Source organism: Marmota flaviventris, chromosome 2, assembly GCF_047511675.1.
Source record: "Marmota flaviventris isolate mMarFla1 chromosome 2, mMarFla1.hap1, whole genome shotgun sequence".
In the NCBI taxonomy this organism is placed as follows: Eukaryota; Metazoa; Chordata; class Mammalia; order Rodentia; family Sciuridae; genus Marmota; species Marmota flaviventris.
This window is the reverse complement of record NC_092499.1, coordinates 27,155,269-27,291,999: the sequence shown is the minus strand read 5'-3', so window position 1 is coordinate 27,291,999 and position 136,731 is coordinate 27,155,269. Positions and strand designations below refer to the sequence as shown.

Here is a 136,731-nt window from a genome sequence, read left to right as displayed (position 1 = left end):
GTGCATTATTGTCCCCCTTGATAGACCAGGAAACTAAGGTAGAAAGCAATACAGTAACTTGCCGAATGAGAAAACCAGCCCACCAGGCCTGGGTGTGTGTGTGGGGCTGGGAGCCGCCGCTGCCTCCGTTGGGCTTACGAGTACAAAGGACCAGAAATCGCTGAGCCTGATGTGGGTGGGGGCACCGTGGACCGGAGCTGCACACTCTTGTGTGGAGGAAAATGCATAGATGCCCAAGTGCCAGCCAAAGATGGAAGGATTTATAGCAATTAAAATGTTTTGCCTGGGAGCTGTTTGGAGCCTTTTTTTTTTTTTGAAGCTGGAGTTTTCTGACTTCAAGGTGTTAACAGGCCCTCTAAATGGTTTTGTTTTTTAATTGCAGCAAATGACTGTAGAGCCATTAGATTTTGCCTCTTTGCGGTTGTTTCTGAGCCCTTTCGGTCCTCCTCCTTCTATTTATTCTGTTTAATTCAGTCAGGTAGCTCCGGGGCAATGGAGATCAATACTTCCCTTTGATAGAAAAGAGGCAGGTTTGAAACCTAGAGATAAAACTGACACATTTTGTATAAATTTAATTAAAAATGCACCTTTCCTGGCTTGTTGCAGGCACAAAGCCCAGTGTCTATCTCTCTATCTGCCTTTCTCTCCCTCCTTCTCTCTCTGTCTCTCTCTGTCTCTTCCTCGGCTTCTCTCTCTCTTTTCTTGTTCCTAATAGGGAGATCTCTAAAGCCGCCTCCCCACAGTCCCATTCTCATCTCGCAATTTGGGACTTGAAGCTTCTGTGCTGAAGCAGGAAGGGTGTGGAATTCCAAGCTGGGCACTTGGCCTCCTGAGTGGACCAGAAGGGGAAACTGAGGGGGGACCTGGGAGGCGAGGCCGCGGGGTGAGTTTGCTTTTGGTTTAACACCTTCTTGGGCCCCCACAACCTGGAGGCTGTGGGCCTCCTCTGGTCTGGAGCCTGCAGCTCCTCCCCAGACCTGCCATTGCAGCTGCAGGAACGGCTCCTGGGGTGTGATGGAGCCCAAGGGCCACGTGCCCCTCTCTCTAGTAACCCCAGGGCTGCTGCACACATTCGTCTTGTGTTTTACAATCCACCCCTTCACCTCCTTCCCCGCCTCTCTCCCCCTTGCCTTCCCCTCAATCCCATCTGGCTCTCCTCATTTTTCACTTGAGTGGGTTTTCCTATCCCTGATCCGCTCCGGCCCCACTCTGCTCAACGCCAATAAAACACACTCAACACAGGTAGAACAAGGTGCCCCAGCTCCGTGTGACAAACGACCGGCCCAGCCCTGGCTAAGCGCGGCTGTAAATCCTGCCTCTCGCTGGCCTGGTCTCAGAGGCCCCTGGGTGGAGGTGAGGATGCCAGCCTTTCTCAGGGTCCTGGGTGTCCAGGAGGGTGGCAGGGTGGCACCACTGAGATGCTTAGACCTTTGGCTTTGGTGGGAGCAGCTTGGCATCCTGGGTTTATTGGGCGACAACTCCGAGGCCAGGCTTGCCAGCACCGTGCTGAGGTTCTACATTTGATTTAGAGGCCTCACAACAGCCCTGTGGGGTGGAGGCACCATGACTGTCTCTGTTTCACAGATGTTGACCCTGAGAGAGGCTCAACAAGGTCACACAACTTGCCCAAGGTCATCCGCCCTAGCTGAGACAGGGCAGACCTCCCGGGTTTAAAGTCGGGGCTTTTCATCCCTGGTCCCTTGTGGGCGACACCAGGCGGGGCATGCTGGGAAGCTAGATGTGATCTGCATTCTCCAGATGGGATGACTGTGCTGGGGGACCAGGGGCCGCTGGAGCCAGCCCTCAGGTGTGCTCCTGCAGTTCATGAAGCAGCGCCCCCTGCTGGGCCCCTGCAGCCATGGTGGCTTCTTCTCCCCAGAGCAAGGGATCAGATTTGGGGGAGCCATGCTCCTGTTCCTCATCTGTCCTGGAACAGGGAGGTGCTGCCTCTTTGGAGAAGCAGGGGCTGGTCACTGGCCCAGCTCATTCTGTTGCCAGCAGAGCCTCTGGACTCCTTTCAGGGCATGGGGCCACTGCACTTGTGAGTCCAACCTCACCCCCACAGGCATTGCCACGAGGGTCCCGTCTTTTGCTTTGGGTGCCTTTAAGGGCCACAGAGGCAAGTTCGGTCTGGAGAGGTGGCCATCCAGAGCTGGAGGCCTGGACTTCCTCTCCCTGCCTCCTTCCTCACTGGTAATTACAAACACGGTCTGCTTTGTGTCTAAAATGGCCGAGATAATTGAAATGGAATTCAGAATCAGGGCCCTGCAGGCAACACTTGTTGAAAGAAGAAATAAAGATCGTTTAGGTCACGTCTTTTGTAATTTGCGTTTAATAATCGTTCCAGGAGGTGCGCACAAAGGGAGAGGCGGCCTGTGAGCAGCTCCCAGCCTGCCCGCCACCCTCCCTGGTCTGCTGGGGAGGGAGGGAGGAGGGAGCCCCAGGTGGGCAGCGGAGGAGGGGGCAAGTGCAAGCTGGAAAGAGGTCTCTCCAGCGGCAGTGACAGTGACCGGAGACAGGGCGCAGCCTGGGGCAGGCCTGAACTGCTAGCTGGGATGGGGGGGCACTTCCAGAGCTCTGCACAGATCCTCCACCCACAGGGCCCATGGCGGTAGGAAGTGAGGTGAAGGGGTGCGAGGCAGAAGGGGACAGATGCGGTGATTTCCACAGGCTACAGTGATGCTCTCTTTGGACCCCAAGCTCGGGACCCTGCCACTACTCAGTTGTGCCAGCTGCGGCGCAGGGTGGAGGGGCCGCCCATCCGTGGAGGAACTGCAGATGGAACTCGAAGGCTGTGGGTGCGTGGGCTTTGCAAGGCGTCCCCCATGCACCCTGCCACCCACCACTCCCTAGAGTGGATGATACTTGGTGTCCTCAAGGACACCACAGATGCAGTCACCTCCACCAGCCCAGGCACCACTCATGCCTAGAGGCACATTGTACACTGCCCAAACGTCCCCTTCCTGTCCCCAAGACATTGTGGAATTAGGATCTCAAGGGCTCCCCAGTGCTGGCACATTCTCAAGGGGTGGGGGAGCAATGGTGTTATGGACTGGACTCGATTCCCCCATGATTCACATATGGAAGCTTTGACTCCCAGTGCTCCTGCGTGTGGCTGTACTTGGAGAAGGGCCTTTAAAGAAGTAATAAAATGAGGTCATAGGGTGGGCCCTCCTCCAATAGACTGATGTCCTTGTAAGAAGAGGAAACTTGGAGACGCAGAGACACAGGGATGGGTGTGCGTGCTAGAGGAAAGGCACATGAGGACACAGCGAGAAGGTGGCCATCTGCAAGCCAAGAGAGGCCTCAGCAGAACCAAGCTGTCAGCACCTTGCTCTTGAACTTCTAACCCACAGAAGTGTAAGAAAATACATTTCTGTTGTGTAAGGCGCCGCGTCCGTGGTACTGCGCTGGCCCACAGTGCTCGGCATGCAGACTTCTGTCTGCGGGCCCCTTCCTTCTCCTGCCCAGATGTGCTTGAAAAGCTCCAAAGAGCAGTTCTGGCTGCTCCCCTTCCCCAGGGGGTTGGAATCCAGGTGGCACATGGCAGAGAAGGAGACCTGGGCTCTGGTCTGTGTCCGTGGTTCCTTTTCTCTTGAGGGTTAGTATTGCCCACGCCAGGCCCTGAGCTGGGATGCTCACGGTTAGTGATGCCCCACTTCTCTCCTTCTCCACTCCCAAGTCTCTTTCCCTTAGCCTGCATGAAGAGCCTCAAGGTACGGCTGGGGTGAGCAGTGAGCATTCCCTCCTGCCTGCAGGACCCCGCATGGGGTACACGTCCCTCTCAGGGCAAGGCCCCTGAGGACAGGATCCCGGAGCAGCTGGCAGAGTGCACTGAGCTGGCTGTCCACCATGGATAGCTTGGACCATCCGAGGAGCAGGCACTGGGCGACAGAGGAGGCAGCGCACCAGCAAAGAATGGAAAGAGGCCAGATGGTCTTGGATATTGGTTTAGAAGGTCTTTGGGGAGAGGGTAATCATGGACCTGCTAAGGTTCCTGTGAACTGCCCCTGCTGCCAAGAGCTGATGGATGCACTCTGGAATCTTCTCATGTTAGCTCCTCCATGCTGGGAGAGGAAGGCAGGGGGTAGTATCTCCATTGTACAGAGGAGGTGATGGAGTTCAGAGAGGCTAAGTACTTGCTCATGATTGCACAGCTAAAAAAATGACAGGACAATAGTTCAAAGCCTCAGGTTTCTAGACTCCCAACTCAGGCATTTCTTTCTAGAACAGGGTTGGCAAGCTATGGCCCACGGACCAAATGAGCCCACTGCTCATTTTCATGTGGCCTGTGCACTAAGAAAGGTTTTTGCATTTTGAAATGGCTGGGGAAAACAATCTAAAGAAAATAACATTTCAGGACAAGTGGACATTGCATGAAATTCAAGTTTCAATGTCGGTAAACAGCCTCTGGTTGGAACGCAGCCACGCTCATTCACTTACCTATTGTCCATCTGCTCTCGTGCTGGGTGGCAGAGTTGAATGGTTGTGACAGAATGTACAAGATCCTTGGGGCTGCCGCCTGCACTTCCTGGGCCTCTACAGAAAGCCTTCTCCCCGCTCTAGGTTAGTCACAGAGCATAGACCCCATTGCCCACCCAGGCTGCCCTTGGTCCGGCACCGGCTCAGGCTCCACCTCCCCTGTGCTGCTTGCTGGGGGGGCGGGGGAGGCGGGGCTTAGCACCTTGCACGTTGGCTCCGTTGCCACCTGTGCGCGAGGCTCTCAAGGGGCTCAGTTGGCATCAAGTTAGTCCCCAGGTTTGGGAGCTGTAGCCCGTGGAAGGCACCAAATACCAGGGCCAGAGGGACCATCACCTGGCCAATAGAAGGGGACACAGGTTGCAACGTGGGGATGCTCCATGGGGCTATGGTTATGGCAGGGTCAAGTCTGGCTCTTGTGATCGGGTGAGTCCCCTCGATATTCTGTGCCTCCGTCTCTTACTTGGGAAATGGGAAGCCTCGTGGCACCTAACCCGGGTTTGCGCGAGCATTAAACAAGTCAAGGCTTATAAAGTGCTTGGAAGGGCGCCTGGCGCTGCGTGGGCTGCGTGGGCGACGGTGATCGCTATTGTCATTTGTGTGTGTGCAGGTGCTGCGACCTGGGGCTGGAACCCAGCGCCCCACATGCTGGCTGCACCCTCTGCCGCTGAGCTACACCACCCCACCCCCACTCCCCACCCCCACCTCCCCCCCACTCCCCACCCCCACCTCCCCCCCCACTCCCCACCCCCACCTCCCCCCCCACTCCCCACCCTCCCCACTCCCCCACCCCCGCCCCGTGGTCTATCATTAAAGGCCTGTCTGTCTCGCTCATTATTTCAGGCCTACTGGGCAAAAGCAGGGATTTCTACAGGGCCCCCTAACTCAGGGCCTTCATAGGAAGGACACTCTGGACCACATTCCCCCGGAGTCTGTCGGGAGTGAGGGGCTTAGGGGCACCAGAGGTCGAGCCATGGGCTAATGCTGTCTGGGGGTTGGGGTGCAATGAAAAGTAAGAGCAAAATAGCAGTAAAAGTGGGGAACTGTGCACCCAGGGGAACCCCATAAACACAGCACAGAGCCAGAAAGGCAGGGGAGGAGTCGGGGAGCTGTGAGTAGCCGTTTGTGGAGACAAATGTGCGAGTGCGGGACAGCCCTGTGGGGTGGTTAGGGGTCCCTTCCCAGAGGCTGAGAGACTCCAGGAGCAGGCAGGGCTGGTCCAGGCGGACCTCAGGCGGGGGTCCCCTAGTGGGAAGGGAGATGGGCCCAGGGCTGCAAGAAGGTCTTCTGAATTGGGGACAAAATGTGCAGTTGCTTTGGTTGGCTAGTGAATGCATGAGAGGCCTTTATATATATATATATATATATATATATATATATATATATATATATATATATATATATATTAGTCTTGAAATCTTTCTGTGGGTCTTAAGTTGAAATAAATAGTTATTTATATAAAATTTATTTGTATGAATAAATATTTATTTATGCAAAAAAAAATATATATATATATCTTTTATGCAGGCAATTTTAATTTTGCAAACCCAGTAGAATTTACCAAAATGCCTCAACATTTTACCAAGACTCCCCAAGGACAGCTCAGTAGGGGTGAGTGCACCCCGTGGGCACGTGCCCCAGTGCTGTACCGCTCACACCTGACATCATGGCCCCCTCCCCTGCACGGGCCTGATCCTCCCCCGCCTCCTCTGGGTGCCAGCAGCCCCTCCCCATCTGCTTGCCGGGCTGTTTCTCGCTCCAGAACTCTGTCCACGCTGGGCCCTGGAATGGCGGAGGCGCTGGCCCCGTCCCTGGTGAGGCCGCGGGCTTTGGAACGGGTGTTTCTGGGAGGCAGACACCAGCTGGTTGGGAGGCATTTGCATATTCCAGGGAGCCCCCAGGGCCAGGGTGGTGAGGGGGGAGGGCTGTGGCAGGACAGAGGGAGAGGGGAGGCTCTGGTCAGCTAGGGGTCAGCAGAACAGATTTCAGATTGGAGAGACAGATGGTTAAAGCAGAGAGGGGGAGGAGGGCGGATCCTGACTCCTACACGGGAGAACTCACTCGAGAGCCTGAAAATGCCTGGTGTCTTTGCGGGGCTTGGCGGTCTCCAAAGCATTTTTTTTCACTTGATTTCCCACTGAACCAGGAAGAACATGATTGCCATCTCCATTTTACAGATGAGGAAACTGAGGCTGGGACGAGCTACCCCCCTTGTGGCCGGTGCCTGGGGCGAGCCCTCTGGTCTGTGGCCTAGGGCTCCTCACGACACCACGACACCACGGAGCCGATGGCACTTACTGTCCCCGCTTCCTTCTCTCAGCCCACCCCAGAGGGATGGCTGACTCTCCCATTCCACAGACCTGCTGTCCTAGAGGCCACCAGTGACCCCCGTCCTCATGCTGCGGCCGATGTCCTTTCCCTGATCTCGCCTGACTTCGCCTCTCCGCAGTGTCCCACACAGGTGACCGCGCACCCCCACTACTTCCTGGAGCTGCCGCTCCTCGGTTCCCATGGCAACCTGCTCCTTGCCCGCCCTGCTCTTCTCCACCTCTCTTCTGAGTGTCCGGAGACCTCGGCCCTGTCCTCCCCTGCTCTCTGTCCCTCAGCCCGAGTCACCTCCTGTATTCTTGGCACTTCAAGGACCAGCTGTCCCAAAGCCTCCCAGATCCGTTTCTGTGACGTGTGCCTTGCCTCGCCGGTCTGATTCTCACAGAGGTCAAGAGCACAGGCTCCGGAGTTGCGCTGCCTGGGTTCTAATCTCCGAGCTGCCATTTACTAGTCCTGTGACCTTGGATGACCTCTCCCTTCCGCTGTCTGTGGAATGGGGTGTCAAGCCCCTCTTCTGTAGGGTTGCTGTGGACCTTAAATAAGTTGTAATTAGGACATCATCTGCCACATTATAAGCACCCAACAAATACCAGGCACCATTGCTGTACACCTCCTCCTCCAACATGGCAAACGCCTTCCACCCCAGGGCCTTTGCATTAGCCATTAGCCCACCCCTCTATCTGGAATCCTCGTCCCTGATTTTCCTAAGTCTAACCCTTTCATTCAGACTCTCTGACCACCGGGCCTAAAATTGTCCCCCAGCCACCCAGCCCACCTCCCTCTATTTAAGGCTTCTGTGCAACGTCATTATTGCTGGGGACTTCTTGTGTCTTTGTTTGTATTCGTTTCACCAGCACAGAATCCTCATAGGACAGGGAGTTGGGTCTGCTGCATTCATTGGCTTCTCGGTTCCTGGAAGGTGTGTGTGGTCGGTGCCAGGAACAGATTTATTGCAATAAATGAAGTGAACATTGGTCTAAGCCTCCAGCCAGGGAGTGGCTGACCTGACCTGTGCTGTGTCCACGGCCATTCTGGTCATCGGCAGCCAGGACAAAGGTATTCCCCGCTGGGAATTCACTAAGACGAGGTTCCTGGGTGTGGGAAAACCCCGGAAGCATTAGAAGTCCTGTAAATGATCCTCCATTCCCTCCCAGAGCCCAGTGGCAGCCACCACACCTCCCTCAGGACGCCTCCTGTCGCTCTGTGGGGGACCGTCGATGCCAGCGAGCTTGGCCGAGGGAAAGGCACAGAGACCCCGGAGCACTGGGAGGTGGTCCCTGCTCGAGGGGACCGCAGAGTCAGACCAGAGTCGGCGAGGCAGAGGTCGTGGCCAGGGCTGTGAGGTCCAGCTGAGCAGAAGGCGGTGCAGGGGACAGGGCCTGTCACTCCCACGTCAGAACGCCCCCCCCCAGCTGCCATGTCCTGGGGCGGGGAGCAGGGGCTGCCCACAGAGCCCTCCTGCAGGGCCCACCCCTCTTCTCGGGTTCTGCCTTCTCTCTGGCCTGGCACCCTCCAGGGATGGGGACAGGCAGTGGGACTTTCACAAAGCCAGGCCTACCAGGGTCGGCGTCCACTCCCTTGCAGGCCCGCAGCTGGGCAGCTCAGCCTTGTGTTCCCTCAGGACGGGCTCCAACCTCCATGATTGCTAGACCCGACTCCACGACTGTGTCATTAGGGCATCCGGACGGGGCCGAGGCAGGCTCTGGTTTTAGAGCTGGACGCTCTGCTCATGGGCATCAAAGAGATCTGTGTCCTTGCCCACCATGGGAGGAAGGTAGCCTTGGGTAATGTATTGGAGAGAATGCCCTGGGAGAGGGATATTAAGCCTGGGAGCCCCAAAGTTCCTGAGCAGGTGACTATGGAGAAGGTGGGCTGAGTGGGGGAGAAGACCACTCCTCCTAATCCCTATTCCAAAACACACCAAGTCATCACTGTGAGATTCTCCTGGGGATGAACCAACGTGCTTACTTCTATGTCTCCTAGTGTGCTACGGCCCCTGGGTCCTCATCTTCACAAGGTGGCTGCAGCTACTCCAGCTGTAGTCCTCGAACCCATTGGGAAGAGCCTCATTTTCAAGATTCCTCAAAATAGACTTGGTGCCCTGTTGGCCAATGAAGAACCCATTGTTGGGTCTAGGGTGATGGATGCTGAGATTGGATGGATGCTTGAGTGAACATTCCCTGCTCTGAGCTGGGATAGGGGACTTCCATGCAGACAGCCTAAGAGTTGGAAATGACTGGATCCCCAGAAGGGAATTGGGATAATATTGCTATAGTGCAATGCCTCAGACTGGGTAATTTATAAAGAAAAGAAATGTATTTCTCATAGTTCTGATGATTGGGAAGTTCAACATCAAGGTACCGGGTCTCGCTTCCTCTTCTCATCCCATTATGGGGGAGGGGTGTCCTGCCCTTGTATTCTCATCCAGTGCTAATTACCTCCCACATGCCCACCTCCAGTGCCATCCACCTATGAATTTGGGGATTGTTCCCAGCCCATGAACTTTGGGGGGACACACTCGAACTATAGTAGATACCAAAATAGAAAGGAAATAAAATCTCCTTTAAACATTTGTTCTTTAGTTAAAAAAATGGCTTCTTTTCCTTTCTGAACACCCAGGTACTTCAGTTGCCCACATACAGGTGATTTAGGAGCTTGTTCCCGACCGTGAGTGACCCAAGCCCAGAGGAGCCACGTGCTGCACAGACACCTGAGGAGGTGGAGGCGCCCGGCTGTCGGCTCTGCAGAGGCTGGCGGTGGGCGGAAAGGGCGAGGGCAACCGGCAGTGTTCCTGTGCCATCTTCCCTGGCCTCTGTGTTAGGTGAGCACCTACAGACTGACCGGGCACAACAGCAGACTTGGGTTTTTATGTTTGAAAGTCGGGGGGCTGAGCCAACCCAGGCGCCGCGCCCTCCCAACTCTTTCCAAGGTGAAGGGTTCAAACCTGCTTTCTCCTCTAGCCCTCGAGGAATGATCGGGTGAGTCCAGTGGGTTCTTCTCTTTCTTCGTGTCTTTTTCCCAAGCCCATCTCACACCGTTTTCCAAAGTGTCTTTAAGCACACGTGGACCGGAGCGTGATTTGGGGAAGGGAATCAGAAGTGGGGAGGACCTAGACAAGGGGGCTCTGTGGGACGGTCAAAGGGACAGGGCACCCTGGGCCTGCAGAAGACTTTTCTTTTTTTTTTTTGCTGTTGGTGGGAGATCTGGGGGTACCAGGGACTGAACTCAGGGGCACTCTACCACTGAGCCACATCCCCATGAACTGTTTTTATCCCCATATTTGTTGAACAAATAGACTGAACTTAGAAAACAGATTGCTGACGTCCTGCTCTGTAGAGAAGTCAGGGAGAATCAGAGGCTACAAGGACCTCCGAGGGAGGAAGTGGCTCCGGCAGGGACTGTATCCCAGGTCTCAAACTAGACATCCGTGCCCCCGCCCTGTCCAGTCTCTGGGCAGTTTCACAAACTCAGGCCAGACGCCCTGTGGCCTGGGGGTCAGCAGGCCCCCACCCCCACTGTTCCCCACGGCCCACCTTGACTATGGGATGGGGTGGGAGTGCACAGCAAGAGAGAAGAGGGGACGCGGGTGGCTGAGGGCCAGTACAGGCCTTTCTCTGTGGGCTTGGAGGCCCCGGGACCCCCACACTGAATAATTTCCAGGAGAAAAAAAAAATGTGTGGGATGTAGACTTTTTCAGATGGAAAATGCAAAGTGACCACAGTTCACAACAGGTGCCTCGCTGCTCAGGACAGCTGCACCTCGTCCCTGCCTGGGGATGGCCTCAGCAGCCCCTGGAGCACCCAAGAATGCAGAGGTCAAAGAAGGTCAGAGAAGAAGCATGCTGAGACTCATCTCCATCCCCTTAACTTGCCAAAGGCTGGAAGGACCCACCCTCCGACCCCAGCCCCAGCCCCCCTCGCACCCACGGCATCTCCACTGAATCCCAGCCACACCTCGCAGCACAGGCTCTGTTGGTCAGGCCTGAGGAGTGGGCTGAGCGCAGGTAGAGAGACCACCGGTGCTCGGAGGCTAGTGGAGTCTCCCTGCTGGTACGCAAAGGAGAAAGGGGTACCTCTCTGTGACCCACGACCTCACAGGGTTCCAGAATGGGGTTAGACCCAGGCAGAACCCACATAAGACTTCCAAGGGGCACAGAGACCCCGCTCAGTGAGGGAGGCCCAGCACAAGCAGGCAAGCACAAAGTTCCCAGACCAACCTATCCAGGCCCTGCCTTAGCCTGAGACTAAGATAAGTACCTGAGCACCTGAGTGCTGAACTTAGTCCCTCCCTTTCACTGACCCTGCGCTATCCTCTTAGCTGCTCTGAAAGCTGAAGGAATATAATATAAATAAAAAGTGAATATAAATCATAGACATCTATAAATAATTGTGCTCCAGCGAGGAGTACTAATGAGCTAATAATGCAGTGCAGAAGCTTAGAAGACTCTGAAGCTGTGTGGAGGAGGAGATAGGCCCAGCCTTCCCCTGAGTGTCCACTTTTCTGTCATGTCTGCTCAGCCAGGGGACAAGTCTCAGTAGGCAATGTGTGGCCCTGGGCCTCTGTGCTAGTGGTGTGCCAGCTGCTCAACGCACCTCGTTCCTCTCTCTCCTGGTGTGTTGGTTTTCTGTTACTATAACAAATACTTGAGATAGTCAACTTATAAAGGAAAAAGGTTTGTTTTTGAGGCTCCAGTCCATAGTCGGCTGGTTTTTAGGCCTGCAGTGGGGCAGTCCATCAAGATGGGAATATGTGGCAGAGAAAAATCACTGCTGGCTACACAGCCAAAGGGGAAGGAACTAGGGTTCCATAATCCCCTTTGAGAGCACACCCCCAATGACCTGAAGACCTCCCACGAGGCCCCACGTCTTAAAGTCTCCATTACTTCCCAGTTGCACGAAGCCGGGGACAAAGCCTTTCCCACGTGAAACTCTGGGGGACACTGAAGACCCAAACTAGCACCTGGCATGATGCAGAAGATGATTTTTCTCCATCTCCTGGAAGTCAGGCAAAGTCCTGTGATAAGTCTCAATTGCTGGGTTGTGAGTAACTTCCAGGCTGGAGTCTGTATCTAACCCTCCAGACTTTTGCTTGAGGTGGAGTTCTGTCAGCTAGGGTCTCTGTTTAGCCTCAGTAAACAGCACTCCCTGCCAACTTGTACTGGGCATGTAGCTTGAGCAAGAAATGAATAGACATTGTTTTAAGCCGTGGGATTTGGGAGCTGTTTGTTATAACAGCGCAACCTCGCCTAACCTAACTGATACAGAGCTCTGTCAGCAAAGTTTCCCAACGTTAGTGTTCAGGGACCAACTGCCTCAGAATCCCATGGAGCAGCTTCATTAAAAATGCCAATTCTGGGGCTGGGATTGTGGCTCAGTGGTAGAGCACTTGCCTAGCATGTGCAAGGCACTGGGTTCGATCCTCAGCACCACATAAAAATAAAATAAAGATACTGTGTTCAACTACAACTAAAAAAATAAATATTTAAAAAAATGCCAAGTTGCTGGGAACAGTGGCACACACCTGTCATCCCAGCAACTTGGGAGGCTGAGGCAGGAGGATCACAAGTTCAAAGCCAGCCTCAGCAACTTAGCAAGATCCTGTCTCAAAATAAAGACATAAAGGGCTGGAGGTGTAGCTCAGTGGTAAAGTATTTCTGGGTTCAATCTTTGGAGCCCCAAATGCAGATTCTCAGGCCCGCCCAGAAGCCCTGATTCACACTGCCCAGGAGTGAGGCCCTGGGATCTGTAACTATAATTGCAGTGATTGCATCTTCAGAGGCAGCCGGCAGGGTCCCAGGCTGGAGGGCAGTGGGGAAGACCTCTGCACCTCTTCTCCCTCTGAAATACTTCAGCAGGCCTGCTCTGTGGTCTAGCTGGGCTCCTAGGTGCTGCTGGGCCTAGCTCCCTGTTTGGGCCATAGCGCTCCACCCTCTCTCCTCTCCCCTCCCACCCCCAGATGCTGCGGATCCCCTGGGGCTGGGGCTGGGGGAAGGGCTCAGAGCGAGTGCCATAGAAACCCTGTGTGATGGATTGAAGGAGACGAGACCATTCCCGGCTGATGGCTGATGTGTGGCGGCAGTGACAGGCGGCGATGTTTGTGCTCTGAACCTGCAATCTCAGTTAATGGGAAAGATTGAGGGGTTCAGAATGAGACGCGTCGTGTGCTGCACGCAGCCCCACGGGCCTGGCTGAGATGCTGCCGGCGGGGACAGTGCAGCTAGGGTCTTCCTGGGGGAGGGGCTGGGGACACATCCCAACCCAGCCCCTGCGCAGGTGGAGGAGGCCTCTGGCAGCTGGGCTTTCCCGTCAGGCCCGACCTAGGCTGCCCTGGTGGCCGAGGAAGAGGGGCTCCTGTGGGCGCCGTGGGCAGCTGCCAGGGGGCTCTGCCACCCACGGGCGCCCAGGCGGCAGGGCCTGGTGAGTGGGGGCAGGGGCCTACACCCTTACTCTTGCTCCCCATGGGGGGAGCTGCAGGGGCACTTCCAGGGGGTTGTGGAAGCCACATGGCCCTAGGTTTGGATTCCAGTGCTTCCGTTTCCTATCTGTGTGATTCCAGAAACTACCTTCACGTTTCTAGGTCTCAGTTTCCTCATCTGTAAAATCTCTTTTTGGAGGGGGGATTGAACTCAGGGACATTCCACCACTAAGCCACATCCCCAGCCCTATTTTGTATTTTATTTAGAGACAGGGTCTCACCGAGTTACTTAGCACCTCACTTTGCTGAGGCTGGCTGTGAGCTTGCGATCCTCCTGCCTCAGCCTCCTGAGTCACTGGGACTACAGGCCTGTGCCACTGCGCCCGGTTGTCATCTGTAAAATTGAAAGGAAAAAATAGTCACTTCCTGGCACTGCACTAAGGACAGAGACAGGGAGGAAGGCTGTAAGGTGGAGCTTCTCAGGCCTTACCCTCCATCTCCCAGGAGCCCACTGGAATGTGGATTCAGGCTCAGCATGTGGGCTCAGCAGGCCTGGGTGGGGCCTGAGGTGCTGCATTTCTAACAGGGTCCCTGATGCTGGTGCTGCCCGCCCAGGGATGGCGAGCTCAGGAGCCTGGTCTAGGGTAGTCAGAGCTTGGTACTTTAGTCCTTCGTTGTCCAAGCAGCATGGCTCAGGCTGTCTTTCCTGACCACTGCCCATGTCTTGCTTCAAAACTGTCCCCAAGTTTGCCTTGACACCACCTGGACAGAAATATTGGAGGAGCCAAGGAGCGTTCATCCTAAGCCTTACCCAGGGCTATCCTTGGGCCCCTCCTGGTGCCCAGGACCATTAGGCATCTTTAGGGGGTAACCATGGTTGCCGGTGACTCCGCGGGTGGAGCTGAAACCACTCCCTTGCGGGAGCGCCCTCCTCCCTGAGAGTCCTGGAAGGGTGTGTGGCTTACTGTGAGCTGTCACTGTCACTCCAGGATGTGTGGCAACGTGCACAGGGCTCTGTGCAGGCCCTGCAGGGAGAGGCCTCAACGTCACCATGGATAGGCTGGGCTGCCAGAGCCCCCATTCAAGTCCTGAAGGAAGAAATGCTGGGAACCTCCATGACCCTTGGCTCATCTTCTCTCAACTGCAGTGACTGAGCCAGCTGAAAAGGGGGTTTGTCAGTTGTGTGAATGAGTGTGTGTGCCCCTGCGAGTGAGTCCTGGGTGCGCCCACGTGTATCAGTACCGTCTCCCTGTGAATGTGTTTATGTGGCGTGTGCACCTATCTGTGCACGAGTGTGCATGCTCCTGTATACCTGTGAGCATGTGTGTGCCTTCCCAGGGAGGCCCTCACCCTTTGTCACCTTCCTCGGCTGGACCTTCCCTTCACTCAGGGATTCCCTCACTCACCCCTTCAGACGTTCCTCCTAACCAACCACTAACTAACCACAGAACCAAACTAACTAAGCCATCACAAAATGATGGGTTCTAATTTTTGCTAAATGCCATGGGCCATCAGAGTACATAATGGGGACACCTGACTGCCCCTCACTGTCTGAGGTCCCAAGCCCATGAGATCTCAGGGACATCACACCTGTTCCTGCACTTCCCAGGCGACTCCGTGTGTCCTGGGGCACTGGGCCCTGCCTCCACACCCACCTGCACCTGTGGGGTTGGGCCACCCCTGCAGGGTGACAGCACAGAGCCCTTGTTCCTCTTGCTGCTATCTTACCCCATCAGGCATGCCTGAGGGCCATCGAGGGTGTCTGTGTCAACACACCCCAGGGGTGTGCGTCCCTGGATAGATGCCTACGCACCCCCTGGGTGTGGGATGGCCAGCTCCTGGGCTTGAGGTCTGGGGGACTCTGAGTCATTCTGGGAGAGGCCTGAGCATCTCCAGGTGTGTGCGCATGCCTCTGAGCTTGGCCTGGGCTCACGGGGTCCCAGAAGCCCCACTGCTTTGTCCTGCCAGTAATTACAGCAGATAAACTGCTCCAGTTGAGGGCTGCTGTCCCCGGCTGGCTGCCAGCCGCGCGGCCCCAGGCTGCGCCGTGGGAGTCCATTCATTTTAATAAGAGGTACACCCTGTGTTATTAAGAAGAGTGTTTATTACTGTCGCCACGCACTGACAGCAACTTCCATCATCGTTAAACGGCAGATGGGGGGAGGGTAGGGGGCTGCGCACTGCAGCTTTCCAGAGGCCCGGGCCCAGCTGGCGAGGCTGGAGAGGGAGGGTCGGCCTCCCCCTCTCCTACCCCAGCGCTGCGTGGCCAGCCCTCTCTAAGCAAGGATGCAGCTTCCACCGACCCTGCCTGGGGTGGGGGACGGGCTGGCAAGGGGATTCTGCAGGGGCCTCTGCTCAGGATCCACAGCTTCCCAGAGAGAGAAGGGGCCCCTGGGTCTGAGGTGCCTCCCTGGGACTGGGCAGGGTGACTATGTGGCCTCCCTGCCCAACAGTTCCTGGGTCCACCGAGGGCAGGCCCAGCTCTGATTAGGCCTGGAATGTCCCACCCCAGGCCTTGCCTGGCTGCTCCCAGGAATCCTGCTATTTCGGCTCCTTCCCAGGGCCGGTCACCCCGTCACCAGGTGTGGGAGCCACTTCTCATCTGTCTCCATCCTGGTAGGAAGCTCCGTGGAGAAGGGACGCTTCAGTCTCATCAGGGCTTGGTCCCCAGTGCCAGGAACAGGGCCTGTGACTCAGAAGGCCCTCCAGAACTGTGTCCTTGATCACTGAATAGATGAGGCCCTCTCCCTCCTTCCCCTCCTGGGGTCTCCCAGGGCATCTGCGCGTGGACAAGCTCTGCGTGCAGTAGGGACAAGGGCGCTGCATTGGAAGAGAAGACAGAGGTAGCCAAGCTTTCTAAGTTCTTAGCATCTGGGTAACTTTTTCATGGTGCTCCAAGTCTAAACACACACTCAAACGTTGTTTTTTAAATAACAAGGTCTAAACTTCGGTGTGCACATCTGAATGACAAGCCATTTGGAAAAAAAAAAAAAAACAAGTGTACACACTTTTATTTTTTTAAAGTTTTTTAATTGTATTCCTTACATTAATTTTATACCAGTGGGATGTCAGGAAGGTAGGGTGCTGCACAGCTTCTCAGACCTTGGATCACACTGGACACTGTGTTATTCAGATTTCTGCAACCGTGACAAAATACCTGAGAAAATCAACTTAAAAGGAGGAAAGGTTTATTTTAGCTCACTGCTTTGGAAGTTTCAGTCCTTGGTCCCATGGCTCTGTGACTTTGGGTCTTCGGAAGGCAGCACATCATGGCAGGAGGTCGGCTCACCTCATGACAACTGGGGAGCAGAGGGCAGGGCTAGGCGAGGGTACACCCCTGATGACTTAACTTCCTCCCACTAGGCCCCATCTCTTAAAGGGTCCACCTCCTCCCAGCAGAACCACAGGTTGGAGGCCAAGATTTTAATATGTGGGCCTTTGAGGGACAAACGCAGAGAGGACACTGCCACCCTCACTTCTGGTTCTACACTAAATGTTGTCACGGCAACCACTGAACACCCAGCTTCTAGAAGATGTATTGGGATTCCTGAAAAGACTGAGACGCATGCTCTTGTATTTCAGGGTGCTTGATAAAACCTATCACAGTGTTTTGGGGGGCCTGATAGGGAAATGTGGGTTGAGTAATAACGTGGTGTTAGTTCCGGTCTCCCCGTCTGTCAAACCCTACTCTGTTCAGTGAACAGTTCCTGTTGCTGCCCGAGCCTGGCCCTGGGAGGAGCTCTCCCACTGGACCATCTCGACAATCCTGTGAGAGAGGAGCTGTCATCCTTCCCAGAGAGGTCTGGTCATCAGACAGATATGGGCTACAGGGAGCGCCTGGTGGCCGCCCCCAGCCTCTGCTCTTACCCTGTGCTGGCCAGCCCTTTCTGAATCAAGGGCGTGGAGAGGAAACCCACGGCAGTGACCATGGTTTAGAAAGAACCCCGTGAACTGGAGCAAGGCGGCCGACACGGAAGCTGAGATTGAATAGGATCCCAGGGGAGGCCACTCGCCCTCGTTAAAGGTGGCCACCCTCCGAGGGGACATTGGGGCGGCCTGCGGCCCCAGGGAGTCAGAGCACAGTGTGGCTGCGGTGTCAAGTGGGAGCCTCGCTCCTGCAGAGAGCAGGGTGCCTGGTGGTGCAGCGGGAGATCCGGGGCCACGCTTCACTGTTGGCACCACACACGGGCTCAGCTCTCTGAGTTGCACCCCACAGAGAAACAAGGGCACCCCAGAGTGGCCAGAAAGAACGACCAGGGTGGGCTGGGCCTGGAATCTTCTAGACACGATGGCAAAGGTAATTTTGGCCCAATCTCCATTAACTTGGAGAGAGATTGGTCTGTAGTCGGGATCTCTGGGCCACTGTCTGTCTCCCACTAGCCACCCGTGGGGGCCAGAGCAGCCAGTCCACCCTCAGGCTCATGCTCTGTCTGTCCTAAGTGCGGTAGTGCTGTCTGCTGGGGTTCATGCCAAGGCTCAAGTGCAACAGCTAAACTTGTATTTTTATTTTATTTATTTTTGCGCCAGGGATTGAACCCAGGGGCACGTAACCACTGGGTCATACCCCCAGCCCTTTTTTATTTTTTAATTTAGAGACAGGGTCTCCCTGAGTTGCTTAGGGCCTTGCTGGATTGCTGAGGCTGGCTTTGAGTTTGCCATCCTCCTGCCTCAGCTTCTGGAGTGCTGGGATCACGGGCGTGCGCCACTGTGCCCAGCTAAAGCTCTACGGTTTTGAGGAAGTTCCTGGGCTCCTCCCAGGTGGAGGTAGAGGCTGGTAGTGAGATGGTGAGGTGGAGGAGGAGGTGTAAGGAGGGTGGAGGGTCTCAGTGGGACCTTCCAGAAGCTGGGCCTGGGCTACCCGCCCTTCCTCGGGGTCTACACTCCCTATGGAGAAGAGGTGGGAGATGTCCTTGAAGGGGCCAGGTGGCAGGTCTCTGTGGAGCGTGCGTTAGGAGAGCCTACCCTGCCTGAAGACCTGGAAATCCTAATATGATAAAAACAGAATGCCAACCAAATGGAAGACACCTGTGGGCCCGTCACTGGCTTCTGGGCACCCACCAGCAGCCCCTGGGCTAGACTCAGTGGGGAGGTCAGAATTACCAACTCACCGGAGCTGAGCCGTTGGAATGGGGACACGCCTGGCCAGCTCAGGGGTTCAGGTTGCCACTTCTCAGATGGCCTAGTGGGACTTCATGCTGGTCAGAGAAACTTAGAAAGACCTGGACACACCCTGCACATACCTGTGAAGTCACCCCCCGCCATCGGTACCCTTGGTCTAGGTGGCCTGTCACCATGCAGGAGACCCCACATTAGGCTCTCTAGAGACTCACGCCCTGACCCTGCCCATGAGGAGTCCTGACTGATCCCCATCTGGGGAGGGGCCAGGCTGGGTCACTTTGCTTGAAGCCAGTCCTCCTTGACTCCTCCCCCTGGCGTTCCTGTCGCCAGCCCAGTAGCCAGCTGCCTCGGTCCTCAGCCCACTCCTGCCAGCCCTCCCCGGGGACCTCAGGGGGATGTGACATTGGGACTCGCGTGGAGGCCGCTGGCCTTGGCAAGGTTGATTGGGACCCGCGTGTCAACGTGGGCCACCTCCTCATCACCGTAACTCTGGGCCAAATAACCAGACCCCAGGACCCGGCCAGCGCAGGCCCAGGGAGCACACTCCATTACTCTCTTTTATTCACTCGGGAGATTTATGTGGCCTATCTCCCTTCCCTTTGTCCACCTGCGAGGGCCTATAAGTCATGTCCCCGGGCTGACAGGTCACAGGGCCTGTGCTGCTGCTCTGTCAGAGTGAGTGATGCTGGGGGGTGATTAAAAGAGAGGAAGGGTGAGAGGTCAGCAGCAGACGGCATGATGGGAGTTTGGAATGTAATTATCACTCCCGTGACATACTGCTGGCTCCTTCTCCCTTCTCATAATAGATAGACACACTTGGGTGCCGCTCGGAGAGGAGGAGGCGGTGATGCTAGGAGGTGTCAGAAGCCCCTGAGCAGAGGGGCTTTGTGTAGTGGGTCTCCCAGGTGAGCCGCTGCCGCAGGCCCCGGGCAACCTCTGTGGCACGCTGGGGACAGTGTCCTCCACATCCTGAGCTGCTCCCCAGAGCCCTGAGCATGCAGCCTGGGACGGAGGAAGCACCGTCATTGCTGTCCTTAGATCTGACAGGATCTATCGGGCAAGGCCTGGATCAGGCAAGCTCAGGGGGCCACTTGTGGGCTAGCTGGTTACACAGTCACCCCCAGTGAACCATGCCTCTCTCAATTCACCCTCCAGCATGGTCGCCTCCCCTTCTGAACCTGGACTGACCTATGGACTTGCGCCATAATGAGATGTGCAAGTTCTAGGGCTGGGTCTGAAGAGGCCTGACAGCGTCAGCTTGGAGCTCGGAGTCATGGAGTGAAGTCCAGGTCATCCTGCTAGAAAAGTCACATGGCAAGAAAGACCCCAGTGGATGAGCACCTGGGAGAGGAGAGACAGAAGTCCCTGGGTTCCACCCCGCCTGCCTGAGGGACCCGGTGTGAGAGGGAGGCCAGTTTGGAACTCTGAGTCTGAATTGTAGATGGACGGAGCTGGTCAGATGCCACAGAATAGAGATGAGCCATCCCGGCTGAGCCTTGCCCTGCTGACCCACAGAATCACAAGCAAGAACATGGCCCTTGTTTGTTATGCAGGTAGCTGACAGTCTGGGCTGGGATGCCTGGAGCCACCCCTCTGCCACTTTTTGCTTCCTGCCTGGGGCCAGACTCAAGCCAGGACCCCTTATTGGAGCACATGCCCCTGCACCAAATAGAAATCCTTCCCGGGGTGTACCAGGTGGGATGGGAGAATGGGCCACCTGAGTTCAGGCATTTAGAACTGAGACCAACGATTACGCCTGGGGAAGGGTATTTATCACTGACCTGGTCTAGAATGGCTAACACTTGGTAATAATAAAAAGCAGATTGACCCCAGTGGCTCAGGAGGCTGAGGCAGGAGGATCGCAAGTTCAAAGCTAGCCTCAGCAAGAGCAAGGTGCTAAGCAACTCAGTGAGACCCTGTCTCTAAATAAAATACAAAATAGGGCTGGGGACGTGGCTTAGTGGTTGAGTGCCCCTGAGTTCAATGCCAGTACCCCCCCACTTAAAAAAGAGCAGATTTACTTTTAGTCAATTTCATTGTTTCTAAACAATGAAAGGGGGCAACATACACCCCCTTATTGCCAGCACCTAGGGCGGACTGGGCTCTCTGACCGTCCTTGGAATGCCACTGCTCCTAGTACTTCCACACAACGAGGTGAGCTTCGAGCAGACAGAATTGGGAAGAGGTCGAATCTGCAGACAGCCCAAAGGCCAAAGGAAGGAAGGACTGGAAGTGTTTGGGGGCCTCCAGGTGGTGCAGGGATTTTGTAGCCATTTCTGCTCAATGGCAATGATTCTTCTGGAAGTCCTGCCTGCATTTTGACAAAGGAAGAGAAGGTGCATCTTCAGGGTAGGAAGTTTGCAAGTTTGCAGAGCAAGGAAGTGGTGGAGCTGGGGTATGGACACAAGTTTTTTGGATTCTGGACTCCAGGACTGGTGGAGCTGAAGGGAAGAGTGGTCCCTGGTCTCACAGGCTGGGACATCCTATACAGAGCTGGCATGTTCTCTGACAGAGGCTATGGGGACCTCTTCCTTGATGCTTTCTTGAGAGGCAACGGAGAGGTTTTTGATTTTTTTTTAATTTTTATATTTTGTTCTAATTAGTTATACCTGACAGTAGAATGCATTTTGACACATTGTACACAAGTGGAGCACAATTTCTCAATCTTCTGGCTGTACATGGTGCAGTGTAATCATACATGTGTATAAGGTAATAATGCCTCATTCTACCTTCTGATTCCCACAACCCAACTCCTCCCCTCACTTTCTCCTACACAAACCAAAGTTCCTTCATTCTTCTCTATCCCCCTGCCCCACTATAAATCAGCATCCACTTATCAGAGAAAACATTTGACTTTGGTTTTTTAGGATTGGCATATTTCACTTAGCACGATATTCTCTAGTTCCATCCATTTACCTGCAAATGCCATAATTTCATTTTTCTTTAAGGCTGAGTACTATTCCATTGTAGTATGCTGATTTTAAGTCCTTTGGGTATAGACCAATGAGTGGGATAGTTGGATCAAATGGTGGTTCCATTCCATATTTCCTGAGAATCTCCACACTGCTTTCCATAGTGGTTGCACCAATTTGCAGTTCCACCAGCAATGTATGAGTGTTCTTTTCCCCCACACCCTCGACAACACTTATTGTTACTTGTATTTTTCATAATTGCCATTCTGACTGGAGTGAGATGAAATCTTAAGAGTAGCTTTGATTTTCATTTGTCTAATTGCCAAAGATGAACATTTTTTTTCTTGTTTGTTGATTGATTGTATTTCTTCTTCTGTGAAGCATCTGTTCAGGGCAACTGAGAGTTTCACCCCACCTTCCACAACCATCCTAAGAAGTAATCTGGCTGATTCCTCTCCCTTTCACACATCAGCATACAGTGCTGTGGTACATGAGGCTGGACAACCTGGACTCAGATCTTAGGTGCTCGTAAGAGCTGTGTGACCTTGGACAAACATCTCAATATCTCCTTGGTCCCATTTCTTTTTCCAGCACATGGAATTGACAACAGTAGTTACCACATGAAAACTGAGGTGCAACTCAAGCAAGTCGGTATACACAAAGCGTGGCGTCTCTGGCATTGTGTGAGCCTGTGTTTCATCACTATGACCCATATGCCCAATCAGAACAACTTCAAGGAGGAAAAGATTATCGGGGGCTCACAGTGCCAGAGGTTCAGTCTGTGGCTGGCTGGCTGCATTGCTTGGGGCCTGAGGTGAGGCTGACCATCATGGTGGAAGGTTTGGTACCGCTGTGCTCATAGTGACCAGGAAGCAGAGAAAGGGGAAGGGACCACAGGGCAGATGAACCCTCCCAGGGCATGACCCCAGTAACCCTTCTCTTCCACCCACCTGCCTGTAGTCACCACCTGGTTAGTCTATTCACAAGAGGATGGACTCTTTTAATTAATCACTTTACCTCTGAATATTTCTGTATTAACACAGGAGTTGCGGGGGCACCTCATAACCAAACCATAACAGACATAGAATATTTTAAATTATCTAACAAATATTATTATAGTGCTATGGACAGGCTCTTTAAAAAACTTTACAAATATCAGCTTATTTAATTCTTCCAGCAATCCTAGGAAGTAGGTACTATTATCCCCCATTTAACAGACAGGGACCCAAGATACAGGATGGTTAAATGACTCAGAGACTCACAGTTAGAAAATATCAGGATTCAAACCCAAATAAGCCTGCCTCCCAGGTATGTGCTTAACCAGAGCTGTGCTCAGTAAATGTGGGCTGTAATAATTTCACCCAGTTTCCCCGAATAAACTTCAGGTTTCCTTTATCTTTCCCTCCCCTTTTCTTCCACAGAAATTATACTAGGAGCCCTTTGCTCTAAGTCATCACAGGAAAAGAAAAGGTAAAAAAGCTACTGGGGTATCACCTTCCACCCACCAAATATGCAAAAAAAAATGTAAAAGAATGGTGATATCTGATGTTGTGGAAAGGAAGAGGAAGTGGGTGGAGTATAAATCATATATCCTCTTTGAAGGAACTGTTCGGAGGGACAGTTAAAACCCGGTATTCCCTATGATCCAACAATGCTGCTTCCTGGTTCCTATCTCACAGAAACACAGGTGACATGGGCTTAAGTGTCACTGCTGCATTGTGATGGGGACAAGCTGGGAACAACCTAAGTATCCATTGATAGGGGAGGGCCGCACAAAGTACAGAGCCACACCCTGCCCCACGCCGAGAGCGCCACACAGTGGTGAAAAGAGTGTGGTAAGTCTCTAGGTGCTCTGTGAAAAGGCTCTCGGATTCAGTGTTCATTCATTTATCCAGCCAGCGAGTATTTACTAAGTACCTTCTAGGTCCTAGGGACAAAGCTATGGACAGGATAGACACGTAACCATGAAACCACACCAAAGAATGATAATATGTATTCTCTCTCTCTCTCTCTCTCTCTCTCTCTCTCTCTCTCTCAATAAACAACAGACATTTATTTGTCACAGTTACGGAGGCTGCTCTGGCAGACCCAGTGTCTGGAGAGGTTCATCATTTCAAAGATGGCAGCTTGCTGTGCTGGACTCACCTGGCAGAAGGGTACATATCTTGTGTAAGAGCACACACGTATATAGGTAGGTACACAGAGAAAGAACTGGAAGTTTACACCCAAAATTGCTACAGTGATAACCTCTAGAAAAGTGGGAAGAGATCAAGACTTGAAGTTGGTCGTTATTGATTTTTTTTTTTTTTTTACAGTGAGAGTTTATTAGTTAAAATTTAACACTAAAATGGAAAAAAATCAATCAGGGAGTGTTGCTTTCTGTGTAGTGGACCTTGAAATCAGACAAACCAGATGTCTTAAACTACTCGGGTTGCCAAAACAAAAGGCTACAGACAGCCTGGTTTAAAGAAGAGTTCTGGAGGGTGGGTAGTCCAAGGTCAAGGTCCCCCAAGCAGATTCCATTCTTTGTTAGGGATTTCTTCCTGGTTTGCCAAGGACTGCCTTCTTATTGTGACCTCGTGGTGACAGGAGATTAAGAGTTTAGACCTCCCTCTTCTTATATGGGAACTAATCTCACCACAGGGGGCCCCACCCATATGACCTCATCTCAATCTAATGACATGCACAAGACCCCAGGTCACCTCCATATACTATCACTTTGGGTGGTAGGGCTTCAACATATGAATTTCAGAGGAACACCTGAGTTAGAATCCCAGCCACTTACTGTGTGACTTTGGCAAATTATTATTCTCTCTCGAACTCTGTTTAATCTGCTCTAAAATGAGGTCCCCATTTCTTACACTACAGGGTTGTGGTGAGTTCTAAAGACTTATAAATGTAAGTTCCATTTTCCTGGTCACTTGAATCCTGCTCTGTTTCCCTGGTAAACCCCATCTCCCTCCAACTCCCCCAAACTTCCCTCACCTCCTGCACATGACTTACTGTCCTGGGGCTCCTCCTGTATGAGTGTTTGTGTCTGGGAGAACCAGGGAGCATGTGCAGCGTGCTCCAGACAAAGCCACGGTGGGTGGGTGGTGATACCTGAGATGAGCAAAGCTGGGCTTATGACTTGTTGCAACCCTGGGGAACTGCAGATCTCAACAAGAAAATGAATTAAATGAATTCCTAAATGATGTATGTAGAATTAGGAGAGGGGATGCTTTCCGGAAGTGGGCAATTCTATAATTTGGCCATCTTAAGGAATCTTCTCTAGAAGAAGAGACTAGATCTATGCTAAAACTGTCACTGTGAAGAGGCAGCAGGTATTCTGAGCCAGGCTAGGGGGAGAGGCAGTTGCCTTTCTTGCTTTTGCCGACCTTCAGACATGACCTTGAGCGGTCTTGCTTTTACTTCGATTCCTCCTGGTCACAGAGTGGTCTTGTCAGGTTTTGGTGCGTGTGAAATTGTTTAAAGTCACCAGGGAAACACGGTGGCCTAACTGTGAACGTCAGGCGGGCTCTCTGAGGTCAGAAGCCACCGCTCTTTCTCATGGGTGAGCAACTTTGAAATCCCTCAAGGTGTCTGTAGGGTCCTCGATCAATGAACCGAAAGGAACTCTACCATTCTGGCTCTGGTTGGAGGAAGAGGATGATATTAGTCAAGGTCCCGTCCCTGTTCTTCTACCTGGCCCAGGAGTAGCCAAGGGCCCCTCCCTCAAGCAATCCCCTATGGCCACAGAGCACCCAAAGGGCAGGAATGTGCACTCTCAGCAGCCACCCAGGCCGATTGGCCTGAAGTCAAAAGAAGAGTATAGAGAGGGCTCCCCAGCACAGTGGGAGGCCCAGCCAAGGTGGGAGGGAGTGACAGAGTGACAGGGTCACAGAGTCCATGCTGCAGAGGCCACCTGGAGCAACAGAAGAGCAGGGACTGTCTCATTGCAGAACACACAAAGTCCTGCACAGAAGCCTGCTGTATAAAACAAGACTCCGGTGGAGCCGAGGGCTGTTGGGAGGTCTGCCCACTCCCTCTCCTGGAGCCCCCTCGTCAGTAACCCCCTAAAGCATCCTCAGGGAACGTGTAGATCTCTTGGGACAGCATGGTTAAAATCCTTCACCTCATTGAACATTGCCCTTTCCAGAAGTCTACAAAAGGGCAGTTTTTCATCCTAGGAACTAATTCCCTCCCCCATCAACCTTCTAGTCTCTTCCATGGGTCCTCCATGGCTTGAGAGGGTCTGCTTGTATGTTATTTGGGGGTTCAGACAAAATTCCTACTATCAGAAGCTCCCCTAGATGGTGAGTGGGTACAGTGAGAATGTTGTCACTACAGCATGTCTGGCTCTGACCTGTGGCTACATGAACAGGTTCTGCCCTGTGCAGCTCAGGGAGGCGCTGTATCTGGCTCACTCACAGAAGCTCACTCTGTGCATCCCTCCTCGTGTCATACTGGTGGCTGGAAATCAGCCATAGTGGCGGTAATTTTGTCACAGAAATAGGCAAAACTTACCTTCAGAACTTTTCTCCCACTGATGGCCAGTTACATGTTTACCAGCACACTGCTGGGTGTGGACATACATCAATATCTGTTAAGCTGTACACCAGCATGTGTGTTTTCCTGCATGAATGTTGTGCCTTGATGAAAAGAGCTGGGATCTCCAAAACTCAAGTTCCATGATGAACCTAAAATGGTGTATTGTCAAGGGCTGGGGATGCAGCTCAGTGGCAGAGCACTGGCTTAACTTGCCTGAGGCCCTGTGGATCCCCATCACCACATGGGCGCGCGCGCGCGCGCGCACACACACACACACACACACACACACACACATATGATCATTTATTATCTGCCTTCTTCCCCTAAGTTCTGTGAAGGCAAGAGCCTCATCTGCCTTATTTACCACCCAGCAATTAGTGGTTGGATGATAAAAAGAATTTCCATGGTGCCAAGGAAGCTTGGGCCATCCTAAGGGTATGCCTGTCTAGGTTTTTGCTAGGGAATTCTTGGGTTGTTGTTGTTGCCTCTGCATCCTAGATCTTGTCCCCTCTACCTGCCAATTTTGGAAAACGTAGGCTCCTTTTTCAGTCTCCCCTGACCCCCATCGATAGACTCAGCTACCATTTCCTTTTTGACTCTGTATTCCTCTAAAGAGCACTTAACCCTGTTGAATGGAGATTGGAGGCCATGTTTCCCCTGCAGGACTAGAGATTGCTAAGGAAAGGCCATGTTTGATTTATCTCTTCATGGAGAATATTGCAGTGCTTCATCCACCAGACCCTCACCAGGGAACTGTGGAATGAGTGAAATGGGCTTCAAGAAGGAAGCGTATTAGAGATATGATAAATTATGATATTACAGTGTATTAAGAATTGTAATGCAAAAATAAATAAATGAAACAGAAAAAAAAAGAAGGAAGCGTGAGAGGTTTGGAGGAAGAATAAATTGGTCCTCTGACAATATCACTTGTTGCTGAAACAAGGTGACTTCAGAAACAAGAAAGGCTAGTGGGTTTTGAGCTCTGGGGTCTAACCAAGTAGTTTCCCCAGCCCGTCTCCACTTCTAAAGCAGAGCAGACAGCTGTACATCCAGGACACAAGGTCAGGACTCATTCTACCACTGGACGTCCATTGCCTGAGGCTCTGCCTTGCCCAATGCAAACCTTCTAGATTCTTCTGGATCCTCAGGCGGGAGAGATTTGTTCCAGTCTAATCCAGGTCTCCTTTCAAGGAGGGTTTTTATTCTCAAACATCTCCTTTACTGGGAGGACCTGAGGGAGGGAGCTGGGGTGCTAGGATAGTCTGTATCTGATGCAGTGATGCCATCGATGGTTGTATTTGTAAAATGTCATCGCGCTGCACACCTAAAAATTGTGTATTGAAATGAAAAGGTAAAAGAAACAGCAACAACCACAAAAATAAAACCCTCTCCCAGTGTTATCCCTGTGGCTCCCGCCAGGGATCCTGGGCCTGGGGCCAGTAGGCAGTGAGGGTGCAGGAAGTCGAGCTCACTCAGAGGCAGGACCTAGGAGAAAGGAAAATCCCCTAACCCTTCCCATGGAAGACAAGGACGCTTGGGCTTTGGGAGAGAGGAAGGCCCAGGCCCCAGGAAGGCGTTGGGCATCGTGCAGACTTGGAAACACCCAGGGTGGGAAGCAGAGGGGCCGGCGCGCCGCGGACCCGCCAGCCGGCGGGAGGTGGGTGGGCGCGGCGGGCGCAGGGAGGAGGGGGCAGGCTGGGGAGGAGGGAAGGGAAGACAGCGTGACTGCGTCTGATCTACAGTGACGAGTACCAATGTTAACTGTCACCTCTCATCTCCAAACTAAATCACACCTGGAATTGGAGGCACCGAGGAGCTGATAGAGTCAGCCTCGCAGAGGCGACAAGTCAATCAGCGCAGAGATGCGCGCGGAGACACCGGCTCCACCAGGCCGGGCGCCTTCATTCATTCTGGGATTTACACTTGTCAGGCTGCCGCCTGGGGGTGGGCAGGAGGAGGGGTGGACAGGAGGCTGGTCTCACTTCAGCTCCACTTAAAACCAGATGACTGGCGGCTTCTCCCAGGGGTCCTGCAGGCCGGGCCGCTCTTCTTCTCTATCCTGTGGGTCTTCATCAGAGGCTCAGGTGGGAAGAAGCCGGGTAGTGGGCAGATGGGGAAAGATGGGTGGTTCTCACCATGCTGGGAGCATATGAGGGCAGAGAGAATCCTGTCCTAAGCAGCAGATCATGTGTTTGAAGAGAGCAGGGGGCTTTTATGGGAAAGAAAGATGGATTTAAATTGACTACTTGGAGCAATTCTGTGGTCAAATGAAATGCAAAAAGATATTTTCACTCATTCTATTGCTAAGGACTTAGCAGCACAGAATCATTGCATCCAGATAAAGGGGAGAATACAGATGTCAAAAACTTCTCAGATTGCTGTCTACTACTGTCTTAGAAGTAGTGACTGAACCTGTAACCCTCCCCCTCTCCATCACTTTCTCCACCATCATAATCCTCAGCACTGTCGTTCATAAGAGAACTTTTCACCCCATAGACATAAATGGGCTAAGTGTCGTGCATAAAGAAATGCCCAGAGATATAAACTTGAGATAGAGAGGAGAAAAAAAAACCCACTGAGGTTCCATTGATGTTTGATTATCTATTTTATTTTCAGCACCCTGAAAGTAATAAAACTTCATTACAGAACATTTGGAGCAATAGAGGGAAAAAGACTCACTACATATAGGGTTAACATTTTGATGTCCTCCTGTCTAATTTTTTTTCCTATATCGTTTTAACTTTTTTTTTTCCTCAAAAGCCCTTAGCTCAGAGCACATCCTGTGTCAATGAACATGTAGTTAGGGGTGGAAGCTTCGTATTCTCCTCTGACCCCCATTCAGACTGGCCCCTGAGGATAAGGCTTCATTCTGCCTGGTGCCCAGGCACAGAAATGGTGATACAGGCATTCAGCAGGCTGATCTCTTAATCCAGATTGGTGTAGTCATTTGAAACTGAAAGCAGCTCCTTTTAATGTTGCCTGCTTCTCGGCATTAACTTCTCTTTGATGTAATTTTTGCTTCCGATGCTCTCTCCCTTCATGGGTTAGATTAGTGTGAAATTGGCCTGGCTCCTCTAGAGACTGCAGTGTTAAGCTTCAAATATTTGGTCCTTATTGGAAATCCTTAGCCCACATCAGGGGAGAAAAGTAACTGCCTTACTTAGGAGTGAGTGAGTGTGTGTGTGTCTTGAACACACAGGAAAGAAGTGCAAGAGGGAAGGTGGGGGAAGTTGAGGCTGTTGTCTTTATTGACTGCTAACGATCTGCTGGTCTTGATCTTGGGTAGAAGCCATCGGAATAAGTCTTAGGGAACTTGAAAACTTCATAATGGAAGAAAGTCTAATTAGTTTGCAGAACTCTAGCTGGAGCTGTCCAAAGTTCCTGGTGCTGAAGAGAAGAAAGAAAGGTGACAGTATTCTGGGAAAGTAGCAGAGCAGTTTGGTACCCCTGCCTACATCACTGGGGTTCTGCCTGCTCCTGTAGGTGTGCCACCTAGTTTAGATATGACCTTGGAACACACACAATATAGTTTCATTCTGAAAAGACCGGCAGGTGTGGTCCCTTCAACAACTGTGCAAGAGTGGTAACTGGACAGAAGTATTCAATTGAGAGGAAGACTCAGCTGAGCACCTGACCACCTGAGGGTCCCCTTTGCTTTTAAGGGAGAATCGGAGGGTCATCTGCAGTAAGTGATTCAGACAAGTCCCAAAGGGAGAGGTGCTCCAAGTGTCATGACCCATCACACCTCCACCTCACTCCCCGGGCAGCACAGTCTCAGGCCCTCTGCCCCTAAATTCACGTTGCTGTCTGAGGGTATCACTGGAGGACTGAAGCTTCCACAGGCAATTCTGACTGCCATGTGGCCTGGGCTAACCATAGTGGAAGTAATCACCCAACTATCAGACCACCGGAGATCTTTTGGAGCAACTGAGACTCTTCATTCAAAAGCAGTTAAGCTCCAAATGTTTGAAGCTTGTTTTCAGCCAGTCAACTATCCCCCTACAATCCACCATCAACTTTCTCTGCCCTGCTCTTATTATTATTTTTTGTTTTTGTTTTTGGTACCAGGAAATCAAACCTGGGGGTGCCACATCCCCAACCTTTTTCTTATATTTTATTTAGAGACAGGGTCTCACTGAATTGTGTAGGACCTGGCTAAATCGCTGAGACTGGCTTTGAACTTGCAATCTTCCTGCCTCAGCCTCATGAGCCAGTGATTGAGATTGCCCCCGTGGACCACGGCACTGGACTGCTTTACTACTATTCTTGACCTTTACTTTCATGTCCAGTTCCTACCTGCATTTCTGTTCTTCACACTATTCCTTTCCGTGTCTTGGCCCTCTGTTCTCGCAGTTAGTATGCATCTGTGACCTTTCTTGGCTTTGCTCTGCCAGGTCCCCTCACTCCTACACGATCCTTGCACTCGCCTGGGTCCTTGGCCTTGACCTGGTCCTCTTCTGGCTTGCCCCACTCAGTGGCCCCCCTGCCAGGTCTCTGCCTGGGGAAGGGCCTCGACCCATTTTGGCTTAGCCTTGTGCCTCCCTGTGCTGGGGCCCTCCTCGCCCCTTCTCAGGTCCGCAAATCACTCCTTCCAGTGTCAGCCGGCAAATTGGTTTATCCTCCCCCCAGCCTGGCTTTCATTACCTTGCCGAAATGAAGCGATATCTCCTCGGCGGAGGCTCCCCGTCCGTGCCGCCGCTGGCATAATAAATGAAGACAAAGTGCCGGCGGCAGAGACCATCTCTCCCAGCGCACCACCAGCCGCTGCCAGCTTCATTATTCGCTTAAGTTGCCGGAGAGAATTACTTAACCCTGACCCGTGTATTAGGTGCCTGTATTAATGCGGCGACAGGCGCCTCTTACGGCAGAGAACAATTTATTAGTGCCGAAACAGGCTGCTTTTCTCTGTCATTTTTCCAATCTGAGCTTTGAACACACATCATTAAACTTGTCTGACTCTCTCCCCTTCTCCATCATTCCTTTTTCATTTTTTTAAGCAGAAAGCACCGTAGAGAATGGAGATTGTTCTGAAAATCGGCTTCTCCCTCTCTTTCCTCCTTTTCTTTCCTTCTTTTCCTACTTCTTATTATTTCCTTGGGCTCTTTTTGGTCTTGGTCAGTCCCCTAGCTTTGGGAGTCAGAATACGTTTGGAGGGAGCATTGGGTGTCTGGAAGGAAACGGGATGGTCCTTTGGGTGTGGGGTTTAGGGGAGAGAACAACTCGGGTTCTGTCCATCCAGGCCTGCCACAGATGTCTCTGATCAGATGCCTCCACCTCTGTCTCTTTTTGTGCCTCCAGTGGAGCATCTTACTTTGAAAGGAGTCTTGGAGCCGGGCAGGCCTGTAATCCGGGTGAGGAGGGAGGCTGAGGCAGGAGGATCACAAGTTCAAGGCCAGCCTGGGCAACCAACTGAGATCCTGAGACTAAAAAATAAAAAAGGCTGGAGATGTAGCTTAGTGGTAGAGGACCCCAATACTAAAAAAAAAAAAAAAAAAAAAAGCAGGCCCCAAGATGGATTCTGGGAGCTAATGGGGCAGGTGTGAAGAAGAACTGGACAGAGTTCCTATTTGCCACGGGGAAACTCCCATGTGCAGAGTTGGGAGCAAAGGTTGGGAGGGGCATAGAAGCACCTAGAGACAGCCATGCAGTGTCTGAAGCACCCTGGGCCCAAGTGCAAAGGCTGGCCATGGCCCAGGGATTGGCCATTGGGCGGGGCCATCCCAGGACCTCGTGCACAGCCCTCCCTGACCAGAGCAAGCAGGGTGTCTGTTCCTAGGTGTTTTCTTTATTTATTTACGCATTACAATTCTTAATACACCTTTATACCCCAATTTATCATATCTCTGATTGTATATAAGGTAATGTTCTCATTTTTTGGCTCCTCGTGTGGCTTGGTCTTGGACCTGAGCTTCACCTGTAGCTTCCACAACCTCCCTGGCTCCTGCTCTCGGCTCTTGTGCCCTTGAACAGGCCTTTGTCTGCCCAAAGCCACATGGAGCCATGCTTGGAGGTAGGAGTTGCCCCTCTCCCTAGTGGCCCTTTCTGACCCTTTGTACTGAGGACAAATATGACCACTGTCTTCATTTGTGTTCTCCTGAGAGCTTGAATAGATCTGGGTGCAGGTAGTTTGAGAGGTGACACAGGGAAGCAGGTGTGTGGGGTGGAGAAAGGGAGGCCAATAAGAAGGAAAAGTCCATAAAAGGACGTGAGAGTCACTGGGGCAGTGGGGTTTGGCTCCACCAGGCCTCTGAGCTGGTACAGAATGCCCAGAAATATCCTTCTGAGGAGCCTGGGGCATCCGTAAACCTCCGTCTGCCATTGGCTAAGGGGACATAAACTCCCCCACGCTTCTCCCCTGTGCCTGGTGTGGTGTTGGGAAGGGGGAGGCTTGCTGCTCAGCACCTTCCCCTGGGGCAGAAAACTGAGGAGAAGGGTAAGGCTGCTGATTGGAGCAGGTTGGGTTAGGACGAGTCACATGGTACCGAGAAGCACGGCTATGGCTGAAATCAGAGGTGGGCCAGGAAGAGATGAGATGCACCAACAGCACCCAGCCCTGCTGCCATCCCACGCTGCCCCCTCCTCTCCCTCTCAACCCCCAGCACCCACTGCCTCCATTCCTGGGGGCTCGAGGTGAGGCAGGACGTCATGTCAGAAGAGTATGGTGGAGGGAAGCAGCTCACATGATGACCAGGCAGGAGAGAGAGAGAGAGAGAGAGAGAGAGAGAGAGAGAGAGATTGATCTCCACTTGCCAGATACAAAACCTATACCCCAAAGGCACGCCCCCAATGACCCTCCTCCAGCCACACTCTACCTGCCTTCAACTACCACTCAATTAATCTCATCAGGGAATTAATTCACAAATTGAGTTAAAGCTCTCAAAACCCCATCATTCCCCCTCCAAACCTCTTGCATTGTCTCACACATGAGTTTTTTGGGGACACCTCATATCCAAACTATAACAGGCAGTAAGCAGGAATTTGCCCCACTGGCAAATCAGGGAGTAAAGTCAATTTTATATCATGCTAAGGGAAATAAGCCAATCCCCAAAAAAACAAAAGCCGAATGTTTTCTCTGATAAACGGATGCTAATTCACAATGGGGAGGTGGCTAGAGAAGAATAGAGTTACTTAAGATTAGGTAGAGGGCTAGGGCTGTGGCTCAGTGGTAGAGCACTTGCCTAGCATGTGTGAGGCACTGGGTTCAATCCTCAGCACCTTGTATAAATAAATAAATAAAATAAAAATCCATCAACAACTAATAAAAATATTTTAAAAAAATGATTAGGTAGAGGGGAGTGAAGGGAAGGGGAAGGGAGAGGAAGGGGGCAGGGAGTGACGGGAGGGGAAAGGGAGAGGGAGGGGAAAGGGAGAGGGAGGGGAAAGGGAGAGGGAGGGGGTGCGGGGTAGGAAGGATGGTAGAATGAATCAGATATTATTACCCTATGTACATATATAACTATATAACGGGTGTGATTCTACATCATGCACAAGCAGAAGAATGAGAAATTTTACTCCATTATATATGATGCACCAAAGTGCATTCTACTGTCATGTAGAACTAATTAAAATGAATTTTTAAAAAAATTTAAAAATGAGTCAGACAAGGATTTTGGGGAGCCAGAAAAATTTGACCTGCAGACCACCAGTTTACTATCAGGTGGAGACTTCTGTGAAGTTGTCACTCACTTTCTGGCACTCTTCCAACCCTGCCTCATGGCATTGAAAATTGAAAGTGAGTCCTGGGGAGAAGGACTAAGGACGGGAGAGGATCAGGAAAGCCCATCTAATGGCCAGTGGCTTTCCCACCCCCACCCAGTCCTCCCCAAATTCCCTGGGCCTGCAGATCCTTGCAACTCTCCCTCCGGCTTAGCTGCGGAGCTCTTGAAAAGTTCTCTAATCACCTCTCTGCTTCCTGCATTAATGAGCCTCTCATCTCACTGATGGCAATCAGAATATTTGCTTATGAAAGGGACACGGTTAATAACACGATTGCTCCCCTCCGCCTCTTTCCTTCCTCTTCTCCCCCCTCCCCTTCCCTCGCCCTCCACACAATTCTCTCAATTAACGATAGGCAGAAATTAATTTTTCCCCTCGATCGAAACAATTGCAGGGAAGCGGATTGCCAGCGTGGCTTCAGATAGGGACTGCTCCCAGCAGAGAGGAGAGAAAGGAGGGGAGATGGAGGAGATAAGCAGGCTCTATCTGCAGGCACAGGACAGAGTAATACAAATGTTATCCTTAGAAATGTACTTAAAGAGGATATGTTTATAATTCGGAGGGGATTTTCGGGGGCTCTCCTGCCCTCCCTCCCTCTCCAGAGCCCTCCACTCCACTCACTTCTTCTGCATGGCAGAATCCAGAGTTGATTGGGAATTTGGCTTCTGCTGCCTCAGTGAGTGAAGTGTCCCCACCAAGGTTGAAAAGGGAGACAGGGTTACCCAGGGGTCCACGGCCATGGTCCAGGGGCCCAGGGCTTAGGCCACTGATGGTGCTTACTTTGTGATCAAAACACCAGCTGTAAGGTCTGACTATTGTGTGGCCTTCCAGGTGGCAGCCTGCCTATCTGACACCTGTGTCACCCCTTGTGCACTCATCTGTACTTTTGGCATGGGCCTCCCTCCCAGTTCATTCCTCAGAGCATGTAGAGAGGCAGGGGAGAGAGCGGAAGCCAAGATCACATCCTAGCAACCTGCTCCTGAGAGCACCAGATGCTGGAGACTGGCAGCCAGGGTTCAAATCCCAGCTCTTCTTCTTAACAGCTTTGTGATCATAGGCAAGCTATTTAACCTCTCTCTGTCTTCATTTCCATATCTGTAAAATGGCGATTACACCTATCTTACAGGGTTGCTATGAGGATTCAATGAATGAATGCTGGCATATTAGTCAGCTTCATGTTACTATCACAGAATACCTGAGGTAATTCACTTTAAAAAAGTTTATTTTCACTCATGGTTCTGGAGGTTCAAGTGTAAGAGTAGGTAGCTCCACTGGTTTGAGCCTCTGGCAAGGACAGCCCATCATGGCAGGAAAACACATTACAGCAAGGGCTGGCTTCATGGACCCAGAAGGAGAGAGAGAGAGGTAGATGGAGGGTGAGGGAGGGAGAGAGGGACAGAGGAGAGACAGAGCCAGAGTCTCATAATCCCCTTGAGGGTATGCCCCCTATGACCTAAGGATCTCTACTTTCCAACAGTGTCACCTTTGACTAAGCATCCAATGCATGAACCTTTGGGGAACATTCGATATCCAAACTATGGCAATTACTAAGTGCTTAAAATAGTATGTGGCATGTAGCAAGTGCTACTTAGGTGTTTAGTAAAGAAAAATAAAAGCCTGTATTTCTGTGGCAGTCAGGAATTTGTTGATCCATCCATGTGTAGAAAAGAGTCTTTTTTCTCCCTCCCCCACTTTTGAGTATCTTCCACTGAGTTACATCCCCAGCTCTTGTTATTTTTTATTTTGAGTCAGGGTCTCACTAAGTTGCCCAGGCTGGCCTCAAACTTGCAACCCTCCTGCCTCAGCCTCCCAAGTTGTTGGGCTTATAGGCCTGCACCACTGTGCCTGGTAGGATACAGACATTTTGAAGATTTACTGGTCTTTATACTCTGAATTGCATAAAATCAAAAGGTGGTGAAGAATTCACTGTACTAGTGGGGTGTGAAAAGGGCCATGAGATTTCAGAGGGAGGAAGTGGAGAAGAAACTCAGCCAGGCCCATCAGGGCTGGTTTTGCAGAGAAGTTGGCATCTGAGCAGCACTTTGAAGAATGTGTTGGGGGGCGGGGAAGCAACTTTTTTTTTTTTTTATACTGGAGATTGAACCGAGCAGTGCTTTACCACAGAGTTACATCTCCAGTCCTTTTAATTTTTTTTTTTTTTTCCAGTTTGAAATAGGTTTCTCTGAGTTGCTGGGGCTGCCCTTGAACTTGAGATCCTCCTGCCTCAGCCTGCCGGGACTACAGGGACTCCCTGCCTCGGGGACTGCAGGCTTGTGCCACCCTGCGAAGCTTGTGTTGAATTTTTGTAGATCGGGAAAGGCCACTGCTGGGTAGAGGAGCCAGGAAGAAGGACAGTAAGGCCAACAGGTCAGTCTGGGAAACTGGAGAAGCCCGTGGGGCAAGGAGGATGAGGTAGTCCTTCCATCGAGCTCACCCTCCGGCCTTCACCCCAGCCCCGCTCGGTCTCTCTCTCTCTCTCTCTCTCTCTCTCTTCTCTCTCTCTCTCTCTCTCTCTCTCTCTCTCTCTCTCTCTCTCTCTCTCTCTCTCTCTCATCCAGGAAAGATTAACTTCTCTCACAGAGAGGAAGTTATCATTAGCCGAGAATTAAAAGAGTGATTAATGATGCCCCCCTCCCCGGGCCTTATCTGGCGGGCGGGCGGGGAGCTGGACAATGGGGCGGTTGGGAGGGAAGGAGAAGGAGAGGGGAGAAGATGGAAAACAATAAATATTAAGTGCAAGGGAAAAAATAGGGGGTGGGGGAGCGCGCGCCGTGCCCACTTGTTAGATTGCAGGCGCCTCTCCAGGGGGGGCAGGCTCCAAATTGCTAATTAGCGCCTCTGAAAAGGCCCGCTCTGATATGCGGCCGCTGAAAGGCCGCGGTTAATGAAGGCGGCGCGGCCCGCTTCCCTTTGACTGGCCTTCATCCCTCCTCCGGGCCCCGGGCCGCCGAACAATGAGGCGGGGAGCGCCGGCTCCCCCAGGCCTCGCCGGGACGGCCCGGGCAGCGCGCGCGAAATGTGGAGGGGGAGATAAGGCCGAGCGGAGGGAAGAGGCTCACTCCCAGGGGCCCAGGGAAAATTTGCAGTTATTATGAAGGAGATGAGACAGATTAAAAGCCCTTGTGTTCGCCGCTTTGCCCCTTTATTTAGTGGCTTCATCTTGGAGATGAAAGAAGTTGGAAATGACTTTCTCTGCTCTGCGCTGCAAGAAGCTTCATGGCACATTTCTTGACTTTATTCCTTCTTTTGTTTCTCTCTTCCTTGCTTTTAACCCCTGCAAGGCTTCACGCTGCGGCCCTGGGCATTGGAGGCCCGGAAAGAGGGGCAGGTAAAGGATGGTCCCCTTGTCACCACTGGCGGCCAGATCTTGCGAGTCTGTGGTGTGGATTGCTGAGGGCAGTGGCTGAACTAGGGAGGTGAGGAGCCGACCTTCCCTGGAGGGGCCAGGGGACCCATTGTCCCCATGGTTGGAGATTTCCAGAGTGCAGGGAATCCATCCGCATTGGCAGCAGGCACAGCCCAGTCACCCGGGCTCAATCCCAAATCCTACCACTGCATCGGCACATGACCTTGGGAAAGACACTTCTCTGTGCCTCCATTTCCTGCTTGTAAAATGGAAATGGTGATAACCAATACCTATTGTAATAACAATCACCAATACCTATTTTATAGGTGTAGCCAACTGACCGGTAGTGCCTGTCCAAACTGGATTCCCGGTTTGGCCCCTTGACTTGCTTTGGCCAATGTCAGTTACAAATTTGATTCAAGCAAGGGCTTGAAAAGGTATAAGTGCTATATGTTTCTGCCTCCTTTTTTAGCATCCTGCTAGACTTGTGAGAACAGGTCAGCACTGGTCTCTGATCATGAAAGCATGACTGTGCCAATCTGCTGGAGAGGCATGTGGGAGACACGAAGGACAAGGAGGTCCTAGAATACCCAGCCCTCAGCTGACTGTGGATTGTGAGCAATACAGCTAAGATCAACCAAGCATGGCCCACCTGAGCAGAATTTCCTAGCCAGCTTACATACCTGTCAGAAGTAATAAGTAAATGTGGTTTTAAGCAAATAAATTTTGGGATGATTTGTTTTTGCAGTACCGGGGATTGAACCCAGTGGCACTCTACCATTAAGCTACATTCTCTGCCCTTCAAATTTTTTTAATATATGTTTTTTAAATGTTGATAGACCTTTATTTTATGCATTTATTTATATGTGGTGCTGAGAATTGAACCCAGGGCCTCACACATGTTAGGCAAGGGCTCTACCACTGAGCCACAACCCCAGCCCTAAGTTTTTTCTTTTTTTACAAAATTTGAGATGATCTCACTTAGTTGCTGAGTCTAGCCTTAAACTTGCAACCCTCTGCCTCAGCCTCCTGAGTACCTGGGATTACAAGTGTGGGGGCCACCATGCCTGATTTGGTGTGACTGTTATTCAGCTTTAATGTGACAACAAACATATACAAATATCTATGTGTATATCAGGTTCTGACATAAACCAAATCAAAACCAAAACCAGCCTTCACACATACAACATTGGCTTTGGGATCAGAAAGCAAGTGGTCGCTAGAGAAGGTGGTAAAGAAACTGTTCTAGAAGGTTGGAAGGAAAGGTGACCAAATTATACCTGGTAAAGTGATTGGTGAAACTGTTATTTCAGGTAATTTGGAAGAGAGAAATATTTAATGTACATATGGATTTTAGTAACAAGAGCCCACATAGAATGGTAAACAGTCAGATGCTCTTACTAACTAAATTTGATAAGGTAAGGAGAGCTAAAGAAAGAAATGACCAGTTTGTTAACAGAATTTAGAGGGAATGTAAAGGGTTCAGAACTTGCTAGATTGGAGAAAAAAAAAAAATCAGTCCCTTATGTTTGGCTGCCCTAGTCAGTAAAAGATACTCAAGGCAATACAATGCCTGAAACTCCCATTTTTGTTCTTAATGGAACAAAGGGAACTGTATTTATTCCTCTCATCTTGAACAATTGAAGGAATAAAAAATATCTAGTATCCAACAAAGTAAAATTACTGTCTGAGAAATGGAGAAATCATAATGTACAAAATCTTAATAAAGTAGAGCCGGAAATTGCATGGATGACAGAACTAGGAGACAAGAATAGTAGACTACTAGAAGACTAGTAGAAAACAGACTTGTAGGAAACTAAATAGCTATTATAACTTTATCCTGTATGTTTAAGAAGTAGAGAAAAAATGAGAGTATTAAGGAAAGAAATGGAAGATAGAAGAAAGCCTCAAATACAGCCATATATATATATATATATATATATATATATATATATATATATATATACCTCAGGTGAGAGAAACAGTAAATTAGAAGCTGGGGAAGAAATGATTGGGTATGGTGGTGTATACCTGTAATTCTAGCTACTTGGAGGCTGAGGCAGGAGGATTGCAGGATTGCAAGTTTGAGGCCAGACTCAGCAACTTAGTGATATCCTGTCTAAGAAGAAGAAGGAGAAGAAGAGGAAGAGGAAAAACAACTGAGGGTTTAATTCCTGCTCCTGCAAAAGGAGGAGGAGGAGGAGGAAGAGGAGGACAGATTTGTAATTTTGAAGACAGCAACATAACTATCTGAAATAAAACATACCAAGAAAAAAAAAAAAAGGAATATAAAACAGAGGGAAGGAAGAAAGAGAGAAAGATTTTGAAAAGAACAACTGAGAACAGCCTAATATATGCTCCTGATTTACAATGGAGTCACATCTTAATTAACCCATTCTAAGCTGAAAATATCATAAGCCTAAAATGCCTTTAATCACGTCACATGGTGAACATCATAGCTTAGCCTATGTCACCTTAAACATGCTCTGAATACTTACTTTAGCCCATATGTGGGCAAAATCATCAGAGATCCTATTTTATAATAAAATGTTGATCTCAAGTGGTTTATTGGATACTTTATTGAAAGTGAAAAAACCAGAATGGTGTGTGCATAAAGTTTTAACATCACTATAGAACAACAACAACAAAAAATCATAAGTGAACCACCATCAGTCTGTGAGTCATTGCCTATAATTAGAATTCCAGAAGTAGAAGGGACGTGGGAGGAGAAAAATAGTTTAAGAAATAATAGCCAAAGGGCTGGAGGTATGGTACAGTGGCAGAGCGCTGGCCTAGCGTGCATAAGGCCCTAGGTTCCATTCCCAGCACCACAATATAAATCAGTTAATTAAAAAAAAAATTGAATAGTCAAAAGGTTTTCAAAGTAGATAAAAGGCTGTAAACCCACAGATTCAAGAAGCCCAGTGATCCCCAAGGACAAAAATGAAGGTGAAACTAATACCAAGGCTCATCATAGATTTCTAAAAGCTAGAGATAACAAGAAAATATTAACAGCAGCAAGTACAGAAGGGACATAGCTAGAGGAGAAAAGAGAAGAAAAACAGCCGACTCAGTCTCTGAGCAATGTGAGCCAGAAGAGGGTGGGGCAACATTTTAAAAATACCAAAAGAAAAACATTGTTGACTTGGCATCCAACACTCTGCAAAGCCATCTTTCAAAAATGAAGACAATATAAAGACTTTTGCAGAGAAAGCAAAGCTAAAGAATCCTGACAGACATCCAGAACGACAAGAAATGTTAAAGGAAAAATTGCAGATGGAAGTAAAATCATAATAGAGATCTGAATCCGCACCAAGGAATCAAAGACTCCAAAAATGGTATGTTTGAAGCTTTTAAATTATTTTATTTTTATTTTAAAAATATTTTTAGTTATCAATGGACATTTATTTATTTTTAGATATTTATTTTTTAGTTGTAGGTGGACACAATACCTTTATTTTATTTGTTTTATAGGTGATACTGAGGCTCCAACCCAGGGTCTCACACGTGCTGGGCAAGCGCTCTACCGCTGAGCCACAACCCCAGCCCTGTTTAAACTTATTTTTATTTAAAAATCTCTTTAAGCAATAATTGGCTGTTGAAGGTAAACAAACAAACAAACAAACAAAAACCAATGTATTATAGGACTCCCACCATATGTAGAAGTAGGAGGTGGGACAACTGATGGATTCAGGACATGCTACCCCCAAACACGACACATTGTCCGTGGAGGAAACAGCAGAAGCAGGCTGTAGGAACCAGAAGGAATTCCTCTTGCCCCTTCTCGCCTCGAGTGGGCCATAAAACTTAGCTGACCTTCCCCTGAAAATAAATCAAAAGATCCCTATTTCAGAGGGGTCCTCCCTGCTCCTGAAGGAAAAGAATGTCCTTGTCCTCAAAGACACGGAATGTCAAGAAGAATCTGAACAAAGGGGCCTGGCTAGTTCCCCCAGTTTGTTCCCATCGGCCCACGCCCTTTTGTCCCCCCATCACACCTTCCGGGTGACTGTCCATAAAAATAGACACATTTCGGTTTCCTTGGGTCTTCATGTCTGAAGAAACTTATTTAAAATAAACGGGCCTGCTTTTCTCTAGCTAATATGTCTTAGGTGTCTCAGCCACGAACCTCGTAACAGGCTGAGAAATCCCTTCTCTCCTACAATATGGTGGCCCAAAGGCGAGGGCAGAGGAAATGGTCATGTTCTGCTCCAAGCTCCACCTCTGAGCCACATCCCCAGCCCCTGTTGCCAGTTCTTATCCCAGGCACGAAGAGGCATGAGGTTACTTGAAGGCAGACTGAGATTAAGTCCTAACGTGTATTATAAACCCTACACACCTGCTAAAAATATTAAAACGGAGGTGTACAGAGTAAGCCAACAAAGGGGAAAAAGGAGACCATAAAAAGCAATCTAGAAGGAAGAAAAGGGAACAAAGGGCAGGTGGGACCCAGAGAAAACAAATAGCACGATGGACTGTTAGGAGATGAGCTGTATCTCCTCCAAATTAATAGGATGAAGTCCTAATTCCCAGTGCCCCAGAATGTGCCTACATTTGGAGATAGGGTCTTTAAAGAGGTCATTAAGTTAAAATGAGGTCATTAGGATGGTTCCTAATCCCATATGATTTGGCCTAGGGAACCTGGACACAGACGTGCACAGAGGGAAGACCGTGCCAAGACCCAGGAATAAGCCATCTACAGGCCAAGGAGAAAGGCTTCAGAGGAAATGAAGCTTGATGACACGTGGGACTTCTGGCCTTCAGAACTGTTAGCAAATTGTTGTTGTTTCAGTCACCCAGTGTGTGGTACCCAGTCATGGTAGCTTGGGCCAACTAATACGTAATACGTTCCCATATCAATGACCTGTATCCATATTGTTATGGAGTGTAAATGTTGTGTGGCCCTACTACCACGTCCACCAGCTCAGTCAGACCACAGCCGTCGTGTCCCTTGGAGTCATAGGTCTCTGGATCAAAAGGAGCCACATGCAAGGAGCTGTGTCTGGTCCTGATGTGGATCCCAACACTCTAGACTCCTAGCCCGGTGCAGTAGGGTGAGACTTCTGGGTGTCCATGGGCCAGGTGTACATATTTTACATGTGGGAGGGACGTGAATAATTTGTAGTCAGAGGGAGGCCTGTGATAAGATGATGCCATTAATAACCCCAATTTTTAATGTGTCCCCTCCAAAAAAATATATGTTCAAGTCCTAAACTAATCTCTGGTACCTGTGGAAGGTGACCTTATTTGGAAATAGCCTTCAAAGATATATTCAAGTTAAAATGAGGTCATACTGGGGCTGGGCTTGTGGCTCAGTGGTAGAGCACTTACCTAGCATGTGCAAGGCACTGAGTTCGATTCTCAGCACCACATATAAATACATGAATAAAATAAAGATCCATCAACATCTATAAAGAAATTTTAAAAAATGAGGTCATACTGGATTAGATGGGTCCTAATCCAATGTCTAGAGCCCTAACTAGAAGAGGAGAAGAGACAGAGTCAGCCACACAGAAAGGGAGACTTCTATATAAAGATGGAGGCTGATTGGAGGGATATGTTAGAAAGCCAAGGAGCACCAAGGACTCGCGACCATCAGAGGCCAGAAGCTGGCAAGGAAGGACCCTTCCCTAGAGCCTTGGGGTGGAGCACAACCCTGTTCACACCTTGATTTTGGACTTTTACCTTCCAGACCTCTGAGAGAATAAATTTATGTTGTTTAACATCACCTAGTCTGCAGGGTTGGGGTTGTGGCTCAGAGGTACAGCGCTCGCCTAGATGCGTGAGGCACTGGGTTTGATCCTCAGCACCACATACATATAAAATGTGTCCACCTATAACTAAAAAATAAATATTAAAAAAAAAATCACCCAGTCTGTGCTATTTTGTCATGGTGTCCCAGGAAACTAATACACCACCTTGTGGTATTTGCTCTTACTGTTCCCTCTGCCTAGAATGTTCCTGGGGTGGTTGGATGGCACCCTTCCTCTCTTCTTTGAGGTGTCTGCTCAGAGATACTGTCACAAGTAGCAGCAAGTCCCCCCTCAGCACATCTTTTCTCATCCTGCAGATTCTTCTTCATAGCATTTCCACCACCTGACATTTCACGTATTGATCCACTTATTGTTGTTCTCTCTCCTAGGAAATAGAAGAATCCTGAAGACAGGGACTTTTGTCTGTTTTGTTTGTGGGTGTATCTTTGGTAGCTAAGACGTGGTAGGCACTGAATAACTATTTCCTAGCAGATTGAGTTAATCCATGAATGAGTGTTAGTGCAGGAAATTCTTGCCAAATACACTTCCAAAGTGTACCCTCTGGAGTCAGATGCCCAATTCAAATCATGGTTATTTTATACACCTTTCATAGGACTCTGTTTAATCTCTCTGAGCTTCAGTTTCTACTTCTATAGAAGGACAGTTGCACTTTGATTAAAGGGTCATGAGAATTGATTCAATGATGTCATCATTAAATAAAGGAGGTGCCAATTTCTTTGTGTAACAGTCCATGCCTAACAGTCACTGTGCATCATCTGTGTGTGACCGTGCAAGATGCTAGGCGCATGCTCTCCTTTTGGAGACAGTGTAACTTCCTGGTTGAGGGAATGTCTCCCAGAGCCGCCCCGCCTGGAGACCCAATTACCAAATGTACAGCCTTAGACAAGCTGAGGAACCGCTTTTGCCTTAGTTTTCTCATCTGTAAAAGGAGATAATCATTCTACCTACCCATAATATTTCCATGAGGATTAATCCTCAGAGGATTAATGAAATCCACGTTGATGGTTAGAATAGTCTCTTGCACTACCGAGTGCTTGATAGTTGCTACAGACTCTTATACACCAAATGAAGATGTTTTGGTCAACGATGGGCCACAGAGATAATGGCGGTATTATAAGGTTCGCATGAAGCTGAAAAATTCTAATTAATCAGTGACATGATGGCCATCCTCATGGCATAGCACCATGCCTTACTCATGTGTGTGATAATGCTAATGTAAATAAACCTATTGCACTGCTGGTCATATAGAAAATTTAGCACCTACAATTATGTACAGGATATTACTAAACGATCATAAGCAACTAATATTACTGGTTTATTTATGTCCTAAACTGTATTATTTGTTGTTAGAGTATATTGCCTCTTCTTATTAAAAAAAATAAAAGATTTATTGTAAAACGGTATGTTGTGCTGGGCGTGGTGGAGCACATCTCCCAATCCCAGGGACTTGGGAGGCTAAGGCAGGAGGATCACAAGTTTGAGGCCAGCCTCAGTAACTTTGTGAGACCCTAAGCAACTTAGCAAGATCCTGTCTGAAAATAAAAAGTAAAAAGGGCTGGGGATGTAGCTCCATGGCGAAGTGCCTCTGGGTTCCATTACCAGTACAGAACAAAACAAAACCCCCCAAACAACAGCCCTGACCACAGAGTGCCCTGTTGTGCTGATAGCAGTTTCATGCGTCTCACATTCACTACATCTAGTGAGGGCATCAAGAGGCCACATCTAGTGACCAGCCAATACCAGCTAGGCTTGTGCAAGCACTCTCTGTGATGTCTGCACATGATGCAATTGGCTAGTGACACTTTTCTCAGGATGTATCCTTGTTAAGTGATGCATGGTTCTATTTCATTATCATCTAACTTAATCTTCCATGTATTTCTGGGGTATTTCCTGGAATCCTGGTACCTACAATCACTAAGTCAGGTTCAGCTGTCCTCTGGTAACTTTCCTCCTTGCTCCAACCACTCCCATTTCTTGCTCCTCCTCCTTCCCGCCTCCTCCTCCTTCTCCTCCTCCTCCTCCTCCTCCTCCTCCTCCTCCTCCTCCTCCTCCTCCTCCTCCTCCTCCTCCTCCTTCTTTGGTTCCAGGGATTGAACTCAGGGGCACTCAACCACTGAGTCACATCCCCAGCCCTATTTTGTATTTTGAGATACGGACTCACTGAGTTGCTTAGCACCTTGCCATTGCTGAGGCTGGCTCTGAACTTGTGCTCCTCCTGCCTCAGCCTCCGGAGCTGCTGGGATGACAGGTGTGTCCACTGTGTCCAGCTCATTTCTTGCTCTTCTAGATTTCCAATGATGTCTGTGTAAGAACAAGTCATCCAGGCAGAGAGGTGAGTGACCTGTGCTCAGTTACTTTAAGCCCCTTTTCACCTGCCCAGAGGGTTCCTGCACCTTTGAGCATCTCTTCCACACACACATCTCGAGGAATATCTCCAAGCTTTTAACAGCCGAACGATTTGAGTTCCTGGGAGTATAAGTCTGGGTATCTATTTAATTCTCCTTTCTGCAAATGGTCAGAAGGAGGCACATGAGTAGAGGACCTAGAGGTTTTGCCAAGGTGAGTGGTCCGAGGTAAGGTCCTGGAGATGGGCAAGAAAGAAGATGGTGGTGATTATGGGAGAGTGGCCTGGCGGTGGGGCAGGTAGAAAAGCCAGGGTACTCTTGGCTTCAAGAAATGACAGATCACAACTGAAGTTGAACAATAAGGTTAATTAGTAGGTCACATGACAGAACATTCTGGAATAAGATCCGAAAGAGTTAGTTGATCTGGGCTTAGGGATCTCCTCAGAGATCAGGGTTCTTTCCATCTCTCTGAACTTCCATCCTCAGTGCTGGAAACATCTTCAGGATGTTGGCATGAATGTGTGGCAGCTCTAGGTGTCATACCCAGGCAAGACAGTTTCCAGAAAGAGAAGAGCTGGTCTCTTCCTGTGATGCTCTCTAGAAGAATCCTCCTTGATTGTCTCTCAAAAGGTGCCAATGACTGTCCCCTCATGTCCTATTGCTCCCTTTTGGGCCATGTGTCCACTCCTGACATAATCTGCATGGGGATTTGGATATGTTACCCCTGGAAATGGGAGTGAGGGCCATCACATGGACTCTTCGTCCTCTAACCCCAAGACCTCAGAAAGTGACTGCAGTTGGAGACAGAGCCTTTAAAGAGGTGACCGAGTTCAAGTGAAGCTGCGCCCTCATCCAATTTGGCTAGTGTCTTTATAAGAAGAAGAAATTTGGACACCAAGACACCATAGGTGTGTCTACGCAGAAAGACGTTCATGTGTAGAGGCAGTTACAAAGTGACCATCTACAAACCAAGGCCAGAGGTCCAGGAAGTGACCAATCTTCTCAGCACTTGATCTTGAACTTCCACCCTTAAGAACTGGGAGGAAGCCAACTTCTCTTGTTTAAGCCACCCAGTCTGTGGTATTTGGTCATGGTAGCTCTCGCAGAGTAATACAGCTGGAAGGTTCTGGAGGAAGAAGGAGGACACAGTCAACAGTGTCCATTGCAGCTGATGTGACAGAAAAGAGCACAGTAGGAATAGATGAACTGGAGTCAGATAGCCTGAGATTTCCTTCTGGGCTCTATAGTTTCTAGTTATGAATTGAGGTAAACTTAACTCTCTCCAAAGCTTTGGTTTTCTCATCTACAAAATGGGGAAAACAGGGCTGGGGATGTGGCTCAAGCGGTAGCACACTTGCCTGGCATGTGTGCGGCCTGGGTTCGATCCTCAGCACCAGATACAAACAAGGATGTTGTGTCTGCCGAAAACTAAAAAATAAATATTAAAAATTCTCTAAAAAAAACGGGGAAAACAGAATAATGGTCCCACAGAATCTATGAATATGTGACACAGTAGAAGTTACTTTGTGATTGAAGTTAAGGACCTTGAGAGGGAACGGTCCAAGTGGACACACCCTAAGCACATGGGTTCCCGAAAGCTAAGAACCTTTTCCAACTGTGGTCAGAAACAGATGTGAGGACGGAAGAAGGGTCAGGGAGATTCCATGTTGTTGGCTTTGAAGATGGAGGAGGGGGCCACAGGAGGAGAATGTGAGTGGTCTAGATTTTTCTAGAAGCTAGAAAATGAAGGAGATGAACTCCCCCCCCTCCCGCGCCCCGCCCCAGCCTCTGGAAAGGAATGCAGCCCAGCTGACACTTTGAGTTTAGCCCAGTGAGGCTGACAACATACTTCTTACAGAATTGGAAGAAAATCAACTTGTGTTGTTTTTAGCCACAGAGTTTGTGATAACTTGTTATCGTAATGAATACAATCACCTATGTCAAAACAGTTGTGGAGAAGACTGAGTGAAATAGTAAGTTTAGGAGTCGGATGTGGAGAGGCATCCCTGCAATCCCAGCTCCTGGGGAGACTGAGGCAGGAAGTTCGCCAGTGTGAGGCTGGCCTGGGCGATTTGTTAGGACCCTGTCTCAAAATAAAAACTTTAAAAAGGGCTGAGGATGTGGTTCAGTGGTAGAGCATGCATCAGGCCCTGGGTTCTATCCCCAGTACCATGGGGGGGAAGGAAAGAAAAAAGTTAAAGTGTCGCGTCCCACGACTGAACACTTAAGGTCACTCCAGGTAAACTGGGCTGGCACGAAATGATCACACAGAGACAGAGAAATTACCTTTTTCTTTGGGTCTTATGATGGCTCCTCTGACTTTAGGTGGAATGAACCCCTTTATTGGGGACAAACATTCAAATGAGTCAAGGGGTAGGATTACAAAGGAAGAGGTGCGTGTAACTTAACCCCAGCAGGTATGAAGCCACACCTTGCTATCCCAGCTGGGACAATGCCCAAGTCACTACAGATGTAGTGATCGGTCAGGGCCCGGTGCTTCAGGACTCAAGGGCGTTTGCTTCCAGAGCAGCTCCGGACATCACAGCCTTTGGCATGCTGCCTGGCCTATGGCAAGCCTTTAATAAATGCTACTTCAACAAAATTCAACAAGAGGGGAAGAGGGTGAGGGGAGATGTGGGTCCCAGGGGTGTGGCAGACCTGCCAGCTGCCACCTGCCCCTTGGCGGGCTCTGGACCACAGCAAAGCCCCTTCCACAATGTGCTCCACAGGGAGGAACTCTGCTTCCGCTACCAAAGCTGTCAATGAGTGCTCCACACCCCCACCCTAATCCCTGCTCCAGTGGACGTCTCCTATAAAGCCAAAGAGGAGGTGCCAAGAGTGCAGGTCAAGGGAGGAGGGCACACTGCTGAGAGTCACTCTTTTTCGAAGTAAATGCTAACATTCCTGCCCTCCCTGATGGATGGACGCTGCTTCTATTAGAAATATCTCTTCAGTGGCTGCTGAAAAGAATTTCTGGGAATATTTCAGGATGTCTTGGATTCGTTTAGAGAAAAGCTGAGCCTGGAAAAGGGGAAAATGAAAACAACAAAACTGTGGAGATGAAGAAGGAATTCATTCATCAAATGTTTATTGAGCACCTGCTATGTGACAGGCACTCTTCCAGGTGCCAGAGGGATCAAAGTTCTTTCTTTTTTGGTACCAGGGATTGAACCCTGGGGCACTCAACCACTGAGCCACAACCCCAGCCTTTTAAAAATATTTTATTTAGACACAGAGTCTCGCTGAGTTGCTTAGGGCCTAAGTTGCAGAGGTTGGCTTTGAACTCAATGATCCTCCTGCCTCAGCCTCCTGAGCTGCTGGGATTACAGGCATGTGTCACCCTGCTCAGCCATCAAAGGTCTTTGTAGGGATAGCAATGTCCCTATTACCAGGAAACTACATCACAGTGGGAGGCAATGGGTCCAAATGTGGAAGAATCATCAAGGCAGTGCTGGATTGTGATATGTGCCATTGGGAAGGTGGGTTGAATGCGTCTCCTTCAAAATCCAGCATTGAAACTTCATGGCCACTGTGATGGTTTTAGGAAGTAGAGAATTTAAGAAGTGATTAGGTCATGAGGATGCTGCCCCTTATGAATGGGATTAAATCCATAGAAGAGTGGTTTTCTACAGCTCAGAGCTTTTGGCTCACTCATCAGTCCACCTTCTGCCACGTGGAGACACACTCTGACCCCTTTCTGGAAGATGCAGCAACAAGGAGCTATCTTAGAAGCAGCAAGTAGGCCTTATAAGACAACCCAATCTTCCAGAGACTTCATCTTGAATTTCCCAGCCTTCAAAACTGTGAAGAAAGAATTTCTCTTCTTTATACATTAACTAGTCTGTGGCATTTTGTTATAGTAGCACAGAATGGATTAAGATACAAGGTGATAGGATGGAAAGTACTTGAGATCATATTAGGAAAGGTCTCTCTGTGAAGGTGACTTTTTAGACAAGATCTCAAGGATGCTCTGAGGTGCAGGGCATATGTCAAGGCCCTGAGGAAGTTGGAAAAAGAGACCTTGGTGGGCTGATACTGTGAACATGGGGAGAGGATCAAGATGAGAGGCAGATAGGGGGCAGACATTTTGTTGTTGAGACCATGGAGAGGACTTTAGGTTTGTTACAAGTGCAGGGAATCTAATAAATCAACAGAAAATTTGTATTTATTATTAACTAACTTAAAAATATTTTATGATGGGGAGGATGGAAGAGAGAGAGAGCTATTATTTCCTCCCATGTGCAGATTTTTTTTTTCAGCAGGGTTTTTCCACATTCCACTGATTGCCTCATCTACTCCAATCTTCCCCTTTTCTCAGTAATTGTTATTAATTTGGGGGCAGTTCATTTGTGTCAGATTCTCTGCTACATTATTTACAGTTATTATTTTATCCCCAATCAAGAGATATGTGTGTACCCGATTGTCCCCATATGATTGACGAGGCAGTGAAGGCCCGGAAGCTATGCAGCCAGTTCTAGACACAGCTGGTCAGTTCTCCCCTCCCTCCTCCTCAGTGGCCCTGCTTGCAGTCGGCTCACACTCATCGCCATTAGTGACCTCCTCAATTGCCAAGTGTGTGGCCTTTTCTTCGAACTATTTATTCCCAGTGGTTCTTTGGGTCTTCTTTTTCTTAAAACTCTCCCTCCTCTGGCTTTTATACCGTGGTTATCTTCAACTTCCCTCTTCCTTCTGAGCCATTCCCTTAATCCTCTGCAGATTTCCTGTTTCCATCCTCTTATGTAGCTCCGCCCATGGCTTCCATATCCCATGAAGGTGGAGCTTTCATGAAAATTTTCTCTTAGGATTGAGGCAAGTACTTTTAATTTCCTGATCCAGCATTTAGTAAACAAGCATTTAGGCTTATTTTTGGAGGGGGTGGGTGAGTACTGGGGATTGAACCCAAGGGTGCTTAACCACTGAGCCACATCCCCCCTTTTTTTTTTTTTGTATTTTATGTAGAGACAGGGTCTCGCTGAGTTGCTTAGGTTCTCACTAAGTTACTGGGGCTGGCTTTGAACTTGCAATCCTCCTGCCTCAGCCTCTCCAGCCACTGGGATAACAGGCAAGTGCCACCACGCCCGGCTTAGTTTTTAATCTATTGAGCACCTGCCACATGCAAAGAACTGTGCCAGGCACTGGTGAGAAGGTGATAGTGAAGCCAGATTTAAAGTTAGGTAGTCAGTGTAGTTAGGTAAATCGGGTCTAATATGGGTCTAATATCAGTGAAATCTAAAATGGAGGCCGTGCGGAGAATGACTCGGGGAAAACACAGGACAACTCATGGAATGTTAATGAAGTCCCAAAAAGGCCCTAGGCCAAAGTCCACCTCAAAGAAATGTTAATGAACAGCCCCCAGCAAAAAGGTGCTGACTCAGAAGTCCTTCCTGACCAGATTACTTCTTTGGCCCACCTGTGTCCCACCCCTCGGGCCTTCCAACCTACATTCCATCACCAAAACTATAAAAAGGGGAAACAACCGCACTTCCACGGATTCCACCTCTTGGGTCCCCTTCTTCCTCCGGGAGAAGTCTTTTCTGCTGTCCTTTAATAAACTTCTAATTTCTACTCTGACCTTGCCTCGGCGTGCTTCTTTGGTGTTATTCTTCAACATTGGGGAAGCAAGAACTCGTCACCAGTCAACAGCGGTAACAATAGTACAGCTGGGCCTCTGGTACAATGGAGGAAGCTTTGCTGTAGAGCTCAGCACTGGCCCAGGTATTTGTAGGTGCTCAGTAAATATTTGCTGGATGAGTGATTTCATTAGGGAGGCAAACTTGCATGTAGTTGCCTCTAATTCAAAGTTGATTGAAGAAAGTGCTGTAGTAAAGATTCTGGCCCGTGGAGGTGGGGGAAGATTGCTTGCCAAAGGAGTGGGAAATCTTCAGGGAAGTGATATTAGTTCTGAGCCTTTAAATCACCTCAAATCCCAAGGATGTTCAAGAAGCAGCAAGTGGTATGGCGTGCTGAAGCATGATTCAAGAAGGTTGAAGGGACATGATCCAGACTGTGTTTAGAAAGCTCACTGGGTGCTTATTGTAGAGAATGGCTTTTTTGAAAACAAACAGAAATGGAAAGACCACTGAGGTTGCTGCATCATCTAGAAGAGTGGTTACTTACCCAGATGAGGCCAATAGCAGAGCAAAAACCAGAGAGAGATTGGATGCAGTAATGGTGTAGGAGCGGAATCTATGAGCTTAGGTCTAGCATTGAACTAAATAAAGGGGAATAAGGAAGAAGAAGGAATCTTTTAAAAATGGTTTTGACTGTGAACCAAAATACCTTCAACTGTCATGTATAACAAATTAGAGCAAATAAATTGATTTAAAAAATAGTTTTGAGTTTTCTTATTGCATAGTGGTGGTGAAGTTTCTCAAACAGGAAACAGAGGAGAAGGGGCAGATTTGATAGGAACTATGGTAGAAACTGAGATTTATATTGATAAATTTCAGAGATGCTGAGGAGCACATAAAATGGAGGCATCTTGCTGAGACCAGAAAATCAAAGCTGGATTTCTAGAAATTTGGGAACCTTCAGTCCTCAAGGAGGCAACTGACATCACGGGATCTGATGTCATTTGTGGGAGAGAATATTCACTTAAGCCAAAAATAGGGTTGCTGGCTGTGGACACCTGTTGAATATTTCCATATTTCTGTCCTGTGGGAGTCGCAAATTCAGCACATCGAAAGTAGAATTAATTACTTGTCACGTCTCCTCAGGCTCCTCTTGGCTGTGACAATTTCTTAGACTTTTCTTGTCTTTGAAGATCTTAACAATATCGAGAAATGCTGGTCAGGCATTCTGTAGGCTTTCTCTCTGCTGGGGTTTGATTTTTTTTTTTTTTCCTGTTTGTGATTAGGTTAGGGTTATGGGTTATAGAAGGTAAGTGCCATAAAGTGCCAATCTCATCACATCGAGTTCCTACACTATCAATATGATTTAGCACTGTTGACATTAACCTTGATCACCAGAGTGATAGTGTCTGTCAGGTTTCTCCACTGTAAAGTTACTCATTTTTGCTGCATTTTCACACTGTCCCCTTCGGAAGGAAGTCACTATGCATTATGCACAGCTCACACTTAAGGAGTTGGGAGTTATGCTTCAGCGTGGGGTAGCTACATAAATTACTTGGGAGATTTCTCTTCCTCATTTATTTTTTCACGTACTTAAGTCTGTATGGAAGGAAGACTATTTCTTTATACTTTGCTATAATTCAACATTTGTTTTATAGCTCAAGACATGTATTATTTTTATAAATGTTTTTTAGCTGTAGATGGACACAATATCTTTGTTCACTTTTTTTATGTGGTGCTGAGAATCGAACCCAGGGCCTCGCACATGCTAGGTAAGCGCGCTACCACTGAGCCACAACCTCAGCCAAAGACAAATAATTCAATGCAAAATCGCCCCCTCTCAAAGGTCGTATTAACAATTGTTAAGAACAAAGATCCATTTCTCCCCAACCTCACAAACCCTCAGCGTCCAACTTGCTGCCGCCCCCAATAGAGATCAGGACAGCTCTCAGGGTCTTCCCCAAGGCGCCGCAACGCCCCGCTCTGCCTCGCCTGGCCATCCAGCTAACCCTATTTGCTCCCTTCTTTGCTTCCTGCCCCACTTCCCAGCTTCCCCGTGGCCCCGCCCACCGAGGGGCGGAAGTGGGAGAGGCCGCGGGACGGAAGCGCTGGTTCTGGGCGGGCCCTTTAGCAACTAGCCCCTCCCACTCTGCCACTGCCCCACCCCTCCGGCCCAGACCGGAAATGAGGTCAGAGAGGGAAACCCCGGTGGGGGAGACTCGGCCCGAAAAGCGGCGCCCGTTGGAGGTGGCCGTGGCAGCCGGTGAGGGGGAGGCGTGGGTTGAGAGGGTTGGGGTCCAGGGCCAGCGACAGAGGGGATCAGCACTCTAGGATGCGGCTGGGCGGCAAAGGGCGCCAGGGGGCCGCGGTGGCCGGCGGGAGCGACGTGGGTGGTGGGGCCTTGTTTTTCAGGGCCTGTCTCCCCCATCCCAGGCGATGAGGGTCGGGAGGCCTCCAGGGCAACAGTTTCCGTCTCTCCTCTCTCTGTTTCTTTTGGGTCGGCAACAGCGAGGGCGTGGTGTTCTTAGCCGTGGTCGCCCCAGCCCGCGGGGCCGGGCGGGGATGGTGGGGAATCCTTCTAAACACGGTTTTTCACACATATATGGTCCTTTTGCGGCCCTCTAACTCGGAGGGAGCCCCGTCACCAGCAGTTGCTGTTTGGCAGTTTTTGCCTTTGAAGGGCTGACTCCCGTGTCCTAGGTACAAATGAGAAGTTACCTCTCAACCTCCCACCCCTTGGACTCAGCGCTTGGCCCTCTTCTGACTTGCTGTTCACTAGCTTCCTATGTGTGATTTGGACGGCTTGCTTCTCCTCCGGGGCGTGCCTGGACTCGGGGTCGTCTCGGGCATCCCAGAGCGATTGGAGGTGTGGGAGTCTCTCTTCTATCACCTGCGTTCCAATTGCAGTTTTTGAGGTAGGGTGGGATTCTGCACAAGCATTTGACTACTTTGGTACTTTCATTCCACGTTTGTTTACTCAGTTCTGCCTGTTTTTAAAGCAGTAGCCCTTTATTGGGGAACGAGATTTAGATGTGCTTTTCCCACTTGTTTATCTATTTTATATATCTATATCTGTATCTATCTTAGGAACAGTTGTCTTCCAAATCCCTATCATGCCATTTAAAACAACTTATTGCTTAAAAGGATATGGCCTTTATATATGTGTGGCTTTTGACACTTTAAGAAGTTTTGTTTGGGTGGTACTTTTGGAACTAGTTGTCTCCTTCCTCCCAAGTTGTGTCGCATAAGCCAGAAGACTTTTCCTGCCTTTGAATTCTTTGGCCATTTGTCCAAATAGGAACAGAGTGAGAGTAGGTTTTAGAAAGCCCTTTGCAAAATATAAACTGCATGAACGGAAATATGGTCTGAGAGTGGTGCCACACAGTTTTAAGCTCTAATTATGGTCTTGAAATACTTTGGGCTTAACAAGGGCTAGGGAAAAAGTGCTAATTTAGCATATATATATGTTTTAGGTATTGTACAGATTATATTGGACATTTCCTTTTATGAGGCAGTTTTGAAAATTGCCTCTGCTACTCTCATCCCTTCAAAGATTTGCCTGATAGTTTGACAAGAATGAGTAGAAAACTAGGAAATTTTGGAAAGGAGTTAGTTAAAAATTTGAAGAGACTCTGTCCCATCCCTGTCATTTCATTTTTCATTTATTTCCTATTTTTGTGTGATTATGTGGCATTAAAGTACATAATTAGGATGATCAGGTTGGGGAATGGAGCCTAAAAGTTTCTAAGTATCAAAAAATAATAATGACATCTGTAAGGTTTTGTACCCAGTAGCTTCCAGATGGCTCTTCTTTCTGTTCTGACTACAAAACTGGGTCGCTACAAATTCTTGAATCACTAAAACTGCAGTTTTCCTTGAAGTGTGTCCCCAAGTTCTCTCTTTATTCCTGCCACATGCATTCTCAGCAGTGATCCCAGACCACAGAGTAGTCCTTTATCCATTATCAATATCTTGGTGTCACTGGGTCCCACCCTTGTTCTCCCATCTCTACCATGGTTTTAAAGTTGTCTGTTCTATTCCTCTCTGATGAAACATTTTTAATCTTTTTGGGTCTTTTCAACAGATAATTCACTGACAAATTTAGTTGGGGAGAAAGGAGAAAGAGAGTTTGCTTGTTTTTGCTAATATCCAGGTTGCTATCTGGTGAGTAGTTGAGTTTTTGAAATTAAGGAAATGTTAACTTGACATTTAACAAAAACAAAACCCATTTTTAATGCCTTAATGGGTCATGAATGGTAAGAACAGAGTCTTACATGTAGTTAGTAAAAGGTGTCTTTATTTTTTATAGATAGATTGGACTCTGAATTGCTGTAATCTGTTTTATAAAATTATTTGAAAACAACAGAGCCTATTCAGGTGTTTTTTTCTTTTCATTTTTTTCAATTTTGAACTTTTTTTTTTTTTTTTTGCAGATGTGGCCTCATGGATGAGCTGGTACATGACTTAGCCTCAGCCTTGGAGCAGACATCTGAGCAGAATAAACTTGGTGAGCTGTGGGAGGAAATGGCCCTGAGCCCTCGGCAGCAGAGGCGGCAGCTTCGGAAGCGCCGGGGCCGGAAACGCAGGTCTGACTTTACTCACCTAGCAGAACATACTTGCTGCTACAGTGAGGCCTCTGAATCAAGTCTGGATGAGGCCATTAAGGATTGTCGAGAAGTGGCCCCAGTCACCAATTTCAGTGACTCTGATGACACAATGGTAGCCAAACGGCACCCAGCTCTCAATGCCCTGGTTAAGAGTAAGCAACATTCTTGGCATGAATCTGACTCCTTTACTGAAAATGCACCTTGTCGACCACTCAGGCGCCGGCGGAAGGTGAAACGAGTGACATCAGAGGTGGCTGCCAGCCTTCAGCAGAAGTTGAAGGTATCAGATTGGAGCTATGAGAGAGGCTGTAGGTTCAAGTCTGCTAAGAAGCAGCGTCTGTCCCGCTGGAAGGAGAATACTCCCTGGACCTCATCAGGCCATGGGTTGTGTGAATCAGCAGAAAACAGGACTTTCCTAAGCAAAACAGGAAGGAAAGAAAGAATGGAGTGTGAAGCAGATGAACAAAAACAGGGCTCTGATGAGAACATGTCGGAATGGTGAGATCTCCCTTGCATGGATGCTGTTTATGCCACATAGTTCATACGTAGATACTGTCCTGTTGCACCACAGTCTCAGCAGAGGCTGGAGTGTGTACGTGTGTGTGGGAAAATGCACAGGTGCCGGGCATATGCAGTTAATAAATGTTCCTGGTATGATGCTTTTCCCCTTTAAAAATTATGGTTTTAGGTACTCTTGAGGTGTAATTCTATGCTCTGCTACTTACAATTTGACTATATTGAGTATATTTTTTATAGCAGATGTTCAAGTTGTCTGAACACATGGTGGGCTTTAAAAATAACAGTGTTCAGTCCCATTTGTCTTAGACCAAATATGTCAAGCCAGAGAAATTTGTCTCCAGTGGGTGCATGCTTAAAATGTTGGTGTGGTTTTGGATAACTTTTAATTTTTCTATATTTCAGATAGTTGTAGGAACATCAATACTCTCCAGCTTTAATATTAATTTGTGATATCTGTTTCTCAGCAAGAAATGCTACTGGCCTTTGGGAGTGACAGTTCTTTGTGGTGCACTGCAGGATATTTAGCATCCCTACTTTGGTCCTTCCAATCTTCATTGTATCAACCCAAATGAGTTGAGTTCTCCAGGTTGAGACTGTTTCTATTCTTATTAATATTGGTTAACGTTTACTAGGCAATAACTGTGTGTGGCAGGCACTGTGCTATATGCTTTGTTAATATTCCTATTTAATGTTCATAGTTCTACTGTATAGTAAAATTGCACTATTTGTATTTTATGGAAGAGGAAACTGAGATTAAGAGTTTAGATAATTTGTTCAAGGTCACCCCGTGCCAAAATGGAGAATCAAACCTGATTTCAAAGCTCATATTTCACCATGTTTTGTGGCCCTCTGAGTTTGTGCCTTTTCCATGACCCTTTTCTGTCTCATCTTAACTTTTATAACTGTAGAACATATGACCTTTCTTAGGACTTGGCTTCTGAAGTTTGTCTTAAAAACAAAGACATAAATCTTAGGTACCTTGAGGTTAGGCTGTGTTGGTAACAGGATAAGCTATGTAGGTCTGTCTCCATGTTTTATGGGTGGTTTTGATCCAGCTTTTAAACTTTTCCTAACTTTATATTTGTCAGTCTATTCAACTATTTTGAGATGGGCTCCTGGTTTGGCTTTCTTCATTTTCCTCTAAGCCTAATTTGTTTTTAGGTCTGCTTACTCAACCAGATGTATATTTTTGGATTATAAAGGTATTTTTCTTCCTCATCATGCCTTTTGTTTTTTCTCCTGAGAATTTGAACCCAGGGCCTCACCCTTGCTAGACAAGTGCTCTTCTGCTGAGCTACATCTCTAGCTCTTTTTATTTTGACACAGGGTCTGCTAAGTTATCCAGGCTGGCTTCAAACTTGCTTGTCCTCCTGCCTCAGTTTTCTCAGATAAGCTGGGAATACAGGCCTGTGCCTCTGCGCTTGACTTATCATGCCATTTTTAATCAAACAAGAACTGCTTAGTCAACTTCTATCCTTTCATGATACTGAAACTCTCTGTTGAGATATTCAAGTTTGTTTTAATATGAAGCATATATAGCTTATAATCTTGTTACTAAATGGCAGTTTTACTCCAGTGCTGCAAAAAAAAGAAAATGGTAGTTTAAAAAAAATAGTCTCTTGGCTATTCGAATTTCTTGTTAAACTGTGAAATAATTGTATATGTTAGATACTTTTAACTGTCTACTCTAAGATATATAGCTCCAAATGCAGAGCCTGTGGTCTTACTGTTACTTCTGTCTTTCTTTCTGTGAACCTAGACCATCAATTGTGGTCAGGTTGTGATGATATAAATTCTAGTCATCTGAGAGCTGGAGAAATTGAAGTAGACAGGAGTTCTTATGAAATTCTTAACTGTCTTCAAATTAAGGAGAACTCATTCTCCCATTTGGGCTATCTCCGTGGTCCGTGACTTCAGAGTTCTTTCAGTAATACAGATTCCCGAGTGCTCGTAGCTGTGAAGGAATAATGGGCAGAGTTACAGCAGACATGATCTGAGAAAAAGTTTTTTAAATCTTCTCATTATTTAAGATGCCCAAATTTCCCCTTTTATCTGTAGTTACAAAAACAGAAGTGCTTTGTATTTTTTCCCCCTGAATCCATTCTGTAAGGAAAGAGGGGTCATCCTTTTTTATTCTTTGATTTCTTATGATGTTCAGCTTTTATTCAGTAGTAAAGTGGAGCTAAAATCTTTTCATTTTTAAGCTCAGTTATTATTATTTTTTATTTTTTGTGATGCTGAAGATTAAACTCAGGGTTTTGTGCATGCTAGACAAGTGCTGTACCACTGAGCTACATTCCCAGCCCAGCTAAACAGGACTAGCTTTAGAACGTAAAGTAGATAATAGTTTATGATTTGGATATGATTATTCTCTCTTGATGAGTTGATTCTGTCAAAAATTTCCTACTTTCTTTCTCTTGCATTAAAAGAAATACTTTCAAGAACCCTCTTGCTTATTCTTTAATAAATCTGCTTAGATGTGCCACAGTTTATTTACATATAGATCAAAGTGTAAAACTTTGCTTTTTATCAGTGATGTTGAGAGTTGTCAGAGTCACCATCCATTTTGTAGAATTATTAAGATGAGGTTAATCATTAAGATTAGCCTTAGCTTGATCAGTAGTTAGAGTTTTCAAAAAAATATATTAGGTGCTTTAGATATGAAAATGTCCATCTTAATCAGCTTATTTCTGATTCCTTTAAATTCTCTTTTTGCGAACTAAACAGAGTAGTTTTAAGTTTATGTATAAAGTTTGGTATATTTGATGTATTTACTTTTCTGTATTTACTTTCTGATGTATTTACTTTTCTGATCTCCCTTCAATTCTATACCAACTAATCCTTCATGGGTTCTGAGGAACTCTGTTATGATATAATAGGTTTTTTTTTTAATGTTTGTATAAAGATCAAATTACAATCTATTGAATCTTTGTGTATTTATGTTTGTGAATACTTTAAAATGGGATGACTCTTATAAATGTATTTTTTACTAATCCTTATTCAAATTGTCTGTATAGCACCTATTAATTAGATGCCTGAAATCTAATTTTGCTCTTTCTTCACTAACATATTATTTGTTTGTTTTCCTTAAATATAGTTTACCTTCTTTTTCTTTTATAAGCGCATTGGTTGGGTGATGCCTGAAGTCACATTCAGAAGCCTTTCTTAGGTGATGTATTAGAGGCCTATCTCACAGAAAAGAAAATATTCCCTTCTCTTGGAAGGCAAGTGACAGAGATAGAGTGCTAAACCTCCCCCCTCCTTCGGCAGCCCAAGCTGACCTTCTGCGGCCCCTTGGTGCCTCTTGTTTTCTTATTTTTATAGAAAATCAATATCCTTTCTGACACAAACAATAGCTCAGAAGCAAGAATAAATGGGAGAAAGCTGAGATCTCTGTCTATCACCTCTCACTTGAACTCCCCCAAACTCTTTAATTATGAGTATGCTTTGCTCCAGGTGTTTGTGACAGTGAAATTGCTAAATGAGGACCATTTTAACCAAAGATTGGGTGATCAATAACACTCTATAGCAGTAGCTTGTTGGATCAATAACATTCATTATTTCATGGTTAAGGTAAGTAGCCTCCTTTGCAAGTGGAGGTCATTAATCAGGGGTTCTAGGAGCTGTGGAAAAGAATATATGTAGTAGGTTGAAGATGTTCTGTTTTCTATTCTGTAAATAAGGATGCTGACCAAGAGTGTATTTACCATTGTTGCAAGTGGTAGTATTCACTTCAGAGTATTGAATAGCTAGCTTAGTGTGCATATTTAGATTTAATCAAGGTTCTGCTAGTTTATCCTTAGGAACAACTGTAAAAGACAGCATGGGAAGTGGTATAATACTACTGTATTTGGAAGTCTCTCTGTTGAGAAAAAAGGACTATCCCTTGAAAGTTCCTTCTTGGAAGAAATGTTAGGATTATTCCAGAGAATTAGGAATCTGTGATTAAAAAGTACATAGAGTTAAATATTTGCTTCAGTATAAAATATAACATTCTAAAAATTAGAATTCTGTAAAAACAAAGTGAATTGTTTTACTAAGTAATGAGTTCCAGATCACTAGAGGGAGTCAAGCATGGGCCTGAGGACCCCTTAGTGTTACTTTAGAGTTGAGAAGGCTGAATTGAAATACTTTTAAGGACCCTTGCAACAAAAGGTCCTGTGATTCTTAACAATCACAACTTATTCCCACCTTTGTGACTTCTTAACAGGTATTTGAAGAGTAACCTCAACTTTCTACTACAGTACTTAAAATAAAAATTAAACATTTGCACATTCACATCATCATAAACTAGTACTACTTGACCCATTGTCAAGATTTCTTCAAACTGCAAGGCTAAGAACTGCACTGGAAAATGCAGTTAGAGGCTGATGTTGGCAGAGCTGATCCTGCCATGAAGGTTCGAGACCCTGAGTCCTTCTCCACAGGCAGCCCTTGGTTCAGAAGTACAAGGCCTGTCTCAGTCAGAAAATCGGGTAGCTGCACTTTTGTTCCATCCTGCACTTCCTGATCTGTATCTTTTAGTTTTTGTTTAGAGCCTGTGACTTCCAGAATACTCTTGGGTAGGGAAGTTTAATGTTTTCTCTGTGTGTGTTTGTATTTGGGTATAGCAGGCAGCTGCAGGGTGTTGAGTCCAAGAATAAAGTTTACTATTGGCCTGGCCAAAGAAGGAAAAAACCCTTTTTTTTTTAGTGAACCTGGAGGTTGTAATGTTTTCTTTATTTATTTTTCCACATTTTTATTGGTGCACTATACATAATAGATTTGTTATTTAAAACTTTTCTTTTTTAAATTGAAGATGGACACAATATCTTTATTTTATCTATTTTTTTATGTGGTGCTGAGAATCGAATCCATTGCCTCACACTTGCTAGGCAAGTGCTCTACCACTGAACTATAACCATAGTTCCTTGTTATTTCTTATTACATATTCATACATGCACAAGGCATATAATAATATAATTTGGTTAATTTTGTTTCCCAGAACTTTCCCTTTCCCTCTCCTCCTCCTTCCCACTGGTCCCTTTCTTCTATTCTACTAGTCTCCCTTTGATTCCCACAAGACCCACCTCTCACCTTTCTTTTCCTTTTTCTTCTCTGACTTCCACATGTAAGAGAAGATGTTTATATGACCCTTGACTTCCTGCTTAACATAATGCTCTCAAGTTCCACCCATTTTTCTACAAATGACATAATTTCATTCTTTACGACTGAATACAACTCCATTGTGTGTGTGTGTGTGTGTGTGTCACATTTTCTTTATCCATTAATCCATTGACAGATACCTGGGCTGGTTCCATTGTTTGTTTATTAGGAATTGCGGTGCTGTATGCATGGAGATGCATGTATCACTATAGTTTGATGACATTTATGCTTTAGGATAAATACCAAGGAGTCGTATAACTAGGTCATATGGTGGTTCCATTCCTAGTTTTTTGAGGAACCTCCATACTGATTTCTATAGTGGTTGTACTAATTTAGAAATTATCCTTGAGTGGAGCCAGAATCAGTGAGGGTTTGGAGAAGATTCTGTTGTAGTGTCGCATATCTGCCTAGGGTAAAAGCTCACCAGCAACACTGAGAATTAGGCTAGGGGCTCTGCATGTCTCAGTGAGTTGTAGATCTGAGAAGAGCACATTACCCAAATCTATGGGAGTAGAGAATGGAATTAAGGAGAATCTGTGCACCCTTTTTGTTGGCAAATACAGAGAGACTTTTGAACACATTCTGCAGAATAAAGGCAAGGGAATAGCATTCTGAAATTTCAGAGGAAGAACAAATCTTTGAAGGTGATTGTTGATGGGTACCAGAAGAATACTTTGAAAAATCTTCATTGGGATATAAGAAGATATGATCATGTTGAAATAGGATCAGTTAAAAGGAGAGACAAATGGCTGTTCAAAAATCCAGTAGATTGAGAGAAAAAAATAATAGGGAAATTTAAGATGTAATTACAATATTAAAATGAAAGACAATTCACTCTGCAGAAAATTAAGTTGATGATGTGGAAAACTTTGGAAGCCCTCCCAAAATGCAAAGGCAAGTGATAAAAATGAGAGAAAATTGGGCCTGAAGGATGGAGAATAGAGGCCCAGTCTGAGTAAGTAAATATTCCCAGGGAAGAAACCAAAACATTGGAAAAAAATTTATGAGAATTAGCTGAAGAGAAATGTTGAAAAAGTTAAATCTAAAGATTAAAAAGGAAAACCCTGAAAAGACACCTCTGCCTGAATATATCCTGTCAATAGTTTTTGCATTCTGCATTGGTGGTGGGAGTGGAACAAGTCTGAATACAAATCTTAAGGATGAAAATATGACTGGCATTCATCCTTACAGTACTAAATGTGGGGGGCTTTGTTTGTCTATAGAGGAGTTTTTGTTGTTGTTTGTTTTTGTTTTTTGGTACTAGGGGTTGAACCCAGAGGTGCTTTACCACAGAGCTACATCCCCCCACCCCCTTTTTAAAAAAAAATTTGAGACAGTGTCTAAATTGCTGAGGGTCTCACTGAGTTGCTGAGGTTAGCCTTGAACTTGTGATTCTCTTGCTTCAGCCTCCTGAATTGCTGGGTTTACATCATGCCTGGCTTTGCCTGTAGGGTTTTTTTTTTTTTTTTTAAAGAGAGAGGGAGGGAGAGAGAGAAAATTTTTAATATTAATTTTTCAGTTTTTGGCAGACACAACATGTTTGTATGTGGTGCTGAGGATCGAACCCGGGCCACACGCATGCCAGGCGAGCGCTACCGCTTGAGCCACATCCCCAGCCCTGCTTGTAGAGTTTTGAGGAGAAGGGAGTTGCTCTCTCACCGCACCGCATCCTGAAATTTGTGTATAGTAAAGATATATTTCATGTCAAAAGGCAGCAGAAGGACATTCTTAGAGGTAAAAGACTTAAAAATATATTCTTTAAAAAAATTTGCTCTGGAAAGAAATTTCATCCATTTCAAGGTAAATCATTTTTAGCTCGAAGAACTGTAAGTCTTAAAAAGGTAGGTGGACTTTTATGAGGCCTAGCCCCAGCTCAACAGCAGAGGCCTGAGGAAGGTCATGAGCTTGGCAAAGTATAACTGATTGTACTCATCACATTGATGAACTTGTAGGCTGGAGAGCTTGTTGCCTTCTTTTATGGCACCATCTGAATGAAACTGAAAAACTCCTTCATTATCCCTTTTCTTAACTTAATGGAATAATTTTGGAAATGGATGAGAGAGATTTCCCTGAATAACTTCTCTTTTACTTCTGTTTACCACCAGATTCAGAACTCTTGATTTCATGTGGTGGCAAATGTACCACTTTCACTCAAGGAAAAGATGGGGAGGAAAATGTAAAAGCAAAGATGTCTTGGGCAGTGGATCTAAGAGCAATATTTTTCTAAATGTGTAGTCTTCTATGGTTAGGAATATGAAAGAATCGGCCAACTCTCAGGTCAGAGGGCAAGCTGTGCTTTCTTTTCTTCTCCCAACTATGGGAATTTAGAGAGATTTGTTTAAACCAGAAGCTATTGTTTAGGAATAGTAAAGGGGAATTAGTTATACCATATTGCCTATTGTGAGAGATGAATGTCCTAAGACTTAGTAGCTCTAAATAGCAAACATATGTTGTCTTCAGTTCCTGAGGTCAAGAGTCTGGGAGTTGCTTTGGTTCAGAGTCTCTCATGAAGTCCCAGTCAGGCAAAACTTGACTGGGGGTGAAGGGTCCTGGTAAGTTCCTTTTCACGTGAGCCTCCACAGTGCTGTCAGTTTCCTCGAGACATGGTAGTTGGCTTCCCCTTGAGTGAGGGATCTGAGAGAGGTGGGTGCAGGGGAGGGGAGTCCAAGATGGAAGCCACATATATCTGATCTCAGAAGTGACATCCTGTATCTTCTGTTGTATGGTATCTATCAGTTACACAGACCAACCCTGGTGCAATGTGAGAAAGACTGCGCCAGGGTATGGAATAGCTGGGGGCTGGAATCCAGAAGTCTGGTTACCACAGAGGCTGCTGGCTCTCTAAAATTTTTTCCTAATCTAGTATGATGCTAAATTAAGGAATTAGTATCACCTTATCCTCAGGTGATACCTGAAGCCATGGAAAATACTAAACCTGATATATTTTTTTCTATACATACATACTTATGATAATTCTCATATTTTGTTTACTAATCTAGGTCAGGATTCTCACTTTGGGCAGTACTGAGATTTTGGGTCATGTAATTCTCTGTTGTGAGACTGCCCTGTACATTGTAGAATGTTTAACAACATCCCTAGTCTTTACCCACTAGATGCCAGTAGTTCAACAGCTCCCCTTCCTGCTCCCCCTGAAGTTGTAGTTATCAAAAGTGTTTCCAGACATTGCCAAATGACCCTGAGTTGGGGGCAAAATTACCTCCAGTTAACCACAGTTGTAGATATTTCTGGTATTGAGGTTGGGTTTTTTTTTAAGAGAAGAGAGAGAGAATTTTTTAATATTTATTTTTCAGTTTTCGGTGGCACAACATCTTTATTTTATTTTTATGTGGTGCTGAGGATCGAACCCAGCGCCCGGCTCATGCCAGGCGAGCGCGTTACCGCTTGAGCTACATCCCCAGCCCAATATACTATAGTTTTAAAACTAGAGTTTTGGTTAATTTGAAAAATTATATCCTTTAATTGCCCCTCTAAAGGACAAACAATTCATTTTCAGAACTTGAAAGGAGAAGATTTCAGTTAAAAGCATTTTTAAGTTAGTACCAGGATTTATAATGTTTGGCTAATATTATTCCTGTTGTCCTTACTGGCTCCATGTTGTTCCTTTTCTGTCTTCCTGACTGAGTTTTAGGGGACCACATATGTGACGGACATTAAAGATAGGATCAGTTTTTTCTTATAAAAATCTGGGTGGAATTGTTTTATTGGACAAAGGGTGTCTCTAGTGTTTTATTGGGCTCCATTCCTGTGATAATGTACTTCTGTGGAAGTGAATTCTGTGCCCAATCATCTGGTCCACTGAGAGTGCCTCTAATTACAAAGAAGCTCTGATGGGAAGGTTAGATGGATAGATGTATAATAAAGTAAAGAAAGCAGAATGTTACTTGCGGAATTGAAATCCTTGTTAACTAACTACTTTTAAACAGTTTGTGTGTTTGAAAATTTTCATAATAAAAGGCCGATGGGAGAATCAGCCTTTTTAACTGCTGGTTAAGTTGTCTTTTTTTTTACACTTCTATTATTTTAGTTGGATGTGGCTTAGTTGCTTTTCTTACAGTATTATAGTAATTAGGTAATAGAATTGGTGGTCCAAAATCTAGATTGTAATTTTGTTTGTGTCTTATTTAAAATGGTGATTATATTACTGAATAAAGTATGGAAACATTTGAGCTATATGCTTTGTATAGAAGTGTCAAGTATTATTACTACTTTTATTCATATATTAATATTTTTAAGACATTTCTTGGCTTCTAAAATGGGATGATTTTTCTCAGGACTGTAAAGTTAAATTCTAGGCTTACACCACCCCTTATTAATTGTATAGTGTTTGTCATTGGAAAGCATTTTTCTTCTATCTCTTCATAATCTTTCTTCCACTGTGTTGACTAGTTTTTAATTTTTTAATCAAGATGCATCATTTAAATTGGGAGTGAATGTTTCTTTGTTAGTTTTAGTGCTGGTTATAGCAGTGTTTGGTATATGGCAAATAATAAATACTTCCTAAATGAATGAATTAAAATTTAGGAGAAACACGGGTGGGAATCTTTCCTCCTCCTTTTTCCTGTTAGAGATTTTTCATTTATTTGTTTTGGTACCGGAAGATCTAACCCAGGGGCGTTTTATCACTGAGCCACATCCTCAGCTTTTAAAAATTTAATTATTATTATTATTTTTTTAGTTATACATGACAGTAGTATGTATTTTGACATATTGTATACATACATGGGATATAACTTCCCATTCTTGTGGGTGAACATAATGTGGAGTTACACTGGGCTTGTATTCATATATGAACATAGGAAAGTTATAGCAAATTCATTCTACTGTCTTTTCTATTCTCATTCACCCTCCCTTCCCTTCATTCCCCAACCCTTTTTGTTTTTTATTTCGAGACAGGGTCTCATGAGTTGCTTAGGGCCTTGCTAAATTGCTGAGGCAGGCCTTGAACTTGTGATTCTCCTGCTTCAGCTTTCTGAGCACTGGCATTACATGCATGCACCACCATGCTTGGTTTGGGATTAGATTTCTTAAAAAAAAAAAAAAAAAGTACACATTTTTGTAAGGTTGAAAATAGTTCTCCAGCATATTTTAGAGGTAGTCTAGGAAGATTTTTGTATGCAAACAATTCATAGGTTAGAAGCTCATAAATTATGAGGCACAGGGAATATGGAACAACTCCTGAAGTAAAGGCAGGAGGCATGGATGCTTCTAGGAGTTGCTGTCATTTTGAGATAGTACAAAGTACAGGATTTCATTACCTGCTGCTGTTGTTGACTCTATCTTGTTCCTTTATATCTAAAGATTCATAATATGTGATCTTATTTGTAACTGAATATTAAATTGAAGTAACTAAATTAACATTTTATAGTTGACTAAATATTAAAATCATACTGATCTGATTTTTTTTTTTTTTTGTAAATCATAGTCTAAGAGTCAGGAGTGAGTGAGGGATGCATGACAAGAAACTTTGACTTGAAACTCGGAAGGAAAAATATTTATATTTACCTTTATTTTTTATTTAGTACTACATTTTTGCAAACTTTTTTTATAGTGTTTATGTGCAAGCATGCCATGGAACTCCTCACGTTTTTCCTTAGTAAATCATGCTACACTTTTTTTTATACATTGATTACATTTTCATAATATAAATTATTCTGAGGGAATAAATAAAATTAGCAGTGCCATCAGATGATGCATTTGTTTCCAGACATTGGTAAAAGGATGGTACTTACTTGCATGGAATAAATTTTATGGAAATAATTTTTTTGTGAAGAAAATACATATCTCCCTTGATCATAGTCTTAACGTCCTGAGGATAATTCCATGGTATTATTGTCATTAATTTACTATATAGAACAAACTCTTTGAGACAAGTTCATTCTCAAGTTTTTTCAAGAAGATTGATTCTCTTGAAATGCTATTGATAAAACAATAAAAAATGTATGCTGACAGTTACTATCACCTTTCTTGATTTAGCAGATATTCTTTGAGTCTGCCTTTTTATTTAGAATATTAGGAGAGACTGGATTCCATGTAAAAAGATCTAGGAAGCACTGTATCTTGTAGTACCTACAAGTGGATGGAAATGAATGGGGAAGAGAATTGACAGATTTTGTGATAGAGTATTTGTTTTAACTTTCTAATGGAAATATTTAAATGGGACTATAGTCATTAAACAAGAATCCACAAACTTTCTCTATAAAGAGATAGATAATAAATATTTTAGGGTCTTCTGGACTGTATAATCTCTGCAGATGAGTACAAAAGAGGTTGTAGAAGATGTATTAGTGAGTATGGTTGATTTCAATAAAACTTTATTGACATGTACTGAAATTTGAATTTCACATCATCTCTACACATCACAAAATATTTACATTTTGATGTTTCCCTAACAATTTGCTGTAAAAACCATTCTGAACTCATAGGTCATATAAAAACAGGTGATAGGACATAAGTTTAAGTAGTGATGCTAACCAGTGAAGCATAAAATATGATGGTGAAATAGCATATATCTCACAACCTAATGTGCTTTATATCTCTCCTTAAAATTCTGAGCATTGCAAAAGAAAATAAAAAATATGCTTTATCCTTGAGGTAAGATGAGAATAATAAAGTAATAATATGAGAGAGACTGTGTTGTAAGACTTGATGGAATTAGACCACTAGTGATTTTCAGATTTGCTGAAAATACGAATAGCCAGTTTCTTAAATTCAAGAACAGGCACAGTTCCTTAAATTCAGAAGTAGGAAGAATGCAGTCCAATGTATGGATGCTTCTGGATTTTACTGTAGAGCCCTTTGAGGATTCAAAGGATATAGTGGTATAGTTTTGTGAGACATTTCTTAAAATGACCCTTGAGAATATATAAGTGCACAAGAAAATAAAGTGAAAGAACCTGTATAGAATCCAAGTATGTTTTGTTTTTTGGCTCTTGCTGTGAAAGGTCTCTTGCCATCTGTTATTCAGAAACAAGCTTAAGCTTGTGAGGAAAGCATTGCTACTAATTTAACCAGCATTTTGAGGATTTAGTGTTGGCAAGATATTTGAAAATGTTGCAAAATACAAAATATTTTCAGAGTTTTGATCTAGGACTATAGGTTGGGATTTTGCCAGGCCTGTTCCTTTTTCACCATAGTGAAAATGCTTTTTCCTTGCTTTGGTTTCTTGCATCCGTCTAGAGCAGGTGAAACAAAATTGACTAACTTGGAAGCAAATAATCCCAATCAAGGAAATAGCTAATATTGTAAATAAAGAAATTTTTCTTGAACCAGGTAAAGCACATTTGATGAAGACTGGGTGAAAGAAAATAGCACAAGAAGTGGAATCAATTGTTTGGTCAAAAGTTTTATTTCAGTGAGTCTGAATGGAGTTTGTTTTTATATTTTTATTTTTAACCTTAACTCCTTTTTTTCCCCCAAAAATAAGCTTTGCATATCTACTTGATGTCAAGGAAATCGTGAAATTTTGGAAAATATAAATGACCATATTAATTTATTTTCTGCTTATGAATGTTTACTGCTTTGCAAGTGGGAGAAATTTTAAGAGATGTTAAATGTCAAAGTTGCTTATCTTCATTTGAAATTAATAGTTGGCAATATTTAAAAAATAAAATTGATAAATTTGTGTTGGTTAATATGCCAAACCAGGTTGAGATTACTTGTATGAGTTTCAATAAATATTTTAGATCCTAAACTAACAAAGTAATCTTAGATTTTTTTTAAGTACTTTAAGTACTTGTAAAATTTTAGCATTTTTCTTTTACATATTTTTTTGTTGTTGTTGTTGTTTGGGGGTAAAGAAACTTTACCTGTGGCTTCCCTGTGAAATTTATCTACACAATTGTTTAATGGACTGGAGTGAAATTAGGAAAGCTTGAGGTCTTTTCTTTGGAAAATCAGAAGAATGTACAGTGGTTTTTGACTGGAGTTGATGAGTTCTCTGAGTTTTACTCTTTTTTTTTTTTTTTCAGTGAAACCAGCAGTGTGTGTAGCAGCAGTGACACTGGGCTCTTCACCAACGATGAAGGACGGCAAGGTAATTTGGATCCCAGCTTTGGGACACGGGTTCATTATTGATGGGAAGATGCAAATGACTAGGGGTGACTCACTGACAGTAGAATGATTGTGGTAGTGGTTCTCAAGCTTTATGGCATGGAGGTCACCTGAGGGACTGCTAAAATTGTAGATTCCTGAGCTAGAAATCAAGTAGGTCTAGAATTGGCTCTGGAATCTGCATTTTCCACAAGCATGATTTTTATGCAGGTAATTCAGATTTTGAGAATCATTGTTTGGGGGTTTAGAACCAAGAAGTATCCTCATGCACTACTGTCTTTTTTTTTTTTTTTTTGATGAGATATATGAGATATTTTTATTACAGAGGGAGAATTTTACCTTATTTATAAATGTTTATAGCGTTCCGGGTGAATATATTATATAAAATGTTTTTCTCAAGTTAAAACTCCTGAAGGTTAGTATAGAGACCTATGAAGAAGACTAGTGTATGTTAATTGTCAGTTCTTTATTTTTACTACGTAAGTCGTAATTTGAGATTTTGCAGTGGTCTAAGGGCATTTACAAAATTCTTGTTCTCTTGCTTAGTGTGCCAATAAGAATTTCATGTAACCTTTTTGGATTCTAGTTTTCTTAATTTACAATAAGGAATTCATAGATTTCTTTTTTAAGAGAGAAGAGAGAGAATTTTTTAATATTTATTTTTCAGTTTTTGGTGGACACAACATCTTTATTTTATTTTTAGGTGGTGCTGAGGGTCGAACCCAGTGCCCCGCGCATGCCAGGCGATCGCGTTACCGCTTGAGCCACATCCCCAGCCCGAATTCATAGATTTCTAAAGTCTCTTTTAGTTCTGAAATCTAATAATTTTTCTCCAAGAATTAAGTGTTTAGATAACAGAGGCACAGTGACCACATTTCTAGGTTGATCCAGTTAGGCTTCCCAGTAATTTAAGCATCCAAGTTCTGATTTTGAAAAGGTACTGTGTTAAAAAAAAAAAAAAGAAAGAAAAGAAAATGTACTGTGTGGGGGGCATCTCATTCACACCTCAGAGTAATTGGCATAGAAACAGATGAAACCTGTTTTATCCCTGTGGAGTTATTGAGCTTCCTACTATAAGGGAGGTTCTTATGAGTAAATTTCTCTTTCTCTGATTCTGAGGGACAAAGGGTGCCTTAGGAACTGTGTGCATGTACAGGTTGGCTCTAGCTAGGGTCTTAATTCTTTTCTCATACTGAGAAAAATCTGGTTGTCTTCCATTCATGATTTGGTGATATCATTCAGAGTTACTAATATTTGTCTTTTTTCTTTGCTTTTACTATAGTGCTGTGAAGTAGCATGATATACCTTTTTATGCTTTATTAGTGCATTATAGCTATGTATAATACTGGGATTCATTTTGACATAACATATATACCTAGAATGTAATTTCCTCCACTTTAGTACCTGGTACTTCCTCTTTTCCTCCTCTCCTCCTTATCACTTCTCCTTCCTCTAGTCTACTGGTCTTCTTTCTCTTTATTTATTTATATATTTTTAAATTAGTGCTTTATAGATGTAACATAAAGGTGAAATTCATTGTGGCATATTTATATATGTACATAGCATAATTTGGTCAATTTCAGTCAACCATTCTTCCCTTTTCCTGTCCTTCCTTCCTCCTCATCAGTCCCTTTCTTTGCTTCACTGATCTCCCTTCTATTTTCATGGAATTCTCTCTCTCTTTTTTCCTTATTTTGATCTATTTTCCACATATGAGAGAAAACACTGAACCCTTGACTTTCTGAGTCTGGCTCATTTCACTTAGCATGTTTTTCAGTTCCATCCATTTATCAACAGGTGCTATAATTTTATCCTTCTTTATGGCTGAGTAAAACTCCATTGTTAATATATACCACATTTTCTTTATCCATTCATGTGTTGATTGGCACTTGGGCTGGTTCCATAACTTGACTATTAAGTTGCACTGCTATAAACATTGATGTGTGTTCATCACTATAGTATGCTGATTTTAGTTTTTTAGGATAAATACCAAGGAGTGGTATAACTGGGTCTTATGGTGGTTCCATTCCTAGTTTTTTGAAGAATCGCTATGCTGCATTCCAGAGCAGTTGTACTAATTTGCAGTCCCACCAAAAGTACAAGAAATAAAACCAAGAATCAGTAAGTGGGATGGCATCAAATTAAAAAGCTTCTGCACAGCAAAGGAAACAAGAGTGTGAAGAGAGGGCCTACAGAATGGGAGAAACCTTTGCCTGCTGCTTACTGACAGAGGATTAGTATCCAGAATATATAAAGAACTCAAAAAATTTTAACACTAAAGAAAAAAAAAAACCAATTAATAAATGGGCATAAGAGCTTAACGGACACTTCTCAAAAGATGCAGTGCAGATAGCCAACAAAAATATGAAAAAATGTTCATACTATTCTTTTTAAAGACTATGATACATAATTATACAGAGTTGGAACAAAGTGTGGACCCATTACAGCAGGTAAAGTTTTGGGGCCTTTGAAAGTCTTTCCATTAAAAAATAAGAATTGCTTGATTTATCATGAAAGATGTAGAATATTCTGTAGCCCAGCTCTCCACTTTGTCTCTGCCTCAATTTTACACATTCTGGTGATACTTAGATGTTTAAGAGTTCTCAGCACAAAAAGCCATGTTATTGCCTGCTTCTGTACCTTTGTTCACATGGGTCTTTCTCTCTCAAATCTCACCCTCATCTTTCCTTGAATGGCTGATCATCCACTAAGAAAGAGTACTCCTTTTGTGCCCCTCCAGGGCAAAGTTATGGACTGTATCAGTGTCCGCCCCCCCCCCCTCCCCAATTTCTTGTTGAGCATCTGCAGAAGTTTAGAGAGAGGTGAATGAGATTTGTTGTTATTTATTAAGTTTTTATTGTGATAATGCTACATAACAGCCCCCAGATATCAGTAGTTTACATTTATTTCTTGCTGTGGGTTTATGGGTCGGCTGTAGTTCAACTGATCTTGCCTGGGCTCATCTTTTTAGGGTAATGGAGCTGGCTAAATGCAGCATTCACTTCTTATGGCAGAAGACAATTGCCAAGTAACCCATCCAGACCATGTTTGTGTGCATAGTTAAAGTCTTTGTTGAATCACGTCTGTTAATGTTCTGCTTCTTATAGCAAGTGAATTGACCAAGTCCAGTGTCAGCAGGTTAAGGAAGCATGCTCTGCCCCAGGAGAAGGCACTGTAGATTCCACTGGTGAAGGGCAGAGGACAAGGTTAAATTATTCTGTTGTAGGGGCAGTCAGAACTTGGAAAACTACCACGTTTCATGATAGCTTTCTCTGGCTCCCTGTTAGGTGGCCTATTGGCACTGATTTTGTTCCTCTACAGAAGAATATCACTCCTGTTTGGCAATGTGCACCAATGGCTACAGTTCTTTCTGTAGTCCTTGTTAACCATTCTTTTCCTTGCCACTCCATGTCGAGTACTTGTAAAATGCCCTTCTGTGCTGGCTCTGGGCTTTAGCATCCCTTGGTGTTTTCCTTATCTATACATCTATACCTTTGTAAATAGTCACTTCATTAAATTGTCCTCAGGCACCCAATTTAAATGTGCATGCTTCCTAAAGGGATTCTAACTGATAATCTTTATAGTCTTTATGCTCTTGTGGTTCCTTGTATTTATTGCTTTTTTATCATTTGCCATATTAAGTTATTATTTATAGTATTCTTTCCTTTAAAGCTTTCCAAAGGGAGGAATTGTGTGATTATTTGCAACCATAATACCTAACACATTGCCTAGCATATAGGGACTTCCTAATAGTATTGAGAAACGCAGATAAAGAGAGCACTCTCCTTTTTCTTCTCGAAACAGAACTCTTTATAGAATCTCAAATTATAAGACAGCTGAGCCTGTTTGGTTAAAGCATGATTCCAGAAGAACTGGAGGTTGGTAGCCTAATCCACTCAGCCTCTTCTTATGCCTTGGCAGCGTTCTTTTAGGGAGCTCCTGTGCCAGGCATCTAGTGAACACAGGTTGAAGTCTGCTGGTTTATAGATAATCTCACAAGTTACTTCTAATTCAGTTTTTTTTTTTTTTTGGTGTGTGTGTGTGTGTGTGTGTGTGTGTGTGTGTGTCTATTATTGGAAATCTTGAGCAAATACTTGAGAACCAAGAGAAAAAAAAAAAAATCCTCAGAAACAACTAGTTTGAATTGGATTTTGAGCCCCTGGGTTTACCTATGCCATGGAAAATGGGAAGGGGGCAGTTTATTTTTTGTGGAAAAGACATCAGGCTTTGGAGTTAATTAGGCTTTTGTTTCAAATTCTTGCTTCATCATTTACTAACAACCATGATTTCTCATTGTAAGTTAGAGTTAGTGTAGGACTTGGAAGAAATAACATATTTACAGATTTTCAGCATGGATTCTTATAGACTGTAAAGTCTTAGTAAGTGTAGTCTTATTAGTGTTTATTATTAAAGTTGTCCAGTCTAGCATAATATGACATTCAGGGGAACTAGTTTGATGTCCCAGTTTTCATCATAATGTTTTCCAGAACAATTTTTTGGTACTTTGATTTTTTAAAAAATATAATAAAAACTGTAGTGCTGAGAAGTCATCCCCCATGGATGTTAAAATTCCAGCTCATGATATGGTCTGTTTGTTTTAGGGGATGATGAACAGAGTGATTGGTTCTATGAAGGAGAATGTGTTCCAGGATTCACTGTCCCTAATCTTCTGCCTAAGTGGACTTCTGATCATTGTGCTGAAGTAGAAAGAATGGATTCTGGACTGGATAAACTTTCAGATTCCACATTCCTTTTACCTTCTCGACCAGCTCAAAGAGGTGAGTTTGGAGAAAACTAAAATATAATTCATGCCTTTGTAGTTCTTTTTGGGAGGAATCATGTCATTGTCAAGGATACTCATGCCTCTAAGCATGCAGTACTATCTGAATGGTGGAGATAGTACACCATTCAGGAGTTTCTGGAGGATTCAAGAGTGAGTCTTAGCTTGAGATTCTCTGCATTCTTACCTGATTCAATCTGTGGAGATTCTTAGAATATATATTAACAAGGCATTTCTTCTGCTTGCCAAGCTGCTTGCTCTGCTGTAATGATGGGTTCTTTTCTCTTGGAAAAGGATTTCAGTAAGAACATCCACCTACAAGGTATAATGGTACTTTTTAAATGGATGATTTTTATTTTAATGATTCTATTATTGCATACTTAAGCATAAATATATGTCCTTTTCTTTTGCTTTTTTTTCAATTGTGAAAAAAAAGCAAATTGTGTAGCACAGTGGGGTGAAAAACCCAGCCCAGGACGGGGAGAAGGAAATGTCATGTTATTCTTTGGTACTTTCTGCTACCTCTGTGGTTGCTTCATTTCCTTCAATGTCAGGGGCCTTGCTTAAGATATGTGAAGTTGAATAAAACTTTTTTTTTTTTTTTGGGGGGGGGGGTTCTTTAGCTCTGTAAATTTATAACTCTGGGATTCCCAGTAACCAATAATCAACCTGTTAGTCAGTTATCAAGTATTTGTTGATTATTGTAGGTGGTCAGGGTTACACTAAGAGCTATAAATACCTGTGAAATAGGATTTTATTTTGATGAATTTTGGAGTTTGATAGACTTTCTCAAAGCAGTGGATACTTGGTAAAGATTATTGCCTGGCTGAGGCACATTCTTTGCTACCCTATTAAATTCTATCAAACATTTCAATGAACATTTCTTTTTTTCTTCTCTTTTTTATGGTGCTGGGGATTGAACCCAGGGCCTTGTGCATGCTAGGCAAGCACTCTATCAACTGAGCTATATCCCCAGCCCCCTTCAATGAACATTTCTATAAGTTCTTTTTGGACCACTTAACATAGGCACAAAAAGTAAAAAAAAAAAAAACAAAAACCAAATGGCTTGCAATCCCAGATCCAGAAACCATGTCATTGATAACATTGTTGTGTGAATTCTTCCTGTTCTTTCTGTGTGGGGAACACATAGAACAGTTAAGAAAATGGGGTTTTTAGGACTGGGGTTGTGGCTCAGTGGTAGAGCGCTCGCCTAGCACGTGCGAGGTCCCGGATTTAATCCTTAGCACCACATAAAAATAAATAAAATAAGGATATCATGTCTAACTACAACTAAAAAATAAATATTAAAAAAAAAGAAAATGGGGTCTTAGTGTGCATTCTCTTTTCACCATAACTTTGTAATATTAGAATGCTTTTGAGATTGTAACTAGCATTTAATTTAAAATTAAAAATTGTTAATATACCTTATATTTACATAGCATTTGCAGTTTTTAAAGAACCTTCCATATGCTATTTCATTGGGTCTTCAGAACAACTCTATAAAGTAGGACCAAGTGATGTAGGTGCGGATGCCTAGGTAAAAGGTGAATGGTGTGCCTAAGATCATTCAGCTAGTGACAAAGACATGGCAGCAAGTCCTTGGGAAATAACACTGTGAAGATCCTGGGTGTAAGGGCTCCAGTGTACTAGAAACATCTCCCTGTGTATGGATTTTCCACATTCAGTAACCGAGGCCTTCTTTTTCCAGGATACCATGCTCGTTTGAATCGTCTGCCAGGGGCTGCAGCACGATGCCTCAGAAAGGGGCGAAGAAGGCTGGTTGGGAAGGTGACAGCTTTCATGGTTTCCTGGGTGCCCTAGGAAGATGAAACTCCCCATGGGATTTGTGTATCCTATTGCTGGTTGGGAAGGTGACAGCTTTCAAGGTTTCCTGGGTGCCCTAAGAAGATGAAACTCCCCATGGGATTTGTGTATCCTATTGCTTATTGGGAAGGTGACAGCTTTCATGGTTGCCTGGGTGCCCTAGGAAGATGAAACTCCCCATGGGATTTGTGTATCCTATTGGTGATCAAAGATGCTACAGAACTCCCTGGTGTTAGGGAAGCCAACTGGAATGTTTTGGGAGTTTGCAAGAGTGAACATTATGTAGGATTTAAGTTTATACACACATAAATGATAAAAATGTAATCCACACAGGAGTTCTGACAAAGCAGATACTCTCTTCACAGCCTCTATTGTGAATGCATCTACAGGCCTGCTCTCTTGTCTCTCTGCACTTTTGATTAATCATCATTATTATGGTTTAAGTTAAAATACTCTTGACTCTTTAACAACTTGTGTGTTAAGGAATGTTCCTTTGTTATATTCTAACTTTGGTCTTTTTATCCTAGAATTCATTAAAACAAAACAAAAACCTCTATTATCAAATTACAATATCCCCTCCTTGGCCACAAGAGAGGAGTCTCTACAGTCTATAGTTCTGCTTAGCCAAGACTGTGATAGACACTTGGCTTATTTCACTCCTCCCTACAATCTTGTCAAAATGTTAATAGTTTCTTTTTTAAAAATATTTATTTTTTAGGTGTAGTTGGACACAATGCCTTTATTTTATTTACTTATTTTTATGTGGTGCTGAGGGTCAAACCCAGGACCTAGCACATGCTAGGCGAGCGCTTTACCGCTGAGTTACAACCCCAGCCCTGAAAGTTCCTTTTATAGATGAGGAAAACTTAGGTTCAAAGAAGTTAAGTAATGTCTGATGTTACCTGGATTGTAGTGACAGAATAGATATTGGAATCCAGAGCTACTTTATTTTTTTTTTTAATTTTTTACTCTAGCTTTGAGACCAAGAGACAGGCAAAGACAAGGGCTAATACTTACTTGAAGATGAAGGTAGGTGAGGGATAAGAAGGAGAGACATTTGAGAGCATTGATTTGTTTGTTCTCTCAGTAAGCATTTAGAGTGTCTGCTATATAGGCTCTGTGCTGAGCTAGGTATATAGCAGTCAGCCATAGTCTGACTTCTCTTAAGGGACTGGTGCACCCTGCCCCAGTACTGGGGATTGAACCCAGGGGTGCTTTATCACTGAGCTACATCTCTAGTCTCCTTTACATTTTTTTTTAAGACAGGGTCTTACTGAGTTGCCCAGGTTCACTCAAATGTGTGATCCTTCTGCCTCAGACTCATAGCTAGGATTACAGGTGTGTGCCACTGTGCTAGGCTTCAGGGAACTGTATTCTGAAATTTTAGCCATGCAAAAGAAATGAGGCTGTTTATTTGTAGACAACTCAGATTCTTACTCCTTATTTTTAAATTCTAATTTGAATCTCACTAAGTAGTAAGATTTGATTATTGGAAGAATGATAACTTGATCTTTTTGGATCATTCACTTTTGAGACTATTAATAGAGTGCTGCGTTTGCTGTTTTGGGAGTTTATAGGACAGCTACTGGAATAGAAGTATATATGGTTGAGGGAGGTAAGAGGTTAGGAGTGGGGAACAGACAGGTGGGGTTACTTTTTCTCTTTATTGGTTAGGTTGGACAGATGAGGTTCTCCCTACCACCTGCTTTTCTTTCTTTCAGCTCTTATAAAATAAGAGCCTTCTACTTCCATGGAAGTGAGTCAGTTCATCTCCAACTGACTTCAGCTTGCCTGGGAGGGAACTAGGGCCTATTGGACAAGCCTCTAATGATTTCAGATGAATAGGATAATATTTACTTGTTTAATTCATCTTCATCACCTTAAAGGGATATTTGTCATTTCTAGCAGAGGTCACTGCTCTGCCCCCCTTTTTCCCCTTCCCCAGTCTCTCTCCTCTTTTTCTAAATTGTAATCATAAATAATGAGTTTCATTCACAGCTCCCTGCCAGCGAGCTGCTAATTACGCAAAGTACTGCTTGTAATTTACACAGTAATAAACTGTAAATTTAAACATTACGGCATTTTAAGTTAATAATTTTTCTGCCGTAGCAAATAGCTCATTTTTCACCCATCTTTTTCCTTGGCCCCCTACCATTCTGTGTCTGTAAGTAGGAGGCATAGCTGTAGGAATAAGAAATATGAAAAATGCATGTGTGAAACCTGGTCATTTAGCTACACTCTTTTCCAGAATCTGACCCCAGATTAATTTTTCTATAGCCAGTGGTTCTGTTAAAATATGTATCCTAATGTTTAGGCTAGTCCATACACATAATGAGTACAGATAACAATACTTGTCCAGAAACAAATGTGTTTGAGTAACAGTCTTGCCAATCTTGACATTCATGACTCATGTTCTCTTAACACTTACACACAAGTGTGTAACCATTATTCACATAGGGGTTGGTGTCCTTTTCTAGGTACTGTGATAGATAGTCATTATGAACGTACTCAAGTTCAATCAACAGTGAGTGCCTTCTGCCACTTTCCAATTTTTTGGAGATGATTAGTTTCTGAATTGCTTAAAGTGTTATGGGTAAGTGTTCACATTACAGTCTTGAGAATCTTGAATTTACAAATCAGCTTTTACAAGTTTCTGTTTTTACTTTGAGATGATGTTTAATGGATTAGGTACAGGGTGACAATTTTTATAAGTCACAAAAGTCCTGTGATATGTATTCATTTAGTTAGCAGCTATTTAGGGTTTACCAGTGAGAACTCATTTATTTTCCCACTGTGAAATTTTCCCACATGTGAGTGGGGCTACACTCACATGGCTGACTCAGCTTGGTGTGCTGGCCTGTTAAATATTGGCTGCTGTTGAATTTTCTGTGAAAGTGTTTCTGCTATATACGTTAGTAACCACAGTATGCATAAAGAAATGATGTAGGCATGTATTGAAGTATCACCATGGTACCTACTATTGTGTATAATTTTTAGGTTGTATATATCGATTAGAATAAAAATCACATTAAACACTATTTATAATGTCTTTGGATCAGTAGAGAATTAATAAGGATAACATGTAATACTTTTAAGATAGATTCCCATTAAAAAAAAATAAGAGTTGCTGTTGGGTTACAAGATTGACATTTGAACTGGGTCCTATGGCACACACCTGTAATCCCAGCTACTCAGGAGGCTGAGGCAAGAGATTGCAAATGTGAGGCTAGCTTGGGAGATTTAGCAAGACCTTGTCTCAATATAGAGAGGGCTGGAAGTGTAGCTTAGTGGTAGAGCATTTGTCTAGCATGTGTGAGGCCCTGGGTTTGATCCCCAGGGGTAACAAAAACAAATGACATTTGAGCTGTTCATTTGAGGTTGCTTCAGGTGGCACAATTATGGGAAAGCGTGAGCTTAGAAACATTGTACTTTGTATATTTGCTTCTGTGGTGGGATGTTACTCTTTTTTTCCTTGCCTTTTTAGGAGTCCAGCATAAGTACTCTGGGTACTGAGAGGATAAGCCATATCATCAGTGACCCCCGGCAGAAAGAGTAAGTGCTGAAGTGTTTACTGGCTGTGCACACTGTTCTTTGGAGAAGGAAGCAGAGGAGGTTTTATGAAGCAACCTAGTGTCAGGCTATAGAGCTGAAAGAGGTGATCTAAAAGATACGTTCTTTATAATAGTTAAGATGGCCAGAACCATGACAATGATTTTCTTTCTAGACTAGTTTGTATTTTCTTGGTTTTTATGTTTCTAGGTGTTACGTTAATGCCTACCAACATTTCTACCTCTTAATTGTTTTTAAATGAGTGATTTTTCTCTATTCTATATTTTTTCCCATTTTCAGAGCTCTTTATAGAGAAATCTCTTCTGTCTAATCACTTTGATAAGTGCAATGGAAAGTCTGTATGTAGCTATAGGAGAATCATCTACACATTCTTAATGAGAGCCTTGTCACCTAGCATGGTTGGCTCTGCCATATTTCTTGCCCGTATGACTTATGGTTAGTACCCAGTTATGATCTTGTATGCATTCAGCCCAGTCTGATTTTTAATTTATAAAATAGGCAAGATGTGTACATGGTTTATGCCCCTTTAAGACCCTCTTGAACTGAAACTCCCATTGTCATTGCACAGCAGAGAGAGCATTGATGTTGCTCTGTGACCTTGGGTTTATTGTAGCCTGCCCAGTCATTTACATTCCATTATGAGGCTTTGAAGAGTTACTTTTTTTTTAACCCTTATTTTATTTATTTATTTTTATGTGGTGCTGAGGATTGAACCCAGCGCCCTGCACATGCCAGGTGGCCGACACTTTACCACTGAGCCACAACCCCAGCCCTGAAGAGTTTCTTTCAGCCAAAAAATTCACATATAGTCTTTGTCCTTTCTCCTCCAGTTGTGTCTTCTCCCATTTTCTTTGTCTTCACTTCATTATTCCATCTGTTTATCTTCTCCCCTCTGTAATTTTCTACCACTTCTTTTATTGTTTTCTTCCCTGTTATTCTCTCCCTCTCTTTAGTTTCTGGTTACCATCAGCTGGGAAAAGAGAGCGAAATCAGGTAAGATCACTTTTCCTTATCATCTTTATTTTATCATTTGATTTCCTTTTCTTTAGAAAGAATAAAACATTGGCTTCTGATTTTCCTCACATTTCTGCCTGTGCACAAGAGGTAAGGTTTCCTTTTCCCTACGTTATTCTGACTTTCTCAGAGGACTGTTCCCCAAGAATATCTGATACTTACTGATGAGAATCGTAGACACTTCCTCCTTTTGAGGTTTACCCATGATTGTCAGTTTCTTACTTATCAAGGGGATTCTGTTTTTATTTTTAGTTTTGAATTTGTAGTAAGAAAGTAGAGTGAATCTTACCTGCTTATGCTTTAGTTTAGCACCAGAATCCTGTACTGTGAAGTTGTGAAGTCCTTTACTGAATGAAGCCTTGACATCTGAAGCAGAAGAGGGTAGAGCTGCTAAAGTTCACTATCTAAAAATTGCTCATAGTGGCTACTGTTAGGTTTATTCATGTTTGAAACTCTTTCATTTTGGGCGGGATAGGGGTTTCTTTATCTTAGTAATGAGTTGTAGAATTGATGAAGACTGATGGGTAAAAATTTTCAGGCTTCTGTTGCTCAGTGGTTGGTTTGTTTTTTGGACTACTTAGTAGCATACCAAGTTGACGTACATTTTAGACTTGGAACTTTCATTGTAAAGTTGCTGTTTCAAAACGTACTAAAGTAGTGGAAGATGTAATCATCTCACGAGTTGATTTCACATAATTTTAAGTTATGTATTCAAAGAAATGTAATCACTACATCAAACTTGTCACTTCTTGGAAACATAGTTAGGACAAGTCCACGTTAAAATAATTGGCATAAAGAAAGGTAGTAGGTAAACAGTATGTAGTGGGGAGTCAGGTAAGGAAAAAATCACGAAGGCAACATGTGACAGACTGCTGTTTAGGTATTCTTAAGTTAGAGCTCTGATCATGTTCATATCAGAGAATTCAAAGGCAGAAGGATACTTGTGGTCATCACCTACTACAGATCTGTTAAGTACAAATGAGGAACTGGAGGTCCATGTATTGTAAAATGTTTGCCCAAAGTCAGACAGCAAGTAGAACTGGGTCCAGCACCTTTATGGCTTAGTATACATTCTTATGTTCTTTTGAAGTTGTCATTCAAAGTTCTTCCAATCTTTTTTAGAAATTGTTTTGTAGTTGTAGATGGACAGAATGCCTTTATTTTATCTGTTCATTTTTATGTGGTGCTAAGGATTGAACCCAGTGCCTCACACATGCTAGGAAGTGCTCTGCCACTGAACTACAGCCCAGCCCTCTTTCAATCTTAAGATGCATTAAGTTGCTGACAATGGGCTATTTTGGGAAAAGTCCAAAGAAAGCTAACAAACATAAAGCAAGGTACTTTTACACATACTGTATTCCATTTGACCTCACAGCCCCCTTTTTGTTTTTGTTTCTGTTTTTGTGCTGGAGATGAACCCAAGGCTTTGCACATGCTAAGCGTGTACTCCACCACTTAACTATTACTCTGTTCCTCATGGCTTACCTTTTGGGGTCAATAAATGTTTACAGATGAAAAGTTGAAATTATTTTGAAATCTTAAAGCAACATTTCAGTTAGCCTTTAAAAAAAACAAACAAAAACCCTGTAACATATAATCTGCAGATGAGGATAGTACAACTCAAAGAGGCTTTGTCATTTTAAACACTGAGCGACTTGATGGACTGGGATTAGGTATTTCAATTCTAGTGTAGTGTAGTGTAGTCTCTTTTTGCTGTACTGTGCTGCTGGTCTGTGCTCATTAGTTACTGTTAAAAACATTTGTCAGAATAAGGGAACAAAAAAGGTAATTTTGCACTAGTCTTCTTGGGAAAGGGGGCTGATAAACTGTTGATAATCATTAGATGTAAGTTCCTGTGATGCCAGTTGGAAAGTACACTCTTGTGCCATTTAAATATTTACTGGGTATCAGAAGTTTTTGAAGAACTATTGTTTAACAAGGAAATTTTTGGGGGGAGATGTGCTAGATGAGTTATGCCACACTCCTGGGCACACTATTAACTATGCACAACCTTATGGAATGGTGTCTATGTTAGTACGACAGAGAATTGGATAGTCAAAGAAAAGTAAATAGTAGGCTGCCCTTTGGGAACAGGTCTGTTTCATTTAAACCTTACTAAAAAAATCTTATTTATCCCCACAGTTTAATCCCCTTTCTCCTCTTTACTCCCTGGATGTTCTTGCTGATGCTTCTCATCGAAGATGTTCACCAGCACACTGCTCTGCCAGGTATTGTTGTTTAGTGACTGTTATTTTCTTCTGGACATTATTTTCTTCTTTTATAACACTTCATATTATAAAGTTTGTATATACGTCCAGTTTTATCCATACAACCTTCAGAGATAAATAGATGTTTTACAGATGCAGAAACTGAGGCTGAGGGCTGAGGTGTCTTTGCTGTGGTCACATGGCTAGTATGTGATTAAGTCTCAACGGTGACCTCAGTCTTCTGGCTCATATTTCATATTATTTCTGCTGCTAAAAGCCCCATCTTCAAAGAACATTATTAATGTTCCTTGCCATGACCTGCAAAACCCTGCATAATCTGATTTCTGCCTACTTGTCCAGCCTCCTTTCATATAATTCTTCCCCCTCTCTGGGGAAGAGATCCATCTGCACTGGAGAGCTCCGTTTTGTTCTTCAAAAAGAACAGGCTTTTCCTGCCTCAGACCTTCACTCTTGTTTCTTTTGCTTGGAAACCTCTTCGAGGTCCTACTCACCACAACTCAGTTGTTACCTCTTCAGGGAGGACCACTCAGACCACCTTCCTAAAGGGGCAACCTGCAGTACTCTCTGTTCATTGTGTTTCCTTCCTGTTTAGCTCTTACCACAATCTGTAATGCTTTTATGTATTAGGTTTTTTTTCCCCCCAACATGTCTCTTGCACTAGAATAGCAGCTTCAAAGGGCAGGGATCTTGCCTTGTTGTCTAATAATTCCCCCTAGCATCTGTGTCTGGCACTTGTTAGGTGTCTGATATTGTCAAATGAATGAATCTTATGCCTCTCATTGTGAATTTTCTTAATTTAGGTGTCATGGAAAGTACATATAGTTTTATAGAATTCCTCAGCAGGCTTATTGTGGACAAAAGAGCTGCTAACTGGTGGACCTTAGAATTATTATTTCTGGTAACATAAAGAATTTCTTTTCAAGTTCTGATGATTTTCTTTCTTTCTAATAAATTCTTAAATAGATATACTCATAAATTTTGGGTGCAGGCTACACAAAGAAGTTGTTCTTTTATGGAAGTAGTTGGAACTGTGTACCATAACCTACTGCCAGCTCTTTCTACTTGGAGAAGTAGCATTTCAGTGGGGAAAAATCTTTTGAAAAGAGACTATTAGGAGTTGGGGTTGTGGCTCAGTGGTAGGATGCTTGCCTACCATGTGTGAGTCACTGGGTTCAATCCTCAGCACCACATAAAAATAAATCAAGATATTGTTTCCATCTACAACTTAAAAAAAAGAGAGTTCATCATAAATGGTGTTAATAAGAATGTGGAAAATTGTGGGCCCATGTAAACTGCCACCGTAAGGCCTTTCCTTCAGTATTATGCTGTTTACTCATCACTCATTCGTTCAACATTTGCTGACTCCCTACTATGTGCCAGCCTCTTTTTTAGGTACTTCCCTAAAGGAGCTTATATTCTTGTGGGAAAGTCAGTTATAGAAACTGACAGCTGCAATAGCAATTTGTATCTGGATGATACAAAGTACAGAGGAGAGCCCTAACTTAAAGGTTTAGGGGAGATTTTCTTAGAGGTGGTGATGCTCAGAAAGCCTCAAGAGTTCACTCCAAGCCAAGTGTGGTGGCACACACCTGTAATACCCTGAGGTAGGAGGATGGTGAGTTCAAAGTTAGCCTCAGCAACTTAGCAAGTCCCTGAGCAACTTAGTGAGATTCTGTCTCTAAATAAAATATAAAAAGGCTGGGGATGTGGCTCAGTGGTTGAGTGCCCCTGGGTTCAATCCCCAGTAACCAAAAAAAAAAAAAAAAAAAGTTCACTGCATGGGAGAGCAGTCCTCTAGCTTTTTGTCTTTATACCAAACAAATTAATGGCTGTGTATACTCTGGGAAGAAGGTATGAGCTTATGAGCTTCACCCTGTCATATCCAGTACTCAAAGCAGATTACTTTGCCCTCTTCCCTTTTCCTCTGCTGCCTAGAGTTGTGCTGTGCTAGGGTCAATATCAGTACTTTCCTTAGATTTTAATTCCTTTAAAAGTCTCAGCCCTCTGGCTGGGATAGATGGCAGTTTCTTATTTCTTTGTGTATCTCATTATCCACATCATTATCTTCATTCCTTTACCTGGCTTGCTTGTGGATGGGCTGGGAAATACTAGGAAATCTCAGCCGAGTTTTGGTACACTTGGCTCTAGGGAAATACTGGCTATTGCTTTAGACCACTGCTAAAAGCAAAGGAGAGAAACTGTGAACAGTTATGGATAATCTTTGTCCTTACTCCTGGGTAGCATTCCCGGGATGATGAGTTCTAAGTTGCATGCATGAAGTTCTTGAAGGTAGGGGTTAAAAACCTTTTTTAAACTTCACATTTATTTATTAGCTTATCTTTGAAGTTTTTCTTTTGTTTTAAACTGTATACCTATTTGTCTACTAGCACATGTTTAATGTATACATACATAATATGCACACACATAATGTATTATATATAATAACTATTTCCTCAGAGTTTTTACTGAATAAGGGTCAGTCAGTCAAGTTTAGCAACCACTTCTCTGTGGGAAATGATTAGCACAAGTGACCTCTATGCAGTTTCCAGGAAATGTGAATGATGAAAGACTAAGTTCTTGGGGGTACTCCTGCCTAGCAAGGGGTCAGTGGAGAAGGTGCAGTCCATCTCCAGTTGAGGGACTGAGGAGATTGGACTTGGAACAGGGCAGTGGGTTTTGTGAAGAGGTGACCATTTAACAAAAGCCTGGCCCCAAGGAGGGAATGTAAACGAGGAGTGATGATAGAGAAGAGGCAGCTGAGTGACTATGTTAAAAAGTGTTTTGAATGGAAATTTTTTCTTTTTCTTGTCCCATTTTATTTGTAGTAAGAAAATATTTCTTTCAAAGCATTTAGGCAGCAGTGGGAATTTTACACCCATCATTAGAACAATTCGTGTGTGTGGTGACTATGTTATCATTAGTGGTATAATTTTATTTTGCAAAGAGAGAAGTGTTTCCTGTTTTATCACAGCTTTCCCCGAGGAGGGCTGGTGTATTAATTTGCTGTATTGCCTCCTGGCTGTTCCCAGGCTGTTTTTCCTCTTCATCATGGAATTTTTAATGGCCCTCATGCCTCTTGGGAAGCATGTGAGGAAGAGTTCCTCCGGGAGAGCTTCTCTTTTTTCACATGCCTATAATTACTCTCCTTTAAGAGCACAAAGAGTCTGATAATCATGCCTGGACTATGAAGGTTCCCTCCTGTCCTGGAACTGAGCTGAGGCTGCTGCTTGCCTGGACACTGCCAGTTGCACTCTACCAAGCACTCAGCTATTGCATGAGAACAAGGCCACCTCAAGATCCACCTGCAGCTCGGGGTTCTCAGCATAGGCCTGGGGGCACCTGGAGGGAGGCAGCGATGAATAACCTCTTTTTTAGTATTTCATTGCTATAAACAAAAAGTAATGGGACTGTAATTTTAAGATAACACTATGGATGTATCATTTTAATGCAGCTGAGATGGCTGGGCAGTGGGTGCAGGGGGAATTTTGTGGTCTTTATACCATCTAATAGATTTGTGAATTAAGGGGTTTTCAGAAATACCACTCTAAAAATACTTAGTTTAGGGTTTTCAACCCTGGAATTGCCCTTTGGAATCACCTGAGAAGCTTTAAAAAATATATCCATGCTGGGCCCCACCTCCAGAGATTCTGATTTAGTTGGTCTGGAATGAGACCCAGGCATTGGCATTATTTTAAAGCTCTTCAGGTGGCTAATATGCAGCCAGGGTTAAGAATTGTCATTCCAAATGCATATGGTTTGAATGACGATGCTTTGTAGTTTGTTTAATAAGGACTCATGTTGCAGAATTGGCACAATCTCTGTACTTTGGCATCATGAGCATGACTCCTCACGGGAGGTAGGCCTCTAGACTTCTCTTAGCTTTGGAGAAGCCGCTGCAGATGAAGGAAAGTGTTAGTATCTAGCACAGTGCCCAGCACATAGTGATAAATGGGGAGGTTGGAGGCTTGTTGGATAGATGAGTGGACAGTTATATAGTTGGCTGGGTGTGTGGATAAAATTCACAAACTAACTGTTTTGTTTTTTCTTTTGGTTGCTAGTACTGAGATTTACCATTAAAGTAGTAATACTTTGTGTTTAAAATTGCTGCTGCTCAAACAGCAGATGGTGTGATTGGTGCTCTGATAGAGGCAGGGGTATTGTTGTCAAGGGCACAGTCACAGATTTGTGATGAGACAAGAGCTATAGCTATAGGCAGCCTTTCCTAAAACGAGAGATTGATTGTGACGAATAGCTTTTCTTACCATTATTACCTATAAGAAACACTAACTAGAACTTACCAATTGCTACTGTCTGCTCTCTATATAATGTACAAGTCACCAGTTGTCATTATTGAGTATTTCATAGCAGTTAGATTTTTCTCCAACTTTCATGACTTTTCCTGTCTTTTGGATGGTGATTTGGTAATGCACCACTATTTCCATTTCTTCTTTCTTAAATTCTAAAATAGCAAAGCAATTGTTTTATATCTTATTTTCGTAGGTCAGTTCCTTTGTAAATAGACAGCTTTTCATTTGAGAAATCTCATTTTCATTTCCAGTAAGAGTGGCAGATGCCAGCTTGGTGTGCAGATATTATATGTGTTCTTTAATGAACAAATGAAAAGTCTCATAGTTTTTGTGGTTTTTTTTTTTCTTTGTTGTGATATCCTGGCAAAGTCAGTATGAGATTAAGAGTGTGGGTATGAATGTGAGGCAGACACAGGTAAGAATCTTGGCTTCACCTGGGCAAATGACAACCTCCCCATTCTCCAGTTACTTATGTTTAAAGTGAAAGTACTAATACTTTTCTTACTGGGCTGGTGAGGATCGAAATGAAATAATATACATGAATATTTGATATCCTGGTAGCAAACATTATTTTTCTTATAGAGTTTCTTCCCTATCCTGTCCTTAGGGTAATTGTAATTTTAAGAACGTTGAATTAGCTTCCAGAGTCATTTGCTAATAAGATGTAGTACAGATTCTTGAGAACCTTAAATGGCCTCAAATAGCCTATACAAGGAGGCATTTGGACAGTGTTGGGTAAAGAAGAGAGAGACCTTCCTGCCCATTAGAGAGTTGAAATATGATAGGCTGCACTCATTGTAATTCATTTTATCTGTTCAAAAACGTTATGATCTGCATATCAGAGTTGTGTGCCCAGCTGGCTGTGCCACTTGACAAGGAGTTTCAAAGAACAAGAAGACGACCCAATTCATGCTATTAATTTTGACCTTTGGAGCCATAATAAACAGCCTCAGGTTTTACCCCAGGGCTTGGGGGAAGGAACCTTTAGTTAGTTCTTTGTCAAGAGTCTGGGATGCTGGGATGCCGGGGTGTTGGGATGCTAGGATGTGCAGAAGCTCTTGCTCACCTCTGGTGCCTTAGTTTTAGCTGTGTGTGAAGTAATGCTTCTGCTAAAATGTTGTCCTTAAAACTGCTCAAGCCTATTGGAACCTCTCAATATACTGAGCAGTCCTTGGGTCTTTTGTCCTCTGTTGGAAGGTCTTGTTTACAGCAGCTCTCAGCTGGCTGGCATCTTCCTGCCTAGGTGGAGTGATAAAAGAATTCTCTTCCAGTTTTTCTGTTGTGGTTTACCCATGTTCCAAGTGGATGCCAAGTGATTCTGCTCCTTTGGCTGGAATAAGCCAGCTTGATGTTGTCCTGTCTTGGTCCAGCTGACGGAAGTAGATTAAAGAGGCTTTTCAGGGGCTAGTGAGCAGTTTGTCACAGATTGCTGAGTGTTAGATTTGAGTGAAAGACATTGGGGCTCTCTTCCTCTGAAACAAACCCTCTCTGTTCCCTATGGTAATTATGAAGTGATTTTCTCTCTCTAGCTGCTCCTGGTGTCCTAGACTGGATCTTCCCATGCACAAGTCTGTGAAAGTCTTTCCTGTACTGGGTGTTTAATAAATGACAGCTAACTTCGAATGTAAAAATCATAGCTTAGTAAGGGATGTCTCTTCCCTAAGTTTAATCCTCTCCCTCATTTTACCCTAGCACTTGACTTGTTCCTTGATTACATCTCACTGTCTCTGATTATTACTTCTGTATTTACAAATAAACCTTCCCCCATGTCATGAGCTCCTGGGGAACAGGGCCGTAGCTCAGTTATTATGTGCCTCCCCTTTCCACAGCCAACATAGTATTTTACACCCAGGGTGGGCCCCTATAAATTTTTTTACAATAATTGAGGTGAATAGATGAGTAATTAAAGAGAATAGTTGGAGTATATGATAGATAGACCTTTGTTCCTTAAAAACGTCACATTTTTCCCCTTGAATAGTAGTAGTTATTTGTTTATATTTAAGAAAAGGTACAGCAATACTTTTTACATTAAATTTTATTTCTACTTCATACAAAAGTGAACTTCTCAGTGGCTTTTAAAAACAAGTGATTTTTTGAAGGTGAACTATTCCTTAAATTAGTGTGCCATTGGCAGAAAAAGACTGTTTTTGCTCCTTAGGAGTGACTCAACATCTTTGTTCTAAACTGAAAGCAGTCACTTCAGTTATTTTTTGCCAACATTGGTTCTATTAAACATGCATGTATTTCTCAAAGTATTTTTTTTTTTTTTTCACCTAAAAGTACATTCCTGCCCCAGGGACATGGTGATCTGCCCCGTTTCCTAAGTAACACTGCAGTTTAAACAACTCACCTGATCTTTCAGTTCCCTGCAGTAAAAATAAAGTAGAAATGTTGTGTTTATGTGTAGATGTAAAGAATACTCTTTCAATTAATTGTTAATCTTCAGCATTCACCTTCACACTTATAAGATTAGTGACCATTTCTGAAGTAAGAATTTTTTAAGAAGATATATTTATTGCTTTTAATGCTCATTTCCTCTGCCTTTTCTGCATCCTTTCTGGCAAATGCCGCCGCAGTGAAGAATGCAGCCTTCAGAGGGAAAGCCTGGAGCCCAGTAGTCACACTAGAAAAGAAGCCTGTGCCCCAAGTGTTCACTGGCCTGAGTGTAGATTGTCCCTGAGGCCCTGATCAGATGAAATGGAGCAAGTGGAGCCTGTCTTTTCTCTAGGTTAATTGCTTGTGTACCAGGGAGCAATATTTTTATCTAAATTTATATTCATTTAATCATTCTATTATTCTTTAGGCTAAATAGTTAGATCTTTTTTATTGACTAGGTTGGCTTTGGGAATTTGGTAGATTTTTTAACTCAGTAATTTCTACAGTAAGTAGGCACTTAACCAGAATTATCTTGGGACAAATTTCAAAACAAGTATATTACTGATTCTATTCCCACTCCAGCCTACTAAATAAGGAGTTTGATGGGACATGTGTATTTTATAAATGCTCTCTATATTATATGATTCTGGCAACCATTTACCACTCTAATTTAGTGAAGTTTTATAAGGTGGTAGAGCTCTTAGCTCAATTTCTACTTAGCTTCTGTTGTATCCTGAATGGCTGAAAGATCCTTCCCCTGATGGACATGGTTTGCAGTACAAGAATAACAGTATATAGTTATATACTTCTCTTGCAAGAGAATTTTTAAAAATCTGGTCAAATCTTCTGCCTTTTCTGTCTGCAGGAAAGGTCTTTGTGATGGGGAAGCTTCAACTCTTTTTTTTTTAATTCTCTCTGCTACCTCATTTCTTCATTGTCCCTTTTTAGTTTCCATTTTGTGATGGTAAAAAGTTACACACATTGAGTAAGTAATATATTATAAAGAAAGGGAGCCAGGTAGTTGCGTATGCCTAAATGAAAATGGTATGAGGAAGAAATCAACCTCTTTATTTTTCTTCTCCTTCCTAAATTTTTTATGTATACACTTGATGATATGGAATTATTTGGGAATTTAAAATAAACCTGGAACAGCCTCTTGAATAGGAGGTGGAGACTGCAGTAATTGCCTACCCACATGCTTAGATTCTACAGAATAACATGAGGGGCCCATCCAGTCCCACACTTAATATTCTTTACTCCCAAGCAGGGCCGTTTTGGTGTTCTTGGTGTGCTCTACGGCCTGCTGGTTCCACTTCCAGTTGCCTTCACATCCTTTTGCTCCAAGCACCCAGATTCTTTTTTATTTTTCCCAGGCTTATTCTGGGTCCACTTCCTTCTTTGTCCTGTGACATTCTTCCCAAGCATGGAGCCCTCATGTGAGCTATAAATACAACCTAAATATAAGCATTTACTTAAAATCAAAAAAGAAGAAAAATATCCCAATTGTCCTTTTGTAACAATTCAACAGTTTCTCTTCTTTCCTCTCAAATATAGGAAGGGACATAGAAAATGAAAAATTTTCTTCATCTACTCAGCCCAGAGCTATGCTGTTGTGTTCTGCCTCCTGTGATATAGCTCTTCAACCTGGAGATGAGTCTTGAGAGAAGTGTTTTAAGAGGAAAGACATATTTAAGCTGAGTTTTAGGAATGAACTTGCCCCTCTTTATTGCCACCTCTGTTTCTCCATTATTTGTTTCCTGTAACCAGAAAAACTATGGGGCTGCTCATACGACTAGGTTAAAACCCATGAAGGCAAAGATTGTCTGCTTTGTAACTGTATCCTCGTGTTTAGTACAATGCTTGGCACAGAGGAGGTGTTCAGTAAAAACTTAGTGAATAGAGAAAGAACCAAAACTGCTGAGCAGAAAGAAAACAGTCCACACAAAAATAACATACTATTACAACAAAATAAGGTTATTGTCTTAATAAGCTTTGTTACTTGGTTTCTTTAGGAGATGACAGTTTTTTCCTAAGTTTTAACCAGAGGAATTTATAAAATTTGAAGGATTTAGAGTGCTCAGGGCAACAATTAGAAGTGGGAATGACATGGTAAATGTAGACAATTTACTGCCAAGAGAAATAATAGGCTGGTGGCTTAGCAGTCAGGGTTCATTCAATGTAGAGTTGTTAACACTAAAGTGCTTAGTGTTACTGAGTAGAGCATGGATGGGCACCAAAGAACCATCACCTTCGGGCAGGGAAATGTGAGGACTGGCTGAGCCAGTGAGTCCACAGGTGGCCCCCAGAGAATGTTACACAGTGTAATACCGTTTAATAACTTGTGTGCATAATAATAGGTAGATAATACTTATTTTCATTTTGCTAAAATGTTTTTTAAAACATTAAAATTTATGAACATTTTGGTACATTAATAGTTTCATCTTTTTACTTCCTTGAAATTGTGAGGTAAGTGTTACTGACTAGATCCATAAAGGATTCTAGAATATGGACCCTGAACCTTGCTACTGACATAATGAAACATGCAAAGCTGGGAAAATGATGGAGGAAATGTAGAAAAAACGCCAGGACTTACTGAGTTTGGCCTAAGTTGATCTTCTAGGAATTAATGTCTTAACATTCTCTTGAGTACTTCTCTTATGCTTCTCATTTTTGCTTTTCACATAAAACTCAGAATATTGTAAATATTGATCTCAAAGAAGCAATTTTTAATTAAAATTTTAAATATACACAAAAAAAGTATACAAAGAAATATACACTTGATGACTTGTCAAAGTCACAACTAAGTTAATCAGCATCCAGATCAAGAAAGCAGTATGGAGATTTCTTGGAAAGCTGGGAATGGAGCCACCATTTGACCCAGCTATTCCCCTTCTCGGACTATTCCCTAAAGACCTAAAAAGAGCATGCTACAGGGACACTGCTACATCGATGTTCATAGCAGCACAATTCACAATAGCAAGACTGTGGAACCAACCTAGATGCCCTTCAATAGATGAATGGATAAAAAAAAATGTGGCATTTATACACAATGGAGTATTACTCTGCATTAAAAAATGACAAAATCATAGAATTTACAGGGAAATGGATGGCATTAGAGCAGATTATGCTAAGTGAAGCTAGCCAATCCCTAAAAAACAAATGCCAAATGTCTTCTTTGATATAAGGAGAGTAACTAAGAACAGAGTAGGGTCGAAGAGCATGAGAAGAAGATTAACATTAAACAGGGATGAGAGGTGGGAGGGAAAGGGAGAGAGAAGGGAAATTGCATGGAAATGGAAGGAGACCCTCAGAGTTATACAAAAGTACATACAAGAGGAAGTGAGGGGAAAGGGAAAAATAATACAAGGGGGACAAATGAATGTCAGTAGAGGGGGCAGAGAGAGAAGAGGGGAGGGGAGGGGAGGGGAGGGGAGGGGGGATAGTAGAGGATAGGAAAGGCAGCAGAACACAACAGACACTAGTATGGCAATATGTAAATCAATGGATGTGTAACTGATGTGATTCTGCAGTCTGTATATGGGGTAAAAATGGGAGCTCATAACCCACTTGAATCAAAGTGTGAAATATGATATATCACAGCCAACAATAAAAAATTAAAAAAAAAAAAAAAGAAAATGAACATTACCGGAAAAGAACCCTTCTAGTCCTTTCGGTCTCACACCTTACTGAAGTCTGATGACATAGTTTGGGTTGAAGGAATGGTGTTAACACTTACTCTGAGGAGTTCTGGAGATTTCTTTAGTGAGCTTGGTTAAAGAAGAAAGAAGTATGAATACAAACAGTTATCTTTTGACTTTATTTCCCTTTCTGTAATATTTGCAGCTAAGCATGACTGATTAGGTCAAAGCTCTTGGGAGTTTGAGTTTGGGTCCCATGTACCTTGTTGGTGGAAAAAATGGAAGCTCTTTTCTGCACATTTTCTCCTCTCTTTGGCTGAGGAACACAATTTTGTAGTGCCACTTTCTTTTCTGCCTGTTCCTTGGCTTCAAGGGGAGTTACCACCTCTGTTCAGTCAGAAGTAACTTTGATGCTCTGTCATCTGTGTTAATTTATTACTAAATCAACATGCTGAATTTAGACTCATTCCCTGGATTTGCATAGGATATGAGAAATGAACTGTTTTCTCTACATATTTATTCAGAATTAATTATTTCAGCTTTGAGAATTAACTACTCATGGAGTATAGAACTTAAAATGAACTCTTTTTCCATGTGGGGGGACTGATCGATAAAAGATGATCTGGATGGAATTTTCATGGCCACTGGCCTTATATTGTAAATCTCATCATATAACATTCTTTGCATTCTAAAAATCTTGCTAAGATTCCAGTCAGATACTTATATTTTTCTGTTTATAAATTGAATCAACTCTTAAGCTTTTGCTCTTTAGAGAAACATACATATGTGTACATGCGCTGTGGAAATTGCCAGATTGAGGGCCTGCTGAATAGGAGAATTTGTCCATTTGACTTTTGTCTTATTATTATTCCCTTATTACCTAGGTTCTCTTAGATTTGAGGTTCTAGTTTTAAGACTATTCAGCCATGATACTTGATCCCCAGTTGGGACTACAAATTAGGAGTTCATCTTGTATAATTTTATTAAATTCATTTTTATATGTGTTTTTTTCGGGGGAGGGTGAGGGGGTGTACCAGGGATTGAACTCAGGGGCATTTGACCACTGAGCCATATTCCTAGCCCTATTTTGTATTTAATTTAGAGATAGGGTCTCACTGAATTGCTTAGTGCCTTGCTTTTGCTGAGGGTGGATTTGAACTCTTGATCCTTCTGCCTCAGCCTCCCAAGCTGCTGGGATTATAGGCGTGCGGCACCCAGCTCCTTTTTACATTTTATACTTTGGCTATTTTTTAATATTGTGGTAAAACATATTTAAAATTTACTGTATTTACCATTTAAACCACTTTTAAGTATTCTGTTGGCCATTTGATTTTTAGAATTTTTATTCTTTTTATTTTTATGGTGCTGGGGATGGAACTCCAGGGCCTCATTCATGCCAAGAAAGTGTTCTCCCACTGAATCATTATCCCCAGCTCACTAAAATTTTTATTCTAGTCAATATGTACCTGACAAGCATCAAGGATGTGCCTTGTGCTGATGTTGGTAGATCATGGGAAAATTGTGAAAGAAGTATAAATAAATATGGTTCTTGTTCTCAGGATCCCTGTTCTTAATTTCAGGAGATTAAGCTTTATTAGGAAAACAAGATATATGTACACCAGTTAAGTAATGACTCATGGTAGATAAGGCCTTAGATGTTTGAAAGGTTTATGTAAAGATGAAACTCTACTTGGTCCTTTAACAGGGGCAGGATCTGTGGTAGTACAAGAGAAAGGAGAAAGTGGGGGACAGTGAGGAACTAAAACAGTATATAAGCTATTTCATTGTTAAGTCTATCATCTTTCAGAGAATCTTTTTTTTCCCCCCAAGATTTAAGTTCTCAGTCTATTGTTTTTAAAAATAAACTAAATATTTGGATGAGGGAGCACAATATTGGTACATAATTTATATTTTTAAAAGTCTCAGAAACTGAGCTGGGATTGTGGTTCAGTTGTAGAGCGCTCACCTAGCACATGCAAGGCCCTGGGTTCAATTCTCAGCACCATATAAAAATAAATAAATAAAGGTATTGTGTCCAACTACAAATATATTTTTTAAAAAGTCTCAGACACCAATTTATTTAACTTGTGATATAGATAGTATTAAAAATCCAGATATGTAGTAGAAGAAGGGTTAAACTTCCTATTAAAATTCTGTGCAAATATCTATGTTCATGCAGCATTAAACTTTTCAATATATTATCACTTGGGAGTAGGTATTTCATTAGTGAATTTAGAACAATTGCAGTTATCATTTTCATGAAAAATAATTTTATAAAAATCAGCATGTGATAAAACATTTATTGAAATTAATCTTGAATGTCTGCTACTCTGAGAGCAGGTAAAAATATTTAGAGTGGTGTGTATTATGGGTAAAGAGTGAATTTTGATTAATTTCTGAATAATCTTGTGCTAATGCTCAATGACACATGGTGCCCGTTTTGTTTGTAATGGGTCATGGATTTCATCTGGGTTAAACGTAATGTCTTTCAGACAATAAGAAGTACAAAGTTAAAAGCACATTTTCTCTTTTCATTTCTGCAGGCAGCCAAATGTACATTGGGGACCACCATGTTCACGTGACATCAAGAGGAAACGGAAACCTGTGGCTGCAGCATCTCTATCTAGCCCCAGTGCAGGTGATTATATGTAGTTACCAGTTATTGAGTACCTTCTGTGTTTCAGGGACTAAATTATATTATGTGTTTCATATACCTTTTTGTGTAATCTTTACAAATTAGGTAGGTCATTTTATTCCCATTTTACATAGGAAAACAGATTGTGAGAAGTAATCTGCCCCATTCTCTCTAATCCCAAAGTCTGTACCTTTCACTTTGTCATGTGGCTTTCTAGATTTTGAAACCTTATATTCCACTATTAGCAGTCTTCAGTTATCTGACTCTTGTTCTGGCATAGACAGGAAATTGGGTTCATGTTAATGAAAATCCATTTGGGGTGGCAGTTTGGTAAGTAGCCAGGGAATTGTGGTTTCATTTACATTCTTATTTTTGTGTGTAGTGTGATACAGTCTTACTATCTTTATGTATAGTAGAGTGGTAGTATTTTACAAGTCATGAAATTTTTAATAAAAAAACAATTTTTTCAGGTTAAAACTTTTTAGTTTGCTGTTCAAAACTAATACTAGTTGGTAGGAGCCAAAATAGTGGTTATATTTGGTGTGGGAGGTAATGACCAAGAAAGGATACCAAAAAACCTGGGATGCTGGAAATGCTACATATCATGAACCAGGTAGGGATTACCTGGATATTTATGTATCTGCATAATTTCTGTGAAGATTATTGAGCTAGACATTTAAGATTTATGTAATTCACTACATGCATATTGTTAAAAATGTCAGATATTAAGATACTTGGGAGACTGAGGTAGAAGGATTGCAAGTTTAAGGCCAGCCTGGGCAATTTAGTGATACCCTATCTCAAAATAAAATTTAAAAGAAAGGCTGGGAATGTAGCTCAGTGGTAGAGCGTTGCCTACCACATGTAAGGACCTGGGTTCAAATCCAGTACTGTTAAAAATATACATTGGATATTGAGCACATAATAAATTGTTTTATTCTCCTTAGAAAATACAGATTGAACACCCCAAATTCAAAAATCTGAAATCTGAAATGCTCCAAAAACTGAAACTTTTCTTTTTCTTTTTTTTTAATTGGTTGTTCAAAACATTACAAAGCTCTTGACATATCATATTTCATACATTTGATTCAAGTGGGTTATGAACTCCCATTTTTACCCCGTATACAGATTGCAGAATCACATCGGTTACACATCCACGTTTTACATATTGCCATACTAGTGACTGTTGTATTCTGCTATCTTTCCTATCCTCTACTATCCCCCCTCCCCTCCCCTCCCCTCCCATCTTCTCTCTCTACCCCATCTACTGTAATTCATTTCTCTCCCTTGATTTTTTTCCCCTTTCCCCTCACATCCTCTTTTTTTTTTTTTTTAATATTTATTTATTTTTTAGTTTTCAGCAGACACAACATCTTTGTTTATATGTGGTGCCGGGGATCGAACCCGGGCCGCACGCATGCCAGGCAAGCACGCTACCGCTTGAGCCACATCCCCAGCCCTCACATCCTCTTATATGTAATTTTGTATAACAATGAGGGTCTCCCTCCATTTCCATGCAATTTCCCTTCTCTCTCCCTTTCCCTCCCACCTCTCGTCCCTGTTTAATGTTAATCTTTTTCTCATGCTCTTCCTCCCTGCTCTGTTTTTAGTTGCTCTCCTTATATCAAAGAAGACATTTGGCATTTGTTTTTTAGGGATTGGCTAGCTTCACTTAGCATAATCTGCTCTAATGCCATCCATTTCCCTGCAAATGCCACGATTTTGTCATTTTTTAGTGCTGAGTAATACTCCATTGTGTATAAATGCCACATTTTTTTGATCCATTCATCTATTGAAGGGCATCTAAGTTGGTTCCACAGTCTAGCTGTTGTGAATTGTGCTGCTATGAACATCGATGTAGCAGTATCCCTGTAGTACGCTCTTTTAAGGTCTTCAGGGAATAGTCCGAGAAGGGTAATAGCTGGGTCAAATGGGGTTCCATTCCCAGCTTTCCCAGGAATCTCCATACTGTGCTTTCCAAATTGGCCAAAAATCTGAAACTTTTCTGAGCATTGACGTGATACACCATACATGTGACAGGTTGCAGCCAAAATGCAGATGCAGTAAAAATATTGTATAAAATTACTTTTAGGCTATGCATATAAAGTGTTCATGAAATAAAAATGAATTTTGTTGTTTGAACTTGGGTTCCACCCTAAATGTTCCATATATGCAAATGTTCCAAAATCTGAAAAAAAAAATCTCAAATCGGAAACACTCTGGTCCCAGCATCTTTAGAAAGGGATACTCAGTCTGTACCATACAAGTATAGCATGATTGACAGCTGAATGAAGAGTAAACCTTAGGCAGGTATGGAATTCTACCTGCCTGCCTTTACTTAGTGAGTTTCAGCATACTCTGGTATCAACCTCTTTGAGCTTCTGTTTGAGATGATTACCTGTTGGTGGTTCATATAGGACAATCTTAAATTATAGGTTTAATGATTATGATAAATTTATATAGTGCTTTTCATATGGCCATATGGCCAGGCCCTTTGCATTCATTATTTCATTTAAACTATGCAACATCTTCATAAGATAGATGCTATTTTTATTCCCATTTATACATGAGAAAACTGAGGCTTAAATCACTTCTGCAAGTTCACGTGATTGATTAATATTAGAGTCTAGCGCCTGTAGAGCTGCCCTCTAAACACGGTGGATGTTCTGGTTTTTAATATACGGCAGGATTGGTTCCAGATTGTGACCCTGCATCAAAACCCATGTCCTCATCCAGTCTGTGGTATTTGAAGTATTAAACAAAACTTCCTCTCTTATCTTTTTTTCTCCTTAATATCAACTTCTTTTTTTTAGCTTTTAATTCTTTATAAAAACAGAGCCATTGGGATGAGTATAAAATGCTTATTCCATATTCAAATCAGGAAATGTAGTGGGGGAATTAAACAAGACCTTAGTGTTAAACATTTCCCCTACTGAACCCAACTGCTCTCATCTCACTTGTTGACTAAGCCCTGCTTCACTGAGCATTTTTTTTTTCTACCTACAACCTGAGTGCCCCATGGAGGTGAAGGACATAGCCCAAGCCTGCGCCATCAGTCAGTAGAACAAATGGGCTTGCTCTGCCTAACATCGGGCCATCTCGGATTCCACCTCTTTTATAGAAATGAGTGATGAAGAGAGGTGCGTCCTGCTTTGCCGCTGTATTAATACACATCAGGGGCCAGCTCCTGGCACTAAATCACGCTCCTGCATACATCTGTTATCGGACTCTTCACCAGTGTGATGAACAAGACTGCAGATAGAGGCTTCCTTGTGTCATTCTTTATAGGATTTTCCTAAAAGAATAAATAGCTCAGATCTCTGCCAACACTCTCCCCTGTCATTGTGATGAATTCAGCTTCTTTCTTAAACATGCAGCCACAAATCTTTTCTCTTTCCTCCCTCCCCCACTGGTAGAAAGTTTTGAGTTGAAATTGACTGAATTTAAAGATATTAATAAGGCTATAGAGGTAAAGAGTGAGAAGGAACAGTGAGTCTTCTTTGTCTTTTTGTCTAATAGAAACAAAAGGCCGTGAAAAGGCCCCTTTCATAATGCTATTTATGTAGAACCTTCTTGAAAGAGCAGCACCTTTATTTTCTTCTTTTTAATCTCCCCCCACCCCTTTATTGCATGCAGGTATCTAGTGCACAGAGCCATACCCTGGACCTTAGTGAGTAAGCATGCAAACCTGCTTCCAAGACTGATACCCAGGATAGGGATTGCCCAGCAAGTCAGTATCTCATGTTAAAGTGAACTTCTGAATATGCTCTTAAGAGTGTACTTGGAAAAGAAAAAAAAAAAGATTATTTTCTCCCAAATTTGAGACTAAGTAGCTTAAAGGAACATAACTTGGTTGAAAACCAGGCTTCATTTCCTTGAAATTATTTTCTTTATCAGAGTAGTAAATCAGAGCTGCTGGCATGCAAATTCCATTTCTTCACAAAGTAAACACATGGTGCCCGCCCCCTCCCCTTTTTCTAGTGCTGGGGATTGAACCCAGGGAAGCAAGAGAATAGGCAGTTATTGCTTAATGGTTGCAGAGTTGCCGTTTGAGATTTCTGGCAATGTAGATGCAGTGATGGTATAAAATGAACTTAATACTACTAAACTCTGCTTAAAAATGGTTAAGACAGTAAATATTATGAATATTTTATCATAATAAAAAAATGACAATTGGGGGCTAGGGCTAGGGCTCAGTGGTGGAGCACTTGCCTCACATATGTGAGGCACTGCCTTCAATCCTCAGTACCAGGGTTGGGTAGAATGCTGGCCTAGCGTGGGTGAGGCCCTGCCTGAATTTAATCCCCACTTCTGCAAAAAATTTTAAATTAAAATTTTAAAAGGGAACACACACACACACACACACACACACACAAAAAAAAAAACACCAATTTTTTTTTGAGGGTTAATGTTTCACTGTGGTGAATTTTATGTTCTGTTAAATATGAATATGTATGCATGAGTTTGTGTGTGGGGGGGTGTGTGTTAGAGTGAGAGAGAGACATAAAGATAGATTTGAACTGTTCATATGTATTTCTTGCTGCTATGGTTGAGATTCCAAATACATTTTACACAGTCATTGATTTTAAAAACTTTTATGTATGTGCTGTAAAGTAAGAGCTTTCAAGATGCTTTTATATTTATTGACTGTAGTAAAAAATTTGTGTTTGAATATGTTTGTGATGTACATGTAAATCTGAAATAAATTCAGGGTATGTTCTGATATTTTCTTTTTTTTCACTGAGGAAAGAAAAAGGGAATACTGGTCATGACCCATTAAGTTAATTTTTCGATTCACATTTGAAAATTACTATTCTAGGTTACATTTCTGAGAGTAGGATTATTGAGTGATAGGGTAAAATTTAAACTTTACTGTATTTTTTTATATTTGTTCTCAATGGAGTGAGTGGTGGCCTGAGGTATGGCATAAAGAGCACAGGATGTAGATCAAGTATCTGTTGCTACTTAACCAGTTTTGTTGAATTACTGAACAAGTTATGTGATCTCTCCATGCCTCAGTTTCTTGATCCAGAAAATGGAAGTGATTATTTATACTTCCGAGAGTTTGCATTAAGAAATAGGGTCATGAGTGTTCAGTATTTAGAGATATATAGTGCCTGGCACTTAAGTGTTCAATAAGTGATGTTTACTACACTATGAATCTGTACTGCCCAATTTATTAATTGGTTCAGTTAAACCCATTTTTCTTTTCAGGTTTTACTTGCCTTTTGGTTTCCATAAAGAAAAAAGAGCCGGTTACCTTGGCACATGCCTGTAATATCAGCTACTTGAAACCAAAAGGCTGAGACAGAAGCATCACAAGACTGAGGCCAGCCTCAGCAAGTTAGGCTGTGTTTCAAAATGGAATGAATGTACATATGCATGAATTGAGTGAGTGAATGAATGAATGAAGGAAAAAACTTTATGGGGCCACTTGGTTAACAGGACACGAAATGTAAGGATTAAAAAAATTTTATTTCCAAATATTTTTCATTCTGATTTCTCATTCTGTTTTGTCTCCCCTTGATTGTTTTCCTTGTTGCTTTTATTGTTGCACCCAGTTCACTTGGATGTGATGGAGCCAGCCACACTAGCAGCACAAGCCCAGAAGACTCCACACCCTGAGTGGTTGGTCAGGACCTCTGCCACAGAGAAAGCCACTGACTCAATTACAGCTACATTTTTTAAAATGCCACAAGAAAAGAGTCCTGGATGCAGCTAGAGAGCACTGTTCACCCACCTGGAGCTGACTTGGTGTTGAAAAAAGCATTAGCCTTCCTAACGTGTAGTCCTTTCCAGTCTTTTTATCACCGGGATGGACGACGACTCCACACAGCTGCAAACTCTTAGAAAATCATGTTGTGGGAATCTTTTTTTTTTTTAAGCTAGTGAAGTATTGAGGCAACAATGTAAAGAGAAAAAAAAGAAAAAAAAAAAAAAAGGTCATCCTATTATGCCCCATCTGGTACATTATTGCTATCCCACCATTTACCTATAGCTCCATTTACAGAGCTGTTGCCTTTTTTGCAGGTATGTCTTTGTTCTTGAAAAACTGATATCTGCTTTTGCATACCTTTTGTGAAGAGCTTTTAATATCACTTGATGAAGTCCCAAATTTGCAGCCAGTTCCACATTCCTGAATGGAATTGTGTTTGCAGGAGATAAGGTTCACCTTGGAGCCAGGTCTTGATTCATTCAGCGTGCCAATAAGCTGTATCTGTCATGTTCTAAAAAGAGACACCAGCAGTGTGGCCGTTGGGAACTTCAGTTTTTCTGCAGATGATCTAATGGGATCAGCAGCAGCTGCATGGTACTTCACCTCATCTTCAAAGTTTATGTTTTAGTGAAAGAGGACGTATCCATACTTAAAGATGAGGAAGATGGTTTAGGTATACAGCAAACTTAAAATAGTCATGAATTGTGTCTACTTCATGTTACAGTGTAAGCCTTTATGTTCTAAGTTGGACTTTATTGCTAGTGTTATAAGTCAGTAACCTATAGCAGAAATTTATACTCTATTATAATTATGGCTTTTCGGGGCCATGCTTTGGTGAGAAAAAGAGTCTTTTTGACATACCTTTATAGTTGGCGTGTTTATGACGGCTCAGCTGCATGCAGAGGTAGATATACAGTCGTGCCTGAAGTTGGAAGCTACTTTGTCAAAATGAGGAATAAGTGATTGCCTGGAGCTGCTGGAGAAAAGCCACACTTTCTCAAAAAGTATTATCAAGAGTGTCATTCAGGGGCCTGGTTGACAGAAGGGCTCTTTTTTTTGTACGAATTGAGTGTTTTTACTCTGAAATACATGGAGACTGTTTGTTAAATGCTCACCGCTATGGTCACATGGGAGAGGAGCATCCATCCACCCCAGCACCTGGATATTTTCTGTCTTAAAAAGAGGTGCTGAGTGGAGCAGCACCTCCTTCCCCCAAAGTGTGATTCTCTCTTCCTCCCACACAGAATGTAATAGTGGGTTGTTTTATTGTGTACCCTTTAAAAATTGTTGTTCTTATCAGTAGAAACTCTTGGTGAATGAGGTGGGCAGGTGGACGGGTATGAATCTAGTTGAAAAGGGGAACTTGAAGATGAGTTTACATAGCACTTTATGTAAGACTGAGAACATGACAGTTAACCATAACAAGGAAAATGAGGGAGGGGCTGGTGGAGTTCTTGGAATGACTGAAGCCAGCCCAGCACCCTGGGAATCATCCCTGGCTCTCAGGCAGGAGTGAGTGTACCGACAGAAGTCTAAGGCTATACTCAAGAAATATAGAGAATGTAATGTCTGTTGGATATAAAATGGCACTGCTGAATTTTCTTAATGAAGAAGGTAGGTTTTGTGGCCGTGTGCAGTCTCCCCATAGTGGCCAGAGGCACATTAATCCAACCTGCATAGTTTGATTTAAGGGAGAAATCTGTGGATATAACTTTTTTTTTTGTTAGTGCCAAGCTCTGTGATTCATGCAGAGATTGGTCATGTCATGACCTGGTAAGACCTCTACAGTTCAGGTGCAAAGGTGTTCCAGCATCTTTTTTTAATGACATGTTGCCTACCTTTCTACCTATGATTTAAAATAATTTATATATGCAGCCTTATTTACATTTTAAACATCTCTGTGAAGTTATGCCATTTTACAGAGATGAAAACAGTCATGGAGTTGAGTGACTTGCCTATCACATGACTAAGCCAGGACTAAAATTCCATAGTTTCAGACTTTTCTCCCTTGGGTTATAATCTATTTTTTCCTTTGTAGACCCAAATAATCAGTCTTAGACCCATGTTTATGAAACAGTTTGCCATGAATGTTTATCATCTTTCTTGGGCATGCTTTGCTATACAGTTTGAATACTTTCAACAGCACTCACTCAAGAATGCAACATCTACCTGTAATAAATGGGAAGATAAAATTAGTTGACTGTGAGAATAGAAATTTAAGCACACAAATACTTTCCAGTACAGGGTGGCAAATTGTGCTTCTCATTTTAAGGTGCTGAATGTTCATGCAAAATTATTAATCAACTTATTCTGCTTGTTTTTTTGTATTAACCAATGCCAGAGGCTCGCCATGGAATCAAGTGTATTTTAAATCTTAAATTTTAATATATAATGTTATAAATTAAGACTAATCTGTTGCCTTTTGAGAAAAGATGTAGTTTCAAAATCAGATTTTGTAATCAGTTTTGAAAAAAAATGAAAGCAGAACATACTTTGAGAATAATCATGAGCTCACATGTTTGATCTGATCAAAAGTATAACTGAAGCTGAGTTTCATGGTTTTTATTTCTGGGTCTGGCTACACAAATTCTCTGAACTCTGCTCTTATGTGTGTTCCACAATGGGCAGAAGTCAAGACATTATCCACTTGCATGAGGACCATTCATAAAAACGCAAGTTTTACTTATGAGTTTAGGGGAATTTCACATTGTTTCTCCGATGCAGTATTTTAAAGGAAAAACTTAATTTGTATCAAAACTCTGTTTCACTTTTTGGTAAGGCTTGATGAGAAGAGGAAATTAGTAGCTGTTTACATGTTTCCAAATGTGGAGGAGGCAGAATATAATTTTTACTGAGTGGTAGGTGGTTGGAAAATAGGCCACATTTAGCCTTGAGTTTTTTAGAAATCAGTTTCAGTTACAGATTTCAGATAATACTGTTTTTTTGGGCTGTGAAATAGGCTCCAAGCAAGCTAGTTCTTGCAGCCAAATGACCCAAAGCTGAAGTAAAGCTTAATCTGCTGTGCTTGTGGTTGGCATACTTTGTTAAGTAAAGCTCAACACCTAGAACAGTAATTATACTAGTTAAGAATCTCAGATAGTTTAATCTGACATAGCTCTGCATTTCGGGATTAGAGATGCTATGCACATAGCTATATATCATTCTCCCTTGGCCCAGAAATTTCTGATGCTGCTGAGTTATCCCTGAAGCCACTTGGAGTTGAGAAAGCAAGTGTTGCAACAAAGGAGCTAGACTGGTTCAGTCTTCGCTGATGTGCTGGGTGCTTCACTTGGGCTCTGGGTGAAGGTTCCTGGTGATGCATGATTCATTTTAGGTCTTTGCTTTCTTTGGTTTTCATTACTGTGGTTCCAAGCCACAGTTTCCTACCCCCACTTCCTGGGGGTGAAGGCTGTGTGAAAGTCTCCACATTAGAAGCTATATGCAGTGTCCCGTGTCTTGTGAATCTTACCTGAGCTGAGAGCAGAGTGGCTTACGCTAGCAGCTGTGGATGCGATCTGGTTGAGATATAGTTTAGATGGGTCATGGGTTGTGGGATGGTGGCGGGGATAATTTGCTCTTGTCGGCTGCTTTCTTTGCTGATGCTTGAGCTGCCAATTTTACTTGTCAGTATTTCCTTATCTCTTATTCCTCTTAGCAGAATTACTCTTGCAGGCAATGGTCAGTGGAGTTCCTAATCCATCAGAAAACTACAATAGAGGGGCTGAGGTTGGGGCTCACTGGTAGAGCACTCGCCTAGCATGTGTGAGGCGCTGGGTTTGATCCTCAGCACCACATAGAAATGAATAAATAAAATAAAGGTATTGTGTCCAAGTATAACTAAAATAATATTTTAAAAAAATAAAAAGAAAAGAAAACTACAATAGAAGGCAAAGGTGAGGAAAATGTTAAGTTCTACCACCAGGCACTAAACAAAGGACACAGATGTGTTCTCCTGGAAACATCACTGTGATAGCAAAATAAAGATGATGAGCAATGTTGTTGGAGTGTGGATTATAAGATTTTTAATAAGCCAGGTAAAACAGATTATGGTCAAAAGAAAAAAATTTTGTGTAAATCATTTAGCACAATGATCAGATTTGGTGACTAAGAAATTTCTAAAGTATAGTATTGGAAGATCCTGATGTAATATTAAAACATTCTTATATTCACTGACCATCTCATCTTGGCGAGATAAAGATGTGGGAAGGCAAAAGGAGAAGGGGAGATGCATAGAGCAGAGGTTCTCAGAGTATGGTCCCTAGATTTTGTTTTCATTGCCAGACCTACTGAATCAAAAACAGGATTAGCCCAGCAAGCCTTTAGCTTGCCTTCCTGTGCATGCCAACATCTGAGAACCACAGGCTTTGCCACAATGAAATGTTTTAAATGGTGCCTAAGCTCTGAGGTGCTCTTTTCTTCCCTGTATAAGTAAAGGGATGTTTTGTGTATGCTGCTTTGCAGAAATTATTCATGTCTTCGTTTTCCATGTTTTTTCCTCCACGAGCACTTGAAAGATTGGAAATATCGAGAAAGGATGATATGGAGGAGAATGGCATCAAGGCCATATTCAGGTGGACGGAAATAACCTTTTTTAAATGGGTATAAATATAGCAGTAGATTTTTAGCCTTTGAATGATAGTCATTTTCACAATTCATAGTAAAAACATTATTTGTATAAGATACTACCACTTATTGGTTTAACATATTTGTTCATTAAATCTTAGTTTCAAGGGAATATCACGTATCCAGCATGATAATGATGAATCCTTTAAAGTGTGGCTTATAAAAATGAAAAAGTTGGCTGGGTGTGGTGGTGCATGCCTGTATCTCAGTGACTCAGAACGCTGAGTCAGGAGGATAGCAAGTTCAAAGCCAGACTTAACAAAGGACTGAGGATGTGGCTTCCTAGTTAAGTGCCCCTGGGTTCAATCCTTGGTACCAAAAAAGAAAGAAAAAAAAAAAGGAAGGAAAAAACTCCTAGGGTACATTGCATACATATAATCAATATCTGTTCAGTTTTTGGTAATCATCTGCTAATGCTTTATCTCAGTACCTCAGAGCATACAAAAATGAGTTTTCCACAATTCCATTAACATTCTTTTGTCTTTGTTTTACATTGCAGCTAGTTGAGTCTTCAGGGGTTGGAAACTTAACAGCAATATCATGCTATTTCTGTTGTCTGACTCTGGATTCAACATTTCAGAATGATACTGTAATCTTAAAGCTTCGAAAAGACTTAATGACCATTTTTCTATTTTATTTTTAGTAATTAGGCTGGATCCTAGCTTGTTGCCAAAGCCTAGGAAACCAAGTCCCCTTTCAGAAGATAATGTGTGGCTAAGGAGTTCTTGTATTTGCAGAGATGTACTAGGAGTTCTGTAATATGTTTCCTTAGGTGTTTATGATGAGTTGTTTAAATGTCATTTCAATTGTTGCAGTCTACACCAATTTTTTCTTTTCCTCCTTAAAGATCAGTTAAAACTACCTCTGGCCAGAAATACTCAGTTTTACTAGAAATTATCAAGAAGCCCCTTATGATATGAATTATGTAGATTAATGTTTTCATTCTCTGAAAGTTGTGACCCTTGCAGCCTGTTCAGTCAAATATTTTTCATTGGAAAAGTGAAAGCAAATATTAGAAAACTTTAAAATGGCCGTGGTAGGTTTAACTTAAAATCAACCTGCTTTACTGTGTATATCTTGTTCCTCCTGGTAGTCCATGGAAGAAATTTTATGACCAAGCAAACTGATGCCGCCCCCAAATCATGGTGATTGAGATTGGATTGCTCCGTTTTTAATCTCAGTCAACCCCTCTCCTGTTGGTAGGAGCTTTTACACAGCCATTCCAAATCCTTGTTACCTCCACCTTCTCTTAGGCAGCACTTCTTGCTCACTCGTCCTCCCATGCACATGTCTTCGCCTGTTCTTACAAGTGCCCATCTTGCCCAGGAGAACCCTTTTCTACCCCTTGCACTCTCACTCTCGCTACAGCCTCTCCACTCACACACAGCTTTACATTCTAATGTGTTAAAAGACTCTCTTCAAACAAAAATTCCTCAGCTCTGAACCCCTGCTACCATTGAAGACCACGGAAGTATACCACCCTTACCTGTGAGTCCACTCATTCTGCAGTCCACTGAAGCAGTGGGTTTTTTTAACCCCAGGTGCATATGGGGATCACCTGAAGAGCATTAATAAAAGTTGAATTCCCCAACTGGACCAATTATATCAGAGAAAGAGGGAACAGACTATTCTTTTAAAAACTGCAGCAAGGGCTGAGAACTACTATAAAACCTGCCTGTTACCCTTGTCACCATTGAAGTTGTTCTTGCTGGGTTCAACAGTAACTTTTCACTGAATATTTAGTCCTTGGGTTGATCTTTATGAAGCTGGTGGTGTTAGACTACTTTCTTTATCGGAAGCAAGGTCAGAAAAGGAAGAATTTTAGAAGGAAGTGGTTTGCACTTTCTCCAATTTGCACAAGCAGGCAGATTGGTTGGTAGGTGAGTCCAGCACAGACTGGATGTCTTGTCTCTGATTCTACCTGTTATTTTAATTGATGTCCATAGGCTAATGAATTCCTTTGCCCTACCACCTTAGTGCATCAACTTAAAGCATGGGTTTAGAATGAGGCACTTAGATTCATTAATAATTATTGTAAGCCTTGAGGAAAGCATATTCAGGGTCTCCTATGCTTCTTTACAAGTGCCCATCCTGCCCAGGAGTTTCTCCAAATCATAAGGTAGGATTTGCTAATCAGATTAGAATCTAAGAAATTACCCTATAGACTAGAGGGTAGAGCTGCTATTCATGAAAAGTCAGGCTTGAACAGTACTCTCCCCCATCACATGCTCTTTTCACTTGTGACTTACTGGGGTTTTAGACACTGGCCCTCCCGCTTGGCCATCTCTGCATGCTGCCCTGGACATGTAGGGGTTCCATTCAGAAGGGACCTTATGTGTACCTGGCTCCTTCAAATTACTAATTTCTAATTCAATATCTAGGGTAGGTGGGTCTGCTTAGTAGTCATGTCCTAGCCGTAGAAAGTGAGAAGCCTTCTGCAGTGTTTAACTTCCACTGGCGATGGGAAACTAGCACTAAACACAGGAAGGTACCTCACATGCGGGACAGCCAAATAAAACGGGTCCACTGGAGTCATTGCCCTAGTCCCTCATTCAGCTGAACACTGGCACTAATCCAATCCTCCTCAGGAACCTCTTAGGGAAGGGAGTAGCTGCCCCAGAGGGGAATATTCTAGGGTCCCTTAGATATATGCCTTTGAAACCACTAGAACCTATCTGCTGTCCTTAATAATGATAATGGAGAATATTTACCAAGTGATTATTATATGCCATCTATAAGCATTTCATTTATTTCTCAACAACTAAGGTTGGTACTTATCCATTTTAAAGTAAGGAAATAGTTACAGATTAACTTGCTCAAAGTCGTAGTTATGAAGTGTCTACCTGGATTCAAGCTCATCTGTTTGATATTAGAGTGACTGATCCCAACCAGTACCTATGCTGCCTCTTCACAATACAAATGAACTGTTGGAGGCCATACGTGGAAGAAATACACTGTGGGTCATGGGCCCAGGGCCAGGTGTCTATTGAAACCCCTTAAACCTTTGGCTTGTTGCTCCTGGTAGGCTATTTATCCGCTAATTGTGAGTGGATTCATTCTCTCTGTCTACATCATTGAAAGGAAATAGACAATTTCTGGGACATTGTCTTATTACAACCCTTTTTTTTTGTTTGTTTGTTTCAAAGGTGGCCAGAGCAAAGGAAAAGACAATAAAATCAAGTCTGTGGCAATAAAAAAGTACTGCCCTGTGCTGGGTGTAGTGGTGCACACTTGTAACCTTAGTATCGTGTGAGGCTGAGGTAGGAGGATTGTGAGTTCAAAGCCAACCTCAGCAACTTAGGGAGACACTGTCTGAAAAACAGAAAAGAGAAGTATTGTCCTTTGTGTACTAAGGTTCAACAGATTTCTCAGCCAGAACGACATGTATTTCAAGTTGTTAATGGTAGTGATGGACTGTTAAACATCTTGCTAGACATCTCTTTGCTAGCAAAACAGCTGTCTTAAAGTCTTGGCTTTTAGGAATGCTCTTTATTCAGTGGATGTGTGAAGAATACATTTTATGCCAAACCATACATAATAGGAGCTGAGTACTGTGGAATTCCTGCTTTCATAAAGTTCATAGTCTGATGAGGAAGAGAGTAGAAAAACAAGTATTATGTTGGGGGTTTGTGTGGGAGGAGAATATCAGTATTTTGGCAGTGCAGTTGAGGGCACTTTAATTAAAACTGGGCAGAAGAAGGAGTCAAAAAAACATGACTCTGAGTCTCGAGCAACGAACAGGAGTTAAATGGAGAAGTTGAAGTCTTCCGAGGGTGGAAGCATGCTTTGTTCAGAGCACAGCACATGTTTTGGTGTGGCCAGTATATAAAGCAGGGAGAGGTAGAGGGAGCGATGGGCCCTTGTGCTTGAGGTAGATGGTAGTGGCGGGCTGGCTTGTTGATTTGGAGAGCTGTGGTATTTCAGCTGAGTTCAGCTGTGGTTATGGAAACCCTGCTACTGCTTGGCCATTGTGCAAAGCTGGAACTGAGAACTGAACAGGTTTGCATTCCCTTGATCAACTTCCCTGGGAAATAGAACCAGCCCACCTATTGGTAGGAACTACTGATATGTTTAAGATTGAAATGAATTGGGAATAAGATTTATCCCATGACTTGTCTGATTGCCTTACATATTCTAGCATGATACTAGTCTGAGATTATTCCCTTGGAACCACGTACTTATTTTGGTAGAATTTAATGTACATTGTGATGGTCCTTGTTCCTATACTGTTCTTCAGTAACAAAGTTGTTACGATCTGTAAAGCATTTTTAGTTTGTTTCTCAGTAGTGACAATAAATTTGTGTTGATCCATTTAAACCTTTTCAGTCATTGATATTTTAAGCCTGCATAAAGTACTCCATCCATAGAGTAAAACCAATTCAGCTGGCCCACACTAATCTCTGAACCCTTAATTTCTACCTCGTTAGTACCATGCTGTAAGCAAAGTTTTCTAAGTCCTCTAGAACTAAAAGTGAAATAAGTGTGTTTTTAGTCATTATTTTTGCTGAACAGCTTCTGATTGACCAGCATTTAAATTAGCAGCTTTTGTATATAGAAATAGGAAAATGACTTTTATGCCCCATTATTAAGATAGTAGGGAGAATAAATAATCATTGCTTATAGTAGGGAATTAAGAAATAGAGAATTTTAGGGGATTCTGTGAAAAAGCATTTAAAATAGTTTGCTAGAAGGAAAATTCAGACTGTTAATTATGAGGAAAAAAAAACATGTATACACAACCAAGCCACATAAGTTATTTTTTAAAACTAGAATAAGGCCAAACAAATCTGTCACATTAAAGTAAACTTACCAATAAGTAGAAGACAAAAATATCAAACATTAATTCCATGTTGTAAGATTCAGAATGGTTCAGAAAGGTTGAGCAAGATAAACCAATAAGAAAACCAGTGGTAGATTTTAATATCAGAAAAGGTTGAACTAAAGAAGAATTAAAAGAAAAAAAGAGCATTATATAATGTGAAAGAAGGCACTTAACACTGAAAATATAATAGATACCTGCATAAATAACAGAAAAGCCATTCATATATTACCAACCATAGGAGATAAGGAAGAAACATATAATGTTAGAGATTTTAATGCAATCATCAATTCATGACAGATCAAGTGATAAAAACTAGAACATGGGAACATTTAAATAAAGTATTTTATATATTTAGACTGTGCCCTAAATCAGTGACTACACCTTATTTTCAAGTGTTCATGAACTTTTCCCCCTAATTTATTGTATATTGTATATACATAAATTCCAGAATGGAGAAGTAGTACCAATGGCATTTAGTGATATGAATGCAATAGAATATAACTGGAAAACAATGTCCATCTGCAATCTAAAGTGTTTTTAAGCTCTTGAACTTGGATTGAAGAGGAACTGCAAAGCATTAAAGAGCATTATTTTATACCTAAAAATACACTTGTTCCTATCAGATTCAAATGAAGCAGTGCCTAGAAGAAAATTCATAGCCCTAATATTGTGTACCAAAAAAATTAAAAATTTAAACACACTGCTCAAGATATTAGGAAAAAGATGCAAAATGACTCTTTTAAAAGACAAAAAGTAAAGATAAGAAATTAATTTTTTAAATGGGAAGATAGATTTTAATAGAGCTCATTTTAAAAAATATGTGATAAAATGATAACAGAACACAGGTGAAATAAGGTAGAACCGTGAGACATTAAAATGGATTGAGTCATAAATTATACTTTGCCCAACTATATGCAAATAATTTTGAAAACTTGGGCTAGAGGATAATTTTTTAAGGAAAATATAATTTGCCAAAAATGACTTGGAAAGAGAGAAGTCTAATGTACTGATTATTATGAAAGAAATAAAAGTATTATTTGTATTAATATGACATACCTCAAATGACCCTCTCAAAAAAATACATACATATATATATATGGAAAAATTTAAAAAACTTTTTGTTGTATTAGTTTTCAGCATGAAATAGAATTTATTTGAAAGATGTGTATTTTATGAGTCCAAGCAAAAGTTCAGTCAGTATTGAAGTAAGAACAGTTAAGGGAACATGAGCGGTGATGATTTATGGTCCTTCTCGTGTCCACATTAGTGTGACACAGAGCCTCCTCTTGACATTTCTTAAGCCCTTCTCCCAGCTTCTCCTAATGTTAACTACCCCTGTTGCAGTTATCAAACTAGGAAATTAACATTGACACAATCCTATGAACTACATACTTTATTAGAATTCACCAGTTTTCTCACTAATGTTCTTTTTTCTGGCTCAGGATTCAGTGCAAGATCCATATGTACTTGTGTTTTCTGGGATTGATATTCTGCTCCATGGTCTACTTGTCTACTTTTGACAGACCACACTGTTGAATTTTAGAGACTTTAATAATATGTTTTAATGACCCGTAGAGTTCATCCCATTCGTAATTTTTCTCTTTTAGTGTGTTCCTGCCTATTCTTACATGTTTATTTTTCCATATGAAATTTAGTATCAACTTGTCTGACTCCATTAAAATAAAGTGTGTTAGATTTTTATTGATATTGTTTTGCTGTTAACTAATTAAGGTGAACTGACCCCTTTGCCATGACCCCAAACACATCTCCAAGAACAGAGGATGTGTTTTCATTTGTTCAAGTCTATCTTTGTTCCTTTTTGGTAGTATTTTAAAATATCCCTTTTATAGGTGTTGTGCACTTCTAGTTAACTTTATCCCTGAATATTTAAGTCTCTTTATTTCTGGTAAGTGGGAGGTTTTCTCTGCCTTTTTATTTTCTAACTGGTTATATAGGGAAAAAATATTATATATAATGAATAATATTGATTTTTGTATCTAATTTTATACCCTGCCTCTTTACTAAATTGTTTTACTGTTTGGATTAGTTGTATCATTGATCCCCAGTGTTAAATTTTTTTTTTCCTAAGTGCACATAAGAAATGAAAGCATGGGAATGTGTCTTAGTGGAGAGTACTTGCCTAGCCTGTATAGGACTTTGGTTTGATCCCTAGTGCCACAAAAAAACAAATACACACACAAAAAGAAGAACTTCCACAGATAGTCATGAAGCATATAAATAACTGTTAAAAACCACAAACCAAAGAAGGAAATATTATAGATATGACAGATTAAAATATTAATAAAATAATACCATGATCAACCTTACCCAATGAATTTGAAAACTTAGTGAAAGGGACAAATTCCCAGGCAAAAAATATAGTTTACCAAAATTCAATCAGAAAGGAAAAGCTTGATCAGTCCTATAACATTAAACAAATCTAATCAGTAGTTTAAAAAATCTGGGACTGTGTAGAAAGATTTTAAGTGATCCTTAAAATATTATCAGTTCTTTTTCTGGAGCTGAACATTTATTGATGATAAGGTTCATTTGGTAGAACAAATGTGCAAGACTAGTACGAAACAGCCCTGAAAAGGCCTGGGAAGGGGAGGGCTTGTTCTATAATGTACTAAAGTGTGAAACCTGTAACTGAGTGTGATGTAGGCATAGAATAGATAGATGAATGGACCAAAAGAAGCAATTCAGAAATAGGCCCAATTGCATGTGAATATTCAGGATAAAATAAAAGTCCAAAGTCAATGGGGGAGAAGATAGACTATAAGAGAGAATGGTGTTGAGGTAATGGGATAGACTTCTATAGCTCTATAGAGATCTACAGCCACCTAGACAAAGTTAGATCTGTTTCTCATGCTATGACAGGATAATCTTCAATTGATTAGAGATTTGTACAGTTTTAACCACAGAATTACTAGAGAAGAAACAGATGAATTCCTTAGTAACAGGGGTCAGTCAGCTATGGCCTGTGGGCCAAACTGTGCCCAAGGGACATTGTGAGCTGCTATGGTCTAAGAATGACTTTTGCACATTTAAATGATTCAGTAAAAGGAGGACATGAGACAGAGACATTGTATGGTTGCAAGCCCTAAAATATTTACTATCTGACCTATAAAAAAGAGATGATTCTATAGCCGGGGAGTGGATCCCCCTCCCTCACACACACACACTTATTGTGAGCTATTGTGTAATAATGCCACCCAGCTCAGCTGATGGAGCTATGCTCCAGGGTCTCCTTCCCCTTGGGCGAGTTAGGAAATGGGCTCTGTAGCTTTGGTGTGGAAGGTATTGTAAATTCATATAGTTAAGGGTACAGATACAGGGGAGGGTGAGGGATTAGGGCCAAAATATAATCCCCTATACCAAATACTACTTAAAATGCAGATGCAATCAGATACATTTGACTTCATTCAAAAAAAACAACAACAACAAAAAAAAAAACTCTTACATGCACATATACTGTAAGCAAGACAAAATAAAGTGATAACTTATAAACATGTTTGCAATTTATGTCACAAATTATTGGCACATTATTCATATATAAAGATTCTTTTTATGGTCCTGGGGATTGAACCCAGCGGCGCTCTTAGCTACATCCTAGCCCTTTTAATTTTTTATTTTGAGTCAGGGTTTCACTAAGTTGCCCAGGCTGACCTGGAACTTAGGATCTTCCTGCCTCTGCCTCCTGAATCACTGGGATTATAGACCTGCATCACTGTACCCAGTTTAATAACTTCCAAAAATAGAGGATATTCTATAGGGAAAAAATGGGGAAGAGATATGAACAGACTATTCATGGGAAAAAATGCAAATAATTCTTAAATCGATGCTCAACTTTCCATATAGTTAGTACAAAACCTAATGGGTGGATATTCTTATTATCCCCATTTTAAAAGAAACAGAGTCATAAGAGGTAAAGTGTTTTGCCTGAACACAAATAAATGGTGGTGCTAGGATCTGAACCAAGTCAGAAGGCTCTAGATAAAAGCAATTCACCATGACTAAGTGACGTTTATTTCAGGAATGCAAGGATCATTTAATATTAGGAATAGCTGGGTGTTTCCTTAATATAATAAAATATATTTATCTCAATCAGAAGTCAGCGTTGTGCTTAATTGAGAATACTAGAAGCAATTTCATTAAAGCCAGGAACAAGACAAAGACGTCCACTAATCATCACCATTATTTAAAATTGTTCTGCAGGTCTTAAAACAATTAGACAAGAGAAAAAAATTAAAGATAAAGAAATTAAAAGGGAAGAGAGAATAAAATTATAATTTTCAGATGACATGATTAGATTGTTTACCTAGAACCTAAAGAGGACTAACCCAAAACTTACAATGTAAGAATTTAATAATTTTCAGAAATAAATAATTTTTGTATATACAACGTCCAATTCCATGCTGTATGGGAAGAAAATTTCTTTTTAAAATAGCGGAAGAAAGCTTAAAGAACAAAATTCTTAGAAATGAACTTACAGTATTTATAGACAACTTTAAAATGCAAATGAGGAACACAAAACAAGACCCCAAAAAATGGAAAGACATACCAGATTCTTACATAGGAATGATCAGTATCATGAGTATTAATTCCCTTTAGTTAATCTATAAATTTAATGAGGTCTCCAGTAAGTATACCAGTAGGAGTTTTTTTTTTTTAAGTTATATAAGATGATTTTTATAGAAAAATAAGTGTGAATAACCAAGATGGAGATGGTTAATAGACTAACTCTTCTAGACATTTAAATTGATAACACCTATAGCAACTAACACAGTGTGGTAATAACTTGTGACTAGACAGATGAGGAGAATAGAACAGTTCAGAAATAGATCTAAATACATATGGGAATTGAGGATATGATAAAGATAGCTTTTCAATGGGGCAGGGGGAGATTATTCAGTAAATTGGGTAAGGACCACTGTGTAGTGCTCTGCAAAATGGTTAATTTGGATCCATATATCACTCCTTACACCAAACAAACTGCATACAGACCAGACATTTAGACATTAAATGAAATTCAAAAAGCACTAGGAAAAAATGAAATTCTTTTATAACCTAAGATTTGGAAGCCCTGTGTGATGCAAAACCCAGAAGCCATAAAAGAAAACATAGCTGGATTAGATTTCATAAAAAAGTTTCTTCATGATAATAGTAAAATAAGCAAATGCAAATGAGAACCATGGAAAAATATTTGTAATTCCATCAAGATGAGCAGCTAATTTATCTAACATAGAAGAGCCCCAGCAAATCAAAAAGAAATAGATAAGCAATCATATGTAAAATTGAGCCAAGAAAATTAATAGAGACATTTCATAGAAGAGATAATACAAATAACCCTTAAGCATATTAAAATGTTTAATAATAAGAGAAAACTTTTACCTATTAATAATAATAAAATTTGATAATGCACTATAATAGCAAGCATGTGGCTAAAACGTGTGAGGCCCTGGTTTTGATCCCCAGCACTGTGGATGAGAAAAAAGACATAACAAAACTTGAACAATTAAAAATGGCTAAAAAATCAGTTTGTCTCAAGAAGTAGAAAAAGAATAGCAGCAAATCCAGCAGTTGATTCTTTGAGATGACTAATGAAATTGGCAAGCCTCTAACAGAACTGATCAAAAACAATAATGGCAGACAGTGAAGAAAGCAAGCCACAGACTGGTAGAAAATATTTGCAAAAGATACTTCTTATAAAGGTCTATTATCCAAAACAGAATTTTTAGCAGGGCACAGTGACACATCCCTATAATCCCAGCTATTTTAAGAGGCTTGAGGCAGAAGGATCATGAATTCAAGTCTAACCTGGGCAACACAGTTAGACCTTGTCTAATAATAATAAATAATTATTAACAATAACAAATAAAAACAAAAGATGAAAGAGAACTCTTGAAACTCAACAATAAGAAAATAACCAGATATAAAAATGAGAAAAGATCTAAACAGACACCTCATTAAAAAGACATACAGATGGCAAATCAGTACATGATAAGATGCTTATGATATATCATTAGGAAATTGCAAATAAAAACATAATGAAATACCATTGCAGTGGTAAGTATCAAAAACACTGACAAAATCAAATGCTAGTGAGGATGTGGAGCAATAGGAATGTCCATTCATTGTGGAGAGTAAAAATGGCATAGCCACTATGTTCCACAGTTGTCAGTTTCTTATAAAATGAAGTGGACTCTTACCATTTGGTGTGGAAATTGGTACTTATCCAAATGAGCTAAAAACTCATATCTACATGAAAACCTGCACTTGGGTATGTATAGCTGCTTAATTCATAATTGCCAGACTTGGAAGCAATTAAGATGTCTTTTAGTAGGTACGTCCACACAATGCAATATTATTTGGTGCTATGAAGAAGTATGCTATCAAGCCATGAAAAGACATGGAGGAAATTTAAATCCATATTTTTGAGAGAAGCTACTTAGAAAAGTCTAAATATACTGTATGACTCCAATCTCATGACATTCTAGAAAAGACAAAGCAATGGAGACTGTTTTTGCCAGGGGTAAGGAGGCGTAAAAGATGAAAAAGTGGAGCACAGAGGAATTTTAGGGTAGTGACAATACCTCCATATGATTCTATAATGTAGATAATTGTCATTATCACATTTTCAAAATCCATAAAATGTATAACAACAAGAGTGAGCCTTAGTATAAACTATGGACTCTAGGTGGTAATGAAGTTTCATTACAGGTTCGTCAACCATAAAAAATATACCACTCTGGTGAGGAATGTCAACAGAGGAGGAGTCTGTGTGTATGGGAAAGGGAGTATGTGTGAATTCTACTTTCAGCTCAGTTTATCTGTGAGCTGCTCTAAAAAATAAGGTCTGTTAATAAGAAAGAAAGAAGTCACAAATTACCATAAGAAGATGGTACAGAGAACGTTATATCAGTAAATTTAAACATCCAAAATAGATGGTATTCCTCAAAAAGCATAATTTAACAATGTAAGAATAAATAGAAAATTTAAATGGTTTACATCTATTTAAGGAGTTGAATTTATAACTAAAACTTTCACACAAACCTCCAAGTCCATATTCTTCACTAGTTAATTCTTTTCAACACTTAAATAAATGACACTAATCTTATATAAACTCTTATCGCCATCTATCCTAGCTGGCGACCTAATGATGGGTTCATTCACAAAATCTGACTACACCAATAACTTAAGAAAACAAAAAAGAAAGCACACAAACACACAGAAGTACCTTTTCAATAATCCGGGGATGGCTCTTGCGACCTTAAGGGTCCATGGAAAGAGAGCGAGCCACTGGAATTCTTTATTCTTATATAGAATAAAGGCAGAAGGAGTAGGATTACAAGGGAACTTGTAACTCAACCCCAGCAGGTATGCCTGTGCTGGAGCCATGCCTTGTTATCCAAGTCACTATGGAATATAATAATTGGTCAGAGCCCCCTGCGTCAAGACTTAAAGGTGTGTTCATCCAGGGCAGCTCCTGACAAACTCTTCCAAATAATAGGAAAATAAAAATAATCTTCAATTCATTTTGAGACCACCATAATTTTAATATCAAAGTGTGACAAGTCTGTTATAAGAAAGGAAAATTCTAGGTCAGCACCTCTCATGATCATTCTCATAAATATCTTAAAAAAATAACCACAAGTAAGGTCTAATGATAAGATTAATTTTAAGAATGTAACATTGACTTAATATTACACAATCAATATTTTCTTTTTTTTAAAGAGAGAGAGAATTTTTTAATATTTATTTTTTAGTTTTTGGTGGACACAACATCTTTATTTTATTTTTATGTGGTGCTGAGGATCGAACCCAGCGCCCCCGCGCATGCCAGGCAAGCGCGCTACTGCTTGAGCTATATCCCCAGCTCACACAATATTTTCAACAGATCACTTGAGACTACCAGATATCCAGATGCAAATAATGAAGTTAGATTCCTCCTGACATATGCAAAATTAATTCAAAGTGGTTTAAAGACTTATATGTAAGTGCTAATACCATAAAACTCTTAGACGAAAACATAGGCATAAGTCTTTATGGAATTGAATGAAGCAGTGGATTTTTAGATATGATACCAAAAGCAGAAGCTACCAAAGTTTTATCAAACTTCATAAAAACTTAAAGCTTGTGCTCAAAAAGACACTAGCAAGAAAATTAGGGGTCAGAGTATAATTCAGTAGTAGAACACTTGCTCAGCTGTTCCAAAGCCTTCAATTCAATCCCCAGTACTGGGAAAACACACACACACACACACGGAGAAAATATTGGCAAATTATATAAGGGTCCGGAATCTAGAACACATACAGAATATGACTCAGCAACAAAAAGGTAAATAACCCAATTTTAAAATAGGAAAAGGGCTTGAATAAACATTTTTTCCAAAGATGATATACAAATGGCCAATAAGCGTATGAAAGATGCTCAGTATTATTAATCATTAGGAAAATGCATCAAAACCAGAAGATACCTTTTTATACCCACTCCAAGGTATATATTCAAGAGAATTGAAAACATATGTCCCCGTAGGAAGTTGTGCACAAGTGTTCATACCAAAATTATTTAATTGTCTGTCAACTACTGAGTGGATAAATGAAGTGTGGTGTATCTACACAATAGAACATTATTCAGCTACAAAAAGGAATGAAGTACTGATTCATACTACAGCATGGATATAGAGGATATATGCTAAGTTTTGAGAACAGCCAGACTCAAAATGGCACATGTTATATGATTCCTCCTATAAGAAATGTCCAGAACAGGCAAATTCATAGAGACAGAAGGTAAACTAGTAGTTTCCAGCGGCAGGGGCAAGGTGAATGAGCAGTGAGTACTAAGAGGGCTGGGGTTTGGGTTCTGGAACTGGATATGGTGACACATGCCTCTAATCCTAGTAATTCAGGGGGCTGAGGCAGGAGGATCATATGTTCAAGGCCAGCATTACAACTTAGTGAGATCCTGTCTCAAAATAAATATAAAAAGGACTGGGGATGTAGCTCAGTGGTAGAGTGTCTCTTGGTTCAAACCCCAGTACAAAAATTAAATATTCATGATGGAATTAAATAGTCCTGATGATTGGACAACTTTGTGAATATATGGAAAATTACTGAATTTTACTATCTGAAAAGATAAATTTTATGATATATTAATTAAATCTCAGTTTTACATTAATATATTTTACTTAGCATTATAAGAAGAAAAATAAAGTTATCTCAAAAAAATGATGGAAGAAAACATAATTTAGCAAAACAAATACTTAACTTATAATAAACACTAGGAATACGTGTAAACTTCCTTAAACTGGCAAGATAGATAATCAATAAAAAATCTTACAGAACCATCATAGTTGATAGTGAGATATCAGAAGCTTTCCCCCGAGACAGGAATGCCTCCTATTACTACTAATATTCAACATTCTAACCATTACAATAAGACAAGGAAAAAAGTTATAGACTGTAAAGGAAAGAAATAAAACTGTCCTGATTCACAAATGATATGATTGTTTAGGTAAAAAATCCAAAAGTATCTACAGTTAATCTATTATATTTATTAGAAATAAGTAAATTTAGGCTGGGGCCGTGGCTCAGCAGTAATGCACTTGCCTGGCATGTGTGAGACACTGGGTTCGATTCTCAGCACCACATATAAATAAATAAAGGTCTATCAACAACTAGAAAAATATTTTAAAAAAAGAAAGAAAGAAATTTAAAAGGCCAGTGGATTCAGTCATTATACAAAATCACTTATATTCCTCTGTATCTGCAATAAATAATTCTAAAATGAAAAATTTGAATACCATTTACAATAGTATCAAAGATATAAAATACTGGCAATAGACCTAATAAAATATGTGGAAAAAAGCTTTTATTAAAAAATTATAGGAAGGAAATAAAGAAGACCTAAATAATAGATCTGTTGATTTATGAATTAATTGAAAAGTTCACTATTCTGAAGATGTCAGTTTTTTTCCAAATTGGTCTATTGCGTCACTGAAATCCCTGTAAAAATTATAGCAGATATTTTGGGGGAAATTAACAAGCTGATTCTAAAGTTTAATTAAAATGTTAAAGACCAGGAATAACAAGACAGTGTTGCAGGAACAAAGCTGGAAGACTTACTGCCAGGTATTAAGATTTCTTATGTTATAGCAATTGATATCATGTTGTATGGGTGCAAGGATAGACAGATACACCAAAGGAACAGAAAAGAGTCCAGAAACTGTCCCACATGCATGGAGTCACTTGACTGAGGACAAAAGTGATGATGTGGTGCCGTGAAGAATGCTTGACCTTTCCAATAGGCTCTGCTGACTCAGGCGGACGGTCATTTGTAATATGAATCTTGATCCCTATTTTCACAACTTAAACATGACCGAGTCTGCTACATTGCATAAATAAGGGCAAGCAATAAAGCTTGCAGGAAAAGATCTTCATTACTTTTGAGGTAGGGAAAGACTTCTTAAAATACAAAAAGCACTATCCCCCCCCCAAAAAAAGACATTCTTTGGATTGTATTAACATTAAATTTTCTTTCATTTATCAAAAACCCCTATAAGATTTAAAAGACAAACCTTAGAGTAGGAGATTCCATCTGCAATACATTTGCCTGACAAAGGACTTTCATCCAGAATCTGTTTTTCAAACTATTACAAATTAAGCAAATAAGTCAACAGAATAATGGGCAAATGAGCTGCAGAATCCATTACAAAAAAGAATATTCAAATGGACAATAAATATATGAAAAAGTGCCTAAACATCATTAGCCATCAATAAAATGCAAATTAAAATGACAGTGTGATGTGTGATACTACTACACACTCAACAGGATGGCTGAAATTAAAAAAAAAAAAAAAATCACACCACTGGACTAGAAAGAAGGCCAAGCAACAGATGCTTCCATATTCGACTGGCCAGGGTGTTCATTGGTACAACAATCTTGGAAAGGTTTTTGGCAATGTCCATTAAACATATGCAAACCCAGTGCATTAGAACCCATTCTTAAGTATACACCCAATAGAGATCTCTACCTACACATGTGCACCGGGTCACACAGAGCGAATGGACACACTGGGAATGGCATCAGTGCCCATCAACAGGTGACGAATTCATAAACCATGGTATGTTTGTACCATAGAAAGTATACAGGAAGGAAGGTAAACAAATCATACGCAGCAACATGGCGAACCTCAGAAATACAGTGCTCAGGAAAGTAGCCACAGAGGAGAACACAGATTATTTAAGATCCAAACCGTAACACTTACATAAGGTTAAGAACAAGTGTCATGGTTTGGATCTTAAATGTTCCGCCAAAGGCCCATGTGCTAAAGGCACGGGTGCCAGCCTGGGCCCTGCTGGGAGGTGCTGGGACCTTCAGAACGTGGTGCCTTGGCTCAGTCATTTTGCCATCATTGTAAGAAAGCACATGAGATAATCCATTTATAAGTAAGGAAGATTTATTTTGGTTCACGGCTTCAGAGATTTCAGCCCATGCTTGGTTGCCTTGTGCTTTGGGGCCATGGCAGGGCAGCGGGTTTTCGGGGGGAGCACATGGTAGATCAAAACTCGCTCATGGTGACCGAGAAGGAAAAAGAGTGAGAAAGGGGCCAGAGTCCCAACATCCCCTCCAATGACATGTCCCAGTGACCTACTTCCTCATTGTGGTAACCTGCAGTGCCACAGGCTAGCAACCAAGCATTTAGCATGAGCCTGTGGGGGACAGATCAGATCTGAGCCATAAGAGGCGGGAAGTAAGGTCGCTGGGGGCAAGCCCTTCAAGGGGACATTGCAACCCTGGCTCTTTCCTGCCTTGCTGTTTTCTTCCCTGTTACCGTGAGACAAACAGGTCTCTTTCACCTTGTGCTCCCGCCATTATGTACTGTACAGGGCCAAGTGAACATGGACTGAAACCTCTGAAATCAGGAGTCAAAAATAAACTTTTCCTCCTTATAAGTTGCTTATCTCAGGAATTTCGTCACAGTTAAAGAAAGCTGACTAACACAACTACCAAAACTGAACTTTGCTGTGATAAATCAGGGTCATCCTGTGCGTAGGTGTGAACAGTAACTGGACAGATACAGAAGGACCCTGGAAATTGAGGTAATGCTCTGTGCCTTGGTCTATGGGATGTGTTTAAGAATGTTCTGAATATGTCTCCGCAGTTCATGGGTTGGAAACTCAATGCCCAATGCACCAATATGGGGAGGTGGGCCTAAAGGACATATTTGGGTCATGAAGCCTTCACCCTCATGTCTTGGTTAATGTCATTATCAAAAGGGACTGTGGGGCTGAGTCCAACCCGTCTGCCTTCTACCATGTGAGGTTGCAGCAAGAAGGTCCTCACAGCTGCCAGAATGCTGAGCTTAGAATTTCCAGCCTCTAGAACTGAGAGTCAGTCAATTTCTCTTCTTACAAGTTAGTCTCAGGTATTTTATTATAACAACACAAATGGACCAAGTTCTCTTTGTGAAAATTCATGAAGCTATACGCTTTTAATTGTGCTTTTTTCCCCAGAAGTATGTTGTTTTTAATGAAAACTAACAAATTGCGTGTGTGTGTGTGTGTGTGTGTGTGTGTGTGTTTGTGGGGGGAGGGTACCAGGGATTGAACTCAGGGCACTCAACCACTAAGCCACATCCCCAGCTCTATTTTGTATATTTTTATTTAGAGACAGGGTCTCACTGAGTTGCTTAGTGCCTCACTTTTGCTGAGGCTGGCTTTGAACTCGTGATCCTCCTATCTCAGCCTCCAGAGCCACAGAGATTATAGGCATGTGACACAGCACCGGCACCAGCACCAGCACGGGCTGGATAAGTGTTTGTGAATGCAGGGAATGTGCGAGAGCTTGGACAGGCGTCTACAGGCCCGCTACCCCCCACCCCAAGCCCAGGCCCTGGGCTGGAAGTGCTGCACAGAGGCTTCCTCCTGGGCTCTCTCAGGGGTCCTCTGGCCATTTGTTTCAGGGATCCTTGAGGGCCCCTGCTGTTTCTTTTACAACAGGTCACAAAGCCATTTGTCATCCCACATGTTGTTTGAAAAGGAACTTGTACAGCGAAGCACATGGGGCTCCTGACCTCTGGTCTGGCCAGCATCTGTTCTCATCCAGGAACTTCCCCTTCCCACCCAGCAAAACCCCTGGTGTGGGACAAATGGCTGCCCATGGAGGCCTTTAGCACCCTTCTTCCCCTAATCTCAGAGGACCTGGGCTCCCGTCTGGCCAGTGTGGAGTGGATAAAGGAGTCAGGCAGCAGGGGAGTGACTGTGAGTGGCTGGTGGGTTAGATCCCAAACCATGAGGTGGATCCCTGAGGGTGGGGAATCCAGGGTGCATAGAGACGCAGTCTCCAGACCATTCTAAGATGTTCATATTCCACAGCCCCAGTGGCAGCATCCTTGCAGATTGTTTGTGAATTGAGTAGCATCAAATGGATCATGTTCTGCTATGACCAATGTTTTCAAGATATTAAAAGATCCTATACATTTAGAATTGCTTTGGACAAAGTTCTACTCGTAAGAACTCTCTTAGAATTAATATCCACAATGGGTAGTGTATTAGTCCGTTTTTTATTATTGTACAAAATACCAGAGGCAGGCTAACTTCATAAAGAAAAGAGGTTTGCTTTGGCTCACAGTTGCAGAGGTGCAAGTTAATGAGGTGGTGGCTTTCTTGCTGGCAGAGTCCTGAGCAGCATAGGGCATCACTTGGCAAGACAGGAGGTATGTGTATGTGTCTTTTCTGGTCTCTTGCCTTTTTCTTGTACAGTTATCAGTATTTATTCAATCGTAGGGACTCAACCCTAATGATGTTGTCTCAGCCTAATCACCTCTTAATGGCCCACCTCTAAATATAATAGGATCAACTTTCCACCCTCCTAATTCACCATAATGGGGGTTAAATTTCAATACGTGACCCCTTGGGGGACACACTCAAACCCTATCAAATCATGGCAGCCAGGTGTGTAAAACACGAATTAATTCTCCCTACAAGCAATAAACGGAAAGTTGACCTGGTACAGCTTCTCCCAGACAGAGGGCTCAGTCCATGATGCCTGGCCCCCGAGAGCAAGAAAAATGGGAAAACCTATTCATCTCCTCCCCAGAGGCAACCTCTTCACTAAGGGGCTAGCAATAGACAGTCCTGGCAGATTCCAGAAGCAACAGTGTGTCGTGGTTGGTGCAGCTGCAGGCCTGAGCGGCTAAAAGCTGATTAGGAAGCCCTGTGGGAAATGATGGCTGAGGCTGGCTCTGGGAACCTGGATGTTACTGTTTTGCATCCCCCATTGAAAAGATCATTAGGTAGTTTTGCTTCCTCTTCACCCTGAGATCCCGGAGGCAACAGAACTTCCCCTTCTGTCACATCCAAGATTCTCAAGAGTTTTGTTTTGAATGTTGAGTTCCTTCTGGGGAAGGGAGAACATCAACTCTTTTGGTGTTTGATGTGTGTGTGTGTGTGTGCGTGCACGTGCACGTGTGGTGTGTACACAAAGAGAGAGGTTGCCTCTTCCCTCTCACCTCCCTGCATCCCAGCCTTTGCCTCTTGCTCTGCTCTTGTAACTGTCAGCGTCGTGCCAAGGGGCATACAGTTTCTAGGCTGTCGGTTTTCCAAGGTCATCCTTTGAGAGGAGCTGGCTGCTGGATGCATCTGTAATAAGTCAGACGCGGGTTTCTCGGCTGCCTTCGTGGGCTCTTCCCCTCTGATCTGAAACTGCAGAGGAAGCCCGAGTGGGGTGTTTAGTTGCTATAAAATCCTAAAAGAAAATGAAAGCAGTGTTTAATCATTCCCGGTAGCCATTTCCTCTCTGCCTCTCTCCCGGCTCTTGGTGGGGCGAGAGGCTGCGTGGCTCTGTGGTGGAGCTGGTGGAGAGGAAGTGGTGGCCTGTGGGCTGCAGCTTGGAGGGAGAGGTTATCCTAGGATGAAATATCAAACCAGATCACATTGATTTTCCCTCCAGGGGGCCCGGATATCACATCCTTCCATTTCCCCCTCGTCCCTGCCTGCCATCGACGGGGAAGCATTAACGGGGAATAATCAATGATGCTCTGTCCTGAAAATAAAAGGCTTGTCATGTCTCTCCATTTGGTGGAATGGATGTGGGACCAGGGGTCATGTGGCCGCTTCCATCTGTCTCCTGACAGAGACACTGACTCAGACACGCTTTCTGCCCAGAGGGCTGCAGCCCACAGCCAGGTGACCGCGAGCTCTCCATGGGCATCAGGAAAAACAAGACTGCAATTTCTTTGAACTCTTGTGTCAGGAGCTTGGCTAACTATCAAACATGGCAGCTGAGGAGAGGCTTTTGAGAACTTCCATTTCTGAATTCCATCATGAATTGATGTTTCCTAACAGGCTGGAGGCTGCACTTGGAGTCCAAAGGAGGCCATGTGTTCATTGCTTCATGGCGGAATCACAGAAATTCAGAGCTGACGGGGCCTGAAATCTGTGGTGCAGCCCCGTCCCCCACCTGTCCCGTGAACTTGCTGCCGGTTCCTTGACGATGAAGCACCGCTACTGCCTCCGATGGCTGCTCATTGTTGTCAGAAAGCTCAACTTGCAGAAAGCATTGTTGACATTTGACCAAAAATTTACTTTCTGATGCTTCTAGGTGATAACCTCTCCGTAGACTACCCATCTCTTACCCTTGGTCCCTAGCTCCTTGCTATCCCACTGCATCCCTTTAAGCCTTCTGGTATCATCCATTAAAACTTCTATTTGAAAGCATGCCAGGGGCCTGTCTCCTCTTAGCTCCTTGGTAGCATCCCTGATCCTGCCTGGCCTCCCACCTGCAGCCCAGGCACATGGGGAGCATGCGCTTCTGCTTCCCAAGCTTGTACTTGTATAGCTGAAGGCCGGCTTCGCTGGTCTTGGGAGACTGTTTTGAGATAGTTCCAATCTAAAAATCTCTGCATTTTCGATGCATGCTACAGCTAAAGCCATACTTTTCCAATCTGTACCTGTATGGTTCAGTTTTATTTGGCCCTACAGTAAGAACCTACAATTGTTTAACCTACAATGAGGTTTTAACTTGTTAGATCAGTTTGTTGATCTACCTTTAGGAGCTTTTTAAAAATCTAGTTCTGCCATCGAAAGCATGGTGGGGGGCTTCCATGGGAAAAGCACTCTCATTAGGTGGGAGGGGAGTGCTTTCCCTCCAAGGTGCCCCACTGGTTAACATGGAGTCTAGAAGCAGAGGTGTTCCCAATGAGCTGTTCTGTTTGGGTCACTGCTCAAGAGTCAATAAGGTGAGCTGGGTGTGGTGGTGCATGCCTATAATTCTATGGCTCAGGAGGCTGAGGCAGAAAGAACACAAGTTCAAAGCCAGTCTCAGCAACTTAGTGAGGCCCTAAGCAAATCATTGAAACCCTACCTCTAAATAAAATATTTAAAAAGGGCTGGGGATGTGGCTCAGTAGTTAAGTGCCCCTGGGTTCAATTCCTGGTACAAAAAAAAAAAAAAAAAATCAATAAGGTGGTTCATTCACCTCAATTCCAGCAATAACCTGATTTTGTTTGGGGGGAGTCTCCTCTGCTCTGCTCTTGCTTCATGAGGTTTAAATGAAGTCCCTCCACTTCTTTCTCCAAATGCAAGGGATGAGCATAATTACTAAAGCTAAGTCTCCCTGTCTCCTCATCAAGCCAACGCAGGCTCGTGCATTCCAGGGAGAGAGCTATGACCAGACAGTTCCAAATGAGTCCTGCCCATCCTGCGCTCTGCCCGTTTTTCCTATCAGGTCTGAGAGTTCTACAGTGTTTTCCCAGAAAAGTCTCTTTCCCTTAAATGCCTGAGAGGTACACTCAATTGCTTACAGCAATATAATTACAAGCAAAGCAAAATAACAGTTTCTATAGTAACCAGGCTCCTGCCCAGCCCCTGTGGGCTGGGCTTCTCTCCCCACAAACACAACTTTCCAGTTTTCTTGGTTGGCACGTCAAGCTGCCACTATCCATCAGGGAATAGCCCAGCCTCGTGCCTGATAGGGGAAGGGTTAGAAAAGCCTTTGCTGAAATACAGAAGTACCATGTCCAAGATAGACATGATGCCATCTGAGGCTACGTGTGCGTGTACCCTGTCATGAACCCGTGGGTTTTCCCACTGTTCACCACTTTGTTTTCTAGGAATATTTATGTTCTTTGGAATCAGAGGCTTTGTCTGGGGGTCATTAGTAAGCTCCTGTATTTGCAGATTGGGACCATGGCCAAGTCTATTGGAACCTCAGTTCCCCAAACTGGAAGATGGACTGCATAATTATATTCACCCCATTGTCGTAATCGCAAGCCTCTGTGTGGGTCTCCATCATTTATGGTCATATTTACTCTTTCATTCGATCCAAATTTCTTTGCTGTAAGGACATACAATTTGTGTGAAAATACTCAGCGGAATGTAATGCATTTCATCCGAGCTGTAATCTGTCTGTTATATGCATCAACCTTCATCTTCTAGAATCTGCTGTTGTTTTCTGGTTGCCTCCAAGATGGTGACAGCAGTTTAGCAATGCCATTTGCAAGAGTTATCAGCTTCCTGGATAGTAATTCATTGAGGTAAGTGATTTTAATTCATTAGTGTAGCTAGAAAAAAGTGGCCCCGTTTATAATCTCTTCCTCGGAGCTTTAATTTCCTCTTATCATTTCTGTTACCGATTTCATGGTAAAAGATTTTATTTGACAGGAAAGATGGAAGCAAATTAGGGGTATAGAGGTTCTGCCTTCTTTCTGATAAAAATCACTGCTATTCCTAAACAGTGAACCTGTCTCACCTTTTTTTCTTATTACCCTCAACTTAACTTTAAAGAAAGAGTCATTTTTGATGCCTTGGGCTCTTTTTGCAAGTCTCATCTCATTATGGCTTCAGCCTTCCAACACTTTACACCAAAAATCATCTTCTTTAGTAAAGGTTGTGTTCATCAGCTATCTGTCGCCATGACAAGTGCCCAAGATAATCAGCTTATAAAGAGGAATAGTCTATTACGGCTCACAGTTTAGAGGTTCTAGTCCATAATCAATTGGCCCTGTTGCTTTTGAGTCTATGGTGGCCTATCATGGGGGGAGTATGTGGTGAAGCCAAATCATTCATCTCATGGCCAGGGACAGGAGAGAGAGAGAGAGAGAGAGAGAGAGAGAGAGAGAGAGAGAGAAAGGGATTGGGATCCCACAATCCACTTCAAGGTCCTGCCCCCAGTGACATAAAGACCTCCCTCTAGGCCCCACCTCTTAAAATTTCCATCAGCTCCCAACAGCCCCATGCTGGAGGGCAGGCCTTTGACACCGAAGGCTTTCGGGGGCATTTCAGATATGAACTCAGCAAAGTTTTTATTCACATTCTACTCTGCCAGGATTCTAAATAACAGAAGCCCATGAGACTAGAGGCAATATTTAGCAAAGTGTTTTGAACATGCTATCAATTTAATACCCCTCTGCCTCCCTCAAGCAATGAGGTCCTTGCTGTTGGGGTTTCATTTATTTATATTGAACTCAGGGGGAACTCGCCTACTGAGCCACATCACCAGCCTTATTTTCTATTTTATTTAGAGACAGGGTCTCACTGAATTTCTGGGCACCTTGCTTTTGCTGAGGCTGCCTTTGAACTTGAGATCCTCCTGCCTCAGCCTCCTGAGCCGCTGGATTACAGGTGTGGCCACTGTGCCTGGCACTGGTGGTGTTTCTAAAACCCCAAACAAACAAAAAACTCAAATGCCTGTGTTTGAGTTTTCTGTTACTTTATGTTACTGATAAAATACCTCGAACAATCAACCTAAAAGGGAGAAAGGTTTATTTTGGCTTATAGGTTCAAAGGTTTGCTTTGGGCCTGGGGTGACAACTGGGGATTGGACTAGAGCCTTACACATGCTAGACGAGCACCGTACATTGAGCACTTCGTGGAGGGACCACATGGTAGAGGGACCTCTTCATCTCTTCGTGACCAGAAAGTTAAGTTAAAGTTAAAGTTGCAGACATGGAAGTTTCCAGTCGTCCTTTACCCACGGAGCCATAGACAGTGTGGGTTTCCTGTCACTGATGTGCTACAACAGGCACAGTATATTATCAACCAGGGAAGCTCATTCAAGCTTGGTGTCCAGAGTATCTGCTGGGGCTCCAGCGTTGACTGCCCTTGAGGCTGTCCTTAGTCTCTGGTGCCTCTAGAGGTAGAGCAGGTACCGCAAGGCTCAAGTTCCCAGCATAAATCATAGCATTAACCTCTCCAGTGGCCATGGCCTCAGGCAAAGGATGGCAGTCTCTTTAGGCAGGAACTATCCAGCTGAGGGCCTAAAGATGACCCCCTGCTGCTGGGGGCAATGTCCAGACTATAATTTGGGGAAGATGAATTCTTTACTACTGATCCTGCAGTGAATATCTTTGTGCAAAAGCATTTCCCATCTGGAGGGTTATTTTTAAGAATAAATTCCTGGGAGTGGAATTATTATACCAAAGAATACAAACATTTTTAAGAATCTTGATGCATATTGCCAACATGCTTTCCAGGGAGTGTATCAATTTATTTTCCATGCCTTTCACCCCACACAGCAATATATTAGAATATCTGTTCTAGCTCACCTGTATGTACAATTGAGTATCATCTTTTAGGGAAAAAAAAAAATCCTGAGTCTAGCATGGTGGCCCACACCTGTAATCCCAGTGACTCAGAAGGCTGAGGCAGGAGTTTCGCAAGTTCGAGGCCAACCTCAGCAACATAGTGAGACCCTATCTAAAAATAATAAATAAAAAGGCCTGGAGATGGAGCTCAGTGGTAAAGCAACCCTGGGATCAATCCCCAGTACCAAAAATAAAAATAAAAATGATTCTGGCAATTTCATAGACAAAAAGTGGCTTTAACATGTTTTCCATTTGTGTTTCTGATTACTACTGAAGGCAAATACTTACCCATTTTTAAAAGATTATGGAGGATTTTGAATACCCACAAAAGTTCACAGAATATCTTAATAAATTCCCACATGCCTACCACCCCAGCCCCACAGCCATCAACTCCAAATATCCTACCTCATCCACAGCCCCATCTTCTCCCAACCCCCTCATTTTTTTTTAAAGAAAGTCTCTTGAACATACCATTTTATCTTTAATATTTCATTGTGAATTTCTAAAAGACAGGGCTTTTAATTAAAAGTCCACAGTATAATTACTACACTTTAAAAATTAAAAATAATTCCTTAATGTCATTTTACAACCAGTTAGCAGTCAAATTTCCATTTGTCTCATAAATATCAGGTTCTTTTGGCATTTTAAAAAATCGGATCCAAATGAGGATCAGAATCTGAGATTCGTTGAGATTCTTAGGTGATGTCTTTTAATTTAACACGCCCTTTAATCCTCTAATCTATGCATGCACTCTCTCTCCATCTCCCTCTCCAGCTGTCTCCCTTTAAGACATGACTAAGATGTCCCATGATCCCTATTGGGGTTGACTGCCAGGTGGAATCCCCTCCCCTGACTGCGACTTGCTTCTAACTAGCAGAATGTGGCAAAGGTGATGGGAGGTCACACCCACGATCATATCAGGTAAGAGTCCATCTCGCTGGCAGCTTAACTCTGTTTCTGACTTTGAAAGAGCATGCTGTCAGGAAGTAAATGGCCATACTGGGGAAGCCCATGTGGCCAGGAACTGTGAACCGTCTCTAGTTGCTGAGGTGAGACTCCAACAAGAGACCGAAATTTGCAGTCTGGCAGTTTTTGGCAAGGAAATAAATTCTGCCAACAACCTGAGACAGCTTGGAAGCAGATGTTCCCTCAGTCGAGCCTCTGATGAGAATGCAGCCCCCCCCCCCCCCCCCCGCAACATCTGGATTGCAGCCCTGTGAGACCCTAAAGAAGACAAACCAGCCAGGCTGGGTGCAGACATCTGACCTGCAGAAACTAGAGAGAGTAAGTGTGGGTGGTCTGGAGCTGCTCCATCCGTGGAGGTCAGCTAAGCCCTGCTGACTTGGCCAGGCCCGCTCTGGCCCGGCTGACTGTGGTCTACTTTAGCACTTGCTTTACCATTTGCTCCTCCCCCAGGATCTCTCTGCTGGCCTACATTGACCTTCAGATGCTTCTTTGGAGAGCTCTGGCCTAGGGTGTGCATCTTCTCAATAGACCCAGAACTTTCTTTGCCAGTGTGGACAACATCGAGTGTATGATCTCTGGGTATCTACCTGCACCTTCTTTACCCTGTGAAAATTTCTGTCTTTGGTATCATTGACCTTCTACTCTGCACACAACTCCCTCAGTCTAATGTCTGGATGGTGTAAATTACTCCCAACAAAAAGCTTTTGAATAGAAGCATCCAGCTCCAAGCTGACCCTGTGTGGTCCCTGCGCAGATCAAGCCACCCAGGACACCTCCTCACCCTTCCACCCTCAGGGGAAGCCCTCTTTGTGACTCCCCATGGTCCCTCTTCTTGATGGGGGTCACAAAGGCTTCACAAACCCAGGGCTTCACAAACCTTCCATTCTCTTTCTAGCATTCTCTCTGCCACCTCCTCTGTCACAGCAGCCTCACGGTCTGAAAACAATCATTGTCAGAATATGCCATCGGATCTGTTTTCATATTTTATTGTAAAAAGAGGAAGTGAGGACGAGCCGTAAGATTGCAGATGAGTAATGAGAGAATTCCTCACAGCTGTTCAGGGATATATATTTTTTCTGCAGTGGAGCGAGACGGATTCCCATCACAGCTCCGGGACATGTTCCATGAAACCCCTCATCTGTCATGCTATGGGGGTGGGGGGCAGGGGAGAAGTGTCATTATGGATGTAACTGGGCTCAGAAGTGACTGGTCAAGGTTGACACTGCAGTCCTGACAGAGCTGTTTATGGAAATTTTCCTGGGGGACACCGCTGGCTGGTGGGGCGGGTCATTCCATGCAGTCCCTGCTCTATGGCTGACTCCCATTCCTTCCCAATCAGACTGCCATGGAGTTGAAATAAGTCCCTCCAGGGTAGCAACTCAAGGAAAGTGCACTTTTACCTCCTCCAAATTAGATAAATGGGAGCTCAAAACATAAATGTTCTCAGTTTTTAAAATAAGCTTGGGTCAGGGCTCCTGGTAGTCAGTACTTTGCTGCCCTGACACCCCTGTCCTGTCACACAGACCTCGGAGCAGAGGGGCGTCCAGTGGTCTAGATCAAAGGCTGGTGCATGACACCAACAGGGAGATGTGCCTGGACCTGGGTCACCTGCTATGTGGATACTGATTTAGTCTCCAGGTGAGGAGGACAGACATTGATCCACCTCAGAAGACCCGGAAACTGGGACCGCAGTCTTCTCTCTCTCCTCCCTTTTCCTAATTCCAAGAAACAACTTGTGCAAGGAGCTTTCCTGCTACTAATAGCCATTCTGTCCCCTCTCTGCAGGCTGATGGCAGCAGCCACAGCACCAGGTGAGGCCCAGGGAGGGAATGTGTGCCCTACTGAACCAATGGCTGTCTCCATGCTTCGCCTCCCAGGTTTTCAATTTGCTTGGAGGAAAAAAACTTTCTCTTTTTCCCCCCTTTTTAAATGTGTCCACTTATGGCCGGTCTGGTTCCTAAAAGGATTTGGAATGTCGAACAAAAATAGAAACAGTGCACAAGGTAGATGTAAGGGAAGGAAATCAGGCAGAGGAAATAGAGACAGGGGAAGTGACACAAAGCCAGATGAGGCTCTATTTCCAAAGGCTGATTGTCATCCACTTGCCAATTTGGTTCCAAGTTTTGGGGAAGAAGGAAACATGATCAGTGATTCCCTTCACAGCGTCATGACATAAAAGCAAACTAGTTGTGTGGGAGAAAGTTCTAAAGTACCAGATGCATCTCTGGTGGGACATTTGTTCTTTTAAAGATAGAGAGCAACACCCTCAGTAAAGATGAGGTTTACAGAGCACAGACTTGTTAAAAAATTTTAACTTAGTAAAATCTGCTGTGAAGATAACTAGTGTTTGAATTCAATGATTGTCTTTAGAAAGAATCAATGTCTTATAAAATCAAGTTTGAAAATACTTAAAAAATATCTTTCCTTCTCTTCCTCCTTCTTTCTTCCCCTTCCCCCTTTTTTTTTTTTTTTTTAATTTTTTGGTTAGACCCATGCTAGGCGAGCACTCTACCACTGAGCCACAACCTCAGCCCTCCTTATCCTTTTTGAAAGCATACAGACATTTTACACTTTCTTGGAACTAGGGAACCTGGGCTCTGGTGCTTTCTGAGTGGTTGTTGGTGTCATTATGTTGTATGTCCTGTGTCCCCACTTCTCTGTGCAAATACTGTGATGGTGTTTGTGCATGAAAAAGAACCAGTGAAAGCATCCAGCCCTTCTGCGTTATCAAGTTATTATCAAATTACGTGCAATGAATTGGGGGGAAGGTTTTTCTAAAGCAGTGGTCCTCAAACTTGAACACATATCAGAATCTCTTGTTAGAAGAAACTCTGCAAACATAGAGAGCTGGGCCTGCCCCAGAGTTTCTGGGGGGGCCTGAGAGTGTGCATTTCTTACAGGTTTCTGGGTGGTGCTGGCTCTCTTGGTATGGGCAATAGCACTTTGAGAATGCCCTTTCCTTTCTCCCTAAGCCATCCTACATTAGACAACCAGTGTGGTGCATTTGGGAGTTTCCATCTCATTTTTTTTTAATCCTGAGCCAATCAAAAGTGGTTTTTTTTTGTTTTTTTTGCCTTCTGGCTTTATTATAAACTCAAACTAGAAATCTGTCTGGGCAAGGCTTGGGGCAACTCACATTGGAATCCCAAGGGATCAAACATTTAGACTTTTTGGGTGTGCACATTTTATATAGACAACAATTTGATTTTCCCATTTGGGAAAAATACTACGTGTTGAGATCAACCAGGTGGTGCCTCTCAGATGCTTGATAATGTTATGAAAATTAGAGAGAGAAACATTATCTATATGTGGCAAATATAGGTGTGTCAACACAGGTTAATTTTCTGGGCAAAATCTCCTTTGCCAACACTATCACCTGAAATGAAAGTTCTTGCTAGTGAGCGTTCATTTTGGCCAGAGAGAGTCTGGCCACTGGTCAGTAGTTGAAGAGGGTTGAGGGACAACAAGGAATAAGTAGCTATGAGGTTTTGTAGGTACAAAACATCTCACGTTCTCAGATGACTTTGTCCTCTATAGTCCTACTACAGGCACCAAGTAAGTTGAAAGCAAGACATCAGGATCCATCTGCCATGATTTAAAAGTATGTCTACATATTCTTCGATTCTCCTCCTTTTCCTCTGGAGGTAGGGCTCAATTTCCATTCCTTGAGTGTGGGCTCTACTTGATTATTCTCTTATAATTCTCTACATTATTTACTGTGCCTGGCACACCTCAGACTTTCACATCTGTGTCCACCAGCTTAAAATTACTTCCCAGCTCAACAAAATTATTTTTGAGTATCTCAACCAAATGTTCCCCTGTTCATTCTCTTATAATGATTAGAATATAGCAGAAATAATATTTTACTTGAATGTGCACACCCCAAAAGTCTAAATATTTGCTCCCTTGGGATTCCAATGTGAGTTGCCCTATTGTACTTGACCACTTCAGAAAGAAGGTCATGAAAGTCATGGCAGTTTCTTCTTTCTCCATCTCTAGGACTTCTAACTCTAGAGGAAACTAGCTGCCACATTGTGAGGAAGCTCAAGCAGCTCTGTGGAGAGATTCATGTAGCAAGCAGCTCAAATCTTTTGTCAACATCCCTGTGAATGAAGAACCTCCAATGTGGACCCTCTAGCACCAGTCACACCTTCAGAGGACTGCAACCCCAGAAAACATCTTGACTATGCCATCATGGAAGACCACGAAATAGAACCGCCAGGTAAGCTACTCCTAAATTCTTGACTTGAAGAAACTATGACATAATAAAGCTTTGTTGTTGTGAGGCACTAACTTTTGGAGATAATTGGTTACACAGCAGTAGATGACAAATATATTATTATCAGACAAACCTTTACACCACTGATGCAAGACTCTTCATCATGTGACATTCCTTCTAAGAAATTCTCAGTAACTTTATGTTACCTTAAATCAAGTGCTTATTGCCCTGTTAAGTGACCAAAAGCATCCTACATTATCTCCCACATCTTCCCTAAAAAGACCCAACCTGATATTTACTGTGCCTGGCACACCTCAGACTTTCACATCTGTGTCCACCAGCTTAAAATTACTTCCCAGCTCAACAAAATTATTTTTGAGTATCTCAATCAAACGTTCCCCTGTTCACCCAACCTCCATTGTGTTTTGTGCTCCCGTGATTGCAGATCCAGTAGCCTTTCCTCCTTTGCACCTGCTAGCAGAGTCCAGGTTTAGTTTCAGTATCCATCCCTTATTTTGACTCAGGGCAAATCCTGATTAGTTGAAGCCATTCACAGTGACCCTGATCCCCTTGGCAATGACTAGTGACAGAGTGGTCACGTGATATAGTTCTGACCAATGGATGCTGAGGAAATGTCTGATAGATAAGAGCATCGCACTCTGGGAAAGACTTAAAAGACGTTATGGTAGATACAGTTCCAGTTAATGTTACCTGTATGGATATGATTTCTGGAGTTGTGGCTTCATTTTATAAACACAAAGAGAGTAGCCCAAGGATGGATGGATAGCCACAGATGGGAAGAACCAGGATTTTTTATGACTTTTGTTATACCATGAATAAGCCAATCCTGCCCTATCTCTGAACTTTAGATATTCTGGAACAGACTGTTTGAGTTGGTTTTTTTGTTACTTGCAGCTGAAAATGTCCTAATTAGCACAAAGACTCTGATGATAGTTTTTAGATTTATGTCAAAATTATCGTTGTACTGATTTTTCTTGGATTCTGTTGTAATCTGGAGGTCAATGATTTATTCTATTGGAGTAAGACAAACATAGAGAAAAATACGTAAAATTCAAGTTTAAGCTTGATGAATGCTCACAGAGCAGCAACTTCTCTAACCAGCACCCAGACACCATTCTTCTACACGTCCCCTTTTAGTCAACAGCCAAGATCACCACCAGCCTTATTTCTAGAATATGTATCAGTGTGGCATTTTAAAACTTCACCTAAGAGGAATCACACAGCCTGTACTCTTTTGGTCTGGCTTCTTGCACTCACTATGTTTGTGAGGTTCATCCAATGTGTTGTATGTGTCAGTACTTTGTTCATTCTTCTTAAGCTGGACCATCCCATTTATAAACATACCACTACATACATAGTTAGTGTGCTGTTGATGGACAGTAGCCCCCAGTTTGGGGCATTACAGATGGTATTTCTCTGAACTGTCTATGTGTATGTGTATGTGTATGTATACCTAGGGGGTGGATTGATGACTTATAGGGCCAGTGTGTTTACTTTTGTTATGTATATTGCCATGTGGTTTTTCAGGTGCTGT

The 136,731-nt window shown here is 42.9% G+C and overlaps 1 protein-coding gene across 3 annotated transcripts; it reads left to right on the top strand.

Moving 5' to 3' along the window:
• The first annotated feature begins 52,713 nt into the window (after positions 1–52,713).
• On the top strand, positions 52,714–112,108 carry Gpatch2l (G-patch domain containing 2 like). Of its 3 annotated transcripts, none has more exons than XM_027931716.3 (10): positions 52,714–52,792; positions 54,963–55,634; positions 68,789–68,853; positions 73,472–73,648; positions 75,359–75,438; positions 78,959–79,026; positions 80,094–80,148; positions 82,201–82,286; positions 95,151–95,245; positions 100,804–112,108. In XM_027931716.3, exons 2-10 carry the CDS (start codon positions 54,973–54,975, stop codon positions 100,962–100,964), a joined length of 1,449 nt encoding a protein of 482 aa, XP_027787517.1. In that variant the 5' UTR covers positions 52,714–52,792; positions 54,963–54,972; the 3' UTR covers positions 100,965–112,108. The 3 variants fall into 3 exon arrangements, with proteins under 3 accessions (XP_027787517.1, XP_027787518.1, XP_071463745.1); XM_027931717.2 differs by lacking the exon at positions 80,094–80,148 and adding an exon at positions 79,998–80,037; XM_071607644.1 differs by lacking the exon at positions 52,714–52,792 and adding an exon at positions 53,259–53,444.
• Positions 112,109–136,731: the final 24,623 nt, after the last annotated feature.

Excerpts from the sequence above, each read along its gene's own strand:
- Gpatch2l (XM_027931716.3), top strand. The coding sequence starts at position 54,973 with ATGGATGAGCTGGTACATGACTTAGCCTCAGCCTTGGAGCAGACATCT. Across the intron at positions 68,854-73,471 it reads CAACGATGAAGGACGGCAAG|GGGATGATGAACAGAGTGAT; the intron begins GTAATTTGGATC and ends TGTTTGTTTTAG. Across the intron at positions 79,027-80,093 it reads AGTGACCCCCGGCAGAAAGA|AAAGAATAAAACATTGGCTT; the intron begins GTAAGTGCTGAA and ends CCTTTTCTTTAG.